This window comes from Pezoporus occidentalis, unplaced genomic scaffold (genome assembly GCF_034315485.1).
Source record: "Pezoporus occidentalis ecotype Australia unplaced genomic scaffold, CSIRO_AGI_Poc_V1 ctg63, whole genome shotgun sequence".
NCBI classification, from domain to species: Eukaryota; Metazoa; Chordata; class Aves; order Psittaciformes; family Psittacidae; genus Pezoporus; species Pezoporus occidentalis.
In genome coordinates, this window is record NW_026915977.1 from 2258716 (window position 1) to 2402894 (window position 144179).

Here is a 144179-nt window from a genome sequence, read left to right on the forward strand (position 1 = left end):
CACAGATAACGGGCCTCTGATTTTGGTACATCCATGGGAATCCAGCTACATATCCCTCCTAGCCTTTGAGGAGAAATTGTAGTAGTAATAGCTCTGGAACTAACAGGAGCTCAGCACAAGTTGGTACCTGAATGCATTTCAAGGATGGAGAGAGTATTTTGTAACCTCAGCTGCACAGTCCACTCTCAACAATATTTTGGGGATCTAAGCCAGCTAATTTAAAGCTAGCCTGGGCATCTTGCAAACCCTAGTCACATATATGAGGGAAAGACAGGTTTTTCACAGAAACCACCTGTTCCATCTTCCTTTTGCTGCTGATGGCAAGACTGGAGGAGAAATCCATTCGGCACATCCAGAGCAGGCTGTGACCTTCACTGAGAAGTTGTGAGGGAAGCAGGGTGTGAAATTGGAGTTACCTGCTGTAATTCTGCAAAATTAAAGTGAGACGAGCAGACAGTGTTCCTAGCCAGCTTCTTGCAGATCAAAGATGGGCTGCTCTGTTCCAGCAGCTCACAGGCATGTTGGTAATGAAGCAGACTCGACAGCTGACATCGCTTGCCTTGTGAAACGCCATCTTCTTGCAAAGCTGTTGCCCTTGATTAAAAGGGATCAGAGGGCCATACTCTTCTCCCTGATGAAAGTTTATTACACAGGTAGATACTCAAGCTAAACATTTTAGGGGGATTGTTTCCTTTAGCATCCACGTCCTGCAAAATGTCCATGTGGATGTGCCACCTGAGTCGCCATGACCGAGCTGAAGCCAGGACTGCTTTACTTTATTTTTCCCTATTTTTCCATTTTTTTTTTTTTTTTCCTGAAGTATACTGCCCTGTGCCCTTTTGACTACTTCAGAAACTGTTTTAAATGTGGGGTTTTAATCTCGATGACTCTTTTGACTTGTATTAGCCTAACCTTTATTAGCATCCTGACACTCAGCGCTAGTGTGACATCCAGGGATGGAAAAGCAACTAAAAGGGCAATGCCCTGTGCTTATCATAGCACTGCTTAAACCATGTACATAAAGTACTATATTCCCACTTAAATCCTAAACAGACTAAAAAGTGCAAGTGAAGTTATACTGAATTTCCAAAGAAATTGTCCTTGTGAAGCTATTGCATTCTGTCTTAATACGTAAGAAGGTAGCAGACAGGCCCAGGACGTTTTATGGCATTTACTGAGTCATTCTTTGGGCTCTTCACTGATCTCCTGTAGTCTGACTTTGGTCCTGTGCACTGCTGTGAGGAAAGTGGGGACTATTCAGAAGTGCTCAGCATTAGTAGTCAATTATAAATGATGAATTTGTCATGTGTGACAGTACAAATCCATGTGGTGTTAAATCTTTGTATGGCTAACACTGTAAATTTATGTGAGGTGCCAGCTGAATCTCCCCCTGTTCTGCCAACAGTATGCAATTAATTCTGTACTAACAGGTTACAGTAATTTCCAAGTTACCACTCGAAGATATATTCCTAAATTAGATATTATATAGGCTTTAATTCTCCCTCTGTTTTTCCCACAAACACACATATGTTTTTCATCTATATATCTACAGGCAAAAATGTTACTTCAATATATCATACGGGCATAATCTATGATTAATACAAAAATGGTGGCAAAATTCACACTAGGTAATTTTTTTCTTTTGCTGATAGGAAATAATAAATTCTCATTTCCAATTTGGTTCTGGTGCAAAACCAATCCAAATCAGTGATGATAAAGAATCGTTCGTAACCTACATATAATTTGAAACTAGTATCTGTAGTTATTCGATTGCTAGAACAGTCCAGTTTCTTGGAAAAAGCATGTGGTCCTACAGCTGGTGGGGCCCTCAACACCTTAATCTAATTTAGGAATGCACATTCACAAAACAGTAAAGGCATTTAACTTGGTTTAATTCCACCTACGGAGAGAACTGCAAAGTCATCAATGCCATGACTGTCATTCAACAAAGGCTTTTCCTTGCAGTCTATTTGCTTCTGAGAAAGCCTGAAAGCATCGTCTTCACAGTTGTTCTGAATCCTTCTTAAGCCCTGCCTACACTCCAAGCTGGCTACTCCTCTTCTTCCCTCACCCACAGACACTGATGCAGGAGGTAGCCTTGGAGGTTACCCAGCACACAGGACCTCAGCCACAACCAGGCTTTGCTTCAGCAGCAGTGGTTATGTGAGGAAAACATTGCTAAGGGCTCAAGAAATTCCTATCTAGTTTCCTCCTCACCTGAAGGGACAAACCACACATCACAGATGAATGCTGCACCCGATCAGATGTGAAAAGTATATGGCGGGAGCAATTCTCATCACTTATCTTCTGAGCACTGGTGCTTTTCAAGCAATTACAACTCACATCCTTCGTCAGCTATGCGTGTGCCCTAACCACTAGAGAGAGTCATGATTCTTTTACTCCTTCCCTGTAACCTGATGAATCTTTAATTCTTTCATTAAAACTGGATCAGCTTCATCAAGGCTTGTCACAGTTTCCCATTTTGGTGTCTAAATTTATTGCCATTAATCTCTTGCTAGTAGTTTTTTACTGCCTTTAGCTTGCTTCCTAAAAGAAGTTTTGCTGACGTGATTGTGTTGGCTGTTCATTTGCTAGTCTGTCTTTAGATATGAACAGATACGTCTGGATCTGTTGACCAATTTCACCAAGCTTCAAAGAAGGATAGAAGTTTTGTAGATAACCGAGTACTGACAAGCGTGATAAAGATGGACAGGTGGATAGCACAAACAAAATTAGTTCTTTTGGTCAAAGGAAAGAAGCAGAACTCAGTGTTAGCCTTTCAGCTTATCAGTAGGTGCGACTGCTTCATGTTGAAACCAGGCTACAGTTATTTGTTCACATCCTCTGCTGCAGAGGTACAACACTTGGTGGTGGGAAGACGAACACACTGAATTTCAAATTCCAGCAGTTCAGGAAAAGAGTGTCTGTTTCTTTTGATGAAAGAAACCCTTTTCTGTCACAATTGCTACAAGAAGTTAAATGAGATGTTTGTTTGGTAAATGTTATTAGCACTATGACCCATTAACAATACAGAAGAAAACCCATCTGGATTCTCAGATCTTGGTTTATATTGAGAGCAGCCCTGAGGAGAAGGACTTGGGGTGTCGGTCGATGAGAAGCTCCCCATGACCCAGCTTCAGTGTGCGACTGAGCCCAGAAACCCCCCCATGTGCTGGACTGCACTCCCAGAGCCTGAGCAGCAGCTCAGGGAGGGGATTCTCCCCCTCAGCTGTGCTCTGGGGAGACCCCCCCCCCGCAGTCTTGATCCAGCTCTGGGGCAGCAGCACAAGAGGGACGTGGAGCTGTTGGAGTGAATCCAGAGGAGGCCATGAAGATGCTGTGAGGGCTGGAGCAGCTCTGCTCTGGAGCCAGGCTGAGAGAGCTGGGGTTAAATACAAAAAGCTGCTTGAGATACTCAAATACAAAAAATAAATAAATACAGCTGAAGAAGATCAGAATTATCCTTGATGCGTAAATTCTTGTAACTATCCTTTGCATTCACTGATTTTTGTAAAATAGAAGATCTGTACTTACTGTAACCCTGTCATTTAGCAACATGAAAATTAACCTTGTCTTTATGTGGGAAGTAAAAAGCCACCCTGCTATGAACATTTTATCCCAGTAGGAGTCTTCATTTTGAAACCAAAGGGAAGTTACAGTTCTTGATGTTTGTCATGAGCTTTGTCTCTTACATTTCCATAGTAATGATGTCCACAGCAAGCCATAATCCTTGCAGATAATTTAATCCGTATTATCTCAACTCGGAGAATTAAACAGAATACAAAAGCAAAATCTTTGAAGAGATCAGGAAGTAATCTTGATGTGGACTCACTTAATACAATACATGCTGAAGCTTTCATGCTGAAGGGCAATTTAATTCCCACATAAACCAGAAACTCTGCTATTCTTTATAATTCAGGATAGATTCTGATCCTTTCGCATGCTGACCTGACTATTCAGAACAACAGGTGGGTTCACTTTGTTCCTTAGAGGAATATAATATTATTCAGCATGAGGATATTTTCCTAACATTCCAAAATCTGGTGGACAGCAAATAAAAGAAGGCAGTACACTATACTAAATGAAAGAACTGGTGACTACGTTCTGAAAGGAATAAAATTGAGTCAATACAATCAAATATATCAATACCAAAAAAAAAATAGCTGTTTCTTAGACTGACTCTTCTGTGTAAGTAAAAGAAGAGATGAATAGGGTTATTCTGTTAACTTACTCATAAAGGACTGGAGTTTCCTTGTATTCTTCTTTTTCAGCACCAGTTCAAACTTCATTATCCACCTAAGTAAATGTTATATATTCAAATAATTCTTCACTGAATTTTCTGGGACTTCCAACTGCTGGGAACAACATCCATATAGGGCATAACATAGTTCTCTTTTACACATCCCAAGAAGACTATTGTAGTTATGTATTAACTACACTTAGCATACATGTAACTATGTAGTTAAGTGTAGTTATGCACATAAAAGAAGAGGTTGGGAAGTGTGAATGCCCTACTGGAAAGGAAATCCATCCATCCATACCAGGAGAAAATACACAGAATAAAGTCAACTACTGGGAAAGAAACAGACCAATGTCCTTTTCTGAGTGCAATTTTTTCCAAGAAGATATTTGGACTCTAGAGCTGGAAGACGACAGTGAGTTGGGAAATGTACAACTTTGATAATGACAAAGAAGAAAGGAAACTGCAAAAAGCAAAATCAAATCTACCTCACTTCTGATGTTTTATGTTGTTGAAGGAAGCCTAGCTCGTTATGGATATAAAATAACTAAGTGCATGATGCTTTCTATTTATTGTCTAAAAGAGGGAGACAAACAGGAGGGCAAATAAGGAAGGCTCAAAGTCTTCTCTGGGAGTTCTGAGGGCAGCTGCTATAAAAATAACACCTCCTGTTCTGCCTCCTGGCTCCGATTCCTTAGGAACCTCACATCAGCTACTGCTTCTGTGACTTAATGATAAGCCCATCATTACCAGATTATCTCTTTGGGGGGAGGGAAGAAACTCAAGCACATATTCCTTTTTCAGAGCCAGTGGATACAGATGTAACACCAGAGTGTGAACCAGCAAAGGGGCAATTATGCCAGGTGGAGGAGGGATGCTGAGCCATGGAATGAGATGGTAATTGTAATTTCATAGAGCAAATGGGTTATGAGAAGGTAATTAAGGGAAGAAGGAAAAGAAACTGTATCATGGAATTCAAGGAAGAAGAAAGAAAAATAAAAACCCACACGATCTTTTTTCCTGTACAACCAGTTAGACCATACCATAGAGGTTATTCTTGCATTAAATCTTTGAATAGCAATAGATACGCTTTGAATTAACAAAAGATCAAAATCAGCATCCCAGGAAGGTATGTTAAAGTAACACTGACAAATATTAGCAAGACTATGGATATCTAGGTCTTACTTCTATATTGGACTAATAGATTAAATTACCAATTGTGTAAATTGTTAAAATGCATTTAAAAGAATAGAATTAACAGCCATGTGTTTAATTATGATACAGTGGAAAAGAGTTTGTGGAAAAGACTTTGTAGACATAAGTTGTTTCTCTCATCTCCATCAGTATCCAATCAGTACTCAGAAAACAAAGCACCAAAACCGCCCAAACAAACTAACAAAATTCAGAATAAATCTGTTGTGTCTTCTATGGTACAGCTGGAATTTAAAAAAAAGAAATAAACCAAAACAAAACTATTTACTTGAGGGTATATAAAAAAAAAAATGGTGTCAAGACTAAGACATTTCAAGATTTGAGAACAAAAGCCCAGTTTTCACAGTTTTCACAGTCACCAAAGGAATCTGTGCAAGACTTGCATTGTTTGAAATATGTGTAAGTGCTTCACCAAAGGGAACAAGTAGCAAAGTGACAGAATTTTCAGATGACAGAGAAGGATTCAGGACATTCTAAACCAAAATACACTGTGAAAAGTTGCAGAAGGTTTTCATGATGCTGAGTGACAGGGAGATATAATCGCAGATGGAAGGCAATTCTTGTTAAATGCAAAGCAATACTCACAGGAGAGAAATTCTCACTGTACATAAACAGAGGAAATCTCTTAAATTAGCTTTTGCCAGTCTGGAAAGGGATCACAGAATTACAGAATGGTTAGGGTTGGAAAAGACCTTAAGATCATCCACTTCCAACCCCCCTGCCATGAAAAGGGACTCCTCACACTAGACCATGTCACCCAAAGCTCTGTTCAACCTGGCTTTGAACACTGCCAGGGATGGAGCATTTACCACCTCCCTGGGCAACCTGTGTCAGTGCTTTACCACCCTCACAGTAAGCAACTTCTTCCTTATGTCTAACCTGAACTTCCCGTTTTAGTTTGAACCCATCACTTCTTGTCCTATCGCTACAACTCTTAGAGTCAGTGTTTCTGGTCTCTTCAGCAACCCAGCTCAGCAATAAAGAGGTATCACAGAAGCAAATAAAGCAGTGCTGTTAAAACCAGAAGACAATAAAACATGAAAAACATTTAGCCAAAATAAAATAAACCACTGTGCCTGTATCTTTGTGCCTGCACAGAAATCCTGGTTTTCATCTGAAAAAGGAGACAGAATGAAAAGTCATGAAGAGCCTTCTTTATAAAGAAACAGCAAGTAGGTTAGGACTTCAGATGGGAACAATGAGGTACAGTATGATATAGGCATGCAAAATGCTGCATGGAGAATAGTCAGGAGAAAGTTCTTGCATTATTCACTCTATGAAACACAAAAACAAATAAGCTGGTCTGAAACTAACAAAATGAAGCACTTCTTCATCCAGGATATGATTACACCGTGGAATTCATTGCCACAGGATTTTCAGAAGGTCAGACGCGTAAATGGGTTCAAAGGCAGACACCTTTGTGGAAGCAAGTTCCCTTGGCAGCTATTAAGCACAATGCTATAAATCCATCCTGCAGCACAGACTGCAACAGATGAGAGAAAGTGGGAAGTCTTGAGGGATACACCATTCTGAACACTACCATGGTGTTTTGAGCAGGTATTTTATGTATCAGTTTAGGAGCACAAGCAAAGTACACGGCCGTTGGCAAAACTTTCAGCTCTTTTACCACTTGTAAAGTTCACTTAGACTCCAGCATCACAGAATTCCTGCAATAGCAGCCTGTGTCTTTAAAGTAACAGCCCTCAGCACCATTATTCATGGTTTGTTTGTTTATTTATTTAAGGCGCTTGAAAACAGCCTTTAATTGGTGAAGGGACACAACAGATGCTTTTCAAACCCATTAAACTCCATGCACCAAATTCTGCTTCTCAACATGGTGCCAATGGCCTGGAACTGAGAGTAAACCAGTTTGCAGCAAGTTGTTTTCTTTTTGTTTCAATTCACTGATTAGATGTGCTGAACACTAAAAAGCTCTCCTGGCAAAAGGTGTATTCTTTTTTTGCTATATGCAATTTACCCATTTCATTTCATCTGAAAAGCTTCAAAAATGATAGTAGTGAGTACTGCTGCTTTCCCTGGCCCTCCCTTTCTGACTGCTTGGGTAGACGTTAATCCTGTATTTCCTCACAACCAGAATGAAAGTAAGTTGATAAAAGAAGTTCTCCATGTATTTTGCAATATAAAAATGCAATACCTAGTGCCTTGTGTCCCTCATAATTACTTGTAAACTGTGATTTAATACCCCCATAACTGCGTTTCACCAGTATAAACATGTTCAGCTGCTGAATCCCTTCCTCCTAAGAGTCTTCCTATTTGAAGGAAGCTGGGACATTGTTTAGATAAGCGGCCACAGCCAAATGCTCACAATGTTGTCTCAGCAAACTATTAGTCTTTGGAAAGAAGCCAGATTCCAGTTTAAAGCACAGGGCACTGGACTGAGCTGAGGTGGGTAAATAAGGGAATTAAAAAGACTAATTCAGCCACAACCACAAATGTAGGTCTGACCTAGGTCTTAGCTTTGGCAAGGCCCTCCAAAATAGACTTCACTTAAACAGTCTAGGAAGTAATGATGTATTTTAACACGTCCAAGTCATACAATATATAAACACTGGGGTTAGTTATTGAATTTACCAGGCACAGAGAAACACTGATTTCCTACGGGTGGCACATGTTTTGTATGTGATACACTATAGGCACGCACTTGAGTACTTTGCATATTGCAGTCAATTCTGCATACAATGAATGTTCTCTATCAGTTCTCATTTCTATTCTTCCCTCTCATTCCTATTCTTCCCCCTCATTCCCACCCCCTGCCATTCCAGGCATAAATATCCTGTTATTTCTTTAGCAAGCTAAAGCAGATTTCTCCTTTTCTTTTGTGCATTTCTTTTAAATTTTATTTTGGCTAGCATAAGCAGGAATGCTGCAAAGTATTATATTCATCCTAAATCTGCTTTCTCAGTATTTAAATTTGCAGCAAATCAACCCCTGGCTTCAGACTACCTCATAAAGGCTTAAAATACATACACAGCTGGCTATATACAACCGTCAATTCCATGTTTTCTAACAGCAAAGGTTTTGGCTAACCTCTTTTTCAACTTCCTTCCAAAGTGCCTATTAATTTAGATGATTCAGATCTGTAGCTTTCCATTCTCCTTGGAAATAGTGTAACTGTTTTCTAAATTGTAGCCAAACTGCTTTCATCATTACCTACGGTTCTTGTCACCAGCACCAGGAACTGGTGTTCCAAGCAAGAAATCCCAGAGACCACTGAAATGATGAGGTCTGATCTTGGTCTAAGTAAATGCAAGTGGAATTTGGTTCCAAGACAGCAAATCAGAGGTGCTAAGAAGATCAGGAGTGCTGAGTTTTGGCCTCTAATTCGAGGTGACCTTCTCATACTCCTTTCAGCTGTTCCATAAATTGAATCTCAGCTGGTAATTACTGAATGGCTCCATCCTTTAATATTCTTTTTTTCCTCTCTCTCCTATTTCACAAATGGAATCGATTCTTGCCAAATGCTGCAGAGCTGTTTGGAGTGAGAGTCTTGGCATTAAACAACCCTGGCAGTCCTGTTAGATTTGTTTAGTTTCCCTTCTAATCTCTGTACCCAATCCCATCATCAGAATTTGCCAATCCCAAAAGCTTCAGAAAACTCAGAGAAAAAATACCCAGCACTGGAATTGTTTTATTTCCTTGACACGATACACACACCCTTTTTAATTCTGACCCCTTTACTCATTTTACTTTTCCTTTCCTAAATGGCTGAACTACCTGTGTTGCCTGTGCTTCACCTTCTCCATGCATCTTTCACACATCACCAAGCACACACCATGTGAGGCAGCAGGGAGGCTTTGGCATACCAGTCCTCTTTGCTGTGCCTGCAAATCTGTCCCAGGATAGGAAAGCCATATTAAATTAATGGGTTGAGCTGAAAGCTTAACTCCTCTGACACCTTACTTGAAAAGACCTGGCACTGGGATTAAAGCACTGGCATATACCAGGATCTGATGTTCCCCAGTGGAGCTGCTGCAGGGGAAAATGGTAAGGCTGAAAGACCTGGGTGGATAAATCACAATGCCTGTGGATTTCACTGCACAACCTGGATAACATTTGACATTTATCCTTCTTACAGAGGTATTGTATGTTTTAATTGTGACAAAAGCACAATTCAATTACTGCTTTATTAAATGATCTATTTTGAATAGGCTTGTATCTTACTGGGTGGCTTCTTCATGAGGATGTGCATAATTTCTCTCCAGAAAGAAAAGAAAACAACAAAACCCAAAACAAAAGTAAGGATTTTGGATTTAAATATTCCAAAATTTGAGGCTAATTCTGAGAGATTTTGGAATGGCTGTTTCTACTTATTTGGATGGGTATTCAATGCTGTGGAAATAGGTGAAAGATCTCTGCCAATCCATGATTTATCAGGGTTAACCTCCTTTCAGGCCAATGTTATTTGAGCTTGACAGCTCCTCTTTATCTCTTAAACTTATTACTGCCTATTATCAGAAGCTTTCTCAAATAGAAAATAACAGCTTGTTTTAATCCTGATTCAGGGAAAGTTAACTTTATGTACTCATTCAAGTTCCACTGAGATCTAATCACCTTCCTAAAACTTTTTCTGAGCAGAAATCTGTAGTTGTGGCTTTCATAAACATTTTATAAACTAAATGCAGTCTCCAAACTGTTCAATAACATACCAAAGGAAACAGTAGCATTGAAATCTCAAACAATGCCATTTTCCAGGCAAATAGTAAAGCAAGGTAAATAAATACCTTGGCTAGAACTTATTTCAATTGCATCCTCTTTTATTGACACTACTAATTCACATCTGGCTTGGATTTTAATAAAACTTTTAAGTGTTGGAGTAATTTTCTGAGCACATTTCTGAGCTAAAGGCTATTCAGTTCCTTCTGTGCTTCTCTTGACAAGGTCTTTTGATCAGTCTTTGAGCTTGTCCAACCAGAAAAAGCTATGGTTAAAACACCCAGATATTCCACTGTTTCAGAGAATAGTGATGATTCAAGAAATATGTTGGTAACTACTAGAAAGTAGACCTGTAGATGTTGAAGAACCAGAAATCCAAGGAATTCAAAGCAGGAAAGACAGCAAGATAGGTGGATCTAAGCAGCCTTTCTGATCTGTGCATATCTCATTTTATCAAGCTAATGGACAGAATATATCTTTCATCTGTGGCACTTCCCTTACCCATATCAAACCAGACTCTTTCCAGACTCGGCTGCTACTAGTTCATAGCAACTCTTTATCTTACTCTCTTTTTCTAAGCAACTGCAATAACAGTAGTTAGAGCAGATAGAACTTGGTTAAGTTCATCTCCATACTGGATATCCTGCTTACACAGGATTTTTGTAACTTTTATGTTAGCTTTCATAGAGGAAGAGGAGAAAATGCTGGGCGAAGTTTGATTTCTGGTATAAACTTCAGTGGCTGTCTGGTCCTTCAAGACCTCAAGCACATTATATGTCTTTAACTCAGTTGCATGGCTGTCATGCCTTTATTACATTCTCTCATACTGTGATAGCTGCCTAAATCCTATTCTGTCAGCTGTCTGAATGCTGACAGTAGTTTGAAATACAAAGAAAGATGAAAAAGCAGTTTAGAGATTGCTGACTTTACACAACTAACCTGCAAAAGCCTCTAGACATTCGTAACACTACTTTTCCACAACTATAATTAAATAATGTTTAATGTAGTTTATTTTTTTTCATTATGTGAACACTCTAGCTCTAAAGTATGATGCTTCAGTTAAATAACTGAAGTTCAAGTTTTGCTAGCGATAATAGCTGTTGTGCTGGTTTGGGCTTGCTTGTTTGTTTGCTTGAAAGAATTGTTTTAGTATTAGGTCTCCTTTTGCTTTTAAATCCTAGCCTAGCTTTCTGCCTTGAACAAAAGCTATCTCATTTGTTTAGATAAAGTCACATGGGAAAGAGTATGTATGATAAATACAGACATACATGTGTGTCCCTGAGCATGTTTTACTTTACTGGTCTTATCTCCAATTACTTATACATGAAGTAAATGTACCTAGGACAAAAACTATAGCAGAGAAATTTATAGCGTGCAACAGAGGTAAAAGGAATGGGGACGGGTAATTAAAGAAGTACTTTAAGACAGACATCAGATTTAATGGGTGATACATGAAAGCTAAGTAATTCCTGTTTTAAAAGAAGTATTTAAAGATTCACACAACATTCAGATCTACATGAGCAGAGCTGATTGTCTTCCCACAATAAAGTTTCTTTATTTTAAATGGTGATTTCCTGTTCTGACACTAAGGGACTGGTATCAGGCTGAACTTCATATAAGTGTTTGATGAAATAAGGCCTCAATTCTGCAATGATTTCTGTTCTTTTATTCTTGGAACCAGCTGAGGAAGCTAATAAATATGTAAAGGTGATTAGATTAAAAATGGCATTGAGAAGCAGTAAGATCTAGAGTTACATGAATAATTTCACACCCAATGTGATATTGTCAAATCTTATCAGCTAAGCTTGTGTAAAATGAAAATAGCATCTTTTGACAAGTCAAGCAGCATACACAGGCTAAGAGGGCAGTTTGTCCATACTGCTGGGTAAATGTGCTTGGGAAGCAAAATGATGGGGAAAAATACTGTAGGGAACTCCAGATAAAGCTTAAATTGAGGGTAGAGTTCGTATCTATTATTGTTGTTTAAAAGTTAGATGTATGAGTCCATCCTAGGAATTGGGTTCCCATAGCGAATGGTCCATAGCACACTAACAGATCTCTTTATATAAACTGGATGAATTTCCCTCTGAGGGTTCTTTATATTTCTTCCACTGGTTGTTAAGGCAAACACAGGCTTAACGAGCTCAGATTTGCACATCTTTTAGATGGCTCCAGGCTGGATTAATTTTTCCCTTCACTCTTTAAATCAGTTTCTGGGTAACTTAGAATAATTATGACTATCTTTAGACTCTGACCAGAGAAGTCTCTATTGGCAGAGGAAAAAAACCTCCACCATGCCGTTACTTGTTTTACTTGATTTTGGGGATGTTTCTGCTCTCCAGTTTATTGATGCTTCTGCAATTTCACATTATTGTGAGTGCAATAAAGTCTACTAAAGGACTGGCTGCTCTGTTAAGGGAAGTATCCCAGTTTGTATTCCTCTATCCTAGGCAGTTTCATGGACCACATCAACACTACTTCTGTGTGCCCCACATTCCCCAGTTTATTTAGCCTCTCAACATCCCTGTGAGGAGAAAGTTGTTATTGCTAAAGGTAACAAGACCTGAGTTTAAGAACTACAACTCAGAACCCAAAAGGACATAGTCAGCTCTAAATAATTAAGTATTCCCCTGGGGAAGACTCCAGAAGACCTTACTGAGGTCTTGCAGTTCTTACAAGGGGTCTATTGAGGAGAGACTTTTTAGCAGGACCTGTTGTGACAGGACAAGGGGTAATGGACGAGGGGTAATGGCTCTAAACTAAAAGAGGGGAGATTTAGGCTGGCTGAAGAAGAAATTCTTTACGATGCAGGTAGCAAAACACTAGCACAGGCTGTCCAAAGGGGTGGTGAATGCACCTTCCCCAGAGACATTTTAAGGCCAGGCTGGATGTGGTTCTGGGCAACCTGACCTAGTTAAAGATGTCCCTACTCGTTGCAGGGGGGTTGGGTAGATCAGCTTTGACGGCCCCTTCCAACCTACACTTCGATGATTCTACGTGGTGCAGGTGGCCTGGACTGTGCACGAGCCATAGCTATGAGATACCCGCTTAGCCTTTCCACAGAATGCATTTCTACCAGACGTTAGTAAAGAGCTGTCTCAAAGCGCCGAGGGAAGGTGCCCGGAGCCGGCCCGCACTGCAGCGGAGCGGCGGAACCCGCAAGGGACCACCATTGACCCGCGGTGACCGGCCACGACAGGATAGCTCTCGCGAGAGTCGCTGGCTGCGCGTCTTTTTGCGACACTTTTTGCGGCACTTCCGTCGCTTTGCGGCAGTTCGCTGAAGGAGTGGGTGAGGGCTGGTTGTCGGGAGCTCACTGCTGCGGACGTTTGCTCTATTGCTTTATTGCTGTGTTGGTCTCAGAAGAAGCTTGGCTATGGTACACATTGGGTGCAAAGTTATGTTCTCTGCACCCGCTAGGAAGGATGTAGCCACCCAGGCGGGGCTGCCGCGAGGTGGAGATAAACAGGTCTCAGGCTGTCCGGGTGTGTCAGAGCCTGTCTCTGATACCAGAGTGGCGTTAGGGACAGCAGCTGTGTCAGATGTGACCAGGTGGATGATCTTCTCAACCTGGTGGCAGAGCTAAAGGAGGATGTAGAAAGATTGAGAAGCATCAGGGTGTCTGAGGAGATAGACTGGTGGAGGCTCCGGTCACTGAAACAGGAACAACAAGCAGAAAAAAACACAAGATCCGCAGGGTCCTGAGCACCCCTTGTCTGACTGAAGGCGGTAGCTGCAGGGAAAGAAGTGAATGGACACAAGTCTGCACTTCAGGGTGGCAGCTGAAAACTCTCTTTGCTTACCTCACCCTCCCAGGTGCCTCTGTGCAACAGGTATGAGACTCTGAAAGCTGAAAGCCAGCCAGTGGATGAGGAGGACAAAGGTCTGGCTATACTGGAAGTGGTGGCAGAGTCAGAAAGGCATACCTGCTGTTACAACCAGATACATGAGAAAGTGGAGTATAGGTGTGTTGAAGCAGAGGACTGGGGGGATGCCATCCAGAGGAACATAGTTATGAGGTACCATCTTAGACTTTCCTTAGAATGAATTTAAACTAGGCATTTGTAAAGAGGTGTCTCAAATTGTCCCTAGCTCTGGGATTATAGACTGTAACCTGCGCACAGCTGTTTCCTTCCTCAGTCATGGAAAGGTGCCTTGCCCCGTGCAAGACTCCAGGTCGTTCTTGCAGAAGGACTTCAGACTCTTTCCTTGCAAAGTAAAAAGGGCAGCATGTTTCACAAACTCTGTAGCTGTTTTAACCAAAACGCTAATATTTCCTACAGGGAAGGACAAGTAATGCTCTGTTTTGCATAGTATAGAAACTCTAATACAGTCTTTGGCTCAAGAAGGATCTGAGTGCGCTCAAAAAATGCCATGTGTTCGTCTTGTGCAACACTGAATCCCTCACAATCCTAGATTTACTTACTGCGGATGGATTTATCAGAGACCCATCTGTGGTCCTCTGTTAATAAGGACAGTCTGACATACACCCCAGCAATGACATACACATGTTGGCTCTTATTAAAGGTTAATGTTTCATTAATTTTTACGTTTTTTATTCAGATGCACTGAGGGAATAAAACATGATCATGACCTACTTAAATGCAAGGGCTTTTACCTATGTGTATTTCAATCAGAGGAAAGAAAAAATATGGTAGATATTGTGAATGATTAAAACCAGTGGCAGCAGTTTTCTTTTGACCATACATTAAGCAAGAATACAGTAGAGTGTTGCATTACTTTCCGTGAAGTAAAAAGTACATGATCAAGTGTATTAAGTTTTTTTTTTATCAAGAAAAACAAAGAGTATAAAGCCATTTTCAAGAAGGAAGACTTGTTGAAGTATGCAGGGGCAGTTTGCCGAAAGAATTACACTTCTGAAGGAAGCAGTGCATGCCAGTTTTCAGTCTAAAGCAGAATGTCTGTAGCTGAGGTCTCAACTTCTGGAACAAAGGAATTGCATGCTATGTAATGCTTGTAAAACAGACACATAATCTGTGCACATGCCTGTGTTAGAAATGAATGGAGCATTCCGATTTTATAAATGAGTAATAGTGAATCCTGAACATTTCTGATTAGTTTGGTCAGTTCCATTACAAGGGGACCAGAAAAGGAACAAGGCTGGCATATAATGAAATCCTGATCATGTGAGACAATCTGACCTTATCTCTGCAGCAACAGCTTGGTAACTTTGTGAGTATCTGCTCCTGTCAAGTAATTTCCAGGCACTGGGAACATGATCAGCCCAGACTCCAGGGCCAATTTCATAATACCAAATCTTCTGTTGTGGAGGTCACTGTAGACTCCAGCTTCACCACCACAAAGAGTATTCATGTGTCTGCTTTAACTGTGGAGTTGTTTTTTCCTCTCTGGCCAGTTATGTTGCCTGAAAAGAAATCAGTGAACTCCTTAAATCCTGCAGATGGAGGTGTTTGAGTGGCAGGTCTGGTATGGTGTGATGTTAGCACTGGGATGTAGTCTGAGGTTATGGTAATTTGAGTCACTTAGTTCCCTAGGGAATCTCTTGGAGAATTTGACGTACTCCAGAATTATCCCCATCAAATCTAAGAGAATGTGCCAAACTGGAAGGTATATACACTGGGTCATTTTAAATCCCAAGCCCAAAGCTTAGAGAATCCCAAACACAACCTTAAAGCTACTCAGAAGTTTGCTGAGTAAACAGCATGGGTACAAACCTTGCAGTTGGTATGAAAGGAACCACCCAGCAACCTAAAATAGTTCTCTGTTTCTCGTTTTGAAAGAACATTCTCTTTTCCAAATGCAGTTTCACATTTTTCTGTGGTGGAAAATTTAAAGACCATTTTTATACTTCTGAAGAAAACAGCTTAGAGTTAACTGCCAATTCCAGCTCTTCAGGGCATTTGTTTTGCCAGCAGCAGTTTAATCAAGCATCTTGGCTTATCTTCTCTTCACCTCCACAGTGCATGCTATTATTGCCAGTCCACAGATAAACTCAGCTTTGTCTCGTGGGGGCTAGAGATGGCACGTGAGATGCGGATAAAAGGGAAAGAAAACTCTTTTTGCGTGCTATATGTGATTAATCACAGGCTGATACTCCCTCCACTTCTTTATAGGTTTATTGTAGAAGACTCCTGACTAATCCCCCTGAAGGGCTGTAATTTTTAACAAAGTTGAAGCAAACAATATTATTTTAAAACAAAACAATATAGCACAAAGGAACACAAGCCAGTAAATACACACAGGGCAGATCCCGTGGAAGTAAACAGATAAAAATTCAATTTGATGAGGTTAATTATACTCGGAAGGGCTTTTCCTGCCTTCAAGAAAATCTGTTTCAGTTCCCTGTAGATATGGATAATGCTTAATAGAGACCTATGGGTAATGGAATATAGTTGCTTTGTGGCTGTATATGCTTCTCAGTGCCCTAGTCATAAGTGTGGAAAAGTTCTAAAACAAAATTCAATATTCTCTACTTTTAAGGCATAAATACTTTCCACCTCTCACTTTCCATTAAAACACTACCAATCTATCAAAACTATGGCATTGCATTCATGACATGCACAGCAGGCTCACTTCAAAGCAACTCATAACTCATGTCAGATCAGACAAGAGTTTTCCACCATTTTAAAATACAGCTTGTTACCTCAAAATTTCTTGTCAAGGAGGAAATTTTCGTCACTTGCCTGAGGGTAATCCAGGAACCTATTCAGTTTTGATTTGACAAACTTTTAGCTCTGTAAAAATAGTCATTCTCTAGAGGTCATGTCCCTTGGAGGTAACATGCTTCTCATCTATATCTCAACATCAGCTAAGAGCAGGTCTAAGGATTCATGGTTGCTTGTTCATGACATAGGCATGCAAAGCAATATAGTCTAAAAATCACTTTGTGAGTTGAGGTAGTCTAAAGATTTGCCCTAGAGCATTGTCATACCTCTGCATTCATAATAAGCTGTGGAAACTCCAGTTGTGATCCCTGTCATTACAAAAGGATTGTTTTTTTTTGGGGGGTATGGCATTTTAAATCAAGCTTATAAATTTAATTACACCCAGTATTACCTATGAAGTGGTTTTTGCTGCTTTGCAGGCGTTACAGCTATTGGCCACATCCTTCCCAGAACTAGCAGTTCATAAAACCCACCAGATTTTACCCATTTAGCATAACTCATGCATGCACACATGTGCAGTTAGTGCACAAGTCCGTTGTTTTGCCTTTACTAGCAATTGAAACAATGGTAACACATTGTAGAACTCAATCTAAACATTTTTCCTGCTTGACACAGGCTTTTGAATTTTCTTGTAAAACATTTTACCTTGCAACGTGCATACATGGAAGAATGGATCAGTGGTTCAAGCTTCTTCTTAACACAAATGACATAAATTCGTAGCCTAAAAACTGTACAGAGGTTTGGAGGGCTTTTTTTTTTTTTTTTTTCCCCAGGTCTCACCATTTCTGATGGAAGTGTATTTGAGATCCATTATAATCTCACCTGATCTTTGTTTTGAGTGTCTTCATGGGCAGTTCTCAGGTCCACACTACTGTTCTGCTTTAGTAACTCCTCTTTCTTCAAAACGTACTAGCAAAAACTATGTTCTTTCTCACTCATTATTTATAAAGTGTAAATATAAGTGAAGTATTTGTGTTCTGTGATTACCTAGATTACTCATTTCCTCATTCCCATTTGTAGTCAGCATCTTTTGAATGTAGGTAAAAAGAGCTATATATAGTATACGTATTAAGATTGCGCCAATGTCTCATACAAACAGTGCAAGTGCTTTCCTATAGCTGGTAAAGGTATCTCACCTAGTAGGTCTTCAAATCCCAATGACATCAAAGACTAGAGATCCTCTGATGGCTTTGTATCCAATTCATCTTTTTCTGTTGCTTCCAACTGAGTTTGTGCCTTGTTAGTGCAGTCTTTACCAAATGCATGCAATTTTTACTATGTACTATTAAATTCCATCTCATTCATTCTCTGTTTCAACCAATAATTTCCCATGAGGCACTGTCTTCAATGCCTTACTGGAACAAGACCCACATCTTTCACATCTTTTATTCATGAGCTGGGCTCTCTTCCTTAAGGCAGCAGATACCAGTACGTCTTGGTGCAAGGTTCTAGTGCCCGTTAACAAGATCAGTGAATAGAAGATGTTTCATCTCCTTGTTAGTTGAACTGGATGTTAAATTGGGTCTTCCAGGATATGTTAGAGGAAGTGTTCCAAAAGACTGATCCTCAAAACAAGGGTAGGATATATTTGTTTCTACTGTATATATTCTTCAGGGACACTGGGAGATAAGGGATCTGAAACAAGGGATTTGAAAGCTTGTCTGCTGTAACTCTCTTTAAATGCACTTATTTATAACATGGACCAGTGGTTTTGCTGTAATTCCTGTTTTTCCTGTCTACTGGAATGATGTTCCAGTCCATAAAGGTCACTGTTTTGAAAACCCAATGCCATTTGCCCAAAACTCCAAAGATTTGCATTCCCACAGCACAGAAAGTGTGACATAATGCTTGTGAAGTCCATTGAAGACCTTTTAACAGAGGCCTATAGCAAATCAAAAACAGGAGCTCTGTTTTCTCTCTGTAGTAGAGGCCAGATTTCATGGGGAAATCAAGATTATAGGGAAAGAAGAAGAGATGAGAAAACAGGAAGGATGAGAGGAAAAAAAAGGTAATGGAAATATATCCATTATAGATCTTCCAGGTTATTAGATGCAGTCCTACAAGTAGGGACCTGATAATACCTGTAAGGTGTGTAACATTATCATAAGATCAGACTTCTCTGCTCTGTATTTCACATCCTAGTTTTAGAAGATTGGTCTGGGTTGAGAGGACCTTAAAGATCATCTAAAGATCAGTAAAATGAATAGAATGTTTGATATTTTGTTAACTCGTTAGAGAAATGTCTTAACATTTCCTTCAGTGGAGGGAAAGCAGTGTCTCTAGTACAGTCCTGTTTACTGTAGGTGCCTGCCTAGTCCAGGATGGAATGAATCTGCCTCTAAAGATACCTTTATTCAACGAGTATTTGTGAACAATAAATGAGCAATTTCAATTAAATTTCTAACTTTTAGGGAGCTAATCTAAAATGAAATAAATTCCCTAAAGGGCCTGGGAAATACTTGCATTGTTTTCAAATCAGTTTTAGCTCAGATCACAAGGTCTTTAACAAAAATGGTTGTAAGGAAAAATAGGGTGGTGAACAGACCCATACCCTGAGGCGTAAGAAATGAATAAATAATTATGAACTTGAGTTGTGGGAAGCAAGTAGTTTTTGAACTTAGTGTGTATTCTGACTCAAATACACTGCTCAAGTACAAAGGAAGAAAGCATCTTTGGCCTTAAGACACTGTGCACAGCTTATGGGCCTAAATTTTGACAGTCTAATTCCTTGTTGAATTCAGTTAAGATGGCCTTAATTGATTAGATTGCAAATGAAATATCCAAGCTTTTCTCAGAGACCTTGACACCTTGCTAAAGACTTTCCTTATGACCCAAATGAAATTTACACTTACAAGTGGCACAGCTCAAAATGGTCCTCTCTCACAGACTGTACATCTTCTGCCATCACAAATTTCAGTCTGAATCTTCTATATCTCCCTTTTTACATGTCCATGGTCAGTTTCCGTATTCTGTTCATTTTATTTCCTGGTATTTATCCCAGTGCGTGTGCTGCATTTACACAGAGTAGTCCCTAAATGATTTTAATAATTTGAAATGTTGGCTCTTAAGTTACCCTTGAAATTTTTCAGCCCATTAGAAATGAATACAAATTCAACCTGTAGGATGTTAGTTTTGCTAGACTGCCTGGGTTTGGGTATTTTTTGAGTGTGTTCAGTGTAAGTTCATTCCTAACATACATCTGCTTTCACTAATAATTTTTTGTTGGAAATAGATTTGATACATATGTGCAAAAAAGACCAGTTTTCTGCAGCATGCTGTTGCAAAGTAAATTCTTTTTTCATGACTTGAACACAGTTAAGTTTGTAATTCACCTGAAAACAGGAAAGCTCACTGTTTTTCAGTTTGCTTCTATAAAAGGAGGTCTTCACTGAGAATTGGATCCCTCTTATTTGATTATAGTCCTCTAAAAGATAAAAGACTTAGTCTAACCAAGTCACCCACACTCCTCTATAACCCAGGTAGAAAGTGACAACTACAGGGAGTAATTAATCCCATTTTAAATACAACAGCTGTTTGGCTGGAATAAATAATCCACAGAAATGGCAATGTCTCTCTTTTGTTTTTTCCTTTGACTGTGCAACTTAATCTTAACCACTAAGCTTCAGGCAGAGGTGACACAAACCTGTTCTGAGACTGCAGAGTACAGGTGAGGAGCACCTAAGAGAAGATGCACAGTTAACCCAGAGGTCAGGGAGAGGTGACCATGGTTGGTCATCTTTTGGCACATGCCTATAGATGGCTCTCTCCTTGCAACTTGAGGTATCAGGTAACTTAAAACGTGCCAGAACTGCTGCCACCACAGCCATCGCTCACATCTGACCATAAGCAGAACAAGGAACGTTCTGAACTCATCCTGCTTTTCTCTGGCAAATATAAAACTTTCCCCCCTCCTTTTGTTACTCCTTCCTCTCATATATATAGCATATTTCCAGTACATTTTTTTCTATCTCATGCTTGTTGTTCATTAAAGAAATATATTTAGCATACTACCATTTAAAATTACTTTTTAAAAGTACTGTTGTATGCCATAATTCTTACAAGTCTGTTTAAATTGCATTTGAAGTTGCTGGGGAGTGATGCCTCATAAATCATCTGCAGCTTTAGATATTTTTAGTGCTTCCTGTCAATACCTGACCATAAATCCTATATCATTGTCATTAGCATCCCAGTTCAACTCTTTAAGGAATTTCTTTCATTGTGTGAAGACAAGCTTAACACAGTGATGAATGGTTAGAAAAGAGATGGGTTCCCAGGGCAATTTCCCCTTTCCATTTTTATGTGTTCACATGGAGAAAAAAAGTTTGTTGTTGTCATGGTTTAACCCCAGTAGGCAACTAAGTACCATGCACTGTACCAGGAAGAAAATTAACTCTATCCCAGCTGAAATCAGGACAGTTGTTTATTTGACATTGTCACTGAATTTTGCAAGTATGTATTTTGCAAGTTTGTCTGAACATAAGGGAACAAGAAAATGTCTCAACACAGATACTACATGCTTACAAAACCTTGCCCTAACAGCATGGCAGAGGTTACAAAAGGAGCCTGGTTTCCTTGCCTTACTTACTGAGTGATCTGAAAAGAGGCTGCATAGGAATGATGGGAAACCCTAGACATAACAGTGGCTTGTCTGTCCAGGAACTCTTTTCCTTCTGTTTAAAGCAGTGCCCTTTGGAGGTTGCTGCAGGGTTTCCTCTGTTTATTTATTTCTATCACTGTTTTTTATTTACTTATAGCAGCCCTGGGAAATGAGACACAAACTAAATGATGTTTAGTGGTTTATTCTGATTCCCCTGATGGAGTATTTGTTTATCGCCACACACACCCCCATACATACACATACACACAGCCTAGATACACTAATTCAGAGCTCAGGGCTGTGAAATGCTCATAATTGTGACTTTAATACAGAACAAAACCTGAACAATCAAAGAACAACAAAAGCTCCTCTGGGACTATTCATGTGCTGAAAGATAAGTGCATGCTTAGTGCTCAAAGTGTTTCATGGCAGCAAACTGTAGGATCAGACACCTTGATATTAGCAAAACCTTTGAAAGAGTTTCCTACTTTTATCTCTGCAAATAGTTCTATTCTCTCTTCTGTTCTGAGGGAATGAAAATCATATAAGAAAATGATCTTTTGGTTTTGCTTTCTCAGTGCAGTGTGCTTTTATATAGCTGTATTATTCAGAAGGCATAAGGATAAAGAAAAGCCAGTTTAAAAAACTGAGTATCCAGAACTTACCAGTTTTTAAGAACTTCTGTACTGGAGTTAGACAAAGTCGTAACACCTCCAAATATCCAAACATAACAGTGCTGAAGTTATATCTGCTATTCTAATTTACTCTGTGATGAAATGTACATAACATGCCATTGTATTAAGCCAGCTTTCCCACAGAAGACTGCTGGCAGGGTCTATTATGCCTGTCCAATTCTGGATAGTTTATTCTTGCAAATTTTAAACCTATTCTTCAATAATTATTTTTTAAAAATATATAAGTTGCTACAAGTTTTGATGAAATTTTAAGAAAAGTTATTTGAAATTCTCCTATTGAGGGAAAAGTAAGTGCAGAACAAATCTCATCTCTTATGCATGACTAGCCAGTTAGTGTGTAATTTGGTGGGTCCTTACACATATAGTTTCTTTCACAGCTTTTTCTCTAGGAGTTGGTATTGGAGTGCATAGGACAGACTGAGGAAGAGCTGAGGGCAATTGTAGGGGCCTCCGGAGTGACAATGGAATGGAGTTGAGATGCAGGGAGTCTGTGGATGTAGAGATGAAAAAACAAGGCTTCATTAGTTCCATAGCTCCTAGGGTAGCTGCTTCTCTGAACCTGAGGTCTCACCACCAACCTTCTGGACTTCACTATATATATCATCCCAACCTATTTCTGCTTTCCTTTGTCAAATTGCTGGCACTTTTATCCCTTCTCAGCAGCCCATTTTCCCTATTCCCACACCCGTGTATTAAACTGTAGCTTCTTCCAAACTCTTCACAGACTGCCAACTGGCAATACAAGCAAAAAATCTACTTCATCTGAACCATGAGATCTAGATTAAGTTATACCTTCTAGGAAGGGTAACTTTGAAGCATGTAACTGAAGCACGCTCAGAATAGAAGTCTCTTTCAAGCATTAGAAGTCTTTATTAAAGGTATGTGATTCCTTTTGTTCCCCCCCCCCCCCAAAAAAAAAAAAGACTGTAACTGGGCTGAATTTTCTTGGGTTTGGCAAAAGACACAATGTCATTATACCATTGACAGAGTCTTTCAAAGGATAGTTATAAAATATTGAGAAAATTTATGTCTTTCCTTCTATTTTGATCTCCAATAGAATTGTGCTTTTTTTATAGATTCTTTCCATAAAAAGCCTGAGATAGAACATTTCAGCTCCAGTGGCTAAAGTAGAATAGGACTGTAAATATTTGAAAGGAAAATTTTGGAACAGCATGTACCAAGTAGCCTTATGAATAAGTAATACTGCACGGAAAAAGAGAATATGGTGATCAAATGCAAGACTGCCTCATGTCATGTATATAGCAAGCAATTCAGGTGACTCTAGATGCAAGTAATTATTAGCATCTGAGGTCACCCAGGGATTTTGATATAGCTCTGTTGTTCTCAGATGGCAAATGGAATTCACACTCATCATCTGAACACATCTTAATTCTCCTTGGATATCTTTCATTTTTGTATCTAAATTGAGTTTATTGATCTTCACCTTGGTGCCTAGAAGTTGAGGGTGTCTCAGAAGCTTGACAATAAAGAGGAATATGGGCACTTCAGATAGGATAGATTCCACCACAAATGTATCATCATGGTTTGCCTGTGTTAGTATCTTTATTTCACTTTAGGAAGAATTTGATAAGGTTTCTGCTACAGATGTAAAGATACATCCTTGGGATAGCTGTTGACAGGCATCTCATCTCCTGTAACTGCTCATTCAATGAAGGAGAATAGTAACCTGTCAAATATTTTCCCCTTCAACTAAAATCTCATATATCAATGAGTATTTTCTCTTCATACCAGCATTGTGGATTTTATGAGTTCCAGAATGGTCTCAGCAGTTCCCCACTACTTTTTTTATGTGGTTTAAAAAATAATAAGAAGAACAATTTAAACATTTGAGTGAAACATTTAATCTGATAGAATTATAAATATTTACAGTCCAGTATATGAATGCTCTAGTTGTTTTGATATTCCAATCAATAAATGTTTCATTAACAGTAAAAGGTAAATACAGCAGCAGCAGTGCTACTGTATCATTAAACTACTCACAAAATGCATTTATATATATATATTTAAATTTAATATTTTATGCTCTCAGAGTTTCCTAGTGTTAAAATGGGGGTCTTTTTGTTTTGCTGTGTTCGTTAAAACACTGTCTCACATGTTTCCATTGTTACATGTGAGCTCTTAGCCATTAAACCGACTTTGTAGTTTGCACAGTAACACGTTCCAGACTTTACTGCCAACTTGATAACAATTTAGGGAAGCAGCATCGTAATGCAGTAGTGTCCCTGAAGAAAAATCAGTGCCATTATTTTTCTGGTGTTAAATTTCTCTAATGAAATCAATTCCAATTTATGCTGCTTTCCTTATAATACATAACTTGCTTTTAAAGTGTAAATGGCCTAGCTGTCTGCTGTAATGATATTCTAAGTTTCTGCACACAAACACAATCACCGCTAATGGGATTCATAAATGATTGAAGCCCATCAGCAAAAGGTTCTGGCATAAAAACATTGGGGAGAGGGTGATAATGATTATTTTAAGAGTATTTAGACCACTAATACATCTGACAACTTTAAAAAACAGGAAGGAAAAAGGACATTATGAGTTTAGGTATGACTATGAATTAAAGATGCACTGGTGTCAGAGGAATTATAGAGATGGTCAGTGAACCTAATGTGTTTTGTTTATAAACAGATGCTATTCACCTTACATGAACTGCTGCATCTGTTTCTGATGGAGAGGCAAGTTTTAATCCAATAAGGAACACATATGGTAATATATTCTGAGAGACAAAGTAGCATAAATGGAGTAGCACTTCAGATTACATTACAAATTACTTCATTTATAGCATGTTGTAGTATGATGAGCTGAAACAGCAATACTCTATCACTATGAAAGACGGAGTTTTATTTGCTCCTTTTTGAGGGTGGGGTGAGGTTTTTTTCAGGATGCCACCCAATATCGTGACTTTGCAGTGTGATAACACACTGATGGCCTCTGTACAAGGTGAGATTCAGTACTGATAGGAGCACAGCTCTCATTTCTAACAAAATGGGAAAACATCTTAAGTTAAATTATTTATGAAAATTAAACACAAGCTCAAGTAAATATGCATGTGCATATATAAAAGTTTATTTGCTGAATAAAATAAGATCAAATCGATCCTAAGCTATCTGTGAATTCCTGGAATATTACTCCTTATTATTTTGACGTACTCAAGAAGGTTTGCTTCCAGATAGACTCTGGTCTCAATTCTTTTTCTTCTCTTTGAAGAATCAGCTCCAAATATCATATGGGGCCATCTTAATCTATTCTGTGATGGATTTCTCAAGGAATAAGGAACTGATTGCTTTCCTTTCCTGAACTTATCTCCTGACATCATTTCTAGTCAATAGAACCGCAGGAAAATCTTTACTTAAAGCAAAGGTGAGCAAACAACAAAATAAAGCTATTGTGTTTCTGCAGAATCTCCTTGATATCAGGTCTTCCTGTCCATTCTTTATTGATTCTGTTCTGGAGTGACATATTTGGGATGTCACTTTGTGGAACATCTGCTTAAATTTCCCCCTCCAGACCCATTGTTTGCAGTGGTTTCAGAGACAAAAAACACTCTACCCTATTTATCCCTTCCTGAGTTGCTGTGGGGAAGCACTGAAGGGATAGGCATCAGGTCCCATTTTCTTTTAGGACAATGAGAGGAAATAGAGGTGTCTAAGCACTTGTGTCCTGGAGGAAATGGTGTTTGAGAGAATACTCTTTATCTTTTCTCTTGGTTGCTTTTCTCACCATGGTGGTAAAATAGCTCAGGCAACCATTCAGGCAGGGTTTTCCCTAAACACTCTTGAAATGTGAAAAATTGGAATAGCCAGTACCCAGATGGAATTCATCCCTGACTGAGGCCCAGAAGGATTGAGCTAAACAGGTTAAAGTAAAGATCCTGCATCTTAGGATCCAACCAGAAGGGATCTGATCAGATAAAGCCAGAGGAGTCAGTAAGGAAATCCCTTGTTATTCAGGCCAGTCTCATTAAATGAATGGAGATACTTTAATTTCTGATTTAACGTAGAATACATTTTGATTGTTACTCAGTAGAAACTCTACATAAAACTTTTATTGGCCAGAATGGAAGCTGCAGCATAATTCTTTTATGAGAGTTACAAAAATAAATGCAGCTGAGAGCATCCTATTGCTAAAGTCTGTGCTTAACACTTTTATTATTTGCAATATTTAGGTAGTTTTTTTTTTAATTGCTACATATGCTATTATTAAAATATTCTTAATTACTGATTAATGTAATAATAACACTGAAAATTATGCTTGTTCATGAAATGTAGATTTCATTTTCTGTTTCAAATTATGTGCATATTTTTACTTGTGTTTTTCACTTTCCCAAACATAAATATACACACTGTTGAAATGTTGAAAGAGAATATTTCTGGGAGTGGGTAGATAGGAGTTTAGGGGTAGATAATTTAGTTTTTTTAACATAGTGCTGCTCTGCAGAGAACGCATCTTCTTGTCATTATGCACCAAAATGTGTTTTATGCGTAGACATTCATTTTGTTTGCTTAGTTACTAGGTGCTGAGGAATAAATCTGTAAGAGTTTTGGTTTCTTTGATTTGGAGCGCCTCTAGTTTGCTGAAAATGTGATTTAGAAACTTAGATAAGAAAACAGTAAAATCAGATGATGAATAAAGGATGTAGAGAACTCAGCCATCATCAAGGGCAATATGTTTTTCTCCCTGGAGTATATGTTTCTGATTTTCTGGGTTAAGACTTGTAGTTGTAAAGACAAAAAGGCATGAAGTGAGCTGTCCCAAATGTTTGTTGCTCTGAGAGTGAATAAGAATTCCCTGACATAGTCTGTTTGTTACTTTCTTTACCTACATTTGGCTTGATGCTCCAGGAGACAGTGACCTTTAGTAAATATTCTCTGGAAAGACCTAGTGATGCTGACACTGGTTTACAAGGGGAGTTGAACCAATTAGTTTCCCTCATGTATCTTCTAATTTTGTTTACAGAAATTGATAACATGGCCTCATAATTCTCTTTATTCTCCAGAATACAGCCAGTGCTTTGATTTGCCACTTTTCAGAGGGAGCTACAGTTATGTGGCTAATGTATAGAGCTCAATTAAAGTAGGCCAGAGCACACTGTTTAATATTGCTTATGGAATGTCCTGTTCAGTACTGTTTGACTGATGGTGAAACTATGAGTATGCTTAAAATTAAGAACACGCTTACTCATTTTGTTCAATCAAAGTATTAGTTTGTTTTTCATAGTTTCCTATTTTATTTTCTATTCTACTGTTTGGACTTACAGTCTTAGATTTGGAGTTTATGTTATATTAAACTTGACAGAATATTGAATTATATTACCAAGATCTGTCTAGCTTTGTGGAAGTAGAAAAATATGCCTGAGGAAATAGATTTGGTTTTCCTTACACATACAAAACTTGAAAAGGTAAAGGTATAATTTTCAAATATAATAACAAGCCACTACATCTAGACAGGCAGAGACATGCAAGTGAACGTGCTGTTAATGAATTCCCCAAGGAAATAGATTTCAAGTTATGATGGGTGAGCCTTCCAAGGTTATATTTTGACACTGACATGGAGTATGACATCTCTTAACTATAAATTGCCTAGATTTTTAATTGTTTCACCCTACAACAGTGGCTTACCTACTTGATCTTCTAGTTAAAATCATCATTAATTATAAAGCCATGGAAATCTTATCAAGAAAGTAGCCTATTTTTCATTAATAAGTTGTCATTCTCCAGAAGCACAGGAATTGCTAATAATGCTGTAGTGTCAAAATGATCAAGTGTTTTTTCCTCTATTTTCCTGTTGCTGACCACAATTTTCAGTTCTTTTCAGACCTCTTTCCAGTATAAACTAACAAGTTATATTGTCACCAGAGTTTGCAAACCAATGTAGATTACATGGATTAAAGCTAACATCTCCACTACTAGTATATAAAAAACTTTGCATTCATTTAAAAATGGGAAAACATTCCCTCGGTGTCATGTGATAAATCATAAATATAAATGTATGTGTTTGGTCCAGAAATGTACCAAGTTGGGAAAGTTTCTCAGTAGGTTTCAAAGGTGCTTTATTCAATCAAATCTCTACCTTTCCAATCAGTTGAGGTTGACAAACCTAACCTGAATATTCTGACCTACGGATTTTTCCCTAATCCTAGAAATCCACTGCAAGAGAAAGTCTCAAATGTTTCCCCTTCCCCAGGTCTCTCCCCACCTTTGCAGTGCCGGGAGGCAGTCTCAGTGGCTATTGACAAGAACTTAGGGTACATCACTGTGTACATTTTCAAGCCAAAAGAAGTCATAAGGTGCATAGTGAAATAAAACCACCTGTTTTTGCAATTATTGGTGCTGCTTTCTCAGCCATTAGGCACAGGGTCTGGACAACCCCTGAAACTGATTCTAACCTAGCTCTCCTATTGACCGAGCAGTGAAGTTCGTTGATAAGAGAAGAAACAACTATGAATATGGTATCTAATACTGCTGAATCAGAGTCGCCTCACCTTCTGTAATTCAGGAAATCCCATTAGTCCATGAAGAAGTATAATTTCTCAAGCCCTGTTAGTGACTAAGAAGTAGAACATCAAGAGCTATTTCCATTATGTTGTTCCAGAATGACTGGAGTCCATGACTGCTCAGGAGTGAGAGACTTTAATGAGGTAGACCTCTTTTTCCATTAACATCTTCTTGCATCATTATGGTTAGAATGAGTTCTGGGATTCAACATGGAAAAGAAATCCTCAGAAAAGTCCTCACAACCAGACTAATATTTCAGCGATGTGTTGAGCTGTAAAGCTTGTGAGATTGGTGTTGAAATTGTTGGGTTTAGCAAATGTGATAGCTCCCTTCTGGAATAAACTCATTCCTTCATTAGTGAACTCTTGGAAAAGTATTTCAGATCTTTGCAAAATGTGCTGAAATTATTGCCATGCCAATTCATGTTTCATTGCCATCTTGTGTCCCCCCATAAACCTGAGGTCAGGCTGAGTTAACATTTTTATACTCAGACCATAGACCTTTGCAGTAGACCTTTTTTATCCCATGTTTCTCAGTACTGTTTGGATCCAAGAAGCAACTTTAGAAGTAAAACTCGTAGGTTACCAAGATTCATAAAGAGATCTGAAGGGATCATACAAGGGTACCAGAAAGGGACTCTTCATCAGGGACTGTAGCAACAGGACAAGGGATGATGAGTTTATACTTAAAAGGGGGAAGTTCAGGTTAGATACAAGAAGTTCTTTACTGTGAGGGTGGCGAGGCACAGTCACAGGCTGCCCAAAGAAGTGGTAAATGCTCCATCCCTGGCAGTGTTCAAAGCTAGGTTGGACAGAGCCTTGGGCAACATGGTGTAGTGTGAGGTGTCCCTTCCCATGGCTGGGGGGTTGGACATGAATGATTTTAAGGTCCTTTCTAACCCAAACCATTCTGTGATTCTATGATTCTTAAGTTACATGTGAAAGAGTGTGCAAAACCAAATTAACAGGTGAAGAATACAAGCACTTAAGTGAGAAGGTTTAAAAAACATTAAACGTGCCTCTTTGGGGCTGAGAGTGGTAAAACTGCATACCAGGGTTCTTTTTACACCATCTAGACTTGACATACTTAGAAATAAAAATTGTATCAAACACAACCAGAGCTTTTTTATTTTTTTCTGCCAGGCATTAAAAGTAAAAATCTGTTTTAAACATTAAATGTATGAAAAATACAATGCAACCTTCAAAAGAAATGAATTATTCTAAAGGTCAGAGATGTCATGGGGTATCCAAAGAATAAAAAAAACTGAAAGCACACCAGTATAAATAAATAAATAAATAAATAAATAAATAAATAATAGCTTAGAGAGAAGAAAGATGAGATGTGAGAGAGACAAGCTGCAAATAAATCATTACAGACAATCCATATTTCAAATGCCTGTGTTCCAAGGACTTCCTGCACTGTACTGCATTCTTGTGATTTCTGAAAGGCTATTTGTGTTGCTTATGTCATTCATTTCTCCTGCGAGTGCGTACAGTCAAATACAAATAGCTTTGTTATGGTCTTTTGGCATGGGGGAAATTAATTTTACACATTTATTTTGCTTCTTTTCACCCTGTAAACTTATGATGACTGGTCTACCTCCTTAATTTAAACAGTTTTCACAGGTATCAGATAAAGTTTTGTCATTTTTTCATTCTGGATTTGGGTTGAGCTTTTTCTTTTTTTTTTAATTTTTATTTATTTTTTTTATTATGTTCTTGTTTTTAATTATTAACAAATTATGATTGATTCCTCGTTGCACAATCACTGTATCTGTATAATGATTTACCATGTAAATCAATGCAAAGTGGAGAATTTTGTAGAAAAGCCAACTAGAATATAGGTAATATATACATGCTAGTAACAGTAAGGATTCACTGAAGCAGTAGACTCTTAATTTCCAGGAAATACAGTTAACAATAAAGAAAAATGGCATTATAATGTGATGTGTTAGTGGATCATTGTTATTCTCCATGAAAAAAAATCACTGACATCTCTTGGTTTTGTACGTACTAAGCAGAAAGAAGTCTAAAACCATTGACATCGGTGTATTCCTCAGCTGTGTTTGAGCTCTGTGGCCATTTACAGAAGCTGAAGGTCTGACCCTCTGTTCCACAAAATGCAAAGAACCATCAGAAACAAATGGATTGCAATCAATTTACCAAATGAAAATTGTCTGTTAATTGGATAATGGAGAAAATGGCAAACCCAAGCAGGCCTGGTTGGAGATGGTAATGCAGGGTCAGTGAATTCATAAAGTATAAGACAGTTTAGCTGAATTCCAAACAACATGAGATGAACTCAGTGATTATATAAAAATCATGTTCATGGCACAGCTTACTATTACATAATGGAGTTTCATCAAAATCTGAATGTTTCACAGCAGTCAGTCCATGAGTTATTTTTGATAGGGGAGAAAAGTTAAAGCATCAAAACATTAATCAGTGCTGTTGTAAACCCAATCAAGTTAGTTTCTATGTCTTCTTAAAAATGAGCTTAATAACTGCATTTTAATATAACAATGTCTTTCAACGTATGCTGTCTAACCCAAAGAGCAGTGAAGCACAGTGTAATGTCTCAAATACATGAAATATTTGTAGAAGAGAAAACTTTGAAATAGTTCTGAATTACACTTTACAAACTTATTTCTTGGGGGAAAATGTCTTTTTCTTCCATGTCATAAGATTAAGAGATGACCATACTCAGCTGAAGGAAAGATTCTTCAAGCTTAATAGTCCCTTAGGGACAGTGATCATAAGCAAATACCTACAAAAAAAAAAAAAAGAAAAAGAATGAGGTGACTAGGCAAGAGTATCTCATTTCTCTATTTGTTTAGTAAAATTCAATTAATTTTTCCTCCCTTGCCTAGTCTTCCCAAGCCAAGAATTAATGGGAAAAGCCAGACTTCCAACACTCAGTTAGGGATTACTTTCACAAAGCTTTGAGCCATCACAGTGTCTCTTCTGTCAGCATTTCTGAGCAATATGGATTGAGAAACCAATCATGATCAGTTCCCCATTTCTTTCCTTTCTGCCATTAACATAACACTAATAATACTGCTAATAATGTATACCGCTATTTTAGAATGTAACTATGAGATTACAAAGATTCTCCTCCCCATCCCTCTGGGATCAGGGGGGAAGGGAAGGGGGAGGGGGGTAGACTGTGTGGCTGACTTGCCGACAGGGTTTAAACCACAACAGTTCTTTTTGGCGCCCAGCGTGGGGCTTAAACCCATGACCCTGAAATTAAGAGTCGCATGCTCTACTGACTGAGCTAGCCAGGCATATTCCTCAAATATAGATGTTCCTGTGAATCAGCTTAAAGCTGCAAACTCAAGGATCAAGGTACCTGCACAAACTGTACAGGTATCAGTTTCTGTTCCTGCTTGTGCTTCTGGATGTCTTACACCAAATTTTAAGTTAACTCTTGGATAAGGGAGACCACTAGTGGTATTAAAAGCAGGTAAAAGCTTGTAGCCTAGTTCCTTCACCATGTGCAGAAGTTCACCGTTGTACCACTGCATATATATTCACCGTTTTCCTTCAGCATAATTTCCACTGAATGCCCACCTAGGAGGCCCCCAAGGACTTATGTTGGTTTCAAAGACAGATACTACTATGTCATTATATAAATTAACACCCTTTATTTCTTTTTACAGCCTCTTCAAACTCTTTGGTTTTATTTAACACCACAAGAGTGTCCAAGGTATCAATCAAGGTCAGTGAAAATTTTCCCAAGTCATCATCCACATCCACTCGACTTGGTTTCTGACCCTGTGCTCGTCCATGACAAGTTAAAGGCATGAGTTCATCAGCTGGATGCACATGCTCCATATAATTGTTATAGGCATGATGAAACATTTCAAGCACTTGGTTTCCCAACGGGCTCTTCTCCTCCTTGCTCATGGCCCTGCCGCCTGGGGCGGCTGCCAGAATGGAGGAGGCAGAGAGCAGGCCAAGGGCCAGGAGCTTCCATGATCTCCTTCAGCGGGGACCCCGGTCGTCATCTCTGTCACCGCCCCCCTGACAGCCCGTAGCTCCTCTCATGGCCACAGCTGCCTGCCCGGTGCCGCTAAGCCCAGCTCTGGCCCATCTCACCCACTGCCCTCCCCTCGTGGCACGGCAGCCAGAGCTCCCAGCGCTGACACGCAGGCAGTTGGGACTTGCCATCCATTTTCCTGTACGAGCATCCTTCATTGCAGCAAACCCACAAGGTACTCTTGCATACTTGTTCAAGTTTTCAATGAGCGTTTCTCCTGCTTCTAGATAGTAAGTTAAATCTTTCCAGGAAACTGTCATCTCTCAGCAAAACATGGGCTTTTAATAAATATTCCTAATATGAATCTGTTCGTGCTCCAGCTCCACTATCTTTGGGGACCCAGTCTCCAGTGTGAATATGAATTGTAATGCCCACTAAATTGCTGCTACGCTGTCTCTTTTGCCAAATAAAATCAAGCACTTTCTGAGATCAGATGATATCAGGCGTTTTCAGGGTGGTGTGGCCATAGGCAGTGACAAGCACAGCAGCTACACTACCCCAGTGACAAGTACAGCAGCACCCTGGTGGCCTAGTGGTTAGGTTCAGCACTCTCACTGCCGCGGCCCAGGTTCGTTTCCTGGTCAGGAAACCCAAAAAGAAGCAGGAATAACCCAGACTGTCTTCCCCAGCAAATTCTTCATGTGCACCACAGGAACTTTGTCCCCCTCTACAATATGTAAAAGTTCTGATTGGGCTGGCCCAGCCCTGTTGGCAGATCCTCTGGTGTTGACCAACCAGGTGGCCTTTGGTGTGTATCCCAGTGCTTGAAAGTTCCCCCACCCATTGCTCTCAGTGTAGTTTTTAACAGCCCATTGTACCGTTCAATTTTCCCAGAGGCTGGTGCGTGGTAGGGGATGTGATATACCCACTCAATGCCATGCTCTTTGGCCCAAGTGTCTATAAGGTTATTCGGGAAATGAATCTCATTGTCTGACTCAGTTCTCTCTGGGGTGCTGTTGCCACAAAACCTCTTTCCCACAGACAGATGTTTGGGATCTTGGACAATGAGCTGTGGCTCAGCATTCATTCTCATTACATGAGCATGGAAATCCTGAAGGAACTGGAAGCTGGTGTGCGCAGTGGAGGCAGAGAGTCTGTGAGTTTCTAGTGGCCTCTTTCAAAGCTGTGGAAGACAAAAAAAAACAACAAAAAACCCCAAAAAGAACTGTCGTGGTTTAAACCCTGTCGGCAAGTCAGCCACGCAGTCTACTTCCCCTTCCCCCAGCTTTCTTCCCTCCGCCCCACTCCAGGAAGGATGGGGAGGAGAATCGAAAGAATGTAACTCCCGTGGGTTGAGATAAGAACAGTCCAGCAACTAAGGTGTAACACAGATCACTGCTGCTACCACCAATGATAATAATGATAAAGGAAATAACAAGGGAAGACAATATGATATCGCCCGCCAACTGAGCCCCTTCCGGGTAACTCCCAGTTACATCCCGGGCATGACGTGCTGTGGTATGGAATACCTCTTTGGTCAGTTTGGGTCAGGTGTCCTGTCTCTGCTTCCTCCCGGCTTCCCCTCCTCCCTGGCAGAGCATGAGGCTCACAAAGTCCTTGGTCAGACTAAACATTTGAGCAGTAACTAAAAACATCAGTGTTATCAGCGCTGTTCCCAGGCCGAAAGTCAAAACCCAGTACTGCACCAGCTACTAAGAAGGAGAAAAAAATGACTGCTACTGCTAAACCCAGGACAATTTTGTCACTCAGAAACCTAGGATTTGAGAACTCAAATCTGAGTCCCCTGATTCACCACAGATTTTGCTTTTGACCTAAGGAGGTCTCTTAATTTCTTTGTAAACTCATAGTTACATTGGGAAATAGTGGTATACATTATTAGCAGTATTATTAGTGTTACATTAGCACAGCACTGCACCAGCTACTAAAGGGGAAAAAAATGACTGCTACTGCTAAACCCAGGACAAAAATGCACCAAAACGTATTTACTTCTGGCAGTCTCAGCTCTGTGTTATTACAGGAAGATTTAATGTGGCAGACATCAAGGTGGCTTTTAACTCAAATCTTTCATCTCTGTTAAAATCAATCAACACTTTCAAGTAGCCCAAAAGCAAACAAACTGAGCACAAAGAAAAGCAAAGAGAAAAAGTCATTTATTCTCTGGGAAATGTAATAGGATCTAGACTGGACTCCCCACTATCTTATTCAGAAATGCTTTAAAATATTTAAAATCTATTTGGCTCATTCTGCCAGAGTGTTGGGAAATTCATCAGGATATAAAGGTATTTGTGGTCTGCTGGGAATAGTATAAAATGAATGGCCACTGTTACCTATGAATAACTTATTTGCCACATTTGAGTCATAACATTTCACAGCCTAATAAGGATAAATGTGTGGTTTTATATGTTTAATTTACATAGGTAAAACTGAATTGAGTGTTTCTGTGCATGCCATAGCACCATAAATAGTAGTAGATTCGTGGTAACAGCATTAGCTACAGTAGGTTCATGAATTACTATGTAATACATCCCTTTGCAATTTCAGCACAGCCCATTTTTCTTCTCCCTCTTTGCTGCTGCTCTACATGTTGTATCTGGGAAGCTGGAGATTAAATATAGTATTCACTATGCCTTGAATTTTGATGGATGGATAGACTGAAGATGGCTTTGAAGATTATGTGTCTGTCATGGCATGAATATTGTCTCAAAGAAAATGTGTCCTTGGTTATTCCAATAGAATTGTACCTTTTGTTAACCCTGGGTCACTGTGAAGAAAGGAAAGGAGGACTCCCAAGGTCAGAGCACTTTCTTCTCCCTGTTAGTGCTTTCCTTCTTTTTTATAATCTTTTCCTAAGCACCCTCTGCCATTCAGAAAATATATGAGTAAAAGGATATTTAGACTGGTATGAACTTCCTCTGCACCACAGTGGTCAGGAAGCTTGGGCAGCAGTTGGATGGTGTGAGTTAATTCCTTTTTTAGTCCACTGCAAATAGGCTAGGAAATTAAACGTGTAATCCCTTTTCCTAGGTAAGATCTCTTAACCAGTAGGATAAGATTTTCTTCTATACTTTACCCACTACCAGGGAAAGGGCGGTAATTAGTAACTTTTCTGTGGGAGGGAGAACGTAGAAGCTTTAATCACTTTAATCCTCAGTTCTTTAAAAAGATATGTTTAAATCTATAATTGAGAATGGATTCCAGATTCAGGAGCCAGGTAATGAATGAGTTTCTATTTATACCTGTGTTTAGTGTTTCCAGTTTGTTATATCCAAGACATTTTCCAAGTCTCTGGTCCTGTGGGGTTGTGTGTGTGTCAGATTTTTTTGGTTCTTCTATAGAGTTACATTGCTCTCTCTCTATATGATATTGGTGACTTGTACAATCAAATTTTGGATCCTGTTCCAGGTGCTTCTTACTTAGGGCTGAAAGTCTGACCCTCGCCTGCCAAGTGAATATAACAGTGCATATGAATTTATCTTCCGTTGTCCAGTGCCCACATTGCAGAAAGCCTCATGGCACAGTGTGAACATTTTTTCAAGGCTCACAGCAATGTCTAGGAAAAATAGGAGGAAGCACAAAAAAGCTGGGAATTCTGTGGGAACTCTGGTATGCTTATTCAGTACACCCTGAGAAGTCCTTCCTCAGGAATCATACTTTGAATTTAACATTTTTGAAGAATGAAATTGAGAATTTTCAGTTAAAACATCTGCATTTCATAAAAGAATGGTCAGATTGATGTTAGCTTTGGTGAACTGCTGCTGAAAAACAGAAAGGTCTTCAATCAGCCTTTCTGAAATGTTATTTAGGAACCAGGATACACAGAGGCCATCCCTATGTTCCCTTTAAAATTGAATTAGTATGCATAGTATTCATTAAATTCTAAGCCCATTTTATTTAGAATTAAAGGAACATTCTAAGTTGAATTAAAGTAGGCTCAGGCCGTATCTATACTGCTCTGTTTACTAAACGACTTTTACATGTAAACTACTTGGGACTTCTAGTCATGCAGGTCAGCTGGTACCTTAGATTGCCAGACTTCAGGAGAGAAGGGAAACAGCTCATCAGTGAATTCATGCTGGCCAGACAGACAGGTAGCCAAGCATTGTGAAATGTGTGGCATCCCTAGGACAGAACTGGCCAAATATATGGTCCTGCCAACTTCTAATGCATACTGTCACAAATCATGCCAGTTTTAGCCATTTGCTGCTGATTCCTGGGGTGCACATGTGACTTCTGCAGCACACACATTTGATATTCTTAATATATTTCTTATTTTTTCAAGCTTTTTTTTTTTTTCTCAGGAACACTGAGAATAGTAATTTTCTTCCAAGTAAATTTGCAGGTAGGAAATAATTTCTGTAAAATTCTATTTAGTTACTTTCTTTCTAGTGTCCCTGTTCCTCATAGAAAGCATATAGCAAATCTGGAGTTGAGACCTGTATTTGTGTGTTCAGATATGATTTTCTTTGGACTTTCTGGAAACACTTAGTTACTGCCACCTTTTAATGCACTTATAGTAGTCTTCACTAAAGAAATAGCCAAAATTAGTGAAGTTCTAAAAGAGACTGTGTTTATATGGAGAAAAAAATGTTTAGACATATTGTAGTTAAAACTCTCAGAAATTTATAAAATAAAACAAAATGAACCCTGTACTTAGTGGTTTAAACCAAATCCCTTGGGATTATAATGAGACCTTCCTGGGGACAGATCGCACATCTGTTGAGCAGGGATGGGAGGATTTATGCATTCTTCTGTAACATCTGGTACTTGCAAACGTCAGGGAAGATGACAGTCTATAGGTCTGATTCAGTATAGCAATTCCATTACTATGTAAAATCTGGATAATTATATTAATCCCATGTTTTCCAAAGCACTGATTCTCAATTTAGATTTCAAGACATGAAAGAACATTGATTGCAACTTTTTTTAATGCCAATTGATAACAAGGGCACCTATTAAGTAGTAACATGAAGTTCCATATCTAATTTCTATGCAAATTATGATGAAGATTTCACATAAACAAGAAAGATTTAATTATGACGATTTAAATATTTTAAGTGGAATCTACTGAGATGATTAGACTTTAACTGAGATATTTCAAAGCAGCTACAAGTTACCAACCAACCCACTTGCAAAGTTTCAATTAGCACAGTTTAGCTACCTTTTTATTGGTATCCAAATGGTTTTTCAAACACCAGCAAAATGCTTTAACATAACTAGATGCCTTAAAAGCTAATAAAATCATAACAGATTGCTTTCTGCTGCCTAATTTTGAATTAATGACATTATATCTAAGTTTTCTCAGCAATAATCTAACTTTTAATTACATTACGAAAGGAAACTTGCAATGTTAAGCCTATAATTAATATCTTAATTGAAGCAGGAGGTTATAACAATAAAAAGGTTGTCGAAAAGAGCATTTATTTTTATCTTATTTCACAATTCCCTATGTTCCCTTAAAAGCTGAAGTAGTATTCATATTATTCATTACGTTCTAAGGCCATTTTAATTAGAATTAGCAGGACATTCTAAGTTAAATTAAAGTAGGTTCAGGCCATATCTATACTGCTCTGTTTGGTAAAGAAGTGTTCAGTGCATCATTTTCCTGGCCCCAAGAATGTTTAACTTGATGTATACAACACATTAATACACAGCAAAATTGCCTGGTTTTGCAAATCCTGATTTTTTTAGTTTTGTGGGTCCAGCTAGAGTACCCCACTGGAGATTCCTTTTGCAATGCATAGGGAGACTTTGGTGACTCTCAGTCCATATTTTAGTTATTAACAAAGGAGCGAGGAATCCCAGAAGCAAGATAATCCACATTCTGGTCCTTCTGCTGTCATGAGGAACCTCCATCCCATTATCTGGTTCTGTATCTGGTATCATAGGTAGAGCTTTTGCTCGCATGTTTCTTAGATACTCTTTGAAGAATAAAAACCTCTGTAGAAAGATAGGATGATTCTGATGAAGCCATACAAAAGCATCTTTGCTAAAAGGCTTGCTCATCTAGTAAAGAAGCTTAGGTTAGCCTCGGGGTGGAGACTAAAGACCAAAGAGAAGCTTCTGTACAGGAAGGAGAAGGTGATGGTGAGATTTCAACACTGTCTTTGAGAAAGCAACAAGGGAACCAGGCAGGAAATCGAGGTCTGTTCAGAGCCACAGACCTGCTGGTTCATTGGGATTATTGCCTGGAGTTCTGTTCCAGATGAATGCAGACTTTTTAGGAGAGAGAGTTAAAAAAAGATACAGGGTGGGATTTGCCTAAAATTTGCCTTTCTGGTTCATTGTTCTGAGCTGAACAAGGACAAGGAATTATCCTTTGATGCAAATAATCTGAAGAAGGAAACATCATACCCTGGAGAACATAGTGAGGAAATAGCATAGAATCGTAGAATGAAATATATTTCATTACAGTTTGTCCACCTGATTTGGATTTCTTTGGACTTGATAGCATGAGACTATTTGCAAGAGAATGGTATAGGAAAATAGGAGTCACAGGTGGTTTTTTTCTACAAAACAAGTTGTGCCTATATGAGATACATATATGAAATCATCCTGTTCATGACCTAAATAAGATCTTTGACACACAACGGTAAACTCCACTGGGACGTCATGGAGTTATCCTGCCCTTCTTAGACCATTATCTGTCTTAACAAAATGTAATTTTAAGTCAGAAATTCCAGAAGTAGGAATTACAAGGTTATGTCCTGTGCCAACATCTGAGGAATGCAGAGAGATTCTTTTGGTACCAAGGCTCATACTTGGCAAACCAGTATCAACATCCAGTGCCAACGTTCATACTGAATTTGCCAGGTGTGGACAAATGGCTTGAAGCCATTACATTGAAACCTTAAGAGCCACTTGTATAAACTACTTTGTGTATTACTCCTTTGTCATCAGAACACTTACGCTTTAAAGAGTGGAAAGTGTAGAATACAAAGAGATTTTTCCTAGCACCTTAGCTTTTTATTCTTTTTTGAGCCTAAATGACTCATTAGCATTTAATCTTAATGCCTTATTTTTCTTTCTTCTCCTACCTCTTTTTCCTCTAATTCTAGTTCGTGTAGCTAAATCTCAAAAGGAGAGATAGACACTCAACTGAGTGACTTATGTATTGGATAATAGCCTGTGTATACAAATCCGGGTAATTGCAGATCATTGTGCAATGGCTTTTACAAATCAAGGAACACAGCACAGTGATTTGCCATAATCACGCTGGGATGCACTTACTGGTGTGTATGATGGTTTTGAACTCTGGACACTGTACAGATTAATTTCAGACTGCTTCCTAATGAGCAATACGAACAATGAACAAAGAGCAATAACATTTTCACCATTCGCTTGGGAAAAGCAAGGATTCATAATTCCTTTTTAAATTATTTCACAGTTTGTGGCATTTTATCTTTGTAATTTGGGGTGTATTGAAAGGCATAAAGCTTTATACCTGGGCTATGCTGTAATATCCCATTTCTCCCTTCTGAAATATGACCTGTTAATAATTCAGTTCTGTCTCAATTAATGACAATAACAAGTTCATAAAGGAGGTATTTTTTCCTTATGTATGCTTTTTTTTTTCATACAGAAGTGGGAACATCGTGATCTGGATAGATCAGTCAGAGAATTTGCTAAATCCTTCACTGTTGCATCTAGATATTGTGCTTTCAATTCTTCTTTGATATCACAAACATTTACACAACACTCTGAATAGTATGTAAAATTGACTTGTTTTATGTTTACTAAGTGAATGTGTTCTAGATTCTTCCCTGCTTCTCTCCTGGTCTGCATTATAAACAGGGGAAGTTTAGATTAGATATAAGGAAGAAGTTCTTTACTGTGAGGATAGTGAGGAACTGGAATAGGTTGCCCAAGGAAGTTGTGAATGCTCCATCCCTGGCAGTGTTCAAGGCCAGGGTGGACAGAGCCTTGGGCGACATGGTCTAGTGTGAGGCATCCATGCCCATGGCAGGGGGGTTGGAACTGGATGATCTTAAGGTCCTTTCCAACCCTAACTATTCTATGATTTTATGATTCTATGATTCTATGATTTGTGCATGTATATGTCTATATATTGTGAAACCCTTACCAAACCTTTCTGAGATAAAGAAGTCACCTTTTATTGCTAGAATATTGAAGCAAACAGAGAAAGGATCTGTGGCTAACTCATACTGCCTGAAATGAGATCATTGTTTAATCAAATTATTCCTTCTTCACTGAAGACTAATTCCCATTACAATTTCTTCACCTTTAAAAGGTACTTTGCAATTATATCAAAATTATATCAAATTTGTAATTATATCAAAACCATGCCCAAGGGCTCTAGGATGATTATCATCATCCTCCCGAAAGTAAAAGAAGTTTTAAAAGAATGTATCTAGTGTGATAGGGCTGTTTGTATAATTCAGAGTGGGGGGGGATGAAGAGCTGAATTTATTACAGATCAGTAACAGATTCCTTTCTCAGCTTCCATCGTATCACATTTTGCTGGACCTTCTGAGGCTCAGCATTTGAGCCCTGGATGGCCTTGGCTCAATCTTTAGTTATAATCCAAATGCTGATTTGGCTTGTGATGCATAGGAGCAAGTAGATGAGCTCTTATAAAAAGCAAATATACTTCTTTTAATGCTCCCTGCAGTTCTGAAACCAGCAATTTGAAGTGAATGGAAATCTATTTGGACTGCAATGTATTTGGACTGATTATGTCTTTCTGACATAATGAAACCTGATTCCAGCAGGTTCTCCATGGCCATGCATTATGACACTGGGTCAGGAATAAAATGTTTTCATCATACCACAATTAAATCTTTTTTATTTATTGCACTGGAAAAATGAATGAAGCATTAATTTTAGAATGATAATAAAAATATAGTACATTGCTTTCTGATCACAGTCTGGCAAACAGATTTTACTGCAATAGCAACAGAGGTTATAATTTCCCTTATCTGTACATTAAGCAACTTTTAAATTAAATGTTTTAGACATCAATCAGCTTCAGTTCTCTTTCAAAAGCTCTAATTTCTCCCATACATGCCTTTTTTAAGAGGCTTTACTTTTGAGAGTTCTCATATCTTTTTGAACAGAAGTTCATGAGTCTCTCCAATGGTACATTCAAATATAGCCTGAGAGATCCCATGCTTCCTAAATTGTTTACTTCATTATTTGCTGTTGCCATTTAGGAGAAAAAAAACAACTTAAATCCTGTAATGCAATTAGTAGGTTTAGGCTATGTTGTTAGAATATGCTGTAGATTGATAATGCTTGAATATTTGGATCTTAACCTGGGTATATATCAACACGTAACCAGCAGATACTATTTTATTCAGACAGCATGTCCCCTGCTACAATTCATATTTTAATAATACAGAATTCATCTATTGGACCAAAGAATATAACATTAACTGCAGAACAAAAAGATAAATAAAGCAATAATAAAACAGAAGTAAATTGCACAATTAAGTTCATAAGTCTGTAGATTTGAGTCTTCCTTCATCCATTTTGTTCTGCTTTTGATTTCTTTCTGAGTATGAAATTTACATAGTGTTTCTCTTGTTGGGATGCAAAACATGACTCACTGAGAAAAACAAGAGAAAGACAGTGGAATACAAGTCATGCATTATAATACCACAATTTAAGACAGAGATAACAAGAGTCTACATTTGTGGTGTGACAGTGAACTTCTCATATTCTATCCGAAGAAAGTGAGAAGTGGATTTTAAGCAGCGACAAAGGCAGTCTGGGTTACACAGCATGAAAAGCTTTTCATCCGTAGAAAAATCACTAGAATAGGACTTTGTGGGAATTTCTGCAATCTGCAACTTCGTGTTTCTAAGAACAACTTAGACAAATGTTTGTTGTGAACTTTTATTATTACTTCATTCTATCTTTATGGAGAAGACTGGAGACAGCACTAATCACCTCTTGAAATGCAAGATTTCGTAGGCATAAATATGCCCTGTTTTCTGTGTTAAATGAGTTTTAAATGTTTATTCTTTGAGATAACCTTTTTGCAAGATACTGATATGAAAATGACAGCAGAAAGATCTGGAGAAGCAAAGGAATTACAAGTTTTTAAAGTGTCATCATTCAGGAGCCTACATCCCAGGCAAAGATGTTTCAAATGGAGAAGAGAAAAAAAAAAAAAATTGCTAAGGGAATAATTTCCTTGTGATAGAGCCACAAAACCAGGAAAGGCTGCTCAAAAAAGATCCAATGGGCTGGTCACCATGGCTCACCTTTTCCTTACTTGTTGGACTATGAAAGTCAGCACTGGAAGGTTGTGAGGCTGTGAAATAAATTTGTCCTGCGAAAGCAGACCTCAATCATAGGAGTGATAAACATGAATGAGTTATAATAAGATCAGTGGAGGTCTGGTTTTTTTTTCTTCGTAGACAACCCTAAAAATAGGAAGAAAAGTCTGTGATAATTCCAAGTCAAGTTGATTTGACTGTCTCAGGGAACCACAAATTTTGGTTGCATTTTTGGACTTGATAGTTCATAAGTTTTTTCTGTTCCTAGACAATAAGCAAAAAGGTTCTTGTTTTATTTGTTCGAATTTTCATTGTAGCTCTCTCTAGTGACTTTGAGAAGGCAACTTACTGAGTGTTTTACTGATCAAAAAGAAACATGATGCAAAGTATTAACTGCGTTCTAAGATGCTTACTAAATATTTGAGGATAAAGGAGAATATATTGATTACATCCGGCACAATGAAGTTTACAGAATAAATAAACAAGAGCATTAACAGTACACTAAAGCAATCAGAAACTGCAGTCAGTGCCTGAATATTTGGGGCTGGATCCACAAGTGATATGTCAGCAGCTGTACCCTGTGTGCTGCTTTCACTGGAGCTCTGCCAGTTCATTAATTGATATACAGTCATTGAAAGATATTTGTAAAGTTTCAGCTTCTCTTTAGTAGAAAATCTTTTCTATAAGCTTTGATTTATGTATGTAAAATGCTTCTAAAACATTCTCTGAAGATTTTTACTGAGTTTGGTTTTATTTCTTTTTATGCACATAATGTTATTAACTCCTTATTTTTTTATATGATTCCCAGTGGAAACCAAGTGCCAGAGCAGTAGGATGTGCCTTTCAAGCCCTTAGAAATTAAATGTATACTACAAAATAGGTCAAGTGTTCAGACAGATTCCCTGGAGAGCAATCCATACATTTGTATGCTAGTAGCCTAACTGTGAGAAAAAAGTTGAGAACATAAACATAGTGACATCAAGAAATTCTGGAGCAGTTGTCAGGGAGGAGGAGGACTTCATGCCTCCAACAGTAATGTTTGGTTCAACTTCTTTTCCCTTGTCACATTATGCAGATGCTGCTGAACATTTCTTCTCACTTGCACCTCATGAAACAGGGGCAGTGTCCACCCAGGTATTGGATCAAGTGGGATGTCTATAGGAAAGTAATATTTCATAACACCACAGAGTGATGCTCCAAGGAAGGATCAGCTCCCTCTACGTTTTTGCTGCTACCAACCTCGTTATACGGGCAGAAAAGCAGCTATGAGAAAATGCCTAAAAAGTCACTTACACCAGTTTTAAATTTGAAAATTCAAGTTACAGAAGATATTGGGGGGTGGAGGAGAAGGGATGCTAAGCTCGGTTGGCATGTATATATACACGTTCACCATCTACATTTTAAAAAGTAGAAAACAGTTATTTTCTGTTTACTTTTTTGAACTCTAAAACTGTCCTCGTCTTCGTTTCTCTTTAATTTTTACCATTATTAGAAATGGACATTAATGTTTATCTCAAGGTTGTAAACAAATTTCAATTTATTCTAGTAAAAGTATTTGATTAGCATGTTTTAATCATGGTTATGCTCTATTCTAAACAAGAAGCTTTGATACAACAAGCTTAGAATTTACAACACTGTAAACTTCAGTCCAAAATTCAGTATTATCAATAAGGCATGTAATCTTTCTTATAGTGAAGTATCAGCTCAGTTGAAGTATGTTGTAGTATTATTCCTAACTTCATAGATACCTCTTGAACAATGTATACTGCCAATGATGGCAACCCAAATTTCACACTTGGAAGTACATTTCTTTAATCCACTTTAAAGTGCTAATTACTTGATTTCTGAAGTTGGCAGTTATCTACAGCTTCAAGGATTTCTATGTCAGCTGCAGGTAAATATGTTTTGAAGACTCACCACAGCTCATCAGAAAGAAATCTCCTTGGTGATACTGAATGCTGTGTTACAGAGCAGATGTGCCTCACCATTATAAGTCACTATATAATATGAAATTACACATGGTGTTTGTCATTGAAGAGAATGTATTTTAAAAGTAAACACAAGAGCCTCTTTGTAGGTGTAATTGTAAAACTCAATCAAAATATTCAAAGAAATAAAGTACTGAATTCAATGTTTTGAAACACCAATCAATAAGAATCCTTCCACTGTTTCTAATACATTGATTAGCATTTATAGATTTCATGCAAGGATCTGTATAAACAATATTTCTCTCTAGTACTTCAAGAAGAAAACTCCACATTCCACACCATTAAGACAGTAGTAAAATATTGATTATTTTATTGTTTTGTGTTCAGCAGGTTCAGGAAACTGAGGAAAAAAGGAAGTACTACCAATTTATTGGAACAGCTTGTATGAATTTTACTAGCTACTAGATGCTCTTATGTGCAAGGGAAAAAGAGAAAGAATCTGGCTTTATGATCTCTATTTCTTGTCAATTTTTGTTGTTTTTTAATGGACTTCCCAAAACTGACTTCATTTGGAATGTATGACGTCCGAATGCAGGATCCTGGCGACAGAAATGTGCAGCTGGAAAGCTCTCTCTGAAGTTGCTGAGTATTACTGCAATAGCACTGACTTCCAGAAAGCAATGATGGTTTCTGCCAACTGAAGACTCTATCCCGCCTTGTGGATTATAAAACTTTGGGGGCAACTTTGGCCTCATCAGTCTGTGCCAGGGTCTATAAAACTGGAAGATAATTTTTTCATTGCTTGAGCTGAACAACGTTGATCATAGGTTAGTCCTACAGTATGGTCTGTGATAATGAATGAGGTTATGGTATAATAGGGGAAGAAATAGATGAAATGATGCGCATCTGTCTCTTAGAAATAAGAGGATGAATGTAGCAAGTCATCCCCAGAATTAGATATCCTCTGGATTTAGCTGAATGGAAGCATAACAAAGTCCATAAGCTTCTGTGGGACAAATACTGTAACAGGGAGAGAGAGGTGAAGTCGTAAGGCTAAAACCAAGGTTGGGTATGTAACTCTAATCACAGCAGAGGTTCTCAGCAGCTGGAGGTGGTGAGATAGGATCTATATTCCAACACTTAGTGTGGCATACAGTCTTGATTTCATGTTGTTAGAGGAAAATAAGCATCTTTAATCACATTTAGCAACTGAAAAATAAAGCATAAAGCCACCAACATAAAAGTTTCTTTAAAATCTGAACACCCAGCTTTTTACTCCCTCATATGAAAGTTTAATTTCAAGTGTTTTGATGCATATGTAATATTTTCAAAGCGAGAAGTAGGAGAAATTAACTGCAGCCCCCAAATCACTCTCACTAATTCCACAACAAAGCCATCCATCATGAGTGATCAAGTGCACTGATTATCTCATCAAAACCCACAATACCGGGGGACTGTTCCAGTGAAGAAGTTAAGCAAACAAAATATTTAACTCATCCCACTTGATCATTTCCTTGGAATTATACTTTTAGGCTGGAAGTTTTAGATATGCAAAGGGTTTGACTTTCCAAAGAAAAACATCTGAATGTGTATATTTTATTTAGCAGTCCAAAAAAGATTGTAGTTTTACACATCTCCAGTTACACTGCTTCATCTGCTTTCTCCTGTCCATGAGGTTCTTGGGGATGGTGTGCTCAGGTTTTTAAAGCATCATATGCACTTAATTCAACACATTCATGCATCTTCCATGGGTGCTGTTGGAAGAGGTTTGAGGTCAGACCAAAACTCCTATTTGTCACCCACCTCTTCATCATTTGTTCATTGGGTGCTGAGGTGCATCACTTGAGAATATAACTGACTGGGCAGACAGATGTGTTGGCCTCAGAAGATATGGATCAGCCCCTGCTATGCCATTTGGATCCCTTTTGGCAAGTCATTCAGCTGCCACTGTCTTGGGTCAACAGCTGTTCAATGGAGATAACAGTCAGAGTTTTGCTCCAGATCAAGTAGTAGTAAGATCTTAGAACAGGTCAGACACCACCTATTCTGAAACTCATCACAAAGTGAACATTTTGAAGTCAGCCAGAAGGCAGCTCAACAGAGCTCTGGGACTGAGGCATTTGCCTTGGTATACAGATGTAAATACAGTATCAATGCACAATGTGTACAGTGGAAGTCTGCAGAATTCCTGGTAAGGGACTGGCAGTGTAGAGGAAGTTTGGAAGGATTTGAATGTGATTGAGGTGGTTGACTCTCTCTGTGGATTAACCTGTGGGGATTTACCTTGGATTAAATAGACTGTATCCATGCTAACTCATAAAATAGGATCAGGGCCTGGGCTCAAGCACTGACTTGTGATTATCTAATTCACTAGCTTTCAGCCCAGTCCCTAACCTGGGTTATACTAGATATCAGTGAGCACTTTCTGGGGTGATTTCCCAGGGAAGCATTAGGGAACAGTGATTCCAGAGACTAATCCCAAAAAGCACTATATTTGCTGTTACCATGTATTTGAAGGAAGAGCTGAATCACTTTGAATGTAAATTGGGCTTATGTGACAAGGGGTAATGGGTACAAACTGGAGCACAAGAGGTTCCACTTAAACTTGAGAAGAAACTTCTCAGTGAGGGTGACGGAACACTGGAACAGGCTGCCCAGGGAGGTTGTGGAGTCTCCTTCCCTGGAGACATTCAAAACCCGCCTGGACACATTCCTGTGTAACATTATCTAGGGGTTCCTGCTCCGGCAGGGGGATTGGACTAGATGATCTTTCGAGGTCCCTTCCAATCTCTAGCGTACTGTGATACTGTGATACTGTGATCTTCAGGGGCAGAGAAGGAACCTTGGGCTGGGTAATTATCCCATGCTCATTTCTTTAATGAGGTCCTATTGAATGATCCATATTGATCAGGAGACTTTTGGGGATTTAAGGAGGTAAGGGGTCACATAACGACTACTATTGTGTGGGCATGGGCTCTATCTTGCCTGGTGATAAAAGGGCAGTGAATTCTATTGTTTGCATCCTCTACTTCCACTTCCCTCTACATTTTTCATTAGGAAAATTTGTGGTGTCTTTCAAAACTGATCCTGAATGTTAAACCAGTCCCTGGAACCAACAGACCATAAATTGTTGGTTAACCTTGAGACTCTCAGATCACAGGCTCTGCATGAGGGCAAATTATCACCATTGTATATTTTGCTTCTAATGTGATGTGTTCTGCCAAGTTCTCTGATAGTATAATGGATCAAGCTCCTTGCATCAGTGAAGCTACACACCTATGGTAAATTTAGTCCAGGATGAAAAATTCTACTTAATACAGGAATGAGGTTCTTTCTAGTGCTGTGTTAAGTGAAATTGAATTGGATCACATAAAAAGTAGGTTGTGGATCAGAAAAAAATGCTGTCATTTTTAGTAGTTGTTGGATACAAAAAGAACAATGAGAGCAATATCTGACCTGGTGACTTGCATCGGAATGGGAAGAATCGTCTTTTGGGGAGTATGAGGAAGGGAAAAAAAAACCACAGCAAAAAAAAAGGACACAGTAGAGCTTTGAAAGAAAAAGTTTAGCACTGAGGAACTAGGACAGCCACTGTGTCTGCCTCAGCTGAAGTGTGGTCTCTAATGACTCCAGTGACACATAATCAATTTATGAGCTTTGTTGTATTACAGTCACAGACAATGCGATGTCAGCATTTTTATTTCCCCTGAAAATGGGCAAGTATTACATTACATTCACTCAAGAGTGCAAATGCCAGCAAAATTTGGCCACCTTAACTGACACAAAATTCATTCCTGCATAGTCCTGCCTAGATAGTCTGTGTATCCAATAGCTGTCTCTCATAAGGACTTTTTGCAGTCTTTTGAGAAGTCTGTTGAAATACTGATGTGTTAGAACTGCAAAATCAGATTCTGTAGCTTTTCAAACTCTTTCCACTGAGTGACTTCCACTGGTCCATGTCAACGCTCACCCTAAATTTCTTAATGCTCTCAGAAGTCACCTGTTAAAGGTGATCTTGCAGCCCAGTCTGCCTCCATAACCAAGATTCAGCTGTGCTTAGTCTGCCAATACCTTTGCTGACTTCAATGAATACACAGTAATGGAGGAACTATTCCTCTCCTCTTTGTCAAAAAGCCTTCACAAAACTAATTAGAGAACTGTTATGCATTTGGTGCTAAATTTGCAGATTTAGTAAAAGCCTATATTTTTCAAGTATTTCAGAAAGCTGTAGGCTTCAATTCTGTCATCAGCCAAGAGTGCAAGTACCTGTTTCATAGATAATGGATTGTAAATGTCTAAATTCCTGATCAATACCCTCTTGTCACTCATTTTTACTCATGTTCAGTCCCATGTTCTTCTTTTCCCTTAATATTTTTATATTTGTAGTAAGGGATTAGGTTTTATATGGCATTAAAAGCTAAATAAACCTTTGTTGGGAACAGCAGGTGGTAAATCATGTATCTGAGTGATGTTATCTCTTGGTTCCTGATACACCATAAGTAATCCTCAGGTCTTTGAGATCTTCTATAAATGTTAGTGTTGAATTTTATTGCATTTGGAGGGAGCATAATACTGATCCATCAAGCTTAAAACTTCCAGCTTTAGTGCATTGCTCTAAAATTTAATTATCCAATAACAAATGTTCCTCCTAGGATACAGTGTCTGGTCGTGGTAATTGGTAGGTTATTGATCAGCCAGTTCTTTGTGCAGAGCAGAGCAAGGTGGCTGTAATGGAAAAGAGGAAGTTTCTCCTGTTCAACCCATTGGACTTTGAGCATATCTGAGATACTAGCAGACAGAAGTTGAGAGCAAAATAATGATGGTCTGCTCATCAACTGACTGTTCCATGTTAGCATCTTTTTACTGTCTTTGTTTTGTAGAGTTTACTTTTGAGATGATGTTACAATGAAAAAAAGAAAGTTCTTGCAAGTCTACTGGAGATGAAAGCAGAATGTGGATGGATTAGGGAAGTTTTAATCAAGAAGAATGCAGCGTTTAGCATTTTGGCAATTATTTCTATAATACATACAACATAAAATACTTATGCATAGAATTATTATACATATATAATTATACATAGGAGATGCATAATAATCTGTATTGTATAATTTCTATAATAATATCACATTTTAGTGCAACCACTGTAAATCAGAATGGGGAAAAAGATGACACATGCTTCACAAGCTGTGTGATTTGGATGACTTGGATGTGAATATTTGTGCATATGTTACTTGGGGAAGCAAGGGTTGTTATTACCAACGAATATTACAGAACTCTGATGAATGCAAACAGTTGAATTGTGAGTGATTATATTCATTTATGTAACTGAGGTAACTCATGCTTCTCAGCTAAACAGTTGCTGACTTCTCTGTGGCTGAGGGCAAGGGCCTTGAGGAAGGAATTCTGATTTTAGTATGCAATTTACTATGTACCTGCAGAAGATAACAAATATATACTAGAAAAGATGCTTACATTCAAGCATTTTAAGCATATTGCTCATACATTCATGCCAAAAGTTTTATTAGACTTTTTAGAAGCGAAGTAAAATTTCATAGATCTGCTGCCTGTTTCCATTTAAGAAAATGAGTTCCAAATATAATTCTTAATTAAAAATTATCCCACAAATGCAGAAATATAAGAAAAACAATATCTTACTTTTTGAGCAAGTGGGAACCTGAGGCTAATCTGGGTTTGTATTTTAACTTACGGGCTTCTTAAATTTAAAAGTAATTTACAGTATCACAAAATCAGTATCTGGCTAAAACTACAGTTTAATGAAAGAATATGAGCTAAATTTGGCTAGCATGGTTTGTGCAATGGTAGAATATCTGTCTGACACAATTCTGGCTTAAGTGACAAATTTTAGGTATACAAAGGGTCCAAGGTTTGAGGAACCACAGCACTGTCTTCAGGAGGATGAATATAGGCTTAATATCATCATAAGTGATGGTGCAGAAGATTTCAGCTAGAGGTTGGATCCTGCTCTCAGGCACTGGTGTAGAATGAGGGACATTAACAGGATTTATTTAACCACAAATTAAAAGCTAGTTAAAAAAAAGGCTTGTACAGGTCAGCTAGTGCAAGATGTGGCTCCTTAGTTGAAGCTAACATTAATAGAAACACTAAACTAGATAGGCGTTTGACTTTCTGCAGTTGTGAAGGACCCAGAATAAAGCACCTCTTGGAAGATGATCTCTGAGTGCAGGCCTCTGGTCACCATACTAGACATCATCCGCATGTGAGAGCAGGATTCACTTGTCTTCAGAAGAATCTCATTGAACTCTAACTTAGCAAAGTCAAGAAGTGAAAGTCAGCCTCTTCATTTTGAAAAATTGGCCCCATGGGTTTTTTTTCATATTTTGAGATCTACACAACTGTTTGAAGAAAGGAGAGGTGAGAAGGGCAGAAAACCTTCTTTTTCTGAAGGGTTCTTGTAGTTATATCCAAGACTTCAACAATAGAAAAGATGAGAGATAGGATGCCCCTGACTGATAAGTCTCTTCCTTTCCTTTAGATGGCTTCCAAGTCATGTAAAACCAAGATCCACAGATTCTTAATTCTTTGGGACACCTTTTGAACTTGTGATTGTAAGAGCATGATCTTTAAAACAAGAAGTGTAACAATTATGCTGAAAATCCTGTTTTGGTGATGCTTCACTACTCTTCCTTAACGATGACGATATGAATGTGAAGCTTGTGAATATACTCTTTATTATCTTCTTGAAATTATCTTTCCAGTTATTTTTTCCCTATTTGACATGGAGTATTTAAATTTCTCTTGCCCCATTTTATGAAGCTGGTTATAAAAGATTTATGACCAGCTTCATAAAAAAGATACGAGATGAAAAGCCAATACTTAAGAGCTTGTTTACTATTTTGTCCCAGGATCCTCCAATTTAAAACAACAAGACAGACAAGTGACTACCTCTGATGTCTCTAATTACTGTGTTTCCTGGGAACAGGAAACCCCCATTGGTTTGGCTGGTGGGGAAAGCTCATCCCATCTCCTGTGAGCTGGGGAGCATTACACTCAGTCTTTCTGAAAGAGTCCCTCTAAGCTTGTCCTCTGTACCTTTCTGAAAGGTATTTATTTCTCCGTCTTTCATTGGGCTAAAATAGCAGGTACATAAATCAGTCATCTAAGCTTGTTTTTTGTCCTGCCTGTTTGTTCATTTTTATTGGAATGCACCTACGTGCCCTTGTGGGTCTTAAGTGGTCTCATAGGGCTTGGTACAAGACGTGTTAGCTAAAATCTTTTTATTGAAGACTATATCATCCAGAGCAATGGTTAAAAGTGTTTACAGGGAAAAAGGAGCTATTACTTCAGACTTCTAGGATGTGGCTTTTAACCTACTGATTTTTTAGGGGGACTTATGTCTCTTAGATTTTAAGTATTTTTCAGCTGTAGTGAATAGACTTTGTTATCTGTAATCAGAGCCCAGATATCCAACTTCCTTATTTTAAAAGACAGAAACATTAAATTCCTTTTTACATAGGTACAGGATGTAATTCCTTCAACTAGAGACAAAATATAAGTGTATGTTTAATGGGAGAAGAAGGGAAAGAAGAGGCAGGACAAAGGAATAAAATGATGTGATCCATGAAAATAAAGAATGAAATGAGAACCTATTGAAACTTTACAAGGTAAAATACAAAGCTGCACTTTTCTTTCCAAAATGGTAAATTAAAATCAGAATCAAGTTTATCAAGTTCCTAGTTTTCTTTACAGTCTGGCTTCTCTCCATGGATTGATCTCCCTGGATACATAGTGTCTGGAGTAGCGTGGTGTGAAAATACCAATTACAAGCTGTTGCTGGATTTCTCTGTTGGCAACATGAAATTTTTTGTGGAAAGTGCTTACTTTAGAGGTAGTGGAATGAACCATCAGATTTCCCCTGTATAAACTTACTCTGTCCAGACTGATGTTCATAGTCTTCTTGGAAGGAGCCTCCTGAGCAGAATGATGACAGCCTGAATTTAGGCAAGAGGCTTTATCCAGGCCACAGCCAAGAGAAGATTTTGTCTATTTTATACTTTTTATCTATTCTATACTTTTATGATGACATTATCTTCATTATGAACCTATTTTTTTTGTTGTTGCTGTTGTTGTTACCACTTGAAATTTTATGTCATAAACCACTGAATCTTATGGGGTCCATAGGAGTACTGAAAAGGACAGACTTAGAGGTATGAACTGTGCTGTAGCTTTTTACCTTTATCCAGATGTAGAGGCATCAATATATATTACAACCAACTCACAGAGTATCTGAACACTTGCAGGCTGCAGTCATAATGGTGGGAAATGAGATTGCTTAGCATATCCAAAAATCAGCACATTTTGAAGTAGATACAATGCATGGTTTTAGAAAACAATTTGTAAAAGCATCTAGATATTAAGAAGCCTTAAAGGGTGAAATCCTGAGCCACATGTTCTGCATTCACCTCGTTTAGTGGAATCAGGATTTCACCTAACTGAATAAAGCTAGTTTTAACTTAGTTTTAACTTTACAAAACTAGACAGAGTTTTAGTCACTTTGACATAAAAGAGTGTCAATGAGATTTAAGTTTTCATTCCCTTTTCCTTGTTAGAGATGTTCAATTTCCCATATACTCTGCTAATTAAATGCTCATCAACCTGTTTCAGAGAATTATTCATGTCATTTTTACATTTTGACAAATGAACACTGTATTAGCTTCTTTCAACAAGTGTTAAAGAACAGTTTTCATACAATCTTGCTGGTCTTAAAATCATAGTATTTCATGCTTCTAATTGTATCATTCTCATAGTGAAATTGATCACAGATACCAACTAAATCAGAAGAAGAAAGCCAAACTTATCAAGCGTTCACTTAAAATGTGTTTTGAAATTCTTTTTTGGCATTCCTACAGGATTTTGGTCAAGCCTTTTCTTGTTTTGGTTTATATTTTAAATGAAAAATATTACAATTTTAGGTATGAAAATGTGGCTACAGTGTTTTCCAAATGAGAAGTTGTATTTGAAGGAGCAGTTCATTATGCAGCAAACACATCCTGAGGCTGGGAAAAACTCTAAGTGGTGTTCTTGAATTTACATTTTCGCTTTAAGCTTGAATAAGAAATATTTTCTCTGCCTTTGTGAAATAGATACAGCAAAGGTAATGATTTGCACTTGAATGAAGAGTATATACAATAGCTAAAGAACTAGTTTAATATTGAACTTTTGGTGCAATTAATTACTTAGGCCTGAATCCAGTAAATATTTTGGTACCTAAATGCTGTGCATTGGAGCATCACACTGCTGAGTGTCTGGCCCTCACAGTGAAATCCAGGGGGGTTTATTGAGTATATATACAGATTCTGAAGTGGTTTTGCACGTGTAGGCTATAAAACATGTTCTGGTCCACAAACGTCTGAGGTAACACCAGTTGAATTTGGGACAGTTTAATGATAAGCTACAGACTTTTGCAGAGATGTTAGGATAGTACCAGAGGCTGCATTAATGTGATACTGAATCCTAAGCTAGCAAAGCCTACTAGAAAGTAGTAATATGGCTTTTCTGGTGTGGACCCAGTTCAGTCTGTGTTGGTTTCAGAATCTGCATAGTGCATTGCTTGGCATCAGTTAACATCCCTGTAGACCGTTCGAATGGGATCCAGAACTGTCATCTGGGTGAACTGGGATTTATCAAAGTGCAACCTGACCAACAGAACTTCATCAAAAGCTGAGCAATGGGAAATATAAAGGACAGAGCAATGTGCTCTGGGTAACCCTGCTTGAGGAGGTTGGACTAGATGATCTGTCTAACCTCAACCAGTCTGTGATGCTGTGTGGCAGGGTACATACATAACTTTTCTTTTCAGTGGCTGAGTCCTGTCTGTGCATCATAGATAGCCAGAAGACTTCTTGCAAAAGCAGATTATTTGCTTCTGTCTTTCAACAAAATCTCCTCAATCTCCTAGTTTAAGAACAGTGGTACACAGCAGCCTGCCTCATACTAGTACTGCCTGTTTTGGGATGGACAACTCATAGCTCATGAACTGCAGATGTCTTGAAAGCTTTTACTATTTCTGCATGATTCATGACCTGAAAGGTTAGCAAGGCTTTCTGCCACTGGGCTTTCCAGGCATTTCTGGCTTAGGTTCCTAATAATTTGTGCAGACCATATTGCAGTTCTGGTCCTGAATTCCATGGTTCAGCTCTTTCAGCTACAGATAAGTTTATTTTTAAAAAGTACTTAATGAAGAGTTTTGGATTCAAACACAGAATTAGAGAATTGCAAATTTTTCACAACTACTTAATTAGGAGGAAAGAACTTATGCTGTCTTTGGGCTACTGACTCTAATGTATTCATGTTGGCTTTTGGTACTGCCCATATTAGAAATATGGAACACAATCACATCTGATCAGCCTAGAGATTCACAGTTGAGTTATTCTGGAAGGGAGAGAGTGTACATTACTAGCAGAAGTAAATCTGTAGAAGGCTGTTGCTTATAGACATAGATCCCCGGGAATAGTGTTTAAGTGGCACATTGTAAGCAGAAGGGGTACCTTAGCCAACAGTGTCTAGAAAGTGAGGCTTTGGTCATGGGTTTCATCTGGGATTTTGAAGATTTTGGGTTAATTCATATTCCTGTCCCTGCCTCCAAGATGCACATTAAGCATTGTTATTTCCACGCTCTATTTCTTCATGTTTCTAATAAAATCTTTGTCCACTGCTTGCTTGCTCTGACCTTGTTTCTGTCTCTTATAAACTGTTTTCCTAGCAAATTACACTTTCCCATTACAATTAGCTAATTGGCTCTGTTACAAGTAGGTAAATAATCCTTGAACACTGATTTTACTTTCAAACACTGCCCTTGCAAAGACATTGCTAATCTGTACCAATAAGAAATACATGCTGAACAGAAATTGCGGTGATAGCTGTCGTCAGGCTTCTTTTTGAAATGAATTTTTGGTTGTTCTTTTTTTTGACATGCTTTGTAATATGTCAGTAATTTCAGCTGTAAGTGTCCACTTTTGGGTACTGCAAGGTCTACAGTAGTCAGATGTGGACAAACCTCTATAAATGGACATAGTACAACACTGTGTTACAGATAATTTTCCACTTTTATTTCATGTTTATTGTCATTGAGGATTATTAATTGCAACTGCTGAAAAAAAAAGAAGATAATTGTGCAAATTCTGACCCTGGAGGAACAAAACCTTTTCCTAACTAAGCTCTTCAACAGAGGTAGTTGTTTTAGTTAACAGCCTCATTGAGTAATTCTATGATACCTTCATTATTGCTAGTCAGTCCCTCCAATAAGATGGTCTCTTCTGTTTTACACAGTGCTGGGTGTCTATAGTAAAAGCTTTGCTTCTGGTATGATCATTAATGATAAGGAATCAGTAGAATATACTTTAACTATATTAATACACTATAACTAAAAAACTTCACTGACTGCAGCCTCCACTGCATTATTTTTATTCTAATGCCTGTGGATAAAACCAGCATCCTTCACTAGAACAACCAAGTCTAATGCGTTGTCAGATAGGGTCAGGTTTAACAATGAAAGCTAACAGAACTCCCTCTGAAAACAGGAGCTCATTTTATATTAGCTTTCCCAACCTGGATAAAATTCACCTTCCAAAATTTTCAGCACTGCTCAGACTTATTCCTTATTTCTGTTTGTGTGCTGCCTAGATGTGTTCTATTTAAATAGAAATTTTACAACTGAGAGGAGAGTAAGGATAACTCCATTGCATTTCCAAAAGGGCAGACTTCTGTTCTACAGCAGCTGTATCACCTTTGCACAGTTGTGAAAGATGAACCATATTCCAAATTCAAGTTCAGTCCAGACTCACAATTGATTCTCCTCTTATTATTCTTCTATAAAATGAGTTATTCTTTACTATTCTTAGCATATTTAAACCTTAGTTGATATCTCACTAAAGTTGACCTTCTAAATCCATACACCGCTATTTCGTCAAGTCCTCATAATAATACCTTCACATTCTTACATTTAAAGGCTACAGCACTTATCTAAATACTAACTTTAAAAAGGAAGAATCACCTGTGGTCTGTGATTCCACTTCAGAATTTCCTTTGGGGTGTTTTATTTAAATCTGCAGGAGAACAGCTCAGCATGCATAGGGGTCATGGCAGTGTTGACCTCTTGATTGAGGGCAGAAATAGCAGAGAAGATTCTCTGTAGGTCTGGCGAAAAGGGAGTTCTTCAGCAGAAAGATTAGTCTTTTGTCCTCACTCCTTTAGTTCTCTGGCTAGAAAGCTTATGCTGTCTCTCCAGCTGGCTAAAAAAAGTGTGACAGTTAGGACTAGATGTACTATAACAATAGTGGTCTTAGAAAGTCATTTTTATACTAGTAAGCTTAAGCAGACTAAACTCAAGTAGGATAAGCACAAGCCACCTTTGAGCTGGGAAGAAGTTATACACACCAATGCACTTCAAGTCGAGATAACATGCTGGCTTCCTTTGCTTCCTGTTAACTAGCTGTCCTCCATAGCAGAGTGATGAGCTCAAACAAATGAGCTGGACTAGTCAGCTTGCAGTTTGCAGCTGGATAGCAGCCTGACAGGCCAGATGTTGGAAGAGAGCTAGATATTTTGACTTAGCAGATACCCAGATTCTGAGATTTGTCCCCCAGTACAGGGACAGTTGGACGCTGTGGAATAGGATCTGATGTTCTGAACATGGCCTATGAAAAAATGCTTAAACTGGAAAAATGCTAACTCAAAAACCAGGAAATGAATGTCTGAAACCATTGGGATTTAGGTGTAATACTCTGTGCTGTAGAAGTATATACACCTTGTTTCATATTTGCTGTGAGAATAAATCTAAGGTACACTTTAAATGTAAAAGATACCCTTTCTTTTAAAAATTGCTCAGCAGGACTTGCTCTACCCTTTTAAATATAGATGGAAAGAATCTTTTCTGTTCACAATATTGACCAGTTGAAGGCCATTGTTCATCCCTTATTTCCCTCTGATAAACCTGTTAATTGAGGAATGGGGAATGAGTGAAACAACAGCGGATATTCCAATTTTTGTGCTTTCGGCATATCTGGACCACAGGCAACAGGACTTTCTTGCTTGTTAGAGCATCCACCTGGTGGGAAGGTGTCAAAGGGATCCAGTCCTTTCTCTCAGGGCAGTTAATTTTGTTCAGATATGAGTGCTTCAGAGTGAAATTGTAGGAAAGAGGCTATTCCAGGATCCATAGAGTTATCAGCTGCCTAGTTCACATTTATTTTTAGCATCACTTTCTACCTTTTAAAACTGTATCCACATGTCAAAAAACAAGAGGCTTGTTTGCCAAAGTAAAACGCACATCAGCTCCTGACAACTCAACAGTGACTTAACACACTTACTTACCATGTCAAGGCTTATGAAAAATAGATATTTCAATAGTAAAAGGCTATTAAAATCCCATTTAAAATATGTTCTCTAAAATGTATTTAAGTTTATATATTCAGAATGTGTAACAGGATGGTGTGTAAGTATTTGCTTCTCATAGTGAACTGCGCTATTTTACTACTTAGAGTTAAATGCGTACCACCTCATATTTGCAAGACCCTAAAAGCAGTAACAGCTTTCAGTACATCTAAGAGGTTATTAGACATAAAGGAGTCTGACTCAGTAAGGGGAAAGCTTTTCAAGCAGGTCATGTCAAGGTAAACTTCCAGGTGAAGAAGACTTAAAGCTACTGCAATTAACCTCAATGAGGACAATACAATGAAACAAAATCTGTTAACTGTTAGGGCACAGTGCTGTTAAACCAAGTGGAAGGGTGAGAACAGAAGGTGAGGGTGTAGAGCTATTCTAAGATGACTCAGTATTTCTTCAGGTTATGCTAGCGGAAAGGGTAAAGGAGGAGGATAGAAGCTACAGTGCCCTGGATCTCTTTAAAGTGTTTCCTTGATGGGGATTTTTGTCAGTGAAGTGATCTGCTAAAATCAGGCACTGACACAGACATCTCAGCCTGGAATTAAGTCCTGTATCTTTTCCAAAACCTTGAAAATCTGGTTGATATATTTAAAACTATTTACACTAAATACAGAGCAGATGTCTCAAACAATCACATGCACTCAGCATGCTTCACATTGAAATTCACAGAACCTCCTCAACACAAGTTTTGGTCCCTTAACCATCCTTTTCGGATTTAAGACTTCATTTTGCCATTGTCTTCCTAACCACCTGTTGTGGTTTAAAACCAGGTAGGTAACTTGTTCGCTCACTCCCCCCCTTCTTTCCCTCCCCCTACTCCCGGAGGGACAGAGAGGAGAATCGAAAAGAATGCAACTCCCACAGGTTGAGATAAGAACAGTTTAGTAACTAAGGTATAACACAGATCACTACTGCTACCAGCAGTGATAATAATGATAAAGGAAATAACAAGGGAAGAGAATACAACACCTCAGCACCAGCCAACCGATAACTCACCCCCCAGGCCCGACCAAGCACCGACCCATACCTCCTCCAACCCTGCAGTCTCCCAGCCCTTCCGGCTAACTCCCAGTTACCTCCTGGGCATGACGTGCTGTGGTATGGAATACCTCTTTGGTCAGTTTGGGTCAGGTGCCCTGTCTCTGCTTCCTCCCGGCTTCCCCTCCTCCCTGGCAGAGCATGAGGCTCACAAAGTCCTTGGCCAAACCAAAACATCGCTATCAGCTCTGTTCCCAGGCCGAAAGTCAAAACACTGCACTGCACCAGCTACTGAGAAGGAGAAACATGACTGCTACTGCTGAACCCAGGACATTATCCACCCCTTATTCCATACCACAGCACGTCATGCTCAGGATGTAACTGGGAGTTAGCCGGAAGAGCTGGGAATCTGCAGGGTTGGAGGAGGTATGGGTCGGTGCTTGGTCGGGCTTGGGGGGTGAGTTATTGGTTGGCTGGTGCTGAGGTGTTGTATTCTCTTCCCTTGTTATTTCCTTTATCATTATTATCATTGGTGGTAGCAGTAGTGATCTGTGTTATACCTTAGTTACTAAACTGTTCTTATCTCAACCCGTGGGAGTTGCATTCTTTTCGATTCTCCTCTCCATCCCTCTGGGAGTAGGGGGAGGGAAAGAAGGGGGGGAAGTGAGTGAACGAGTTACCTGACTGGGTTTAAACCATGACACCACCTTACTGTTTTTGAGCGTGCTCATCAACATCAGCAGAAAGGCTGAAAGATTTGATCTTTGAAATTAATTTAAAGCAGGATGAGTTTAGTTGTCCCTTTCTGCCCACAGTCATTCTGCAGTTTATTCATCTTTTTTTTTTTTTTTTTTAATATATATATATACATTAAATTGAGCTATGAAAGGCATTAGGAAAAATCCTTGCTATTGTTGCTCTATAACAAAAGAAGAGCTAATTGCAAGCAACTTAGCCAGTGTATTTTACAACACTGAATATAGGCGCATACAGCCGGAGGTGTTGATTTTGTTAGTATCTCATTTTTCTAAGCATGTATTTGACTTAACTGTGCAAATTAATGTTCTAGGTGTGGTGGGTTCTGATATATGGCAGAAAAAAATACAAGCAATCGATTTAGGTTATAATTATTGAAGTGCTACTGTATGAAACAAGAGAAAGCACTGGAATAATAGGAACAAGAGGAAGAAACTTATCAATATACAAAGCCTAATAGCTACCTCCTCTGTGGCTCCTTACTGTGTTCAGCAAACTTGGTTCTGAATGATTGAAGCATTGTGAAATGCAGAGTCTGCCGTAGTGCACTGATTCAGAAGAAAGCTGCCTTAACACAGGCACCATACGCTGCATGTGCTAAGAAATTGTGGTATCACTGATACAGTGATACAGGATGCTCCTTCCATCTGTCCTGGTACTCTCTTAGCCTGGATCTTGCCCTGGTCCTCCTGACCACGAAAGCGGGTATGGTTTACCCCTGGATGGCCTCATAAATATTATTCATATCCCTGACAATCTGACCTTGCATGGTATTACTAATATGGTTACCTAGGTTTTCTTATAAGGTTTCATTTCTCAACCGATGAATGGCTGTGTGTGAGCCATGCTTTTTACAGGAAGGACAAGATGACACAGCCGTCGACGCACTGAAAGTCCAGACAGCCATTTCCAAGCTTTTCAGGAGGCATTTCCTGATAGGTGAGTAGGACAACTTCTTCTCTGTGCTTGGAAGGAAAAACGCAACCTCCTAATTCAAAGAAAAATGTCTCATAAGGAGGTCAGTGCATCAATTGAAGTGTCTACTGAAGCACTCCTTTATGAAGTGACTGCCCATCAGACCAACTTTATTCTTTGTAACATTAAGCACATGGATGTGAGCTCAAGGCTTGCATATAAAACTCTTAGAAGCTTCAAATCTGGCAACTGACTTTTCAGTCTCTGAAACGTGAAATATGAAAAGCTCTTCAGGCATAAGGAAAACTGAATGACTGATCATTAACCCTACAAAATTACTTCTGCACCACTTAAACAACTCACACTGGCGAAGCTGGCTTTGATCTGCAGGTTTACAAAGCAGGTGGTGTATTGCCAAAAGATGCTGAGGCTTCCTTCTTCAAGATGTAGGTTTGCTATCACTCAGGAGTAAAGAGATGAGCTGCTGCAGAGCATTTTTCCTTGAGACAGCTTACCAAAAGTGCTTCCAGAGCTCCACACTTCACAGCAAACCTGAGACATGGGCATCAGGCTCCTTAAAACAGGGGTTTAGTCGCTTTCTGACTATACATGGAATTCTTGTTTGGCCATCATAGAAATTACTCTGTCTTACAGAGTCTTCAGCCACTGTCAGAGTGGGTGAACAAATGTGGCAGAGAATGTTTTGTCTTATTTCTCAGACAAGAATATTGAAGCTGTAAACCAGAGACTACTATTTTGTTCTTTACATACTGTCATTTGTCAGGAATGATTTGTTTACATTTACATGATATTGAAAAATATCAAATAATATATTTCCTAAAATTATTCTATTCTTCTCCCTCAGAAATAAGCAGTAATTGCACTACCAGGAAACTTCCAAGGGATTGATGCCAATAATTTAAGCAGCTGTATTTTTACATTTTGTTTAATAAAATTCCTTTTATGTAAAGGTCTGCTGTTAAATATTTGATGGCATCACGCAAAAACAAATCTCTGGTATGGAAAGGCAATTATAATTTGAAGAATTATTGCTATAAACTTCAATGTTTTTCAATTTCAATCTATTGTAAGGCAAGAATCTCAGCAGAGCAGTCGCATTCAATGTTTCATCATAAAACAGAGTAATGGAATAAAAAATATTGTGTGATGTATGGAATTTTATGGCTAAAAGGCAAAACAAAAATCAAATCCCTCTCTTTGTTGTCATCTCTGCCTTTAGTCTAATTAGTTGCCAAGAAAGATATCTCAGAAAGTGCCATTAAGCCCAAATAATTGTATAATTGGTTGCATAACTTATTGTTAGAAGCTGAATATCTAAACGTGCTTTATGCCTTGGCCTTGCAGCTAACTCATCTTCCCACTGCTGCGTCTAGATTTATGTGTTTCAGCTAAAATTTCTCACTAGACACTGGAGGGATGTATCTCCAGGTGATTTATCCTATTCATCTGTTTTGGCATTAGATAACCAGGTAAAGGCAGTACTGATTTACTCCCAGACTAATGGCTAAGACTAAGGGAAGTCCTATTCCAGGTAGCTAACTTCATAGAGAATTAGGTCTTCAATGATCTTGACATCGTCAGTATTGCTCAAGTCTTCTACAGCACTGACATAAGGTAGTGGTTCAATTAAATCAATGTGAAGGAAGGTCTAAGAGTTGTCTGAATTTGTGGCAGTGAGCTCCCCCTCCTTGTGTAGGTACTCCTTTTAAAGTTACTCCTTAAGGCTCAGAGATTCCCTGCTGCAACAGGTTCTCAGTAAGTGATTAAAAGCATGCTAAACTTTGAAATCTTAGCTAAGTGATATAAAGGTTTATATATTCACAATCAACCCTTTAGACATAAACCTGACCAAGCCTCAGACTAATTCTGGATCTATCCACACTTAGACTACTTTTTGAGGAGTTTAGAAAGCAAGGAAGTCCTTTCTGAACTTTGTGACCCAGTGGAAGGGTCTCCCTGACAGTTTTGTTGTTATCTGCCCTCTATAAAGTAAATACTCAAGTGACCCTATGACAGGGAGGTTGGAACTGGATGATCTTAAGGTCCTTTCCAACCCAAACCTTTATGTGATTCTATGAAGTGTACCTTGCCATTGAATCTTGTTAAACCACTGTCTCATTTACTATCAATAATCAATTTACTATCAATAATTACTATCAATATCAATTTACTATCAGTTTTTGGACTGCTGAAAAGAAGAGCAAGTGGTGACTCCAGGAAAGCAACTGCTGGCCTAGAATTCACTGTCTCAGGCAGACAAAGGGACGATTGCTTGCAAAAACTTATCACTGCTATTCAAGTTAAAACTGAGTGACTGTCTCAAATTGTCACATTCCACATCCTTCCTATGATGGACTGTGACAGGCTTTGAATCACAATCCGAAACCTTCCAATTATAAAGCTTCACTTTAACAATGGGCTAAAAGGAGAGAAGAAATAACAAACTTGAGGACCTGTTCTGACTTCAGTGATAATAAAACTGCTGATCGCCTGTAATTCATCAGAGCAGTGAAGCATGTGCTTATTTTTAAGCTTGCAGTCTGGCACAGTGATTTCAATGGAAGATGCATTTTATTAAGTACACCAACTTAAGTGCTTTGCTGGCTCCCAGATTAATGCAAATGCCTCTTGAAATGATTGTCAGCGGATTTCTGTAAGAGAAATCAGGGGCTAAAAAGAGTTGGAAGTGAGCCTAAATAAGCCACATTACCTTTGAAGTCTTCAGGATGCCAAAATGTGATTTAGTATGACCATGGACATTCTTCTCCTGGGAATTCATCATCAAGTCCAAAAAAGTGGGAAAAAGTGTCTTCATTATAGTTACAAGACCCTATTTTGAAATCAAAATATCTACATACTGAAATATAGGGGGAAAGAAAGAGCAATAAAATTACATTATTTAGGAGACTCTTTTTTTTGGTTTTGAAGCATCAGAATAAGATCAAAGTATCATTCTAATCTGATTTTTCTTGTTATGTGTTTTCCTTTCAAGCAGAATGCTGTGCAGTTGTTTAAGAATAAAAAAGAAGAAAGATTCAGAAAATTGAATCTTCTTTATGAAGACATCTCCTAAGCTAGGATCACATAACTGGCAGCTCAGATCACTGTCAGACAAATCTCATAGACAGTTCTCAAATGCTTCCATCCCCCAACTTATCTCCTGTCATATCAATGTCTATATCCATGGGGTGACCCTCAAGCCGGTTTGGTTTTAAACACTTCATTCCTGGTGGGAGAAAATACACCCTTGTTTTACTGACATGATTTGGTGTCTAAACCATTCTCAGGAATGAGCAAATATCTTCTGTTTTGTGGTAATCAGAGGAAATTCAGATGTCAACCATATCTCAGCACAGGTAGAGTGCATTTCTGTAAGCACTTCTTGTACAGTCCTGGTACAATGTAGCTAATAGATTTTTTTGCTTCCTTCTCATGAATTCAGGTAAAATACTGAACTGCATTCTGTTGGGTTACCTGCTCTATGATTGCTGTGCCCATAATCCAAATAACACTTCAGATCTTTTGATGCTGAAGAGGAGAAATACTACTTTTCCCTTACCCAGCAGTGGTGAACTTTGGGTTAACTGTCTGGTTTAGTTACATACAGATGAGTAAATGTTACCAAAAGTTAATTTCTTTGAGGAGAAAATTATTCCCACTACTTGGGAAGAAGTAAGGGAGGAAATTTTTTAAATGAAGAATGCTATGGCTCTTTCTGTTGGTGGTGTAAAAAACTGGCTCAAAAATTCAGTTTTAATTGAAAATATAAAGTAAGTGGAAGGGTTAATACAATATGGAATCTGAAAGTAAATCTTTGCATTTGGGGTGAAAAAGCAATTTCTAATGTATCATTAATTAACCAGTTCCGAATTTATCTGTAATTAACCTAGGGATCCTTGGTGTAAGCAAACCCATTCCACAATTCTGTGTTTCGATGCCCCCCCCCCCCCCAAACCACACTTTCTTGTGTCCTGTACTTCATTTTCACATCAGGAAAGCCATGCTTCGAGTTCTGTGCCTGAACACAATACAGGAGAGCAGGTGCAAATGAAACAAGAAAATAGGCTGGTGATTTGTCTAATAATCCTACAAGAAGGTCAATTTTGGAGAGTAATATAGGTAAAATAGCTTCTAGGAAATCTCAGAGCAGTGATTATGCTACCTAAGGGTCCAATGGTGCATGCATGTTAGTGGCTACTGTCTTTTAACTGCAGAGATTAAGTGTTTTTTCTGGCTCCATTGGAGAGATGTGTTTTTTTGTTTAACCATCTTCCTTCCAATTTGAAACATAAGGGTTTTCATGGGGATTGGTCATAATGGTTGCAAGGTTTAAAAAGAATGGGCAAACAAAACATCAGGATAGTGATTATCCATTGTTTTCAGACATAATTTCCACAGCACTTTCCAGAGGGGAGAATGTACACTACAGGAAAGGGATATGATATTCACTGGATTGTTCTGTCCTCCTGATGACCCTGTAAGTAGCAAATGAAACTGTACAGAGCATATCAGGTCACTTCGGAAATGTGCTTCTCATTCTTCCTTTCCAGATTGTGTGCTGATTCTAATAACCAGTGTTAAACTGCACATCCGATGACTGACAATACCTTACTTCTCTTAAATAAGCAAATTGATCTGCGTTGGACAAGTGGTGCAGTGGAAGCTCCATACATTTCCCTGATGTAAAACCTTAAAATTGGCACTATAGGTACTCAATTTTGAGTTTCCCTTGAATTCATTTAAGCTCAATAGAACTTGAGGTAAATTTGTGGGTCTAATTTTCCAAAGAGGCAAACTGAGACACACTTTTATTTCGCACAAGGTTACCTGACTGGGAGGAACATGATAACTGACACCACTATAGCTTTATGATTATTATATAGATAAGTATGGAACTGTTCATATGGAGGGAGCTTGGCCAAACCATCTCAGGCAGTGATATGCAACAAGTGCAGCTGAAAACAATCTGCTCTCTAGCTTTTGCAGTTCACCATCATTGCAGTTCACTTGGGACTTGGGCTGCTCCAGCATGGGTCCCCCATGGGTTCCCAAGTTCTGCCAGCAAACTGGCTCCAGCATGGGCTCCTCTTTCCATAAAGCAGCAGGTCCTACCAAGTGCTTGTTGCAGCATAGGCTTCCCATGGAGACACAGCCTCCTCTGGGCATCCCCCTGCTCCAGCATAGGGTCCTACACGGGCTGCAGATGGGTCTGTGCTCCAGCATGGACCTCCTTGGGCTGCAGATATATCTGGTCCACCATGGACCTCCATGGGTTGCAGGGCACAGCTGCCTCATCATAGTCTGCACCATGGGCTGCAGGAGAATCTCTGTTCTGGCACCTGAGCACCTCCTGCATCCTCTGCACTGACCTTGGTGTCTGCAGGGCTGTTCCTACCACATATTTTCACTCCTCTCTCTCAATGCAATTGGTCCTGCAAATGGCTTTTTTTCTCTTCTCCTTAAATATATTATCCCAGAGGTGCTGACACTAATGCTGATGGGTTCAGTCTTGGCCCATCAGGGGCTCAGTGGTGAGCCTGTCTTGGAGCTGGCTGCATTGGCTCCATCAGACATGGAGGAAGCTTCTAGCAGCTTCTCACAAATAACACCCCTATAGCCCCCCTGCTACCAAAACCTTGCCACAAAAACCCAAAACTCCAAGAAGAAAATAACCTGAATATTTTTCTCTTTCAATTGTCTTGAGTTTCATGATAACTCTCATGAACAGCTCTGCTATTTTAAAATACTGATTTATTTTGCACTATTAAAGCTATTATTCTGACCTAGTGGGTTATAGAAGCTAGCATAGCAGAAGAAAGTAGATAGGTGAGTAAAACTAGTAATTTTAACTTTAATACTGATGGGCTCTAGTAATGCAATCTACCTATTTCAAATTTGTTCTACATTTCTCCTTTCCAATGGAGTGATAATCCCCTCTGTTCTGTGCATACTTACCAGTGTACCTATGCTAAGTTTCTGTGAAGAGAGCTGTGCCCTCACTGAGTCATGCTGGCAGCAATCAGGAAAACCCATTTCAGGATCTTGTAGCTCTATGAAGGACAGGGGTAAAAGCAGAGTGCTTTCAGATGTCAGATTCTCTAGGGAAAAGAACTTCACATTTACCTTCAAACTTTACACTTGTCATCGTGTTCTGTGATTCATTCCCATCCCAGCTGCATCTGTGGTTAGCTTACAGCTGAGTCTCTGGAGGTTTGATTTCTGAGGGTGGAATGAATGCTTTTTAGCCAACAAAGTATTAGAAAAGGATCTTGTGCAGCCAGGAACTATGTAAGATACAGAGAGACAGAGAGTTTCCACTGCCCAGATTAGTAGGGTTGCTTGCATATCCTTATAAAAAGCTGTGGTTGCCTTTAAGCAGTTGTTTGCCATGTCCCTGGTGTGATGACCACTTGCAGGCTTTGAACCAAGGGTCCTTAGCAAGTGAATCCCTTTTGCATCTATTGTGCTAAACAACCTCAGGTTTAGCTCTGTTATTTATTATCCCTCTCTGCAGCTAACCCAGATACTTGTGGTTTAACTGCTAGCAGGATACAGGGCTACATTAAAAGCTGCTGGGCTGAGTTTAGTTAATTAGATCATGATTTTCATACTTTGTCCAGGCTCAGTTTGGTGACACATCATGCAATGCATAGCATCAGCTCAGAGCAAGGGCCTGTTCTACATCGACCGTTCAGCCTGTAGTCACAGTAGTAATTAAATACATTTCTTTATTAGGAATGGTGGTGTTTATATGCAGCTCTCTGCAGCTTTAATCTCAAGTGCTAGTCGCAGCTTAGAGCATTTGGTAGCAGTCAGTGGAATTGCATGAAATTCAAATCAATAAAAACTGTCATGGTGTGATACATGTGGTTAGTAAACAAAGCAGATGAGGTTGACCTGACTGAAAGCTGTGATCAGCAGGAAGCATACTGAATACCAAATGTGGTGTTGATTTGTGACAGAGCTGGGCTCTGGGTGTGTGCATTTATCCAGCTAATTTGGAAAGATGTCTTTTAGTTTTAATTACATGCTCCAGTGTTGGGTATAAACCCCAGGACCACATGTTTGTAAAGCCTCCACATTTGTTGTCATGCTTAAAAACTGAAAAGTGGGATACATTTGTATCCCGAGATCCTTACAGACACTACTGCTTTGCTCAAAAATTATTGAATTCAATGGCTTGCTCTTGCCATTTATAAATTCTCTAAAGGGAAAAAGCAAGGTAACAGAAAACTTGTTTTAAAAGCTAATAAATTACAGATGGGCTTTTAGCTCATTTAAGGTGGGAGAGCATTACGGCAAAAATCCTGTTAAGTAACCTTGTCAAGCGTGGATGTTACAGTGAAAAACCCAGCAGGTTTATTTCAATCCTTTCCTTTCTCTAAGTAAACAGAAATGTGGAATGTGGACGCAGGTGGGAGCAAATCTTTGGCACAGAAATATATCATTTACTAATTAAATGTCTGTTTCCTTTCGTATTAAATTATATTCTTTTCATTAGGACAAAATGACTATGGAAATGGAAGTGAGAAGCAGCCCCAGTTTATAGAGATTGGCAGTCTGTTTCCCATGCCTTCAAGAGTCCACTGGAGTGTTTATTTCCCATCCAGAGCTGCTGTGTTGGCACTGAGGGACTTAAAGCTAATGACGTGTCCAAAAGAGGAAAAGCATAGGAAGATATGTGTCATTATATCAGTTATATAACGGGGAGCTGTAATAGAGTAACCAGGTGCTATGATCAAGTTCATATATTAGATCAGTGGAAAACAACTTCCTTGACTTCCATCTTTCCCTCTCTGATTTAATCAAATTCTGTTAATAAATGCATGATTAACTAAAATATACCAGCTGATTCTCCAGGGCTTTCCCTACAAAATGGTATTTTAGCCTAGATTCATTTGCTAAATCTGGGAGATTGTCACATAATATAAAGATAAAATGAAACGTTGCTATGAAGTCTGAGGAATATAAGCTGAACTGTCCTTAAGCTAAGGTGACTAATGAATTGTTTTCTGCTGGTTTTTGTTGTGGAGTTTTTGTTTCCTTCCTTCCACCTCTTTTCACTATTTCTCTCTAAAGCTGGTATCCAGGTAAATTTTTAACCTACACCCTGGCAATACAGGTATGAAATGGCATGGGAATAGACCTGTTTCATTCTGAAGCTCCAGGGAAGCGGCAGAGAAACAAAGTTAAGTTCTTAGGCTGATCCAGAGTAGTACTCAGAGGATTTCGGGGGGAGATCTAGGCAATTAACTTTAAAAACCCTGTGATCCACAACCCCATGGAGACTTTTAAACTCTATTTTCTAAGTGATAATTTTATTCTACATGCAAGCAGAAATACCTTAATCTTGTAAATGCTAAATGTCCCATAAACGGTCTTGCTTTAAAAAGATTTCAAAGCATATATAAACTCAGAGGTTTGGATTTAAGTAACGAGTGTACTTTATTATTCCAAGTAGAGACAAAATTTTCTTTATTATTAAGATAGCTGCACTATAAAAAAGTGTGGTGCTTTCTGTTAGCAATAAACACTATCTTTCAGCACACAGCTCTCCAGGCTCTGGTGTCCACAGATTACACTGTTACCATAGCATGATATTGAAGGATGGACAGCCATGGTAAAACCTGAACACTTTTCACATTGTAGGAGGAGGAAAACTTCTGTGAATGCCTAATTTGCATAAATTTAGGTGGAGGATGTCAGAGATAAAAAGAGAATAGTGGGTGAGATAGATATCATGGTGCCAAACCCATCCCTATTGTTAGTGAACAGCTTTGTGACCATGGGCAAATTTGTTCATTTTCTCTTTTTTATCCATTTTTTGCCTGATTAGGTGATAGATTACAGGGGAAGTTTAGGTTAGGTATAAGGAAGAAGTTCTTTACTGTGAGGGTGGTGAGGCACTGGAAAAGGTTGCTTAAGGACGTTGTGAATGTGCCATCCCTGGCAGTGTTCAAGGCCAGGTTGGACAGAGCCTTGGGTGATATGGTTTAGTGTAAGGTGTCCCTGCCCATGGCAGGGGGTTTGGAACTGGATGATCTTAAGGTCCTTTCCAATCCAAACCATTCTATGATTCTATTAATCCCAGTTCATTATCTGACAAGTTCCAATATTTACTCATCTTCATCCATTTTTTCTACGCCACCCATGGCTTCCTGGGGTTATCCAGGATGCAGTAGGGGATCATTATGTTCAGTTTGAAAGATTTAGAAAGAAGAGAGGCCTGTTGACATAATCCTGCCAGGAACTGGATGTTATCTGGATAACCGGCTGTCATCTGCAGGTTGTTTCTACTTGATCCCCTGAAACTGGAAAATGAAAGTGCAGCTAACCAGGGCAGCGAAATACAAGAAAGACTCATCAAATAATAATGTGGCAGCATGGAGCTAACAGGAAACAAGGACTGAATTAATGTTGTAAGACATTATCTTATGAGACATGAGATGTTTTAACAAAAAAGTCTATGTTAGGATATTCTTCCAGCATCTATTTTTATCTCCATGCTTTTAAAGTCAGTCCCCATTAAGTTTTCATGAATCTTAGGGCATGTGTTATGTTCTGCCAGGAATGGTTTCATGACAAATGGTGTGTTAAAAACAACAGTAAAAAAATCTGGACAGGGATAACTACTTGCTACAGCATACCACAGCATGTAAATTTATAAGGGGGTTTTGATCCTCTATCCAGAGTTAACTTAAAGCACGTTCCCAACTCCAATGAGCTCAATTCCAAAGCTCTTGTGAAGAGAGGATGATGGATCTTTGTTAGTTATTCAGAAACACATCCAAAAATTATATTTGAAAGTTAGGTATGCTTATAACAGTGCTATTTGAAAAATATAAAAGGGAATTCAGTTTTGCTACCCTGGTCATGCAATCCTGCAAGTCTGAAGCTTTGATCAAGTTATCTCTGTGAAAAAGGTTTTGCTTAAGGTCCTGAAACTGGTAACTAGCTAAAATAGGGATCTTTCTCAAACTGCAATGGAAAAAAAAAGATTTGTCTACAAAGCATCTCAAATATTATTGCAGAGTACTAAGTAGCAGAAAGATCCCTACTGTGTCTTCTCAAAGAAGCTAAGTTACTGAAAATGGGAGTTGAAAATGGTTTTGACATCATGAAGCCCACTGTCCACAAAATAAGTGCGGGGTCTGTGGGCTCAAGCCTCACACGTATTTGTGACTATTTTTTCGTCGTTTAAAGCAAATAAGACTTTTCAAACAGATTCCCAGAGGAAATGTTACTTTGTAAAAGCAACACATAGTTAAAGAAAAATTAACTTTTGTAGTTATTTTGTTTTTTACTTGGGGGTGATGCTGCTGAGGTCCCTGTGCTGATATTTCTGCAATTAAATTCTTGTTTTCTTCTGTTTTGTTAATATAATTAATTTGCCATGTATAAGATGAAAAGAGAGGAAAAGTTGGAAAATTACCAAATGTTTTCACTGAGTGACCTGTTCACTTTAAAAAAGCACTTTGAAAGCTCAAATGAAAGAGTCACGTATAAACTATTTCCTTCCCAGTCCTACACACTCTTAACCTCATGGCTATCTTTAGAGGTCATCATCTCTCTGACTGGTGTGGATGAGGACCAGATCTCTCTATTGTAGTTGCTAAACCAGTAAGAAGCCAGTCATGTTAAAAAATAAACAAACCCAAACAAACCTCTTCATTAGATATAGTGCTTTTATAGATCAGTTAACTACTGTATTATAGTAAAAGTCTAGATCTACATTAGCATGAATAAAATATCAGGGGAGGGAAAGCAGAATGAATAATCTTCAGATTCCTATCCTTATATAGCTTGCAAAATGATATTATTCTTTCCTCTCATAAGCAAGTTGCATAAAGATGTACACCTGTGCATCAGAAAGCAATTCCAAACCCTGTTGCCAGCACAGGAAAAGAAACTCATTATCCTCTGCCTAAAAGCCATTCAACTCATGCAGTTGAGAAAGTTTTGCAGTCAAATGTACTCAAATAAGACTGCAATACAGAAGTTTAAGGCATTGCTTGGGAAACCTCAAACAAAAGAGGAAGGAAAGACAAAAGAAACCTTCATTCTCCTCAACCATTTATTATGTGGTAATAAATTAAAGAGAGGTTGAACTGGTAGGGCTGGAGCATATTTGAAAATACAGATTCATATGACGTTTTCTTATTGGAGAGAAATATAATAGGTCAGAGATATTCATCAAGTCACTGGTAGACAGACCTTTTCATACTATCATGATACTGTCATCCAGCTCACGATGACAGTGGAACATACACTACATTTAAAGAAACAAAACTCACAGAGTAATAATGATGCCTTCAACTATCTTTATTGTCAGGCAAGGTTCAAAGAGATATTTTCTTCTTCTTGAGACAAGGAAGAAACTCACAGCTTGTCACCTTTTCATTTGCAGTGTATTTTTTTATTATTTCTCAGAGAAAAATTGCCATCCATCAAGCTTGACCTATAAAATGTCTAGACTGGTGATTTTAATGCAGATTTCTGGGAAAGCAAACATGTCAAATACCTTTTTTTCTTCAGCAAATATTTAGGCTGATAATTCTGTTTTCATCTGAAGCCAGAACTGCAAATAGAAAAGCAACAAAAGTTTTGTGTTTTCTGCCAAATCCTACAAATGTTTCAAATAGCTGTAAGGGGAAGGAAAAAAAAGCAGCAAGAAGCAGATATAAGAACTGGGAAGAAGCCACATGCAGTTGTACAATATCTATTCTATAGTGCTGTTGTGGTTTAAACCCAGTCAGGTAATTCGTTCGCTCACTTCCCCCCCTTTTCTTGCCCTCCCCCTGCTCTCGGAGGGACGGAGAGGAGAATCAAAAAGAATGCAACTCCCACGGGTTGAGATAAGAACAGTTTAGTAACTAAGGTATAACACAAATCACTACTGCTACCACCAATAATAATAATGATAAAGGAAATAACAAGGGAAGATGGAACTCGCCCCCCCAGCCCGACCAAGCTCTGACCGATACCTCCTCCAACCCTGCAGTCTCTCAGAAGTTACAGATGACGTGCTGTGGTATGGAATACCTCTTTGGTCAGTTTGGGTCAACTTCCTCCTGGCTTCCCCTCCTCCCTGGCAGAGCATGAGGCTCACAAAGTCCTTGGCCAAACCTAAACATCACTATCAGCTCTGTTCCCAAGCTGAAAGTCAAAACACTGTACTGCACCAGCTACCAAGAAGGGGAAAAATGACTGCTACTGCTGAACCCAGGACAAGTGCCTTGAGTAGCAGTGAGAAGAGAGCTTTTTCAAAATTCAGATGGAATGGTGAACTGCTTCTAGCCCAGTTGCAACTAAGTCAGACCAACACTGAGCACAGCAATATCTGAAAGCCATGAGGATTCACATTTAAGGAATTCTTTGGATTCCCTCACTTGCTGGATGAACTTGCTTTGTGTCCTCAGGAAACTCATTCAGTCTAGGAACTGGGAACTTTTTGAAATCCCAGCTGTGATCTCTCCAGCTCTCTTGAGTGTCTAAGATGATGATCCTTGATGGATTTAGCATGTTACTGTTAATTTTTGGCAAAGTACTCAGGATAGATGAAGTGTTTAAATAATTAGATAAGTACAATAAGATAATATCCAAAGATCAAAACTAAGAGTGTGTGATTCATTCAGCTTCCCTGGATATAAGAAAAATGAGGGAAAAAGACTCTGCTATTATAAATTAACACTGACTTTATTTGAGCAAAACCAGTTTGCACCAGTGTGTGCTCTGGGCCTGTACGAGGACACAAAGACTTCCACTCTAAACAACACAAAATGCAAAGGTTTTTATTTTAAGAGGGAGGATGAGTCCTCTGTGTGATCCAGTGCACTACAACAGTAAACCCTACGTGACTTGCACAGGAAAGAGTCCCTGAAAACAGAACAGGTCACTCAGTATATCAGCTTGGTTATTCGGATGGATGTTAGCTATGTCTCAGTCTTTCATGCTAGTGAGACACAGACTGTCAGTTCAATGGCTTGGCTATGACCTCCTCCTCTTGTTTTTTTCCTCTAATCTATGATGATTTAAGTTGCTACACATGCCTTGGCATATTTTTCTTATGCCACTGGGTCTCTTTCAACAATTTCTTCAAACACTCTGCACTCTTCTTTACAAGATGACACAATGACATGCTTCTTTACATGAAGGTCTCTTAGCTCTGCAGCTGCCAGTATCAGAAAAGGGGAAAAAAGAACCAAAAAGCCCCCAAAGATAGGAAGTTCCCCTTTTCCCCTTCCTGATGTGAATAATGTGATTCTCTTCCAATCTCCTGAAGTTCACACAGGGCATCACTCACAACATTTGCCAAAAGTTTGATATATAGAAACAAACAATACTTTATCTCTAGTAGAAATAGGCATAACAAGAGATACGGTGACTGGAAAGGTTTTCACTTTGTTCAGCCTTACACAGGGCACGTTTCTTTGGAGTGAAAGTAATTGATCGTTGGAAAAACTTACTTGAATCCTCCAGCAACTGTCTTTGTAAAACTTGAAGCTGTAAAACTATAGGGATAGAAGTATATGTATATGAAATACATATCAAAGTATGTATTAGAAAGATATGATCAATTGTTCAGTGAAGAATTACACTTGGAAAGTCTTGGTCTTCCGGTATGAAGGGAAGATAAACCCAAACTGTTGTCATCAGCCTGTGCTCTGTGTACCTGTGGGTACTAGTTAGGAATCTGACAGAGGTAAGTAAGAAAAGCACTTTATTTAGCCTTAAATTTGCTACGAGGGAAACTTTCTCTGCTGAAAAATAGGCAGGGGGTGTGCAAATCTCAGTGGTTGGATAACCCTGAAAATGGCTCCTGCTGACATCGCACACAATTTTCATCTGAGTCTCTCTGCACTTGTTATCCTTGAAAGTTACAGCTATTAAAAAAACCCCATCAAAACAAACCAACCAACCAGCTAAAGAACCTGAGCTTTTGTCCAGAGCAGAGAGTAATTTTCTGTCCCTCAGCTGCAGCAGAAAGCCTGAAAATATCAAATGAGCGTAATCTAGAAATCAAAGGCCAAATGGACTGCAGTTTTGGTTTCCATCTTAAGCCCTTGGAGCATAGTAACCCCAGTTCGATGCCATGAATTTGTTTCCCAGTACTCAACAAGCAGGCTTTCCATCCAGCCAGTAATGCATACATATTCTTATTTTTCTTACTTTATCAGAGTCATATTTAGCAGAGCAGCAATTGCACAACTTGACGTATAATACCTTTTTTAATCCTGTTTCTTCAGAAGGAATCTTTCCCCTTCTTTCCCCAACAGGAAAAAACAATTACACTACATTAGTAGGACAGTTTGTTGGTAGTTTTAATGGCCTGGATTTTCTTTTTCCCATCTTACAGTTTTGCACAGAGCATGAAGATGGAACTTGTTCCGCATCTCACACACAAAAACAGCCAAATATTTTGGTTCTGCTCCCAGAACTGAATCACCAGCACTGCTGTGAAGCAGCTGGAAGCTGGAAGTGCAATCTTGGTATCTGCATACCAGGAAGCGTATAAAGCAGCCTAGCTCGGTGTCTGCAATTCCTTGGGCTAGAGCTGCTATGAGTAACTTGCACAATCTAGGGCAGGCTTTTGCCCACTGGGATGTTCTTTATTGCAGCCACCTTTTCTTTCTCACAAATTCTTAGCTCTGCTTGTGCTTGTGTGCTTCTAACTGCTTGTCCTTTGCTATCTTCGTGTTTTAATCTTTCCTTTTCTCTCCCTACCTCTTTGCTTGCACTATTTTGCTTTGTTTTCTTTCTGTCCTTGCAAACCATTTATAGACAAGATAACAATTTACACTGAAGATAGCTGTTTCTAAGATATATAGGGAAATAATACTTCTATGCCTCATACTGCTCAATTTTTGTTGTAGAGAAAGAGAACAGAAAAAGTAGCCAACTCGAAGATACAAACATCTAGAATCTCTGTCTTCATTTCTCTATTATGACCAGCAGAGTACAAACCTTCTGATTCCCCACTTAAATTTGAAATGCCCGGTGGTGCCATCAGAAAAGACAGTGTCTCTCTACCCTGTGCTAAGGAAAGAAAGAAATATATAGCAAGTAAAAAGTTCAAATCCCAGTCTTGGCAGCTAAAAAGTCCAGCTTTTCACCTAACCCATGCCCCTTTCACAGCTAGGAAGAAGTCTTGCACTGGAGATCTTAGTAGAAACAACAGGCAGAGAAAGCTCTCCCCCAGCCTCCCAAGCTGTTTCATCTCCATTATCCCATTTTGTCTGACCTTGACAACTTGAATCTTGTTTTGTCCAGCTCACCTTATCATTTTGGCCTTCTCACACTATTCTATATACCTTTCCCCACTTGTCTCTGGAGCATCTGGCAAGTCGTTTATCTCAAATCCTTTCATTCTCATCATTCAACTGCTCTCTATTATTAGGTACTCAGAAATTGATTCCCACTTTCATCCTATCCGTTGCACAAACATCCATTTCTAACTTGTTCAGTTTGCAAGCAGGTATGTTCATGCTTTTTCCGTGGAGACATACAGCTTCCTGCATACTGGGAAGAAACTGCCCTTTCTTTCTATTATCCCAGGTCAAAATCTTCCTTGAGGCTTACCCTTGACTTGATACTTCTAAGAAATGTTGACAGAGGTTCAGCTGTATAAGTCCTGCCTCCCTTACAGAACAATAAAACATCAATATTTCCGTGTACTTTGTGATCTGTATTGTAGCCATTTCTTGCTTCCGGTCTCCTGTTGTCATTAAAATCTGCTTTAGATCCACATTTTAAAAGTTCTTAAAGTCAGTTCCTGGCTCATGTGAAAGGTCATAAGTGTCACCACAGAAATGATGAGGATGGATGGAAAACTGTCATTCTCTCCTTCTTACAGACAGCTAAATCACGAAGACAGTAACACAATTGTGACAGAGCTGGCAACTTAGTCTCAATCTTCGGAATTCCAAAATGGGCTTTCCATATGAAAACAACCTTTCTTCCTTACTAAATGTGTGTTGGAGCTGTGCATCACATCTCTCTTACTATTATGCTCTGTGTGTGATTGACCTGAAGTCATATTATTGGAATTTCATCACCATTCCTTACTGTCAGTGAAGAGGTCTTTTTATTTATCCCTTTACCCATGCTGTATTTAAGCAAATGGTATTGTTCTGCCACTTTTCAGAGTCCTACATTTATCATTCCAGGAGTCAGAGGGACAAAAATAAACCACTTATTCATGTAATCAATATGATGGCAATTTTTTTCTCTCCCTTATTCCCCTTTTCTCTCCCAGCAGTTCTCTTCATGCTCAGAAATACCTTCTAGGGATTTTTTACCCATTTAGCTATTCACTTTCCAGTGCTCTCACACCTTTGCTTAAAACAAAGACAGATGTGTGCTGATTTTTGTTAAGCTGTTCAATTTCAGGTGTGGTGTCTTCTTAATCTGTTTGTTTTACTTGCAGCTACTGAAGTGTAAATATGGGCAGTACCAATATTTCATGTTGGCTGTCTTGTTTATTGTAATACCTCATCAAACTATACATATTGGTAAACTTTAATAGTTCCCAAATTGCCAATAAGCCAAGTTGATTTGCATGAGTTTGCATTGGAACTTATTATTATCCTTAATATGCATACAGTACACCTCAAATCTGCAAAGAGCAAGTATTTTTAATAAGAATTATTTTTTCAGCTTTCAATAAGATGAGCTGTTCCTACGCTGTGTTATAGCAAAACCTGCTTAAGATTTATAACACCTATGAATGGATGAATTTTATTATGTATTTTTAATAATAGAATGTATAAAGGCAGAAGAGAGTCAAACCAGCATTTCTTGATGCACATGCTTAGCCAGTTCTGTGTGCCCTGCAACCTTACCAATTTTATCTTAGGAACTGTTTTCGGTGCCTATGCCCCATGGAGTTTTATACATAGAGAAAATCATACCACTGATTTAAGGTTCTGAAAACACACTTAGGCATCTGCCTCCAGGAACTGACTTTTACCGAGAACAGCATGTTCTTTACAAGCTGTGTTTCGATGCCCAGGACACCGCACCACACTGGCACTCAGCTGGTGTAAACTGGAAGTGTCCATTAACTTCCCAGTGGGGAGTTAAGCATTACCAAAGTGTGATCCCTTAGAAATGATGCAGTTGAGGAGGACAGTCCATGTGAGTGTGTAAAGTACCCTTTATTTTTTGTAATAGCAGGAGTGCTAACAATTCAGCGCTGTCAATTTGAAACTCGGATGATTGTTCCCCACCTTCTGTCTGCCCAGGTTATGACTGATTATAATAGCTGTCCTCAGTTTTCTTGGTACCAAAAGGATGTGTAAAGAGTTGCGCTATTTTATAGCCACTCAGATCTGCCTGTGTCTTTTCTGTCTGTGAGAGGGATGCCACTACCTGTGGTGATGCAGTGCATTTCTCTCTGCAGTTTGAAGTCACAGGCACTAATACAGCTGTGTGCTATCAGAAGACTTGAGTACACCAAGCCTCACAAATTAACTTTATTGTATTTGTAGGTATCTTACCAGTAATGACTAGGTTGTATCCCAGATCATATGCAGGCTGCAACACAACCAAAGCCTTGGGTGATCACTTCAGATACAAAAGTCTTCATCCATCTAATATTAGGTGAGAAGATACCTTCAGTAGATATCTAGAAGTTTGGAACCTACGTTGCATTAAATCCAGAATTGCTGCAGTGATCTTACTATGAGTGAGAAAAAGGTTGGTTCCGCTGGTACTTTGTTTTATTAATATGACTTAAGTCCCATACCAGCTGAAGCTAGTAAGTTCTACTGCAAAGTTTGTCCGTTAGATGTTGTATGCATTCTTTTCTTGTTTTAGGTTTCTAGGATCAATAACAGCTATGACAGGTAATTTATTCCACAGTTCTCTTTAAAGTTCCAATTCTTATACTGTAGCTAATAACCTTAGATATAGCTTAAGTTATATCATTTTCATACTTTAATTCTGGCCAGTGCAACAGAAAAATCATTCTTACAGAGAGTCGTCAGCAATAATTTTATCTAAATTATAAATGCACTTAATAATACAAATGAGTCAAAGGATTTCTATTGAAAATTAAATGAAAAATGAGTGGTAAGAGTTATTCTTTTACATAAGGTAATGCTTTGCTTGTCTTCGTTGTAAGTTGATGAGATCTGCCTTAAACTCAAAGGAGTATAGATAATTGTAATGAATTATAAATTGAATGAGTCAGCAGTAGAGGGACTGATAGGAGAATACAAGTGGGAGAGCAGCTGTTGGTGAGTGTGAATTTGCATAACTTACATATCAATTTGGCTGTTGCTGAGCTAGTTATAAACTGTCCATACTGACATTACTGAACAGAATGCTGTTTCACTCACACAAATTAACTTTGCTTGGTGCCTAATACATGGTTCTGCATCTAAATAACAAATGATCAGCCATTACATCATTTTCTAAACGTTGTTGGGGATGAGAATGACATCTTGTACCATAACTTGTGAACGGTTTGAGAGCCTTTCTGTTAAGTTCTGACCAGAGCTAATTTCAGGTTATGAACGACGTACAAATGTGGAGATTTGGTGACCAAAAATAAACCAGATGGGGAAAACTAAGAGTGGCCATAACCTAATGGAACATACTGCCCAAAGAGGTAAGAATATGATGGGGTTCATCAGAGCTTATGATTTAACTAATAAATGAGACAGCTTAGGTAGTGGTAGTCATGAATACAGCAGATGCCCACATTGTTCCTTTCCTTAGCAAGTCTAGATGATGAGGCAGAGTGAGCCTTCAGGGAATTTGCAGATTATGTGAAATTATGTGAAGAGGTTGAGACACCAAAAGGTATCTACCAAAAGGTAAAGTTTCAGACAAAGAAAGTCTGGAGAGTTGTGTCAGAAAAGGACTTACAAAGTCCACCAAGGAGAAACTGAAGTTTTGTGTGTGGGCTGAGAAATACTGCAAAGTCTTGCATAGACCTCTGACAAGCAGAACAGCCAAAGCCATACTAGGCAGCTGGTTAATGCTCATCGATGGTTAGGATCACAAACCTCTCAGATGCAGTTAGAAGTGAGAAGTGTAATGAAACTAAAATTTATCATTGTTGTGGTTTAAGCCCAGCCATAACACAGACCCACGCAGCTGCTCTCTCACTGCTTCATCTCCCCCACTCCTGGAGGGATGGGGAGAATCGAAAGTATGTAACTCCCACATGTTGAGATAAGAACAGTCCAGTAACTAAGGTATCACACAAATCACTGCTGCTACCACCAATAATAATAATAATAAGGGAAATAACAAGGGAAGAGAATACAACTGCTCACCACCCGCCGACAGATACCCAGCCCGACCGAGCAGTGATCTAACCCTTCTGGGTAACTGCCCCCAGTTTATATAGCGGGCATGACGTGCTGTGGTATGGAATACCTCTTTGGTTAGTTTGGGTCAGGTGTCCTGTCTCTGCTTCCTTCCGGCTTCCCTTCCTTCCTGGCAGAGCATGAGACTCAGAAAAGTCCTTGGTCAGACTAAACATTACTGAGCAACAACTAAAACCATCCGTGTTATCAGTGCTGCTCCCAGGCTGAAAGTCAAAACCACAGCACTGCACCACTACTAAGAAGGAGAAAAATGACTGCTACTGCTGAACCCAGGACAGTCCTACAGCTATAATGTGGCAGTGCAGGGTATCAGCACTGTGCCTGCAGGCTCACCCTGAGGTCTTATATCATCAGCTGTTGGGTGATCCTGGAAGTCCCCATCTAGATATCTACACAGAGGAGAAAGTGGGCTTACCGGAGACAAGATGGTTGACAGAATTCCCAGGCATCTTTGCAAGAAAGCATTTGCCTCATTCATCCAGGAACACTCCAGATGGAAATTTTCAACTGTCCCACAGATTCCCTGACACAGTACCGAGACCAATTGACAGGCACAGCTTGTATGCTTACATATGTTAACTAACATCCTGGATGGAGAATCTGGTCATTTCAGAGACCCCTGAAGCAATTCCTGCTGCAGAATTGACCCTTATATATAGATAAGAAAGTTGTAAATAACCTATAAAAAAAGTGTTCTGCAGATGCAGAAATGGTTCTATGGAAAAAATGTGGTACATAGCTAAGGTAGGAGATTTTTTGTATGTAGTTAAGATAATCAGCTATAATGAATCCTGCATATCCTGCATAGCTGGCTGAATACATAAAAGTTCAGCATAGCAGTGGTTCAGGCAGTTTTTGCCAGTGTAGCTGAAGGTTTTTCACGTAGAGTCCTGCAACAGACACTGCCATCATTATTCAGAAGATTGTCAAGAGGTTTGATTCCCCATGTGGGGAACAAACATCCAGTGCCAAAAGCCCAGTAGTTTTAGAGAGTATTTCAGTAACCATACTATGAGTGTCTGTACAGTATGACCAGCTACATTGTTCTTTAAAGAGAAATAGAACTGTCAATCAGATCAACCCTCACAGTGCCCTTTCCCTGTTCCTTGGTCTTTGTCATGCTTTACATGCACTGTTCTGAACTTGTTCTTCCAGAACTTGAAAGATATATCCAGCTCTCTGGACTTTGCTAATGTAGATTCTCTGGTGATACCAGAGCTAGCTCATAGGATCAGGCTGACTTGGGAACTAAATACATAGTTTGAAAAGAGGAGCAAGTGAGCAGAAGGTTGGAGGTCAGGATATGGAATTGTTGGGTTTAGTAGAATTCTGTGGGGTTTAAAGTTAAATATTCGTAGTACTGGGTGCAGTAAATTTGAGTGTTTGTGGGGTGGCCACTATCTGAAGGGGGCCTATAAGGATGCTGGGGAGGGCCTCTTCACTAGGGACTGTAGTGATAGGACAAGGGGTAACGGGTTCAAACTTAAACATGGGGGAGTTTAGATTGGATATAAGGAGGAAATTCTTTACTGTAAGGGTGGTGAGGCACTGGAATGGGGTGCCCGGGGAAGTTGTGAATGCTCCATCCCTGGCAGTGTTCAAGACCAGGCTGAACAGAGCCTTGGGTGACATGGTTTAGTGCAAGGTGTCCCTGCCCATGGCAGGGAAGTTGTAGCTAGATTATCTTAAGTTCCTTTCCAACCCTAACTATTCTATGATTCTATGATTCTATAATAGTCCTTGGATGTATGGGGGAGATTAATGCATGAACTAATATTTTTTTAGAGGACTGTAGAAGTAGCACCAAATTACAGGTAACATTTGGATCATAGGATTTGTTTTATGAACTGCATTCTAATAGTTTATTTCTAGATTAATAGACTTTAATAGTGGCTGTTATGATAACTTTTAGAGTAAAGTGTTTCATTAATGTGAATAAATATAAGAAAATCTGTGATAACTGGACTTTGCTAATAAAAAACCAAGAAAGAAAGGAAAAGAAGCTGCCTATAGATTTTTGCAATTTTCTTCAGTATTAGACTTGTTATCATGCATTCTGGAAAAAAAAAGGGTCTACCACTACTTTAAATATGATTTCACACTAGAGAAATGTGGGAAAAATTCATGATGGATGAATGGAAAGAGCTTACAGTGAATAAATGAAAACAGCTGTCGTGGTTTAAACCCAGTCAGGTAATTCGTTCGCTCACTTCCCCCCCTTTTCTTGCCCTCCCCCTGCTCTCGGAGGGACGGAGAGGAGAATCGAAAAGAATGCAACTCCCACGGGTTGAGATAAGAACAGTTTAGTAACTAAGGTATAACACAGATCACTGCTGCTACCACCAATGATAATAATGATAAAGGAAATAACAAGGGGAGAGAATACATCATCTCACCACCAGCCGACCGATAACTCGCCCCCCAAGCCCAACCAAGCACTGACCGATACCTCCTCCAACCCCGCAGTCTCCCAGCCCTTCCAGCTAACTCCCAGTTACATCCTGGGCATGACGTGCTGTGGTATGGAATACCTCTTTGGTCAGTTTGGGTCAGGTGTCCTGTCTCTGCTTCCTCCCGGCTTCCCCTCCTCCCTGGCAGAGCATGAGGCTCACAAAGTCCTTGGCCAAACCAAAACATCGCTATCAGCTCTGTTCCGAGCTAAAAGTCAAAACACTGCACTGCACCAGCTACCAAGAAGGAGAAAAATGACTGCTACTGCTGAACCCAGGACAACAGCAAAGTGTAGGCAGATGCTTTGCAGAAAACCAGCAGAAAATCTAAGACCATGTATGATAGAAAAGCATGAGCTCTGGTGAAGCTTTGTTGCTGGATGTACAGTGAGACTTCCTGTAGAACTACAAAGCAGAACTGTTATCTAGATGAGAAAAGGTGAACACCAGAGTCCTCTCCAATTATCATACCAGGATTTGTTGAATCAGGATTAAGGCTTCATGGGGCTCGCCTATGAACTCTCTCAGTTTTGCACAGAGACGCTATTAAGCCATTAGGTAGATAATGTCGTTAAAAGAGAAACAGGAACATGGGCAAGTAGAAAAACAAGCATGAAAGGAACAAGTAGCTGTTTTGTCACTGTTTCTGTGGGTCATCCCATGTTCATTCTGCACCCAGAATTGACTAGATCTGGAAAAAAAGTGCAACTATGAACTTATCTAGGCGCAGAACCTTGGTGACACTGTTTTCCACTTTGGTAGCGCCACATGAGTGACATCTTTTGAAATACTTCTTTGCTGCAAAGTTTTCAATAATTCTGCCAGTAAATAAAATGTCAGTCAGGAACTGAAATGTCAGTATAGCCATATTCATGTAGATGGCCTTTAGAACAGCATAACCCACTTCTCAGCTTCCATATGTGTCTTGGTACTAGATGACAATAAAATTTTCCACTTTTGAAGCTAAAAGAGGATAAAAAGATTTTTCCAAAGTAAAGTTCTCACCTCAGCTTTTCAGAAAACATTATATATACACACAAATCTGTGTATATTTACTTAGACACACCAGAGACCACTTGCTAGAGTGTTAGCAACAAACACTCACAAACCAGAATATCACTGTAAGAAAACAGACTTGTAAAACAGAAATGCTGGGGAAAGAAGCCACTAACTGGGTATTGAAGAAAAGACCTTGCTTATTAAATTGAAAATAAAAGAGAAAAAGTTTGATGCTAAAAGTTAAAAACATGTAACTTGCTTTGACTATGGCCTGGAGTCATTGATGGAAACATTAGTGAAAAACTGGACAAACATTGAAACTAATTATATATTTCCTGTGGAGGGAAAAAAAAGATGCTGAGGGAATGCTTTTGGGATGAAGAACCAGTTGATGGAGATCAAAGTCGTTAAGAGCATGAGATTAAAAAAAACAACTTGCACAGCAGGTAGATTGAAGCAAAAATGTTTTACAGTATATCACATAAATCGATTCTGACTGTCTTAAATGATGAAAGTGAATCTTTTGTTGGAGAAATGTAGACAAATGAATATGGGAAAGTATGGGCTGCACCAGAAAAATAATGGTAAAAAATGAAACAAGATAAAAGAACAATGTAAGATTTACCAAAGTGACTGCTTGTTGCTTTTCAATTTGTTATATTCCTATTTCAGCTGCACATCATGAAAGAAAAGGCTACTTAATGATTCAAAGTGAGAGGGGGGAGTTTCACAACTGTTTTGTATAAATGACCTGAAGTTGTATGGCTGGAATTAGGTAGAGGTTAATTGTTTGAATTACTCTCTGGATATGAAAGAAAGAACCTGCCAGGAGGATGAGGAAGAAGTTAACAGTCTATATGATAATGGAGACTTTCTGGCTTCTCGTGTTTTATGGAATGCTGAGAGGAAGGGCTGAGTGGAATCAATGGTACTGAGAAACACAGGTGTATAATTATAATTGCTATAAATATAACTACAGCCAAATATAAGCAAGATAAAACTGAGTTGACTGGATCTTGGATCAAGTTCCAAAAGCAAATGAACAGTACATTTCTGCCAAGAGTCACTTTTTAGATGGATGTAACCAGAAGATACAGATGTATCTCCTATGATACGAGATAAGGTAAAATATTTGTAAAAAAGTGTCTGGGGAAGAGGTGGTTGATGGTTTTCCAATTTTTCTTGTGAAATAAAAGCAAAATAACCAAAATGAATGGTTAAAGAACAGTTGAAAATGGCAAGCATTAAACTTGCCTTGCCAAACTTGAGATATCTACAAGTATATCTTCGTTTACACCAGATCTAGTCTCTCCATTTACAGCCAGTGCAAAGAAATGGACATTTCTAGGACACAATTCCTTTCACCCTAATGAAGACACTGAAATTAGGCCAGATGAATTGCACTCAAGTAATGGCTATATCTTCCCAATGAATACAGAGAGAATTTAGATGCTTACCTCATATGTAGATATCTACATTTGTAGACAGTACAAGTCAGGTGATATGAATCTCATTCTATGACTTTATTTAGGGTGGCACAGGAGCACACTAGTTACAAGATATATCAAAGCAAAGGCATTGAATAAGAAAGGATTCTTAAAGTAAGATATCCAGACCCAGAGACTAATGCTCAGGTTTAGCACTGATATGAAGCTGTCAGATAACAGTATCAAGCATCACCAAGTCACAAGTGTTTCTCCCTAAGATATAGAGCTCAAACACAAAATAAGCATTAAAAAGTGTTTACAAATATTTATGTAAAAAGAAAGGGATTTTTCAACCATTCTTGCAATCCATTGTGGAGTGTGTGCTATGTGATGTATACAGTACATATAAAAGAAGGGAGAAAGCGCGCTTTGACATAACTTTTATCACTTTGGTGAAACTGTTCATTTGATCGTTTATGTTGAGACTAGCAAAAATGTATCAGTACCTTCACCAAGAGCTGAGACACACCTGGGTAATTAAAAACATGAGCAAAAGGCCAATCCTTTTGATCTTTTGGGACCTAATGCCAATCCTAATGGCAAAACTGTACAAGCTGAGATTGGACCTATGTTACTTTTCCTGGTATTATCCCCTTTCCTTTCCTCACCTGTGATGAGAATAAATGATCATAGCAATAGTAGGTATGGAGGTAATATAATCAAGACCAGATACAAGTGAACACACGGAGTGTGTTGAGAAAATGTACTTTTTTAAGCCTTTCTGTTGATCCCGAGAATCACAAATTAGACACTGAGTATAGGGGAGAATCTCTGCTGGAAGCGCAGGTATTTCATTCTTTAGAAGAACTAGAAGACTGTAAGTCAACACCTGGAAGACTGTAAGAAGCTTTAAGATTTCAAAGATATTCAGGAGCTAAAGCCTCATTACAATTAAAGGAAGTGTGTTTGGAGATAAGTGCCCTTTTTTTGACTATGAGACCTCTGTGACCTCTTCTTATAGCTCATATTCATCAGGTCTTCTATAAGCTCATATTCATCAACCATCTGCTATAAGACAACTTGAAACTTCCTTAGGGGGTATATCTGAAGCAGATGAAATCCATCAGTAGCTAAGACACAGCTTAATTCCATCTTTCAATCCCTATATATATATATAACTTCCCTCCCTCTGTCTCCCTCCCCATCTCTCTCTTCTTCCAAGATAAAAAGGTAAGCCTTTCTAAGAGACAAGCAGTTAGCATATCACAAAGAAATATGGGGTTCATTGTAGTGCATGAACAAAAAGTAAACATAGTTGTGCAGGTTCTGTGGGAGTCACAGAGGAGCTCAGGTGATTAAAGGGTTTGAAATTGTCAAAATAGACTTGCACTAGCACAGTCACACTTTATTCATATTATTAGAGATATTTCCTCTATTACATAGGGAAAAAACAGAGATGTACTTACAGTTTCTTTAACAGGAAAGGTTTCTTGATACTGGGTACCATTAGGCATTTGTTGCAAACCAGATTTGCAGCAGAAAATGAATACAGGACTTGTCACCTTGAAAATAGAGCTGTGGGAAACACATTAACATATGCCTGTGGAGTGTTCTTTCTCTGACAAGAAGAATTCAGTACTGCAGTACATAAAGCCAGATTATTTCTGTGGATAGTCTTTATTGGAAATGCCTTCTCTTGTTTTGTTAGTAAATAGCTTACAATTGGTTTTGATACTCTACAAGTTTATTATGTTTATTATACATAAGAATTTGCCAAACAAATGTACTTCTAAGTAATTTCCAAGCTCTGAATCATTTGCTAACTGCTTTCTCAGATGCTGTTCTGCAGATAAAGTCTGTCACATACTGGTATTAATGGAATTTATTCTACACTGGACTCAGGGTCAAGCCATATCCAATAGTCTGTGTGCATTTTATTATGTTGGTTGCTCACATATTTATTGTGAGACTTGATTATGTGGCGGATATTAAAAACAAGAAATAAAGAGGAATGAATAAGAAATAATACACTTTGTTTTTTTTTAAATTAAAAAACCCATGTTGGATTTAATAACATCTCAGGATTCAAGAACCTTTTTGCAAAGGAAAAGCGCCTATTCTGATACAGACAAATAAGTAACAATACCTTATAAACCAAGATAAATTGGATGCCACACTTCCCTTTCCTGCAATGAATTCAGAAACCATGGACAGCAGGAGCCCTACTTTGCTTTGATCTGGGAAAGTTAGTACAGCTTAAAAAGTTGCAGCCTAAAATTTGTGATGAGGTGAGTGGACAAGAAGGATTTCTCATAGATATCTCTTTGTTAATTTATGTAAAAAGCCAGACTGACTAATTTCCTTTTCTAATTATTCCTAAATCCTTATAGTAAGTACTCAATAAGTTCAGGCTGATTCCAAATGTCTTGTACTATTTTACAACCATGCCTCAAAGAACTGTACCTACAGATTCATTCACTGATCTCTCCAAAAGCAATAAGAAGTCAGTAGGTTGTAACAAAGGCTTTTTCTAATATGGAATGGTCGGGTCGAACAGTAAAAACTTATATTTATGTAGTTTTCTTACCCAAAGAAATGATTCAGTGATTAAAAATACATGGATGGGTGGGTGACCTGACTCTGTATTGACCCACCCTGAAGCAAGAAAAGAAAAGCTCATGGATCATATAAAAATAAAACAGCAAAGTCACTGAAATATAAACAACATTTCTGTCTCTTTTAAGACATTAATGTTGAATACCATAATGTCAGTTCCTATTTTGGCTTCAATACATTCATAATCCAATCTTTCCCATGATTACTTTGAACCAAATAAGTTGCTTTGTTTTTCAGAACTCTCAGGGAATATCAAAGGACCTATAGAAGAATAAAACAGGGTAGAATAAAAAAAATGCATTGAGTTATAAGTGCAGCATTTTGACCTAGATAATGTGAATCTTCTTAGAAGTTTTAAAAGCTGTACATTCCTATAAGTATTTCAGAGTATGATGGCAGTTAAATCTATGTTTTACCGATGCAGGCAAATAAATGTAGTATATGTGCATGGACAGAAAATTCAAATGCTAGTCTTAATATTATTTCAAAAAGTGAGTGCAGAAAAAGTGAAACAAAAAATACACTGTGATTTTCAGATCAGGTGACATTTTGTGCATTACCTTTGTGCATGTGTCTTCATATTAATATGGCACCATTTAATCATAGAATTATAGAATCAGAGAATAGTTAGGGTTGGAAAGGACCTTAAGATCATCCAGTTCCAACCCCCCTGCCATGGGCAGGGACCCCTCACATTAAACCCTATCACCCAAGGCCTCGTCCAACCTGGTCTTGAACACTGACAGGGATGGAGCATTCACAACCTCGAAGAGGTTTTGTTAGCATTCTGCCTTGAATGATGATATGCCTTTGTCCAAATCCATTGAATATCAGTTTGTAAATTTTCTTTGCTATCTGTAGTTCCACTTGTAACTAAATATCTTTGATTTAAGAATAAAGATTTTCCAAGAGGTAAAGTGTCATTATTGTAGTTGTAAACCAGAAATTATCATCAGATATTAATTATTTTCTATCCCTCTCACCTTTTATAAGTACAAAAAACATGCTTTGTAACTGATCACATTTCAAGATTTTAAGATGGAAGACAATTATGGGACAGCTAAAATGTCATTCCTTGACCAAAATACAGACAAGAACATATCCAGTCTTTCCCACATAACCCCCTGGATACTTTTTTTCCAGCAAGATGGATTCTTTTAGATAGTTTTATTCATTCAGATACCCTTTTTGGAATTAATTGAATTGTGCCCTGTTAAATCCTATTTCTACCTACTGCATACAAAGGGAGTTTAGTGTGGCTGGTGCAGTGATTACATTGCCATTGTCTAAAGCAAGGTGAGTCTAGTTGCTTCCTTGTCCTCAGATGAACAGATAGATTTCCCCAAAAGACAGCAATTAGACATCATAAACTCATTTTTTTTATGTATCATGGAGTTGTGCTTTTAAGTCCCAGAAGCAGCAGATAGTTTGGTGATGCGCCAGGATAAAAGCATATTCTGATACAGACAACAGACAACAGAGAGTTACAAGACAGCAGAGATTTACAAGCACTTATATTTCTCCCATTTCCATAGCTCAATGCGAAAAGACATGATGCACAATGCTTCCTACATTGGGCCCAGCAGAGCTGGGAAGGAAAGTTGGGCCAAGCAGCAGGACAAGGGGGAGAAGGCAGCATGTGGGAGAGTGAACCGTAATATACAGTGAACATTGCTAAAGTTATTTGCTCAATCTCAATTCATGTGCAGAGCCAACTGTAGTCTTTTTCCATTGCATGTGTTTCTATTAAAAAGCCCTTAAGACAGGAGCAGTGTTTGTGATGTGTTTTCTTAGTGTCACTTCCTAAAGAATTCCCTGCTTACTATGAACCTATGGGGAAATAGAAACACTCTCAAAATAATGAAAATAAACAGGATAATAGTTTTAAATCATAGCTACCAGTGTTAGATCCGCATACATTTTAAGCTTGTTCAAAGATCCCAGTCTCAGTGCTCTGAGACCATATCAGCGTTCTCAATTGTTGCTTCCCTTTATTGTAAAAATAAAAGTCACATTCAGCCGAATGACTGTGAGGGAAAATACTACACACTACACTGAAGTAGAATGTTAAACTTTGCATTTTGAGATGTAAGCAAACTGATTGCTTGCTAAAATGGTACCAGTAGTACAGGAAACTCCCAGGGCCCCTTCAACAGCCACAAAAGGGGTTTCAAAAAGACTGCAGTAATTGCCTGCAAAGAACTGTGTGATCATTAACTGTTAACCTGAAACTTCAGTAATGTTTTATTTTCCCCATGAGTGCTCTTTCACTTTCAGAGTAAGCTCTGCTGTACCGTCAATCTTTGCACAAAAATCCCCTTGACTTTGCTGGTGCTTTGGTAAGAAACTCCACCTGCTCTCTGACCAAACATGCCTGGCATGTTGCTGGCACAAGCAGAAAGTAGAAGCATGAAATAACCACTTATGCAATGTAATTGGAAGACTCACCGAGAATAATATGGGGGGTTTGTTGCAAGGAGAAGAAAAAGCCTTGTTGTAATTTTTAAACCAATTCCAAAAAATATTATGTTTGCTGGATTGCAGAGTTATCCTCCACCTCCTCAGATTTAGCATGTATAAGCAATGTGGAGCTCTAAGTTTGCATCCTGGAAGCATTATAGACAGTTTAGCTTGGTATATAGCTAGCATAAATACATAGAAGCAAGCTGGAGTTGCTATAGGAGCCCTGTTTCTCCCATTAACACTCCTAGGTGTGCCTATTTCCTCCCCATTCCCAAGTCCCATTTACTGCAGGACTAATTAGCTGCAACGAGTAACATGCTTAGCAATAACATGGCTGTTAGTTCAGGAGCTACCACATTTGGATGGAAATGTGATCACCTACTTGTATATGTGCACCCTGTATCACAGGTAACTGGCACTTGTACCATGCCATGTATCCTTTGAAAAGGATACAGCAGAAATGCAGATTTCTAGGTAAAAAAGTTCACCAGCACTGTCAAATTATTTAAAATGGGTAAATTAAGGTAATTTTCAGTTTTTGTAATCACTAAAAGGGGAGAGAAAGGGTGCTATGTAAAACAGGGAGAAAAAGTAGGTTTAATGTTTGAACTTAAGTTTCAGAAAAAAGGTAAAATATTAACCCAAATCTTAGAGTTGTTGGATACCCAGGGTGGGTATCTTCCTCGTTTGTTTCTTTCCAGAAACGCTGACAGTCATTTCCACCATCCTTTTCCTATGGAACAGAGTACCTTTTTCGTCACCAGATCCTAGACCAAATCACCTACCAAAACCAAAGCGTTCATGGAAGATGTCTGTTAGGACATGAATATGATTCAGGGAGAAGTGATAATGTATTTACTGCATCTGAGTTCCTCAAACAGGCACTATACATAACACCAAGCAGTATCTTAGTGAAGTCTAACCAGAGCTTAAATAGAAAGCTGGGGGTGAAGAAACAGCATTCCATTAGAAATTTTGTAAATGAAAGTCTGTGAAGTAATTTCTGTTACAGGAGAAAAAGGGACTGTCCTACATTCCTGGAATATAGATGCTATTTAAAGATTGATTTTCCCCAATATCTGTTCATCTCAAACAGTACAGTAATTAAATATTTCAATATTGCAGACATTGCAGAGGAATTATCTCAATGCATATACCCAGAATCTTACTAAGCCTTAGAAGCTTTGCATCAACAGAAACTTTGGCCCTGAAAATTTTTAATGCTTTGTCTCTATATTTTCACCAGTTCTTTCTCTCCTCAGCACATTCTATGAGTTTGAAGCCCTGATGATGTCTTGATAAGTATCTTGACGTTTTCATTAATATCACTAAATCAGATCTATGAGAAGCTACTTCCGGATTTATGTTGGTCTACATCCTGTCATTTCTGTGGATGAAAGCTGATGAACCACGCTTATCACAAGAACACTATTTGAAGAGCAGATGACAATTAAATCTTCTATTTATCTGAACTTACCCATTATGTTATCTTCTTTCTACCTTCACAGCATGTACTTTTCTTTCCCATCTATTCTTGACTTGTATCTGCTATTTTACATAAGTTTATCCTTTCTGATCCTTGTTCTGTTTCACTCCAGCACTTCAGTGTGTTCTGCATTCTCTGTCTGAGTACAGTTGATTTCAGTATGAAACTTACCCAGAGATATCTAATTTGAGAATATAATTAAAAGCACCTCCTCTAGGTTCTGTGTTTCAAGTGAAAAGCATGTTGCTGCATTTTAATTTTCAAGATACGATAACTAACAATATATTACCAGAAAAACAAATAAAAAACTTTAAGTTAATGTGTGATAGGTAGCAGCTTGTCCATGGTGCCTCTATGATGAATTAAAACCAGGGTGGTGGATTTTTTTATGCCTAACAAGTGACTAAAGCATAATTATACAAGCAGTTGAGATGTGTTTAAGTATAGTTCTTCCATGTTAAGGTCAAGAAAGACCTTATGTGACAATGTGAAAAAGAAATTGAGCTATGGGTAGAAGGGACTTTTCTTATTACTTTGGGCTGTGTGTTCATGGGTTCTCACAGATGGGGGGGCAGGAAATATTGCAGGAAATGAAAATAGAGTAGTAATAATAATAGATTCAAACAAGAAGTAAGATTAGAGCAGAGACTTCTATGATTGTTATAATTAGTAGAATTATTGGGAGATATGTGCTTATCTTATGCTAGTCCCTTATGGGTATCCTGGAAAGAGATGCTCTGCTGTATGGCAATACAGAGCAGGAGCTTAAGCATAAAGCTTTTACATGCTCTTCTTGCATTTCTCCCGTTGACTATAATATGATTCTTACAAGTTGGAGGTATTTTAGAGTCTGAATTCACATCTCTGTCTGCTGTGAGAGCCCTTTGGTTCTAAGGCCAGAAAGAACTTCTGTGTCTGTCCACTGTTACACAATGTTCATATCAGTCACTGAATATTTCTTAGAAATTGGATGGAAGAATAAGCCCGAGTAAACTTATGAATATGCATCTCATATGTCAGATTTTCAAATAGAAATAAGGCCTAAACTCCATGATTCTTACCATTACAGCAGAATGAAGAATGTGTGTGTATATATATATAAATGTATTTTTTGTCTGATTTTTTAATATCAACAGGGAAATGAACTTATGTGTTCTAATGAAATTTAAAAACAAAACTAAAGGACCCTAATCCCTAGGTTTTTGTTCCCTATTTGTAACAATATAGTTGAAAAGTTGTTCAAATAAATACACATAAAAGAAAGAAGCTATAGGTCATCCTAAGCGATACGTTATCGAAAATCAAGTGCAATGGAATGAAAATGAATAAAACTTTTTATTTCCTCTTGAACTATCCAGCTAGTTAGTGATGGGGCCTGTGGAGAAATGGAAGAATAACTCTGTGCTTGAGTTACCTGATATTAGACTGAATAAAGCTTCTCAAACTATGCTATGGAGAACAATTCCACACTAATGGCACATGAACTTAGATGATCTCAGATTATCTTTTCCAGAGCTGATTCTTATGAGGCTACTTTTTTTCTCTGATATACCCATTAATGGTTTATAAAGGAGAACTAAAGAGAGTGAATGCAAAAGGTTATTATTGGTCAAGGGATCACTTTAAAAGAAGACACCCATTACAGCCTCTAGTACCTAGATCAGAATGTTATAATGTTCTATATTTTCCTTAATGTAATTAATTTATCCTTTACATGTGTGGACGTGTGGTTGTGTGTTAGAAAGCAAGGTAGACAAAACAATGCAGAAGATGTTTAATTTGCCATCTGCCTTAATGCAAGTTTTTTAAATTGTCAGTGCCTTTTTGATCCTATATTGCATATTGTATGGTGGCAAAGTGATTTACACCCAAAGCATATCCCTCATAATACAGTACTGGAGGTAAAGAGCTAGGATACGTATGTGCAGCTGGCATTGCACCCAGAACTTCGGTAGGCTCCATAATATTAACAGCTGCTATAAGCAAAGTGATATGGGTTGTATCCCCACTGTTGCAGTGAAACAGGAGACATCTAAGGCACAAAAACTAACTGCAGCTATAAAGACCTAAGTGGCTGCAGATGTGCCACAATATACAACAGTTTCATAGAATGTCTGGAATTAAGAAGCTAGAATAAATTGCAGTGTGACACTCATCCCCCCCCCCCCCCCCCCGAAATTCTCCCAGATAAACAAAAGAGCTTTTCATACTCAGTCCAGTCTCACAAGCCATTGCTCATCATGATATTGCCTTATAGCTAAAGAGTATTGTCACTGGTGCATTGCTGTTGTATGGTGTTTTGTGGCCTCTTAAATGCTAGGGCTGTTGTGGCTGCTGCAAACTTTTCTCTATTGTCCTTGGAAAGCACTCCCATGTACTCATCAATAAATCAAATCCTAATGAGAGTTAATGAAAGCAGAGTCTTTGTTCAGTAAAATATTAATACTAGTTTTTAGCAGCATTACTGTAAAAGTATGGCTGGTTACACATCGCAGATGATAGTTCAGGTAGGGATTACCAGGAGAGCAAGCCATCATCATTTCTCCCCGGTAGGACATTCCCCAGCTCATCCTGAGGCTGATAAAGACTTCACAAATTATTCTACTTCCTGTGAAGTAAGCGAGCTGCAAAATCAGAATTAAGACAAGGGATAAATGTGATCCTAAGTATATCAAAGAGATATGAAAATTACAGACCTGCTTTTCCACTGTCCTTACAGAGTACTTAATTTAGTTTAAGACTGCACAGACTTCAGGTCTCATCTGTGCCATAAAGAATTTGCACTGTTTGTTCCTGCTGCTATTGTTTTAATGCACACCTACTTACCTAGCAACCACCCAAGGGTCTGTTCTAATAACTGGGAATTTGAGACACCCAAATGAGCTCCTACAGTTTGAACTAAAGACTGAAAGTCAAAAAAGCAATTTTATCTCACTATATTATAGCTAGCTTGTACCAAAGAGCCATGTTCTTCCATCTTTACTTATATTCAGGGTTAGATGACATGACTGCTGTCATGGTTTAAGCCCAGCGGGCAACCCAGATCCATGCAGCCACTCCCAGGGGGATGGGGAGGAGAATCGAAAGAATGTAACTCCCACATGTTGAGATAAGAACAGTCCAGTAACTAAGGTATAACACAAATCACTGCTGCTGCCACCAGTAATAATAATAATAAGGGAAATAACAAGGGAAGAGAATACAACTGCTCACCACTCGCCGACAGATACCCAGCCCGACCGAGCAGTGATCTAACCCTTCTGGGTAACTGCCCCCAGTTTATAAAGTGGGCATGACGTGCTGTGGTATGGAATACTTCTTTGGCTAGTTTGGGTCAGGTGTCCTGTTTCTGCTTCCTCCTAGCTTCCCCTCCTCCCTGGCAGAACATGAGACTTAGAAAGTCCTTGGTCAGAGTAAACATTACTGAGCAGCAACTAAAAACATTGGTGTTACCAGCACTGTTCCCAGGCTGAGTGTCAAAAACACAGCACTGCACCAGATACTAAGAAGGAGAAAAATGACTGCTACTGCTGAACCCAGGACAACTACTTAGCTTCTTATATGGTGTAGACCTGCAGTGATGGTCCTGCTGTCATACACTGCCTTGTCTCTGTGTGGTGACCATGTCTCCATCATGATGCCAAATCTGTCGTTCTGCAGATCTGAGTGTCGTTCTGCAACTCCAATCTGAGTGAACCCACAGGAGACCTTTGCTGAAGAGTACATGGATCGCTCAGTCCTGTGCTGCAAAGCATTTGTCTGCAAACTCTTTCTCCTTTTTACAGTTATAAAAGACATCTTGTAAGGAGAGAATCAAATAAAGCAAATGCCTACCAGAAAATCATACTCAAATCCCAGTGTTAGCGACTTCTACAAGGCTACACCAAGATGTTATCAGAGTGGTGTATTTATGTTCTCTGTTCCCGCATGATATTTCATTTTGGTATTCTTACAAAAGAATCATCATAACAACAAGGACCTTAAAAAACACAACATAGTAGACAGTAATTTTTGTCTGTATTTGTTTTAATAAAAACAGAAGAATTTTATGAGGTGGTGAACAATGAATTCTCCTTTGCTCTTCAGATATGGAAGCCCCATACCCTGGTACAGAGCCTGTTTGCATATAGAATGTTGCCAAAAATTACACCAAGAATAATTCACTGGAGAAGCTGAAAGTGGCAAGGTAATAGGAGTCATCTTATTGAAACTGGCAAGAGGAGAGTTGTATTCTTCGACAAAACAATACTGGACCTAAACCATTTAATGTGTATTGCCCATTATTTGAAGTTGCCAGTGAAAACCCGGTGATTCCAAAGCCAGTCTGACTGTGGAAGATGATTAGAAGCAAAGAGTAGCTCATTTTAGCCATTCTGCCAAAATCAATAGCATTCTACAGAACTTCAGCAAGAAACATCTTGTCATGCCAGCAATTGAAACAGTGCATGTCAAAGAAATTACAACTTTTCTTTTTACATGCTTTGGTGTAATTGAAGGGAATGTGAAGGTGGTATTCTATAAGCCTTCTAGCATTAATAGGGATAGAAGTTATCTCTCTCTTCAGCTTGCTGCTCAGCAAAGCTGCCCTCAAGGTCAGCAGAACTTTTGCCTGAGTAAAGACTGAAGGGATGGAATAAGTAGTGAGTCTAAACCACCTCAGAGAGGCTTGAATGTTACTTTGACTGCTTTAAGTTGGAAAAGTGATCACAGCTACTCAGTATAAGCTTAGGCAGCCCCTTTGTTTTAAAGGCAAGAGGAGGCTTCACCCTACCACAGCCATCTTCATACATAGCCACAGCTTCAACAATGTTTGAGAAACTGGTATCCCTGAACCCTGGAAACATTCATTTCCAGCATGCAGTAGGGCTGTTACTAGTTAGGAATCTATAGAACTTTAGTCCCCTCTATGCCTTCCTGTACTCAGCCATGCTTCTCTCTACGAGCTGGGAAAGCTGGGGACAGGAGCCAGCAAGGGAGCACTCTGACAGGCAAGTGTCTCTCCTTCCAGAGGTGAATTCCTTCCTGGGCATTTGCTACCTGAAGACATCACAGTCATAAAAATGTGAGCTCCCTTTGACCTCCTTCTCTCAGACCATTGCACCTTTGAAACAATTTCTCATTACTAATAAATGAGATGCAAATACCGAACTTCCAGGGCTGTGTGACACCCAGATTCAGATGTACTAACAGTGCACTAGGTATTCTGTAGGCTGGAGGTTAAAGCTGCCTTAGTTGCTAAGACCTATTAGCGTTAAGCATTGCAGTTTCCAATATCTGTCTTTCAGGACTAAGAAATAGCTGATTTGCCTTAACTGGCTAAAAGAATTGCAAAAACCCTATCAAAGAATAAATGAAACAAAACAAACCAAAACAGATTCTTACTTTTGCCTTACAGTCAAGTTTCCTTTCAAAGTATGGGTGCTTTGGCATCTCCCCAAGTTCAGCAAAACCAGCACAGGTATGGCAGAGCTTACCAGCTCAGTTCACTGCTTCTTCTCACTTGCTCTTTCAAACGGGGCTTCAATTTGCAGGGATGGGAGCCATTGTATAAGAAAAACAATGTAAAAGAAAAGAAAAATACTCTTGAGGTTAGTTCTTAAATGAGCTGGGTCATTTTGGGCCTTCTAATCAATATTAGTGTAGAAAACTATACTGGAAAGAGGGCTTATGACATATAAAAGCAAAAGACCAAGTTAATAATTTGCAATTTCCTTCATTTATAAGAATGCCAGGTGAGAGGTCAACCTACTGCTCAAAATAAGAAATCCTTTGCCAGTCGCTTGCTGGATTCAGTCCCTGAAACAGTGGGACTTACTGCTCACTGTCTTCTCCTTGAACCTTTCCTGGGATATTGCTTTATTTTTAAAATAACTTGAAAAAACATTAGTTGAAAAATCCCTTTTAAAAGGTGCTGAAAGTGAGGGAAAATAGTCCAGTACAGGGCAAGATCCTCAGATGTGGTGATTACTTTCATTTGCCAGTTTAGTTTCTGTGCTAACAAAACAGGAGTTCAGAGCAAGACTTGTCTCTCTTAGTGATTTCACCTCTTGGCAGCCCTCTGCACTGACTCTTCTGGTTTTGGAGCTTATCCAAAGGTCCTGCACAGCCTCAGATAGAGCTGCAAGGTTCAGTGCCATGTTTCATTCCCTGTATTTCCCCAGTTAGCTGGTAATTTCTGCCTGCATTCAGAATTTCAGTTGCTTATATCTTGCCATAAAAAGTCACTATCCAAAATTAACTGTTGTATGAAGGTATTCTATGGGGGGGTGCCTGCATGAAGAGCTATGGATCAGTGATCAGGGTAGTAACATGCTTCTCTTTCTTCAGTCTCTCCCCTGCTTTGCAATACATCTACTTATAAACCTCCCACTGATTATATCAGCTGCTCTGCAAGTGATTTCACCACCGAGTCCTCAAATGCAACCTTTCCAACTTACTAAAGACGTCAAGACTTAGTACAGCCTTGGTTTGTATATAGGCAAAAGCAAAAAGGCTTCTGAATTCATTTTACAAGGGCTCCCAGCCCAGTACCTGCAATCACTAGAGGATGGCTTAAAAACTTGGGTCTGTATGTACCATTATCCTCATCACCTATACTTCTGAGGAGAATGGAAAGGAGATTCCCTTCTTTCATCTATCTATCTATCTGTCTATCTATCTATCTGTCTATCTATCTATCTATCTATCTATCTATCTATCTATCTATCTATCTATCTATCTATCTATCTATCTATCTATCTATCTACCTACCTATCCATCCATCCATCCATCCATCCATCCATCCATCCATCCATCCATCCACTGACTGATTTATCCCATTTTTTCTCCAGTTGCTCTTCAACTGTGATACTAAACAAAACTATAAAATGTGAGTGTAGAAATAAAGAGCTGGCTAATCTGAACCCTCTTTAGTTTTGGTTTGGTTTGGCTTGTTTTATGCCATAAATGTAATTCCTTAGATGAAACACTTCCAGTGAAGTATGTTGAAATGCAGTTTAGTTTGCCATTGTAAGTGCTATTTGTTCTACATTCACTTAATAATTTAATTTTAAAAGATTTAGCCTTGAGTACAAAGAAGTAAACCTTTTCAGAACCCACTTAAAGTAGTTTTATTTTTGGAGGCATCCGTAAATGACAACTAACCTGAAGTGTTTAAAAACATTTGTCCATAATAATAGTAGCAATAAATTCTAATGCTGTTAGGCTTCTGAAAAAGCCATTTGCATAGAGAATAACATTGCCACACCTGGTTTGTCCAGTTACGGGGGAGAACGGAGAAAGGAGTGTTATTGATCTGCAAAAACTGTTTTAAAACATTCTTTTCTAACTAATTTTCATGTCCAATTTCTGGATATTAAATGCCACAATGTAAAAAGAATCTAATAAAATTCTAGTTTTTGTCATATGAGATTTTATTATACGGCTTTTGAACTTACTTTTACACCTTGCATAAGGTGATAAATCAGTATGTTCCAGTAACAGCAACTATTCAGTCACATTCATTATGGCCTCATTGCTTCAGAATACTAATTTCAACCACTGGTTCTAAAGTGTCAAATCTCTGGTGATTACTTTCCCAATGTTTATTTTTAGAGCCCTTTTTAGACATTGAATATAAATGTAGGTATGTCAGCAGCTCTGCACAAACTATGCTGGAAAACCATTGATCTTCGCTTATTAAAATGGTTTCGTAGACATTAATTCATGTCCTTTTATTTTTTGTCCCTACAGATGGCTTTTAATGCAGCCACTTCAACAGTAGACTGTAAAGGATGTCCTTAATGGAATAATTTTGCATATTTCTCTAGATCAGTAATCTATTTAAAATGGCATTTGTCAGACTCATATGCCATCACCTATTTGTCCTGTAACAGGAAAAAGAGAGAAATAGTAAGTAAATAGATGGATACATCAAATTAGTGAAGCTCCATTTATTTGTTCCACAAGAGAAAGTGAAGCTTTTTACTGTCATCATGAGCATGCAGCTAAAAAAACCCACTTGGTCCACATTGCCCGTTGAAAGCAGGTGCCAGGCAAATCCTGATGTGAATGCAACCGTTGCATAGGTTTACATGTGGTATACAGTGCCTGTACTGCAGTGAATTTTTCAATGGAGGGTTACTGCTCAAAGCTCTCAATCAAGTCCCAGTAGATCGTAAACTACTACTGAGATCTTCCACAGATCCTTATCCATCTGCTTTCTAAGTGGTTTAGTGCTTCTTTACACTATGAAACCATGTCCCTATGCTTTTGCTATCAAATTAGCCCTTCCAAACCTTAGTTTTTTCTTGCATGACGCAATGTATGTTACTTAGACATTGCTGTTGACGTATCCTTAACACTACAGAAGTTCAAAGATGTGTATAGTTTCTAGGCAACAAATTCCCATTACCTATGAGGACAACAAGTTTGGTTTTGTTTTTCTCAGATATACTCTTCTGAAATACCAAAACCAGATTTATTTAGCTTAAAATGGAAATAACATATTCAAGGTAATTAAATATGGTTAAAATACAATGCTTTTTTGAAAAGGAAACATTTCAAAATAGTGAATAGTGTTCAAAGTATTGTCTGTGCTCTGCTGAGGAACAAACCCAAATCTCAAAACCCTAAAAGGTATTTAAAACTTCAGCAAGTAAGAATTCCTTAAAACATCATCTATAGCTCTTGGAACAGAATGCAGATGACCCATGACACAGTCACACACGTCCTTTACACACACTCATCATGTCTCCAGTAAAACTTGGTCAGTCTTCCTCCCGTGTCCTGCTATGTGTGGGCAGGAGCAGGAATAGCTCCTAGACAATACACTAAAGAGGGAGTTTTATCATCGGGATGAGTTAAAGGTTTTGACTAAATGAGTTACATTGCTGAAAGGAGCTTCAAAATATACATCACCAAAACTATTTATTTGACAGTCTTAAGTCATCGTACGTGTCAAGGTGCAGCTCTACAGGATAGTTTTAGCTATTTCCACAAAATCCCTTCCCTTTGCAAAAATACGTTTTGTTTGACAGCTAAAGCTCTCAGACAAAGACACTGGTGAAGAAACATGACTATGCAGAACAGTGGAGATGTTTGCAAGAGAAGAGACAAGAATGTATTTCTGTACGTCTGAGCAGAAAGTTATTAAGTAGGCTTCCCTCCAGATGCTTGGAGTTACACCAACACCTCATTGCTCATGACCTGAGCACTCTCACACCGTGTTTCAAATGAAGCATTCCTGAAAATGTCAGATCGATAAGGCTGAAAACTGAAATACATCATGTATTCATAGGCAACAAGGAAAGAGTCGGAGAAAGGCAGCTCAGAAGGAAACGTGATATGGTGTAACCAAAGCTCCTGTACCTCCTGGACGCTTGAAAGTCTGTTGGAGAAAACTAAACCAAACTCAGTAAATTTGTCCTAATGGCACATTTTCTACCCAAAGGATCTTTGGTTCACTATTGTAAAGCAGAGTACCAGCTTGTGATTTCCTATATTCTATAGCAACTAATTCACAGGCAGCACCTGCACCAGAATGAAACAGAAAGTTCCTTCAGAAACAGGAACTGGGATCAGCTGGAGCCTCCCTACCACAAGGCTCTAGACCCCACTTATTAGGTGAAAACTGCTTTACACTGCTTTTTTTTTTTTTCAGTTATGGCATGCAGAAAAGATTCTGATACTGATACAAAGGTAATGTTGACAAAACCACATGGCAGTGTTGGATAGAGGACAGGAGACATCAAGTTGCTAGCAACTTCTGCTTCAACTAGGAAAAAACTGACATATGCTTGCACAGCACTAGAAGGTAGAATATGTTCTAAATAGGAGGGGAAAAAATGCAGAAGCAGCATGTCACTGGTGTTAAGGAATATGCTTGATACTCCTCAGGTATATGATCTCTTGATAGAGATCATAGAAAGAGGATTTCCACGACACAATAGCCTCCTGCATTTTGTGTCTGCTAACTTAAATATGTTGATATAAATGAGACAAAAAAGGAAATGCAGAGCCACATCTGCCCAAAGTTATTCTGTCTAGCCAGTAAACTATTTTATCCCCTTTTATTGCAGCTCAGTATGCCAAAATATTGCTGATGTCATCTCCATTATTTAGATCCCTGAGCTACAGAAGCATCCAGTTGAGGCTAGAAAACAGCACAATTAGCTTGTGGAGATAAGTCATAAATGGCTTCTATGCCACTACCGTCATTTGGCAGCCCTGAAGGAATTAGATGGATGTTCTCTGGAGCTGGTGGCCACTGTCTTATGTTAAGTTGCTGTTATGACTATGCCAGAAAAATAGTACTTGGATACATTCTTCTTTTCTATTTCTCCCACCACTTCTCTGGGTACACTCTTCTAATGGCAGATGTTTGAGTGTAGTCAGCAGGTGGGATAAGGACTAGTAATCTTCGTTCTTTTGTCCCGCTGGCACCAGAGAGTAAGTTGAAGTATTGGGATAAACAGAAATGTAAACTATTGGTGAACTCACTTCCACTTTTCTTGTCAGCAATAATCTTTCTGTATGTGTCATAAAGGTAAAAATTCAGCAGTGATGTCCAAAAACTCATTCAGTGAAGAACTACAGAGTGCATAAAATTCTAGTATTATCTATGTAGAAATTGTTAAGTATGTGCTTGTGTACACTAAGCTCAGTTCAGAAAAATACCCACGTTGAAGAAGAACTGCATATATTACCATGTTTTTATCCTTAGCACTTTTTTTAATTGAGAAAAAGTAAAAAGGACCTAATAGTCCCTAGATTTTATTCCAGTTGTGAGTCTCAGGAAGCCTGAGGAAACACTACAATTTCCACTAAGTACTTTACATTGTCTTATGTTGCACAGCCGCTGATCTTCGTCCAAATGTATTTGTACCTCCAAGCTCCAGTCACTCTTCTGATTCAGCTTAGGATATCCAACCTACACTGCAGAGAGCATATATGTAGTTTATTACATTATGATAAAGATATCTAGGGGGCATAACAAAGGGTATCTGAAAATCTCTTTATGTCAAACTGTGTATTTGAAGGTGCATATTTTTAGCTTCTGAAAATCACCGCTTTTCTCTAAACCCAGTGGAAGTACATTCACGGATCTGCTCAAACCCTAACTTCAGTAAAGCAAGCTGTCAGTTAGAGTTTGATGTGCTGTCTTAAGGCTCATGGCATAGATGAGACCTCAGGAAGACCAGTTACCTGATTCTGCCATTTTTTCTGGGTTTGACTTTTAACAACTTCCTTCATTTCCAAGGACCTTCGTTCTTGACCTTTGTATATCCTGTCATATTACACTGGGAATTGCATAAGATCAGACAGGTTGGACAGTGCATCAATGTTCCAGCTGGGGAGGAAAGAACCCAAGTTCTTTTTCTGCGTTTACACTTTTTATGATAACGTGTGTGCCCATTATGATAACCGTGTGTCTGCAATGTGGGGAGAGCTGAAGAAGAGGAAAAGGAGCATTTCATGAGTACAGAGACATAAGATGATATCTCTTTTAACAAATAGCAGAACAATAGTGTATCTGATATAGAAAGAAAGAAAGAAAATCAGAATCTTTATGTGCTTGATTCAACACATCAATTTGTATCAGATTAGTCCCCAGATAGACAAGAGAGGAATGATGTATTTGAATTAGCTGATATTAGTGATGTTGGTGTAATACCATTTCCCATGACAAACTTCACAGTAGTAGTACTAATACTTTCTCCTGTTAGCTACAATTTAATTTAATCTAATGTATGATTGGGACCTTGGCCATCAGGGTAAAAAAAAAAAAAGTAAAAACCCAACAAAACAGTCTATTAACAAAAAAAACAGAGTTTAGACTCTATGGTTTCCAAATACTTGTAATTTTATTATGACACCCAGTGATGGACATTTGCCATCAGGTGTCAGACTTGACTTATAACCTTAATTTCACAAGACTTTAATGATCTCAATACTGGCAATCTACAAGCAAACTAATGTGGCATTTCTTAAATGTTGTTAGAACTTAATAATTTAAAAGAAGACAATTAATAGAACTCATTTATTTTAAAAATTAATTTCTGTCCAAATCCCTCACTACGGAGCTCTACTTTTTTATTATTATTATTAATGTTTTACTTTAGCTTTTAAAAATGTCAGCTTTGTCAATAGACTTTGATAGCAGGTTTTGCAGATTTATTTATGAGAAGATCCAAAGAAAAGGGAACAAAGCAAGATACAGGAACAGGTAAGGAAGAAATAGATACACTCCACCAGGCCTAGCATGCAGTGCTGTGTTTATTACATGAATTATAAGCAAAAATATCTATATTAACATTATTAACACTCTGTAGAAAAAATACTCTGACAGGGATATTTTACGAAAGGCCCTTAAGAAATAAGGTTTATGAGTTCATTCTTTTCTTATTAGTCCATCTGGCACTTCTGCTCCCCACTGATATTGAACACATTTTCCAGTTTCAACCAAATTCATGAGAGTGCTGAAAGATGTTAAATTACAACAAATGTGAAAAAAAGGCGGCCTCCTTCTGTATCAGCTGCACAGACCTGGCAACAAAGAGTGCATAAAAGGGGACAAGATCCTATGAATGCCTCAAGAAAGTTAAAGCTTTAACAGCTTTTATTGTGGTTGCCATTACTATGGAAAAGACATGCAACATCATGGACTGCAAATACAGAGGCATATCTAAGCACTGCTGGTGAGACAATGCACTGAGAGGGGAATGAAATTCAGGTCAGTGGGCCAAAGGACATATTTTCACAGCTCTTTTTGCTTCCTCCCTGGCAATTTGATCTCAAGGTCCTTTCCAACCCTAACAATTCTATGATTCTGTGATTCTATGTAGGTGCAAATTAAAAAGCAGAACCCAACAACATCATGATTCCTATTCTGAACAACCTGATGCTTCTGAGGTTTTTACCATTCAGGTGGAATCAGGTATTTCCGTTTAATTTTAATGAATTTAGAAAACAATCAAGCTACACTACAGAAAGCAATGTACTGAGCTCATATGCTGCAATTTTACCCAGCTAATTAAAGCAGCATTAATGAAATGATCAAATGAAGGTCACAATTAAGATTATATCAATAAATCAATGGTTTTTAAACTGTTCATTCATCAGAATAATACAGAAGTTAGAACGTTAAATTTTCATTTTAGTACTCTAGATATTGTTAATTTTTAGTCTTTCCTTGGAATTATTCGATGTCCTTGGCTTCTTTTTGTCTGAGACTTAAGGTTCCTTCAGTCCTAGTTGGTGCCTTCCCAGTTAAGGGTCATATGTAAAAAGTAAACCATTTTGAGGTCTAATGAAGTTTGGAAGTCTAAGCAGAAAAGAACAATTAAAAACATAAATTTGTCTGCAGCCACGTAAAGTCAGTAGATGCCTTGAGATCATCTTTGTCCTGAGGAAAAATGTAAGCAGATTTGGCATGATTGTACTTAAGAGTTTGGCTTTCTGTTTACACCCAGCACCACACTGACTGTTCATGTAACATATCAATATATCGAAAATATACATACATTATACATACATTCAATGAATATATTGTATGTACTGAATAGGAATACCTAGGCATGTGCACAAGATCAGGATTGACAGCCTAGAATGATTTCCTGTCTTTTAACATTAAAGTCATCTAAAGGCAAGTAGGTATCTCTTTTTATTTTTAAAGGAAATTAATAGCGGTGTCACTTCTTTTTTCCACAAAGCATCTTCTGAAAAACTTCAGACTAAAGAATTATGTATAAGGTTATGACACTCTAAGTTTGACAAGACTAAAACCACAGCTTTCAAATAAATTCTGTCCCAGTCAAGCTAAGAAGCAGAATTATATGATTTAAGTGAAGAGGAAATGCTCTCTGCTGAAGGCAGGGCATGATAGCAAAAGGATTGAGAAATTCACAGAGTTAGGCAAAGCAAGAAATATCTTGTTATTATCTTTTTTGTGACCTTTCAAAATGTAGCAGTTATATTTGCTTTAAAATGTGAAAACTGGAGAAAAGATGAGTGGGCAGGGTTCAGCATATTTTGTTGTGTGTGTTCATGCATGTGTTTTACTTTGTTGGCTTTGGTTTGCTTTTCTTTCACATTCTATTCAAATCAAGCTTACAGACTTGATATTTTCTTCTTAAAAATGTCAAGAATAGATTTCTGAAAAAGAAACCATGAAAAGAATGGGCTTTGCCTCTTATTTTCAACTTGGTCTTTTGTATACAAAACCCACAAGAATGTTGAATTAGCTAAAATCCTTTCTCCAAATTAAAACACAGATACTTTGCAAATTCAGCTTCTTTACCAAGTCTTTTTTATTAGCTAAAGGTTCCATGCTTTTAGTATTAAGATTCTTATAGGCCAAAAACCATCATTCACAAAATATATTTAGCTCATTCATTTCATTTAATACACAGAAGAAACTGCAACATTGAAGGAAACATCACATTTTCTGCAGTGAGCTGATGTTTTTACGGCTGGTGAAATTGCAAGAGGCAGTTACTTAATGTTTTAATTTTTCTTAAACCCTGGATATTTTATTCATAAAGTCATTTGAATACAGGAAAGAATCCCTGCATAGAAATGAGCCGTTTCATCACTTCCACAGCATACAACCCTTAGATATGTGTGGGTCATACGGATAATAGAAAGATCCTGCCTAAATGCTTAGCCCCAGCAGAAACAAAAACCCAGGCTAAACCATTATTAAGATATAAATAGGCTTGTAAACAGTTTAATTGCATAAAAGAGTTGGTTTCCTTGGGACTACAGCAATTTGCATAATGAACTGCAGCAGTAGCCCTACAATATGTGTGTTAACTGACATCAAGTGAGATTGTCAACTTCTGCAATGCTAGACAGAATTTGCTTGCTATCCTTTATTCAGGAAAGTTGCTTATAGAAGGAAAAATGTGTGTGAGGGGGAGTTTTTCTACACATTATTTTTCATCCAACATAGTCTTTTTTATAAGCACTAGTAAACAACATATGCTTCTTTCAAATAGTATCTTGATGAGAATGATTATCTGTCTTATTAGAACTCAGACTTCATACAGAACCTCTCAGTCTACCGTGCCTTTTTTCTTTCTAGCTGTCCTGAAACAATGGCTTAAACCTGATGATTTTGCTTTTTATGAGCATCATCTCCTTTAAACACTATTTTCTTTACATTTAGAACTTTGGCCTTGCCCTGTTCCAGGGAGCTGATATTTTTCCATTATTCAGCTGTCTAAAGACAACTGTCCAGGGCCACTTTGGATGATCCTAGGACAACCAAGTTATCCAAATGTGATTTGAAGATATAGTCGCAGAATTGGAAGGGACCTTAGGAAGTGTCTAACCTGCTCCCCTGCTCAAAAACAGGCCAACTGTGAATTCAGACCAGGTTGTTTAAAGCTTTATCCAGTCTGATCTTGAAAACTCAAAAGATGTAGACACTCTCTCGGCAGCCTGTTACACTGCTTCCTTGTGGCTCAGATCTGCACAGTGTTTTGAAGGAGCAGCTGCAAACAGACAAATAATACTCAAGAGATATTATACAGCCATGAGGAGGAGTTAAAATTCTTCAAATTGTGCATAAGGAAGTAACCACAGTGCTGGTAATAGAGATTTCACCTAATGATAAAAGAGGAATTAAGTTACAGAGTTAGTGTAATGCACAACGAATAATCAGAATGCTACTGGATCCTCTTTATTCATTGACCTAAGCATTCAGTGAGTTTGGAAGATGCACAAGCTTGGCAATGCTTTGGAAGAAACCCGTTCATTTCCATAGTGCATTTGGGAAGGCTTCTGGTGGTCATGCTTCCTGTAAAGTAGCCCAAAGCGCTGGCTGTCTTATTCACAGTGAGAATGCACCACTGGCTCATCTTCACCCCTCTTCTGCAGGGCACCAGTCAGCAAGTCACTTCCTATTCACTGCTGATGCCTGTGGTTACTCCAAAGTGCAGAACTTTGAATTTCTTCTGACTGAACTTCAGTTCTGAACCTCACTGAAGTTCTAATGGTATCTTGTCACTTTATATGCGATATATACAACTCTCTGAGAAGTAATGCTGTGGCAACATCTGCATGTTAATTTGAATGTGAGCTTCTTGAAGAGGCGCTACAATGTCGTATCAACATCATGAATCATAAGGCAAGATTGGTCTGGAGGAGACAAATTTGCTATTTATAGAAAGAATTCTTGAAGCAGTGTTATCCATAGTACAGATAGATATTCTTAAGCTGACAAGAGACTATGCGTAGATGTCCTTGTCCACATCCACATATGGCTGTTTAAGTCATCTTTCACCAGCGGACTTAATTGCAAAATTTGCATCTTCCAGATACCAGAATTTTAGATGATTTTAGGTTAACTTTATGAAATGCTAAGAGTAAATTGAAAAAAAAACAAACTTAAAAATATTAATCAATGTTGCTATTATATTAGTAAAGCCACAATCACATAAATTTATTGCTATAACACACTGCAAGCTTAATTTTTCAAATTAGGCTGAAAAATAACCGCGAGTCCTCAGTTTGGGGGAGTTATTTATTAATGGATTGATTTTTAATTCCAGAATTAGAATGAGTTAAAAAAGATCCTATCAGGTTAAGATGAATTACAGATAAGAATGTTCTCAGAGTTTTGCAATATTTTTAGCTATCACTGTGCACTTTGACTAACCAGAATTATCTGGCTTGAGATTCATCATGCAGCAATATAATTGCAGCATATGAAAATATACAGCAAATATAATATTTTTGCCTCTCTTTGGAAATCACCGTGAACTCTAGATTCCTATATTTCTATCAAAGTATGTCAGCTGGCTGTCTAGCAGAAAAGGGTTTAAAGGGAGGATTAGGGATAAGTCCTTTTCAAATATGTTTTTAAATGTAGCCTTGAGAAACTCATCCATGACAAATGACATTCAAGAGTTACAACAGGTACCAATAAGTGTATCCCTCATGGCTAATACTTTTGGCTAGCTCTTTTACACCAGCTTTCCCTTTGTTAAGAAACATTAACTGTGCTTGAATAATTTCTTTGTGAATAGAAAGAGAGAAAAATGGCTGATTTAGGGTTTTTTTGGTTGTTCAGTGGCCCTTTATGTTTAATCTGGAGAATGTTTAGCAAATGTGGTAAACGCAGAACTGATGTTACCTACATGTCAAAGGCCAGACTGTTTCTTAGGATATGTGAAATATTCACAGTAGATGTATAGGCCAACAATTTACTGATGGAGCGCATGTATTAGTTTTAACAGTTTTGAGGCTAGAAGCACCTTGTAAGGACTTTAGAGTGATGACTTTATTAGCATTGTGAATTTCCATTCCACTGTTGTTGTGATTCATGTTATTCAATTTCTCAGAGTGAATAATGTCATTAACACTGAATGTCTTCCAAAGGAACAACAACAAACATATTAAATAAATTCATTTTGAATCTATTTCCCTTCCCACTGTCAGCCGGTGCGCTTGGTCAGACACTTTGGAAGATTATTTCCTGGACAGAAAAAGAATGAGAAATGTTATTCTGACTAAAATTATGTTGCAGATAATATTTCTGGAGGATTATAAAAGTCATGTTCACAATAGCGGCTGATTGCTGCCTATATTTTCATTACTCTTCCCTATTTTGTTCTATTCATGGTGGCATTGGAAGGAGAATGAAGAATTTCATTTCTGTGTGCCTCTGGATAGTTAGATAACTACTTTTTCAGCTTGCAGAAATCTGCTACCTAGTTCCATGGTCTTTATAAATAGGAAATATCCATTTATACACAACTGCTTTGCTCAGTGAAAAGATATGAGCAAGGTTCATGAGACTAAAGTTTCACACTGCAGTCGTGTGTTACTTACTGGCTGCTGCTAAATTAAGTGAGGATGTTGCTGCTTTCCTTTATCCCCATCTGTTGTTTACTGTGACAAGGAATGGATATTCCTTCGCCTTCCAGTTTTCCAGCATGCTGACTGCTGTGATGTCTCCCTGGGCAGGTTCAAGCCATATATTCACAGTGATATATACGTTTTCAATAATAATGCCTTCTACCCTCTCTTTCACACTATCACTATAAAGTTACTACTCATGCAGGTAAACTGGAAAATCTGAAGGGTCAGTAACCTGATAATGAGATCACAGTGTTGTTCAGCTTAACTTCCTGGGCCTCAGGAAGTGTCTCAGATCTGAGGCTATCATATAATAGTGATAGCTGATAAGATTAGGTGGAAACTTTGAGCTGCATTTTTTTCAATTTAGGTACAAAGTGTTAGAGTCATTTCAGCTGCAGATATCTAAGTCAGGCATCCAGCCAAAGTTAATCCTTTTAACTTTGTATTAATTCAAAAGATAGACCAGAGGACTAGCTTATTCTTAGGTCTTTGTTTAACTTCTGGATGGTTAGGTGATGTGCTCACTCTCCCTTATGTAAAGAGGACCCTAAAGTTTCTAATAATGAGTTTCAGAGGTGAGAAGAAACATGTCTCAGACGCAACATACGCCTTAGGTTGACCTTTTGTCAGGGGACAATTTCATTCCATGAGCAATTTTGTCTTCTCAGTTCTCAGTCTTGACTAAAGAAATCCACTTTGGTGTAAATCTGCTGCTTCATATAAGCGGTAAATTTAGTAAACTTCCAAACAACCTTCTCTATTATTAGTAAAATACTATATTCTATAGTATAGTCCTCACTAAAGTATGTAATAAGAGATCATTTTGAATGAAAAAGCATTTGTTACCTTGCTGAAGAATAGCAAAGCTGATTTTGTTAAATTTTAAATTGTTGCTCTTCTGCTTGCCTCTGAGAACTGTTTCTGTAATTACTGCTTAGTAACAATTGTTAAATGAGGGGGAAAGAAAATGGCTTGACTACATCTGTCGTTTTTCATAATGTTAAAGCTATTTAAGAAGAAAATCTAAATATCCTTTGTAATCAAAATTATGAAGGAAAAGAAAAGCTAAAGGAAAGACTTTTCTCAAACAGCATAAAAACAGTTAGGAATACAGAAACTTAGAGAAACTAACACATTGCTAAGGGTTATGAGAGCAGAAATGCATAATTAAAATATTAAAGAAAATAGGATAAAAATCTAGAACATACAGGACAAGTTACCAAGGAAACCAGTCTGCAATTTTAGCCTTTACCATGTGGAGACACAGAGGCAGACACACAGATGCACCCCTGTGTCTGCAGCTCTTTTTACATCCTACCAAAAACTAGACTTTTCAAGGACTGATTTCGTATACAAAAGTCGGTTTATTTTGCATGAAATGTACTTTGACATTATATTAAATAACATCAATGAAAAGTCATTAGATTGGATAAATGGATCAGTTAGCTATTCCACTAAAGTTGGTAATCTTTTATTTCTCTACAATCAATCCAAACACAGCCATAAATAATTTTCTTCATGGTTGTATCTTCAGGATAACAAATATACTAATAACCAATGCAAAGTCCTTATGTCTGTGCAGCAAACTGGCACAACAGATACTGCATCCATACATCTAAACTCTCCAGAAGAGGTATCTACATTCAAACAATCGTACCTGGGATTGTTTGGTGGCATCCTGGTGGCGTGGGGCAAAACCATGTCATAGGGTAAAACCTTGACAAAGCAGTGCTAACACTATGGACAAAGGTGAAACAGTTCTTAGGTCCATGTCCTTGCACTCATTTATACAAATGTAGCCATCATTATAAGCTCAGGCAGCATTTAAGTCTCATTTAAGCACAGTATTATTTGTCTACCTGTTTCGGGAGCCAAGACAACTGGTGATATTTTTCTCTTACTAACACAGCAGAAGTAATCTCACTTACTCTTGAGTACCTAATTAAAAGTGATGGTGTTGAGATGCATTTTTGGGAAGATATTCTAATAAAATTAATTCTTGGGCCATATCTGTGCTTTTCTGTGAATGGTCAGGGCAGAAGCATGCATTTGACTGTCTTCTAAGTGTTGGCAATTTCATGTTTGGTTGCAAAGTAAGTTCAGCATCATGACCTAACTATACTAATTTCTTGCTGATTTGCTCTTTTAGTCTCCCCAGCTCAAACACACCAAAAGCCATTAATCTGCACTCAGAAATTATAAACAATGTTTCAAAACTACTTGGGGCTCTTCCAGATGTGACTATGATGGTAGCGCTGTTTGCATAAATACAAATACAGATGTTCTCTCCACTGTGAAATTCAACACTGATGCACTCATGTCACTGTATGCTCATTATACTGTGAGTATATTCAAATAGCTCTGATGGCTTTCTGAGTACTTAAAAATATGTGAGCACATGGGTAATCACCAAGTTCAGATTAATGAAGCCTACTCAATATATGCCATGTTTAAAACTTAATACAACACAAGAAAAAAAACACACAGCTTTTGGGCTGAGGTCAGCTCCAGCCCCACCATCTTGGAGTATCAGCAAGGTCAGATCATGTATTTCTACCATTGCCCATGTGTTAAACACTGAGTGTGCAGAAACCCCCTTCTAATGCTAGGCAGGAGTTTAAAAGTGAGTGTAGAAGTATGCTTTACTGTTGCTTTATAGCACATTTTTACTCACAGAACTGTTTCAGAAATATTAACACTGATACGAGGTCTGGTTTTGTTCCCCCCAGATTTTCTGTGCCATATATCATCAAATCATGTTGCATATCACCTTTTCTCAACTTCTCTTCCAGGGCAGTACTTTATAGTTGCCAAGAAGATGTGCTTTTCAGTTCTTTTTTTATTGCCTTAGAAAACCATTTTGAGTGTCAGCTGTTTATTTGTGGTATTTTCCTCTTTGTGTTACAGACAGAACACATCAAGTGAAGAGAGTCAGTGTGAAAACCTAAGCAACAAAGAGACAAGATAGATCTTCAGAGGTACTGCTTTGATATTTACGATATAGAGAAGGATATATAACATCTTTAGAAGGATAAATAGCTAGTTTTCGCTAAGCACTGTGTACTGACCTGAAATTGTTTCAGCATTTGCTTTATATAATTAAATAATATTGTCTTATTGTTAAATTTTGAAATATGGTCCATTAAAAATTAATTTGCTAGCCTAGAGCAAAGAAATCCAGTTCTGGCATTGCACTGCACAATAGGGACTCTGGCAATAACTAATTAATTATCAGTAAAACAGCTTTCTCTAGTTACTGCTAAAAATTGATTAGCATTTAAGGATGATTGCAGATAAGTCACTACTCCAAGCTTTCCTCATTCACGAAGTAATAGGTATGAATTTAGACAGACTTCTAAGATGGTAGATGAGTTCAAAATGTTATTCTCTGGACAAAAAAACTGACCTCCTTATCTTTCATTGGGTCAGAACACAAAGTCAAGTGATTCACAGATTTAGAAGCAGCATTCAAGAAAGATATTCTTTATTTGTTATATATAGCTATGAATACCATTTCAAGTGTCAGTAGAATATTCTGTAGATCTATTTATGATCCTAGCATGCAATTCATAGAATGGTTTAAATGTACATCTCCACACCATGACCACAGGTTGAAGGTTGTGGTTTTAGTATTTATTCTGCAGCAACATGCTATAATTTATTCATTGATCATTTCAAATTAGCCACTATTAAGTCATAACAAATCACTAGAGTTTTATAAATGTTTTCTGCATGAACACAGTTCATCACTGGCCTTTAATCTTTACCATACACAGTGGAAAACAAGTTTGGGAATCCTAGTTTCCATGTTTGTACCATAAAACCATGAGTTTTTCCAGGTGTGGATGTAATTTCTTGATTTCTTTATTTTTTTTTTTAAATACCCTATTATCAATAACAATGCTAAAATAATATCTATTCATATTTTTTGGTGATAAGTAAGATTCATGAGATAATGTAAGGGTTCTGTTTCAGCCTGTGAGAATTGCACTTTTAACAGGGGAAGTTTAGATTGGATATAAGGAAGAAGCTCTTTATTGTAAGGGTGGTGAGGTACTGGAATGGGTTGCCCAGGGAAGTTGTGAATGCTCCATCCCTGGCGGTGTTCAAGTCCAGGTTGGACAGAGCCTTGGGTGACATGGTTTAGTGTGAGGTGTCCCTGCCCATGGCAGGGGGTTGGAACTGGATGATCTTAAGGTCCTTTCCAACCCTAACTGTTCTATGATTCTATGCTACTGTGATATTGATAACATAGACTGTCTGTCCTGGGATGTAAACAAGGCATATGGGGTGTTTTCTTGAGTGAGTAAATCATGGGATAGTGTCAGAGACTGCCTAGATCATAAGCAGTCAAACTTGAGGTATTCCATGTGATTTGTTGAACACTTGAACACTGCCAGGGATGGGGCAGCCACAGCTTCTCTGGTGCTGTGCCAGCACCTCAGCACCCTCCCAGGGAAGAGCTTCTGCCTAAGAGCTCATCTCAGTCTCCCCTCTGGCAGGTTAAAGCCATTCCCCTTGGCCTGTCCCTACAGGCCCTTGTCCAAAGCCCCTCTCCAGGTTTCTTGTAGCCCCTTTAGGCACTGGAGCTGCTCTAAGGTCTCCCCTTAAGGAGCCTTCTCTTCCCCAGGCTGAAGCCCAGCTCTCTCAGCTTGGCTCCAGAGCAAAGGATGAATGCTTTGCACAAGTCCCGGTAAATGACATCAGATGCTCTTCCCTTATCCACCAATGCTATAATCCTGTCATAGAAGGCCACCAAATGTGTCAGGCACACTTTGTCATTACCGAAACCATGTTGGTTGTCACCAATCACTTAATTATGGTCCAAGTGCCTTAGCACATTTTCCAGGAGGATTTGATCCATGATCTTGCTGGGCACAGAGGTGAGACTGACCTGCCTGTAGTTCCCCAGGTCTTCCTCTTTCCCCTTATTAAAACTGGTCTTTCTCAATCCTGTTATTGACTGGGACACTGACTCTAGGACAGGCCCATCTCACAATTATTTTCGAAACTTCTTTTTTACAACATTGTTTTGACATAGAAAACAACCAGCTTCAGTCCCATGGTTTTTGCTGTTATTACTGGGCAATCACAAAGCAAATATTAATCATATTAATGGCAGCGTACATCACTGAAATGTTAACCTTCAAACCAATAACTCAGATTCAATGGATCACTTTGGTACAGGCTTCTGAATTTGAGATGACCTTGCCCTGTCTGAGAAAAATTGACACTGTCCCATTTAAGTCACAATTTGTCAGCTTAGATGGTCACACACCATCAGTCAATGCAATTTAGACTGGCATCTATGAAGGCAATAAAATAAGTCCCACAGGAGTTCAAACAAAAGCACACAATATAGGAAGGAAGGCTAGTGTGGGCAAAGCCACAACTTAGAAGCATGCAGCTGAAATGGAGATGACCTATACAGAAAACCAGAAGTGTGCTGGTGAAACTTTCAATGGTTTTAAAAGGTACAGATGAAAACAATACTCACATAGGGATCCAGTTCACTAATCTGATGATGATGAGGCTGAACGCACACTAAGTCATCTCTGAGCACAACTTTTTCCCTATGTCTAGGAAGGGGGGAAAAACAGAAGGCAGTTTATGGCATTTCATATTGCTTCCCTTTTATGTCTTTTACATTTTTTATTGTCACTTCTCTTAAGAACTTTGGATTAGTGAATCAGGGAAACAGAGTTTAAGAAAAGAGATACTAACAGTGTTAGTGAAAAAACCTGCTTCCTAGAAGCCAGAAGTGAAACACATCTCTGACTATCTCTGCAGGCATATAATAAAGCACATTTGCACTCAGATACCCTTGTGATCTTCCTAACATTTGCTTCTTGTATTTGATGTTGTTGGTTTGGGTTAGTGTTTTTGGGTACGTGCTCATAAAGCCTTTCATTGTGACAAACAATAATGATGAAAACAGGAGCATGGCACATCATATGAAACAGTGAATTAGTTTTTTATACAGCTCCCCATAGCCTGTTGGTTTTATCCGATATCCTAAGCCCTCCCCAATGTATAAGAGCAGTCACGTTTGCAAATATTCAACAAGAACTGTCAGAACAAAGAACCATGAAAAGGCAGAGAAAGGGAAATTAGTTAATCAAATTTGGATTTGTTATACATCTAACATTTACTTTTTGTTCCACTTCGAACCAGATCATGATTTATATTAGATTTTCACTTGCAGGGTGTTTGGCCAAGGGCTGGACCACAGACAAAGAACATTTTATGTTTGCAGGTTTAATCCGTTCAAGTATTATATGCTTTGTGATAAAAAGTATCAGGATTTTGTTCCTCTTCCACAAAATAAGCTTTGATCTCAGCCCATAATTATCCTGTTTAATAGTGAAAGATACATAAATGTTTCAAGTGTTCAGCATCTAATAATTTTCAGGGAGTGAAATGCTGGAGGATGTGTATATGAGGATGATTTGGGTTATCAGTGACGGAGAGAAAATAACACAGAATCTTTTTCCTATGTACATTCAGAATTTTAGTGCTTTTACATGACTTTAGAATAAATTTACAAAGAAAAAGGGGCAGCTGAGATGAATTTTCATTTCTCATTGCAAGGTTTAGAAAAAAATATGCCTTTATGATCATGAATACAATCCACTATGTCTGCTCACATATAGTGGAACCGTTTTGATCTGAAGTTTGCAAAAGCTCAGTTCTCTGAGGTGGGTGCTGGAAAGCTTCATCTCAAGTCTTGAGACAACATGCTGCATGTTCATGTATGAATTTCAGAGAATGGTGCATATGTGACGATGATTCTATGCTTCTATAATGAGAAAAGAGACCACAGTGAAAAGATTGTCTCTTTGTCCTATGGGCAAACAACATATAAAACCAGGATGTGAATAGATTGAGGATACAGATATCTCAGCTGCTTTTCCTCCCTGGGAAATTATGAAGGTGATGGCAAGACCTGACGTAGACCTTACAAGAGGAATTAGAGGTGTGTGCACATCTACGGGGGTATGATATAATAGGCATCACAGAAACATGGCGGGACGGCTCCTATGACTGGAGTGCTGGAATGGAAGGTTACAGGCTCTTTAGAAAAGACAGGCCTGGCAGGCAGGGAGGGGGAGTTGCCCTTTATGTTAGGGATAGGCTGGAGAGTATGGAACTCTGTCTGGGGACAGGTGAGCAGTCCACAGAGAGTTTGTGGGTCAGGGTTAAAGGGAATATAGCTATGGGAGACATTGCTGTGGGGATCTGTTACAGACCGCCTGATCAAGGAGAACCTGCGGATGAAGCACGCCATAGACAGATAGGAAAAGCAGAGGGGCCCAAGACTGTTGGTTGATATTCAAGGATCACCTGCTGCAAGCTCAGGAGTGTTGCATCTCAACTAGAAGGAAGTGCAGCAGGAGGGCCAGGAGACCTCCTTGGATGGATAAGGAGCTCCTGAGGAAAATTCAAATGAAAAAAGAGGCTTATAATAAGTGGAAGCAAGAACAGGCAGCCTGGGAAGAGTACAGGGATGTTGTCCAGGAAGCTAGGAACCAGGTTAGGAAAGCTAAGGCTCAGTTAGAATTAAACCTAGCTAGAGGTATTAAAGATAACAGGAAGGGATTCTACAGGTACATAGCAAATAAAAAACAGACTAGGGAGAATGTAGGCCCCCTCAGGAAGCTCTTGGGAGAACTGGCTACACAGGATTTGGAGAAGGCTGAGGTTCTGAATGACTTCTTTGCCTCGGTCTTCACTGCCAAAGGCTCTGACCAAACCACCCAAGTCTTGGAAGGCAGATGCAGGGACTGTGAGAACGAAGACCTTGCACCCACTGTAGGAGAGGAACTGGTTCGAGACCATCTTAAAAATCTGAACGTGCACAAGTCCATGGGTCCTGATGAAATCCATCTGTGGGTCCTGAAGGAGCTGGTGAATGGAGTTGCGAAGCCGCTGGCCATCATATTTGAGTCCTGTCTTCAGACTATGGTCAGTTTGTGCTGTCTTTTAATTACCTTTGCACTACTTTTAGACTTCTAAGAAAAGTACTGTGTTGAACTCATGACATGAGTTTTCACAGCAAAAACTTACTCACTGCTGATCCAAATTTATTTGTAGATTAAAAAGGAAGCCACTTCACCTAAGCTATGAACAAAAAATAAAGGTATGAGAGCATGGAACCTCTTGTTCTGACTTTTATAAAAAAAAAAGGGTGAGGATGTACCCATTTGAAATGTCACTACAGCGTATTTCTTTTAGACTTGACTGTTTTTTTAAGCAGTGCATCTTTCAACAATCCTGTCAGTGCTATTACAATGTTGCTGATGCTCCTCATTTCCCCCTTTGGACCTGTTTCCAGTGCTTTCTGGTGAACCCAGGAGATCAGGTTGAGTAGCGCAGCCTGATTGTTCCAGGCCTTTATTTCTATGAAAGGAAAAATGCCTATTCTATATTCATTTATTTCAAACCTAGCAGCTATCCAGGTGTTCACCTCAGAGTCTGCTGTGCTATACAAACCAAAGGATTTCATTGCATCTCTTGATTGAACTGACACCTTGTTCTTTTGTGCCTGATCCCAGAAGTTGAGTATATGCAAAAGACTATAGTTCTGTGTTTTGTTTTTTTTTGGGTGGGGGGTGGTGGGGTGGTCCTGAGACATTCTTTTCTGTGAAAAAATAAAAGGAGAGAAGTGCTCTAAAAAACCCGTTGTAGGTTGGCATTCTCATGAGATTAGAAAAAAGAAACACAAAATGTACTCTCCGCTAACATTACACTGGAACCGTTAATTGTGGTGTACTGCTTCTTGTACTCTTGGTGGTTGTTCTGCTTCTGGGGTAGAAAAAGAAACTGGAACTTCTTTGTAGAATATAGTACTTTCTTCTGCTGCTCATTTTACCCAAGCAAATAATTACTTCATGAGGAAAATAAAGGCTTAACTTAATGCCTTAACTGGTTCTGTATCTCTGCAGACTGCTCTTCTTACGGTTTTCAAATATTATCTACCTTATCTGAATTCCATCCACATCTCACACTTGAACTTATACAAAAGACATCTACGGTATCTAATTTAGCAATAACCACCCCTCGGGGTTGCAGAAAGGTGAAGGGGAAAGTACACACGTTAGTAAAGTTGTCAAAGTCAACAATTTCATCTCCAAGCTAAGCAGAAATATCCTTCCACTTAGCAAAGGGACACATAAAGCTATGAGTCTATTGTAGTGCAAAGTTCACATCAAGAAGGAGACCTTGTTCTAAACAGCTCTCTAGACTCCTAAAGCATATATGAGCTAAATGATGCACTGGTTTCAGGGAGGAAAAGTGATGATTATACAATGTTCTATTAAATACCACAGAACACCACTCACATTCAGATAACAAACTCCTAAAGAAAAGGGAGGATTAGATTATAGATTACATTAAATTAGATCAAAGGAGTTATTCTTCGTTTATGCTCTAATAAGATGAAGTCTCAGGCTCAATATTTTTATAAAACTTTCATTAAATGAAAATACCACAATTCATCATCTTACACAGAAATATAATTTCCTGCTGAAGTCTGATCTTTGAATTTCAATACATTTTGTTCTATGTTTTGTTCTCATGTGAAATTCAGTTGCTCTGCAGTAATAAAACCATTGTGTATAAAACATGCTACTGATCAGAATGCTTGTAGTTGGTTGTTTGTAGCTTCTGGGGGGATGTGATCATAAAGCAAAATTTTAGATTAAGGTACAGATACTGAGCATTCAGGTACTTAAGGCGTTGTGTTGGGATTTGGGTTCACCTGCAAGTACAAGTTCTGGCTGCAAAATCTGGATCCAAAATACAAAGACGTTGGACTCCAAATCCAGCATTTGAGATAAGTTTTTTTTATAGCATTTAGGGTAAAATCAGTTCCTTTGGGAATTCTGATCTAAGTTCTGAAATTTGGGGGTGATTAGTTCTGCATTAGAACACCCTCACCTTGTTGTGGGAGATGTCCTGGAGATCCTTTGACTTCAGTACTGTAAACTCAAAGAGAATAAGGGAAAAGCAAACAAGACCATGAACAGTAGATTTTCTCTACTTTTTGAGGGCAAACAAAAGACCTTTTTTGTTGAAACAAATGAACAAACATAGAACTCCCAGTGTTTTGTTTTTACATTTGGCCCTTAATAGTAGAGAGGGTGGTGAGTCACTAGAAGAGGTTGCCCGAAGAAGTGGTAAATGCTCCATGCTGGTAGTGTTCAAGGCCAAGTTGGACAGAGCCTTGGGCAACATGGTCAAGTGTGATGCATCCCTACCCACGGCAGGGGGGTTGGAACGGGATGATGTTAAGGTGCTTTCCAACCCTAAACATTCTATGATTTAAGGATTCTATCATAAAACAGAGTCTAAGAGCACATACTATATTCTCAACAGAGACCACCATCACCCTGACTGCTAAAGAGACACAAGATGTTTGCAAGGAAGTATATCTTTCCTGGAAGTGAAATAAGCCAGAAAAATTACTTTTCTTGACAGGGTTTTGGAGTGTACTTATTTAATTCATTCTGTGATTCCTTTTGTACGTCTGTCATTACCTAAAAGATTTAGATCTTACACAGAAGTAGTTACTCTGACATGCTCTTAGACAGCTTTCGTGAAAGGGCAGAAAAGCATATATAATTTCTTATTGCTTAGTGCCATTTATTTTAATAAACTTGTTTGTATTGGTTTCATATACAGTCTATAGAGAGAAAAAAAAAGTCTTCTTAAAAAGTATGTTCAGAGTAGTGTACAGTGTATACAGAGTTCACTATATTCCAAGAAACTCTTGGGAAACTCAATTTTTCTTGCCATCAAAACAGTGTATATAATAACCTTCCCAAAAACGCTGATGCTGATTCTGCTGCTTGCTTATTCTTCTAAGCAGCCCAGGACTATTAGTCTGGAAACCAGTGCCTCCCAGCTGTCAACTCCACAGCATAACCTACAGCATCAGAAACTCACTTCTCTTAGGTTCCCTTTAAACTCAATGGCTAAAACCCTGCTGATGACCCTTGCTGGCCTCTCACAACCCATATTCTCCTATATAAGCTACTAGTAAAAGAAAGGCTGTAATATGCTATTCAAAGGGAAAAGACAGATGCCCATAAAAAAGGAGATGCAATCACTGGTTGAATGCTGAAGAGGGGAGCATACACTGCCATCAACACATACAAATGTTTATTCCCATTCTTTACCAGGGAAAACACTGATGTGACAGACTGCATACAATGCCCAGGAAAAGTTTTTCTTTTCCTGGTAGCATGTCTAAGCGAAGTCTTGGGGGAGTTCTCCTCTTCTATGCTTATCCTGTGATTGTGCCTTCATCTATTCTGAATATTATTCTAAGAGACATCTTGTCAGCATGGTTTGTGAAGAGCAATCCTCAGACCACAACAAATGGCAATGTATAAAACCAATGAGGCATTTAAGCTACGACAAATCTGACCTTGAGGTCCTAGTATCTGAAAAGTTTCCAGTGCTAATCTGCTCTTTTTTTTTTGCCATTGTGAGAGACATCTTTTTGTCTGCACTCATTAGTACTGAGACATGATTATAAGCCTCAAAGCAAGAAGACAACCCTTCAGCAGAAGCCTTTAGATATTACAATCTGCTGCACAACAGTATCTAGAATCATAGAATTATAGAATAGTTAGGGTTGGAAAGGACCTTAAGATCATCCAGTTCCAACACCCCTGCCGTACACAGGGACACCTCACACTAAATCATGTCACGCAGGCTTTGTCCAACCTGGACTTGAACACTGCCAGGGATGGAACATTCACAACTTCCTTGGACAGCCCATTCCAGTACCTCACCACCCTCACAGTAAACAACTTCTTCCTTATATCCAATCTAAACTTCCCCTGTTTAAGTTTTAACCCATTACCCCTTCTCCTGTCACTACAGTCCCTAATGAAGAGTCCCTCCCCAGCATCCCTATAGGCCCCCTTCAGACGCTGGAAGGCTGCTATGAGGTCTCCATGCAGCCTTCTCTTCTCCAGGCTGAACAGCCCCAACTTTCTCAGCCTGTCTTCATACAGGAGGTGCTCCAGTCCCCTGATCATCCTCGTGGCCTCCTCTGGACTTGTTCCAACAGTTCCATGTCCTTTTTATGTTGAGGACACCAGAACTGCACACAATACTCCAGGTGAGGTCTCACAAGAGCAGAGCAGAGGGGCAGGATCACCTCCTTCGACCTGCTGGTCACGCTCCTTTTGATGCAGCCCAGGATACGGTTGGCTTTCTGGGCTGCAAGCACACACTGAAGCCGGCTCATGTTCATTTTCTCATTGACCAACACCCCAACACCCCAAGTCCTTCTCTGCAGGGCTACTCTGAATCTTTTCTCTGCCCAACCTGTAGCTGTGCCTGTGATTGCTAATAATATAATATAGATGTATAATACATATATTGCTAATATATATAATGTATATAGAATTATGTAATATATATAAAACTGTTTAATGGAGTTTGCAGGACCACAGATTCCCTAAGATAAATAATTGAATATGATACAGCATCTCGAGCCTCAAATTGCCTGAATAGATTTTAACTAATTGTTCTCACAAAGAAGCCCCTTCTACTGAACATACTATACACCATTTCCAGTTTTTTTCTTCCTCTCTGCTGAAGCTGTGCCACTGTTTATCAAGAAATAAGAACCTGAAAAACCTTGGAAAAAGAGAATTAAATGTGACTCTGACCTTGACTGCAAGCGCAAGAACAAAAAGGAACTTTTCTGGCAATATGAATCCTAGATCCTGTTCTCTCAGCCTTTTAAGGAATTTATATTAAATAGTCATTAGCTAAAAAAAAATACAAGTGATTTAAGAATCAGAATTCCAGTCACTTTGTCTGCAGCTAAATGCTGATGTTGCCAAACTAGAAATTGGGTCCCCCTTTTCTGCTGTTCTGGATCTGAACAATGGCCCATGCAGTGACTACTCCTGCCTTCTCCCAGCATCAGCAAAAGGAAATGCGGTTCTCAGGAAGATTAACATCTCAATTTCAGGTGAAGGTGCTTCAGACTCATACCATACAAGAAGGGCAGGATCACAGCATCCCAGCTTTAGAGCCAATATTCTTGTCACTCATTCCTTATAAAAGTGACTTTCAGCAGCAGTTTTTGAACTCAACGTTGTTTAGTGCTAGTGAATAAAGCACGGTCTAAATATTCTTAGTGCATTAGACTTCCTTCAGATGTGCAGACAAACAGTAACTTGTGTTTTTTTCATCATTAACAGAAATCAGAGGAAAAAGATACTTAGATACCCAGTATAGCAAAAGTGACCATTAGGAAGTCCAAGAAACATAATCTGAAAATGTAGGTGTTAATGGTTTCTTATGGAGGATTTTCCTGAACAATTTTTAGTTTAGACTTCTGTGCTTTTCCAAAAGGGCATCTCAGGTACTCAAGTGCTCTGTTTGATGTATTGACTGTTATTTCTTCAGATGAGGAGCCAGCGTTCACTGCCAGATGGTTCTCATGACTCAAATGCTTCTCAGGCAGACAGAGTGATAGAGAGGGAGAACGGAGAATGCACATTCACCAGCTTTTGCACAGCTTTTCACAAATCCAGACATACACAAAGATGCTACCACACTTTTCCAGAGGTGGGAGGCAGAAAACCATATCCATCACTTGGAGAAGTTCCACACAGGAGTGAGTCTTGGCTTACCAGACTGACTAACATACTAAAGCTGAAATTGTGCATGATGTTGTCTTACGCACCCAGGAAGGATTTATAATGGAAGTGTAGTTATGATAAGGCAGGTCATTTATTCAAGTAGATAGAGCAGGAATGACCAATGACTTCCAGACTGCGTATTATGTTCTTAAGAAGAAGAAATGTGGTAGAAAGCATCTCAGAAATATATTTGAGTGCGCTGATTTGAATGCAGTTTTCAAGCCAATGATTTTAAGCTAGGAGTTTAAAATAGTCATTATTAGCTAAAAGAAGAGCACGAGATGATGAACAGAAACAACACTCAGGGTTGCTTTAAAAGTATGGTGATCCTTTCAGTCTCACTGAATGCCTGTATGTTTACATTTAAACATTCTCATATAGAAAATTAATAGAAATACATACAAACCTTCAAGTGCATTTTGAAATTTTCTTACTTCATAGATACCTGCTACAAAGGATATAAGGCACCAGCATTAGAAGAGAATGGCACTATAAATTTTTATTAGATGGATTAGAAATATTTTCATGCTGTGGGCAGTGTCGGTTTATAAGAAGTACAGATTACTATCTGCTATAACAAGGAGCATTAACTATGATTAATGAGCTGACTTTGAAAGTCAGACCAACTCCACAATATAATCTTTTCCCCTCTAAGGCAATTTTTAAGGAAACTTAAAGATATTGAAATATTTTGGCAGCTTTCTGAAGCTGGTGCTGTCTGAATGTGTTCAGCAATTGCTTCTCAGACTTAAATTGAAAAAAAAAATAAGATCTAGTTGTCCAGTCACATTATGTGAACAGAAATGTAATATGTATGTTAATGTAATTGCATATTGGGAAAACTCAGGTTTGGTAAAAGCAGTCAGGGTTTTATTAACCATATTTGAGCTGAGATGTATCTGAGGAAATCTGGGGCACTTTTTTACTGGCAAACAAAAAAAAGGAAGCATGTCATTGCCTACATTCCTTTAAAACAGGATCACTGACCTTGCGATTAAGCCACAGTCCAAAGATCAAACAAACCTGGAAGGAACTGCTTGTGAATGCAGAAAAAGTTGCTATTCTATGAGGCAGGTTAAAATGTCAGGGTTCTTACTTACTGCCTGGGACCGTAAGGTTAGCTGAGCTCATGCAGCTTAATTTCAAAATGGGCTGATGAGAAGAGGTCAATCACGTTATTGGTTTAGGGCTTGTAAAGTCATTTTCAAATGTGACTTTTGACACTTTGATATAGCTCCTCAAAACTATTCAAGCATCTAACTCTCCCTCAGAAGTCTGAATTGAATAGCCATTGTGTTAAACAGTCACTAGTTTATAGTACTTTGCATTAAACTGTCACTGGATAAAATACAGGACTTGTTCCCATAGCAGTGATTAGAACACGACTGTCCTCACCTAAGGTGCAGTTGTCCAAACAAATATACTTCAGAGAACTTTCACATGCAATGTTATTAGGGCAAGATAAGAAATTAGCCCACATACACTGTGCTGCCAGTGAATACTGTAATGCTTTAATTCCTATATATAAAAATACATAGATGCGGACATATATGAAAGCTGTATTTCTTCGCTCTGATGCAGAAAAGGGAGATATGCATTACCTTTGTAGATATGTACTCAAGTTGTAGTAATTTGGATGGAGCTCATCAGGGGTTTCAATGAAAACTGATCTGTGTTCTGTCCTGACAATGCGCTGTCTTGTGAGCTTGTTTGCTATGTATTTCCTCATATGCTAGTCATCCAGAAACCCTAGATGAGTAGGATGTATTCGCTGACATGCAGTAAGTGATATTCATTTCAGCATCTTGATGAATTCTACTCAATTCTGCATTTTGGGTCTGCTTCAATAAACACAAATGTTTGAATTACTGTGTTCTTAGATGTGTATCTTGTATGTGTGGTGAGCTATAGGAATCATAACAATATCCACTCAGGTAGCTTCTGAGCAGCATCTTAAGTTACGATCCCTAAACTGTTTGAAATTATCTGTTCGTTCATGCAGACCAATCATCATTCTGGATCTCATAGTAGGAAGTTAATCAATTAATTACTTAAATAATTAGGGCATGGCCCACAGAGGCATCCAGATTTACAAGTTATTTGAGTTTGTGCATATGTCTGAAACCATAGTGAAGTTTTACTGAAAGCTGTTAAAAACCTATTGCTGTTCACTCTCATGGAGGCAGACATTTCAGGGTCTGCAATACACAGCAGTACTGCAGTTAAGTATTTGGGCAATATCATATATTTAATATAAAAACCGCTTCTTTGTATTGCTTTCTGACATGCATTTTGTGTATTTTCTGAAGTGCTCTGGGATCTTTGCAACTGAAAGGTGCCAAAGAAGCAGGAGTGACTTTAGTTACCATTTTACAATTTCTTACATCCATTTTGTCAGCTTTGTCAGCCCCTACTGAAATATCAAGGCTGGTGAACTTCTGTTCAGCTATTTGTTTTTGCAAAGGGGAGTTAAACACAAGAAAAGCCTATCAAGTCTTTCTGACATTTCACATTCATCACAGGAGCAGAAAAACGAGGGTGGCCACAATTGGAAATGTGCAAATCCCTGTGTTTTATTTCCTCAAACTTTTATTTAGTTTTTAAATGAAAACCAACAATGATAGCAAAATGCAATACACTGTATGACTTATGTTGTCAATAAAAGCCTATGGGATTTACATCGCTATGCAAAGGAGACCATTTACATGTTAAGAAGCCATTCATGATACCAATAAAAGTCTACAGGATTTACTTTACAATGTGTGGTAAGCCATTTATGATGTTAAGAGTCCATTTACAATGTCAACAATTGTGTTAGTAGTAAAAATGCAAAGTGGGTATGTAACATTGATTTTATTTTTTTTTCCTTGTATTGTTGATATTTCCCTGGCAGTGATCCATGCCCCAACCACATGGATTTTCTGGTTTGTATTTTAAATGAGACAGATATGGCATAAATTGTTGTTTTCCCTAAGTAAGTTATTCTTGGAGAAAAATTATTTATACAGATGTATTCTGGATACCTCACATCATAGTGTAACAAGGCAGAGACTTTTTACTCTTCCAGGCAACTTCTGGGTGTTTGGCTGAAGCACCAAAGACGTTATCAGTCTTATCATTCCCATTCACCCCTTGGACATTCAGTAGTCTTGCTCCAACAACAATATTTGAGGTCTTGTTCTGATTCTAATTATCTATTTTTGTTTTCTTTGGGGAAGACAAAATACCAAGGACTTCTAGAGTAAATTTTGCTGCCACATCTTTCTTATGTTGTTGCCCACAAAGCTGGATGCAGGAATGCCAAGGGCAACTCCCAAGAGCCCATCTTTATCTGACTACTGAAGATCTGTTCATAGGCATGGAATATCCAGTGCCAGCCTGTGCCTCAATCCGTAGCATCCCATGTCTGCAGTCCTTTACACCTCAATCCCATGTCTCCACCTCTCCAAGTCTCTGCTGTCACCCCAAGCCTGAGTTTCTCCATGCTGGGTCATTGTGCCAGACCTGTAGAAATGTCATTCTACCTAAGGACACTGTTTCTTATTGCTTTGTATTTAAATCTATGGTTGTACCACACAGAGATAAAGTAAAACAAATTAGATATAGACACCTTGCCTGTTAGACAAGTTGCTATTACAGCTACACCAAATAAAGATAAAAGTTGTTGGCAGGTTAGGAAAAGTTCGGAGGAAGCCTGACAAACGTCAGTTGTGAGGCCTTGCAAACACAGTACAAAGCTTGTGGCAATGTCAATACGGTTGCAAGCATAATTATTGTTCATCACATACACTCAAGAAAAGCAGTATTACTGAAACATGGATATTGCTAGAACTGATAAAAATAATCCTTTTTTTACCAGAGCATTACCAACTTGTTTGATGTATAAATTTTCAGAGAATATTGCAATATTGTTCATTGTTCATACTTGGAAACAGAGTAGCACTTGTTTATAATGTTTATTCCTTATTTTGTTAAATGAGTTATTTCAGCTAAAGGCATATCAGTAATCTTCTTATTGCTGTCATAAAGGACAAGTCTGAAATCTGAAATACATTGAGCTGTGAGCAGAAATATATGTTTACCTGCACACTGAAATACAGCTCCTACGATCTTTATCTAGGTTAGATCTTTACTCCTCTCTTTACCCTCGACTATCCAAAGTTTGTGAAGGAGAAAGAACACCAGTTTCTTGAAAGGCCATATTTAAAGACTCTAAGAATTAATTAAGATTTTTAAAGTCCACCATGAGGCCTGGAAAGCTATAGAAAGTAAGGATTTTTTGGATTTATTTGAAACAGAATCCCAAATTTAGTCTAACTCAATAGGTAATGTTTTATATTCAATTAAACACATTAAACTTTTAAAAACAGAGTTTTTTTTCTGTTGTAAGAACATCAGCAATTAAAGTTTTCTGGCTATAATTGAAGCAGACTGCATATTCATGAAGTTAAGATGCTCCCAAGACCAACTCATAAGTGCAGCAAGCAAAACAAGAACAAAAGAAAATGAAATACACAGGTGGATGGAAGAATCACGTTTTCGCATCCCACATTAGTTTATGTAAAACAACGATCGTGAAATAATTAGAAATAAACTGCGAGAAAGTAATATTGTAAATACCTGAACTTATCTGGTGGGTTTTCAAGGCCTGGTAGAAACTGTGTTTGCCAAGTCCATTCTGAGTTGAAGTCTTTCCCTGTGCTCCCATTTTCAGTTCACCTCTCCCCAGCCCTTTATTCTACCCCAGATCGTCTCCTTGCATCTGCATTACCACGTCGTCAGACCAGCAAAACCCAGGTTTCCCTACTCTGGTCAGAAACCCAGAGCCTGTTTTGCTGTCTCATGTGTCACCTCCCACACAGCACAACACAACATGAAGGTTACACTGACCCATGTTATTCAGAATCCTTTTTTCTGTTAAAATGAACATTTTTCACATAGCAATTAAACCTCTGTCATCCCTTTAAAACTGCTAATTTTTCCTCTAATCTGATAATGTAATTACTCTTTTTTATTTCTTGATCCTCTGGGTTTGATTCTGATTCTGATTATACTGGTTACACTTAAAATGTCATAGGGGATTAAAAGTTCCAGAGAGAAATATCCACTTTTTTCAAAGAAGCAAATGTAGCATAATCAGTCATGTCTTTCAAAGCCATTTTCTGAATTTGTAGTAGGCATCAAGTGCAATTCCAATGATGTTAATAGGGTTATATCTCCACCACTACAAATTAATGAAGCTTCACTGAAGAACCACATCAGTTTACATCACTGTAGGTTTGTCTGGACTCTTAGACTTTATTGTGACAGAGGTCATATATGAAAGTTAAAGGAAGATAAAGACGAAAGAAAGATTAATTCACACTTACGTGCTGTGATCCCATTTTGATTTTTCCTCTGCTTTAGTTTGGCAGGTAAAATGTCACTGCATTTGGAGTCTCAATCCCAGATGCTTCCTGAAAAAAACTTGCAAAACAATCCATTGAAGAACGTTCCAGCCATGTAGTACTTTTTCTACCTTTTTTTCCTGACCTCTAAATTTGATTTCACAAATGTTTCTACATAAACAATAAGACTCATTCCTGAACATCTCATCTATTCCTGCTGCTTCTCCCTCACCTGAGGTCATAATTCTCTCTAATTATGTTCCTGTGATTGAGATGTCACAAACTTCAATATGACCTCAGCTGCAGGAGCAGCAGCAGGAGTGGGGAACTGCAGATCAGACATAAGCCTCTTTCTTAAACTAATGACATTTGGGATGGATGATGAGGTGTCTTTGGGATGCTGTATTCACTTAAAGCCACAAGATCAAAACAATCATAAAATGTGTAAGGGCTTTAAAATGCTTTTTATGCAAAGAACTCAAGCGCTTTTAAAAGTTATATTTTTGTTATATTAAATTTGATTATTGTTCATTCCTGTGATTCAAAAGCCAACAAGAAAAAACTTCTGTGTGTTTTTAAAGCTAGTTGTGCAGCTTTCCCCACTATGATGAATTTCACTACACGCTTGAATCATTCTGAAAGTACAGAAATTTTCTTAGTAGTGCTAAAAAAAGAATGGAAATCCATGGTGTTGAGATTTCCCAAAAAAAAGCCCAAAAAATATTTTTAATTGTAGTTATTTTCTAGTTTTTTCCATTGTCTGGATTTCATTTTGCCTCACTTGAACTTTATTCCTGAGTGCCAATTCAATGCCTGAATCCTGGTCCAGAGGGATATTTGTTTACTTAGCCTTCATCTCACCCTGTAGAGCTTTGTGGAAAAAAGCATGAGCAGCAGCAACTCTGAGTGTTTAGTGCCCTGTTACCATGTGAGACATTAGGGGCTGCAGAGACATTAGGTTACTCTCTGTAGAGTCTCCAAATTATCACTTATGAAGTAACATCAAAGACAAATGAAGCCTTACAATTACAATTTCCAAGTAATGAAGTTGCAGTGAAGTGAGATTCTAGTGGACCATGTCATGCTCAAGACAATCTGTTGAATATTAACACAAGGAGTAAAATAATTAGGGAAGGAGTCAGACAATAATGAAAAAGAGACAAAGCCGTATTTAAGCCATCATCCTACCTGCTCCCACTCAGGGCCTTTCCAGGAACTAAGAAGGGGTGACCAGATAGAGCAATGGATTGAATTTGAGGTGCATGAGTTCACTGTTTGGCTTCATCCCAGACTCTGTATTAATACAATCTGGGAAAGCCTCTAAATCTCTTACATATGTTATTTTCAGTCTATCAAAGCTCTGAGAGCATTTCCCTGTCTCATAGGGATAAAATCCATTTATAACTACAAAGTGTTCAGCTGTTATAATTAAAGGGATTGTACACAATGGGCACAAAGGGCAGGGGTTATGAAGTAGATATTAAGTAATTTCGGCATTTAAAAATGCAGACTAATTTAATTGGAACCTGGGAATTTAAGAGCTTTTGAAAATCCCAATATACAAAAATCCCTAATTCTGTTTTGGAACTTAAAGCACAGACAGGGTAGGAATCACACTGTGGAATTTTATATAATAAGCTTTTTAAGAGTCTATACCCTAGTAGGCAATGCATTAATCAGGAATCTCTATACCTTTGAGCTACTGTTTTCTCAACTGATTTAAAAATCTCTCTTACACACTTACAAATGGCAGCAAAAAGAAACAAAAAAAAAAGGAGTTAAAACTTTTCTTGGAAAATAAGATTGAAGGTTTAGGGTTCAGTTCCAGTAACAGGCCTACATTTTGCAGGACTAACCACCCCAGCCTAAGTGCTGCTGGAAGACTATGGTCTGTTCCTTACAGGTTTAATCTGTTCCCCAGTTGAGGGGCAGTAAGTCTATATGCTTTATTTTATTTAGAGCACAAAGTCTGCATTGACTTATTTAAGGAATCGAAGTATAAAACTCTGCAAAAACATGTATTTTGATTTATGTGTACTAGAGGCAATGTGAATCTCTCAGTCTCTAGAGAATGGCCACAGAAAATGACAAATATGACTAGAAAAATTGCAGCCATGGACTTATTGTTTCTTTATTACAATGTACCATATAATGTACATCTAAGGGGTATACATGTTTGGATGAAATGAGTATGTTGTATTCTGTGTATAACAGTCTTACTATAATGGAATAGTTTTTGCTCTTATTGATTCCTTCATTCATCCATCCATCCATCCATCCATCCATCCATCCATCCATCCATCCATCCATCCATTTCTATAACATCAAAGTAGATTTAATGACTAAAGAAAATAGATGTTGTTTTGTATTTCCACTGTAAGTTATGGGCATAAACATTATGAGTTCATTTTCTTGCAATATTTTGATCTTAAAGCTTCTTATACTATTTTTCATAGCTTTAAAAATGCCTTTTCTATATTTAATCATCAAATTATTTGGTATAGTTTGGGAAGAAGGGTTGTCTCAGCATGGTAAACCACACAGGCTCCACATATATGCCAAGCTGTGACCCTACTGTTATATTTTAAACTTTGGGACTTGTAGACATTAAACAGAGAGGAAGGAATCAGCCTCCTTACCTTAAAAAGTATTAGCCATTCCTTGACTGGTGTTCTCTATCTCTGCAAATTTAGTGTATAGAGAAGTCCAAACCTTTTTATTTAATTCATATATGCATTAGTGAAATTAAAAACCTAATTTAATCCTAAATTGAACAAGAAGAAAACTAGTGAATTAGATTAAATTATGCTACTAATTATAAAGTAGAAATTCAGGTCTAATCTTTTTATATAATTGCTCCTTTCCCTAGGAATCATTATTCAAACTGATGAAGGGTTAATTGTTTTGCATAGAAAATTTATTTTAGTTTTGGGTGAACTGAAAATAATCAAATATTTCATTTCTACATGCAATTTGCACTTTTCTTAGAAATGCTTAAGTTCATTTAGAAATAGAAACAAATAAAAACATTTTGATGTAAGGAAATGTGTAAGAAAATAATTTGGAATGCAAATATTTTCAAGTCTTAATTAAAATGTCTGGGTTTCAATTATTTAATAATACCTTTCTCTTTAATTCACTTGGAAAACACATTATGATGTCTTCATCTTGTACTCTATTCGGTTGTATCCCTGAGCACCATTTCTCTGTGAGCTGCTGTTATGCCTACAAGATGTCCAGACATATTTTGACTCAAGTCCACTAAACCAAGACTTTATAGTGCTACACAAATCTTTTGACATAGAGCTGAACTGATCCTATTGAGATGACTAGAAAGATTTCCATTGACTGAAGACAAACACTGGGAGGTACTCCATAAAAGGTGTTTGGAATGTTCTAGAGAAACAGTTCTGAGAATGCATTTTACTGCACATTTGCCAAAAGACAGTTCTTTACTTACTATAACGTGAAGAGTATAAAGATGTGGAAGTCTGACAGACCTGTATGACCTAAGTGAGAATAACACAAGCACAAATGACACAACAAAATCAGAACAAAAGGAAAATTAACATTTTGAGATGTGTTTAGTGACAAAAATATTTCTCTTTTCTTGACCCCTCATTGATAAATCCCATGCATCTGATATTCTTCATAGTCTTATCAATGCTAGCAAATAACAATTTTAATGACACCTGAATCTAAATAAATGAAGTTGCTCATCGCTCTTCAGAGTGCCTATATATTTTCCCCCATTCATTTGAGTTCTGTGAAGTCTCATCCTCATCATAGTGAAAACAGTATGTGTTGGTGTTGGTGTTAGTGCTGCTATTATTAATAAGTATACTAGGAAAATAGTAAAATTATCATGAGACTCAGCTTTCAGTTATTTTAAAATTTAGTGAAGCAGACAGCAATTCCTCAAAATCTGTGAGTTCTTATTTCATTTCACAGAAGTAAGAAGTCAGGTGGTGTTATCCTTGCTAGAGATAATATGTCAGTGGTTAAGACAAAGTAAAGTAGAGGAAGGCTCAAGTTTCCTTTTTCCATCCATCCTCCTTTGAATGTAGACTGCTCACACAGAAGAAGGTACTCTGACATGGCTGTAGAAGGTACAGACTCAAACTATATGACCTGTATCCATGATAAAAGTTTACCCTCTGCCTGAATGAGGGACCTACAGCAGTCTTGTTTTCAAAGTTCTATCACCAGCAGTCTTGTTTTCAAAGTTCCATCACCATTTCATGTGTTTTTGCACAGCAATATAGTGCTTTAGTTGTGGTATTCCCTGTGTACATAAAAAAATACAGGCTTTGGTCTTGAATGTGTAGTTATCCAATGTCATATAATAAAATATAATAAATATAATAAAACTAGAAGAATTTGAAAGACTTCAGAATCGTAAAACTCTACAATGTCATCTAAGATACAGGAACTCTGCCATAAATAATTGGGAATTAAACCCAAAGCTCTCACAGCCTATGCAAGCAGTCGGTGAATTCTTGAGTATCCAAAGGAAGTCATGGTAGCCGGTTTGTTTTAAGCTTTCTTATTTTATTAAATACCTTACAATCAAAGGAGTTGCTTCTAAATGCCATCTTTTTATTACTTTGTAATTTAAATAGTCATCTTCAGTTGGATGGAATATTTCCTCTCACACACACATTTAGGATTTTCAACTTCATCCAATCCATCTCTTTCTTACTGTTTGGCTATACAGTTCGACTATTCATACAGTCCAACTATGCACATTTTCCACAATTAAGAAGCAATTAAAAGCTGGACGTAGCTGCCACCCTTCCATATTGGAGTGATCCACAGTCCTTTATGAAACGCGGGTGAAAATGGGAATAGGCATCTCAGAGAAAACCCAGTGTACGTTTAAATACTTACACCAGTGGAAAATATGACCCACTATGTTAACTCACCAAACTTAGTGTCAAAGTGAGATATTGTTTAAATGGAAAATTGAAAAGCTAATTCTGTTCTTTCGGCTTGTTTTGCCTGCTTTAAATCCCATTTATTCTCCCCATTCTAGAAAAAAATACAAGGATCTTAATCTAAATGCCCTAAATTCTCCAAATCATTGAGAACCTAGATAATTTTAATATCTTCCCTATATTGTCAAAGGGAACACCTACAGCAAATAGAGCAAGATCTTCACACATCCTGCTAATGTCTACAACTCATTATTGATGCAACATTTGTCCTTTGAGATTTGCTAACCTAATCAAAAGTAATGTTAATAATTGGCAAAAGGGACTGCTCCGGACAAAGAACACTGCACACCAGTTAGTGTTTACTTAACTTTTGAGACCATCAGCAAAAGTAGATTTTCCCACCTTGGTATCTCTCCTTGTTTTGATTTTTGGTTGTTTGGTTGCCAGATCTTCATACTAGCTTAAAGTGATACTGAGAAAGTCCATGCACAAAGCTAGAATAGGAAATACCTTCAGAAATTCAAACACTGATGAATTAGCTATGTTAGGATTTTTACTGCTGAACTAAGTATCTCACTATTGAATGAAATTCAGTTGATATAAATCATCATGTACAAGCATTCTAGGTTTGGGTATTTCAATGGATTTGTATCTATATATATACAGTGAGAAATTCTTCTGAGCAATTAGAGACACTGCTATTAGAAAATGACATTGGAATTTTCACTCATATTTTTGGGAAGAAGAGGATAGGAAAAGAAATTTCCAAGATGATGGGAATCTCTTTTTTCAGGTGTCTCTTTCTATACTAAGATGCATTGGTTTAGAGTAGTTGTAGGATGTTTCATACGAGACACACGAAAGAATTCTGGTTTCAGTAAGCTTGCCATATTGATCTGAGTTATGACAAAACAAAAAGCTTTTAGCTGATGAAATGAGAGACAGCAGATTTTCCCTTCTTCCAGTGATACACCGGAATCATCAACAATAATTATGTATTTATTTGCATTGCTTTACTACTCTTGGAGCCACACTGTTTTAGCACCTGGACAAACAGAGTATCCCTCTCCCAGAAGTCTTGAAACCTGGAAATCTGCTACTGTAATATTGCCTATAATTGCAATGCCAGCCTATTAAAGATTAGAGTACAAGTTTATGTTCCAATCCATCCCTTGAGACACATATCCAAATAAAACTTCAGTAAGTACATTCTTCCTCTCCTGAGCTATTCCATTATTGTTTCAAAGTCTTCCCGGACAATCTGTCTAGACATAAACACATCATACATTTTTATACTTTAAACGAGTCAGTCTCACCTCTATGCCTGGCAAAATCTTGGAGCAGATTCTCCTGAAAACTATGCTAGGGCACATGAAAAACAATGAAGTGGTTTGTGACAGCCAACACGACTGCATTAAGGGCAAATCCTGCTTAAGCAATTTGGTGGCCTTCTATTATGGGGCTATGGAACTGATAGAGAGGGGCAAAGCCAATAATGCATTCTACCTGGACTTGTGTAAAGCATTCAACACTGTCCTGCATGACATCCTTGTCTTTAAACTGGAAAGACATTAATTTGATGGATGGACCACTCTGTGGATAAAGAATTGGCTGGATGGCCGCAAAGAGTTGTCCAACTGGAGATGAGTAATGAATGGTAACCCTCAGGGACCAGTGTTGAGACTGACCTTGTTCAACATCTTTGTCGACGACATGGACAGTAGGATTGAGTGTGACCTCATCAAGTTTTTCTAGTTCATATTAACATTTTTAGTAGGGTAAAATTATTTTGTTTTCTTGGCTGATGTTTCCCTACTACCTTGATGTTTATTTGGAAGACTAATTAACAGGAGGAATGTATTTCACTGCAGTCTTCCTTATCCTATCAAATTAAGATAATGATGAATTTCTCCCTCACATTATTGTTATAATTCTGTTACTGAAACTCATGCCACTTTCCAAGCAAAACCATGAAACTTCTTCCTTTATGTTTCATAGGCCAAGTCAAGAAAAGAGAAAACAGGTATTCAGGCAGTAGTTTATTACACATGTAATTAGAGCTTATTTTTTCCCAACAAAAATATGATGTCTGCTTAACTGGACACGCATTCCAGGAAAGGCATCCATCCTTAGGAATACATAAATGTAGTAATGTAAAGGAGTAGCTTTCCACAAATATTTCTTAAAGCCATTAATGGGGATTGGGTATTAAATTGCCATTGAGTTTAAATGGGAAGCAGAGCTTAATTATCCTGTTGTTCTTTAAAATCCCTCCATTAGTGATATGAGCAGTCTTGAACAGACATCTTGTCTCCTACTTTAGGAGCAACATGAAGCTGGATCCCCAGCTGACATAAATCAGCACAGCTCTGACAAGTCTCTGTTGATTTATACCAGCTGAGTTGGGACTGCACAGATACATATCTTTCAGCTGTTGAATGATTAATATTCACATCCTTATTTAGCTTTCCATTGTTGTCTTGGGTTTGGTTTTTTCCACATCCATCAGATGATTCCTGAAAAGGTATTTTGTACTCATTTATTTCCACCATGTGCAGTTATGAGATTGTCTAAAAACACAATGAATGTTTCTTGAGACTGTTACCTCTGAAAAGGTTTAGAGCAAAACAAAAACGTTGCATTTTCTAAGCTGTTTTTTTTTTTCCAGTTTGTGCACACTATACATATTCATCTGGGAGCAGGGGAATATATAGCTTGCCAACAGAGAAGGAAAACATTTACTGCTAATAGAACCTTAATGTGTCTATATTACTATATTTCTCTAATTTATATTAAAGAAACCATATTTAACCTCATTACAGAGAAAATTGTCCATTGTATGTGATGAGCTACTTGAAAAAAGGATGGTGTAATTATTACCATATTGGCATAGAACTGCAAAAATGGGGACAGGATAGGACTGGGGGACAAATAGAGCTATTGAGAAACTTTGTACGAGAAAGAGTGTCATCCTGAACCTTGCAACAGGCTTTTGACACAAATGTGTTTCTTATCCATCCAGCTTTATAAAGGAGTTAGGTAGTTAGATGTGCCTTGTGAGGAACTGGCAGCATCATTCTCTTGGCTTCTGCTGCCTGTAGAAATAAGACTTTCCTAAATCTAGTAATAGAATCATAGAATAGTTAGGGTTGGAAAGGACCTTAAGATCATGTAGTTCCAATCCCCCTGCCATGTGCTTTGACACCTCCCACTAAAGGGATGGAGCATTCAACACTGACATGACTTCTGAAATAATATCATGTTTTACATACTGCCCTTCATCCCAGGAGCAGTTCAATTTGTAGAGCATCTTTGACCCATGAGAGGCAGATGTTGTCCCTTTGCTGTGTATTTAACTGTAAACTATTTTGGTTTTAACCATGTATGTAGGTCTCTGTCCAGGAAGCTCTCAGCACTGGACTGAGGCATTACAGGAGTGCTTCTATTAAAGATTATAAACTCTCTTGCAAAAGGAAAAGAAAAAATAAAGCAAAAATAAGAAATTCAGAGCTGTTATTCCAAACCAGAAAAGATGGGGAAGAGCGGTGGTGATGATATGGTGCCAAACTCCGTCCTGGCACACTGATGCTTAACAGTAATTAAAGGCTCTGAACCAGCTATAGTTCAGTTAAGTTCCCTTTGAGAAGATTCTTCAATAAAACACCTGTCACTGTGGTCCTGAGGGTAATTTTCATTGGCATCTCACTTCAAAGAAATATGTTTTCTTAAATAGACATTAGATCGATATAAGTATTGTCTGTATTTCTACCAAAATCACATGCAAGACACTTACTTTCTTGCTTTCTTGCTTAGTTTTCTTTAGACTCTCTCCTGTGAGTGATTTATAAAGGAAAGTCTCAGAGAAGCAATACTAATTCCTTCGGGCATAAGCCCCAACCTGACTGATAGCATGGTAGTAGAATTTAATGTTTATTTATGTACATGGGAGATTCAATTTAATTTTGGCTAGATTTTTTTAATCAGGATTTGTATTTGCTTGCTTACTCAAATGTAGGCAATTTCAGAATATTCATAAATTCTTCCAAATGAGCTACAGGAGATATCTGGTACCTTTCAGAGTCTATACTTTTCCTGGGATGATTAAAACCTTTTTTCCCTACTTTTCTTAGATTTCATTGACTTGAAGACAACAAATAAACAAAAAGCTTGCATGTGGTGAAACATTCCTGTGCCCATGTATATTCACTCTTAAAAAGGCCTTTTTAACTATTTAAGCCTCATTTCAGAATTCTTTGTGTTCAGGCATCATTTTGGTCCCTTGCTCAGAGAAATTCAGAAAAACTTGAAGCCCATTTTAGCCACTATGATTTCTTTATTCCTGCACAATAGGTGAGGAGCAGAACCAGGTAGAGGTAGCAGTTCATATACAAGAGACATAGGTCTGGCTTCCTGTTGCCTCTTATGTCTGTTATGACCAATATGATCAAGTTGCTTTACCAGGAACGCAAACATTATCTCAATAAAGTAAAGCATGCTCAGACTCTAAGCACATGCCTTTGCTATTTGATAGTCTGGCTCATAAAATGCAGATAAATAACTGGTGCAATACATAATTTACCATTTGATTTGTTGCAAGATATCTTAAGTGCACTCTTAAGGAGATCACCACTAAAAGAAGGCTAGGTAATGGAAACCTATAGCAAGAAAACTTTCTCAGCTGCTCACCCATCATTGCAATTGAAAGAAAAGCTGCAAAGACAGCAATGTGGCTGCTGCTACTGTGGAGATAAAAGGCAACAGGATGACTGAGCATTGGGGCACCCTGTCAGCTTTCAGGATAGAAGAATTTTAAAGGACTTATACTGTACTGGGGAACCAAACAGCTGAAATGATCTGTGGAATATAAAAGCATGTTAACTGAGTGCAGGCATAGGCTGTGCAAACAGGGTTAAATTTGGCTGAGAACTGCTCGATTTCTACAGATGAAGAACAATATTTAGGGCTATTGTTCCAGGATTATTACACATTCCAGTGGGTGATTATGTTCCATGCCAGGTTATCTCTGTGGTTCTGTCCTGTACTCCTTTGTCTGAAAGACAAACCTGAAACATATTCCTTGAGTCTTTGCTAGGATGTTTTTCAGTTTATCAAGGAGTTTGAAGAGCCTGTATTTCAAGCAAACATGACAATCTGATTTTTGATTTTCTATTTTTTTTTTTTTTAAGACTTAGGATCTCCCATTTATTTCAAATGACATTTTTGCTGCCTTTACTATTCTTCTGAATTTTCAAAATGTTTGCCTGCTAGAACACTGCAAAGTTTGCTGGGCTCTGCAAATTCCTACTAAGGATGACATTAAACCAATCCATCAGCCCTGGCACTCAATCACAGTAAATGAAACAGATTTTCTACCTGCAATATCTCCCTAGAAACAGTTAACAAAGAAACCTGTTTTCTCTTTTAGCACTTCCACATTTACCTGTTCTCCATAACAGGTTTTTTACACTTCTTGATTACCGATTTGCCACAATATATTTGGAACTAAAAGCTTTTAAATTAACTGCTAACAACAGATCATTCATCTAAAATGCTACCTTGTTCAGAAGCAAATAGGACTTTTGCCATCTCCCTTTATGTCATACCTATGATTTTAAAAGGCAGGATTGTTAAAAATAAATAAATAAATAAATAAATAAATAAATATATATATATATATATATATATATCTTGGAGTTCCTTATTAAGAAATCAGGCTATTTCAAACATAAAGGTATCTATAAATCTTAATCAAAGAGTTACAAAGATCTTTTAAAGCCCACTGGTTAAATGCCCATATACTGGTGCCGTGAACAAGCAACATCTTTTGGTTTTAGACATGCCTAACCATGTCTGGTACTGTCTCATTCCATAAGCCCAGGTTTGGAAAGCACAGTTGTCCAGTGGTGCAATCCTGAAAGAAGATTTACTCATGGAAAGAGAAGGGGAAATACCATAACATTTTTATCATTCAAGAAACAACACCTAATGCTGGCCATGTCATTTGTAACTTTAGAGAAACCCCAAGAAGGAAACTTTTACAGACCCAACAGATACTTCACCAACATCTCTGTCTTTAAAGATAGCTACTGGCAAAACAATTATGATGCTTTCTGAGGTCGTTGTATTTTTTGGCTTCATTTCAGTCAAAAAACATTTGCATACACATGAAAAGTCAATATACTTTTCTGGAGTGTAAATAGTTCTGAGATTGATTTTCACAGAATGAAGGAGTAGTTGAGCCTAGAAGGGACTACTGGAGATCATCCAGTCAAACTAGAATTCAAACCTGATTAAGACAGGGTCAAGTGGAGCATGTTGGTGAGGACCTTGTCCTGTCTTTTCTTTGGAACTGGAAAAGCCAGATGAGGTGGGCTGTCAGTATATGCACCACTAAACACATGAGTTGTTTAAAAGTTGAGGAGAGTGCTTTTGAGGACACTTTCTCACGAGCATTTGCCAGTGAGTACAATTTATCTGTCCAACTGATTGACAGTAACAGATCCAGATAATGTATTAACCATAGGCTTTCATCAGCTAATTTGTTTTCTTTGTCACTTCTCTACAGCACTGCAATGTTGATAATGGCCTGAAAACTTGATATTGCTTGGCCATCTATTTTTGAGCCTGTATCTTATGACTCTCGTTTACGAGTTTCGGATTTTCAGAAAAGCTGAGCAACCTGAAGAAATCTTGTTGTAGGCAGCACAGCTTCCAGCTCCAGCCCAGGTAAAACGTCAGTATCTCCAGCATCTACATCAGTATCTACATGTAGCACCTACATGATCTATACCGTTAGATCTTCTCAGCCTAGATTTTTCTGCCACAGAGGTAACAGCCTGGGTCTGTACTGAGGGATAAGTGAGGGATGTGGGTGATACAGCTGAGGGAGAAAGGGTAACTAGTGCGTTTGGGAAGGGCTATAGCTGCAATCATATCAGTTGTCTGCAGCATCACAAGACTCTTTTTCCAAGGTCTCCTAGAGGCAAAACACACAGGAAAGCCTTATTCCTTTTTTTCCTCCATCTGCCCACAGCTGTCTATTCTGCCTGCCCCAGAAGCTAACCCTCTTAGTAAGTCAATGAAAGAGAAGCAAATCACCTGCCAGTCAGTCCTCTCTACCACCAAACGGATTACTCTGCTACCCACAAAAAATTTACAATGCCAACAATTTTGCCATGTACTGGACGTCAAAGCTAGGTGTAAACTAGGTTAAATCAAAGGGATCTGGTTTGCACCTCCTGAAAATAAGGCCTATTCCATCTATCTAATTGAAAACTGAAAAACATAAACAACTACAAGCACTTCAAAGACCTGAGTGTCCTACCTTATAACAAGCTCCAAAGCTTGTCTATATTGATAACAATTATACTTTCCAGTCTCTCCTGGCTGGTTTGCTTGTTTGACCTGCTTTTCCAACACTTTCCCTAAAGGTAAAACAAAACCTTTCCGAATTGCTCATACAACTTTTTGATCATATTTAGTAACCAGGACTGCTTTTTGAAGGCTGTGTAATAACTATTCACACTGGGAGAAATCCTAATAGCCTTTCATCGTCCAAAGGATTATTTGCATATTAGGTCAGGCAACAGATTTCAGCAGCTCTATTCAGCTAAATTATACAGAATTTGAACAAAAAGATGGGATTGTTTTTCATGTGTGTGATGTTGTTTTTTCCATCATCAATAATAGCCAGTTCTGTAAACACAGGGAACTATGGGCACCTGATAAACTGGGGTATCAAAAATATACTGAAAGGGCTGACAGACATTGCAGAGAACTTATGGAAGATCCAGGTGCTTTTGGAGTACATCTGTTAGTTTAAGGCATCTGAGATAGTAACACACACTTGTATTTAGGGAACTGAACTACACCCACTAGTTTTCTATCTAATTTTTCTGGAGGAGGGAAAAGAAGGGTCATGTTCAAAAATACTCATATGCTACCTCAGTACTTAAAAGATGACAGTAATGTTTTTTCGTGTGTATAATATCTTTTTCCCTTCCCAACTTTAACACTCAATATATTAAATTGTACTTTTTTAGCAACTTTTAGCATACCACTTTTACAATATCACACTTATTAAATGGGGGGAAATGCTATTCCTATATAAAGAGACAACACTGACATTTTGGTTAGTATTCATCTCAACAAACTGTAGGCATTTAAAAGTTAAATATCTCGACATTGTCTGTTCATTCTTTAGTCAGTGGATAAAGATGTCATCCATCACAGTGTTACAAACTGCTCTCTGGAGGTATTTGTTCCCTTCTATTAATTGTTAGGGGGTCTACCATTGGCTCATTCCAGCTTAAATATTTATCTTTAGACATGTAAACTGGAGCAGTCTTTATGACAAATTGCATTCAAAACCCAGTGTGTCTTTTACTGATGGAACTCATTATTAACATGTAATAAATATTGATAGTGACCTATTACATATTCTTTTTTTTAATGTACAGATGTTATGATTTTGTCTTTTCAGATTTCTTTTGATTTGAAGTACGTGAGTAGTCATTTGGCATGTAGATCCAGGACCAGAATTAAAACACTTACAGCTATTTTTTTTATATGGAAGCTAAGGACCCAAGTACCTGGTCAATGCAGAGTAAGTCAATACAGTTAATGAAGTCTATGAAGCCATTCAGATAATCCCAAAGGCGGCTGCACAAACAGTTATAGCACTTGAGGTAGGATTCTAGATTCAAGAGTTAGCTGCTTGAAACAAGTGACACAATCTCATCTATACCAAAAATCCTTGCTCTTTTACTGTTGAAGTCATTGTATTTCTGCACTCAGGAGTTACTAGAAATCCTCAGTTGGAGAAGTATTAAGAACACAAGCACCTGTAAAGTGGTAAGGGAGATGGGACTATAATAGATGACCTACTCAACAGGTCTGATATTCTCACCTGACAGTAGCAGATATATTTCTTTGTCATCCAAAAGTAACTAGCAAGTTCTGTAGCTAATGAGTGGGATCACTTTAAATAATGGCTGACTCCCTAAAAAAGAACCAGAAGCCTGCAGAGATACAGAGGGTAGATAATCTCACAACACTTCTATGGCTAATGCAGAAGACAAATGTCTCCAGGAAATGGTTCGTCCTAGCTTAAAGAAATGTTAAAATAAGTTGTGTATACCTCCCAGTGTTGTACACAGGGACCCTTTGGCTAAGTTAGACCTACATCCATAAAGTTTAAATGGTTGAGGTAAAGTGAAATGGATCTCAAACACAGGCTTATCAGACGAGCCAGGGCTTTAGTGTTTAAAACTCAAGTTTTCAATTTAATTATTATGAGACCCAGCAAAGTCACTTTTTTTTATTAAATGCATATTCAATCACTCTCAATGAACTCAAGGTGTTTGATTTCTTGAAAGTTTTATCTCACTTCTGCTTATTTTACTTATCTGCTCCTCAATGCTATGCTGAAAGGTCTGAAACCAAAAAGAACTGCAATAACATGAAACCAGGTGTCATTCAAACCTGAATGTAGAGAAAAGAAAAAAAAAAACACAACAAAATGAAACGAAAAGGAAAAGGAATCCAAAGTGCCATTAAAAACCCCCAAACTGACACCCAAATATTCCAAACTGCCTTTAGTAACTAAGGAAATGTATCTTAAAAAAAGAAATTAAAGAGGACTGAGGAAAGTCCATGTTTAGAGCAGATATTGGTGAGTGTAGTGCTGTCATCCATATCAATAAAAATGAAATTTAACTCTGTTAATGTAATTTGTATCTAGAGAAAATATTATCTGAAAAACAGGGCAGAGAATATAAAGAGTTAGCTTTGCCTGAGACAGAGACAGGAGGTTTTTCTTACATGACATAAAGCACAGTAAAGAATCCTGGAAGTCAGAGCTTTTAGTAGGTTTTGATTACATGTGACAAAAGGAATACAGCTATTGTATTTTAAAAGGAATCAGCTATTCGTCTAGCCCATTGACTTTCAGGTTTAACAGCAGAGGACAATTCATAGTATAAAAGCATTACCTTCATTTGCATTATGAGTTAATAACAGATGAAGTTCCTGCCAGCAAGCTCCTTGCAATGCACTGAATGAAGCATAGAATTGATTTAGTATAATCAGCAAAATCAAGCAGACATCTTGCAATGCCTGAATTAGTTGCAGGATATAGTTTTGTTTATTACTTCCAAAGGAAACTTCAGTGGTCTCATTAAGTGCATGGATGGATGGATGGATTGATGATTGATGGTACAGCAATCAAATACAGCCAATTAGTTTTTCATTTCTTCTAGGCATATTGCTCTATTAAGAATAAGAAATACAGTAATAACAATCACACGTAGCAAAACCATCCTTATTTGCTCTTTCGGGTGAAATTCAGCCCCGCGAATATGCATTGCAAACACCCTTTAGCATTTCTCCTTCCTCCCCACAAACACTTGTATTCATTAACAAGTTTTTGACATTTGCAATCAGGACAGATTCTCTAAAGTGTTTACTTTTAGAACTGCAAAATAAGTAATCACATTTTCCAAAGAGCTTGCTCATATTGGTCATTCATAGTAAATGAAAAAAAATCCTAACCCAGCTGCCCACTCATGCTTAAGAGGAGCTTCCTGGCATCAACAATAGGAGGAAATAGAAGAAGAATTTCATTATCCTGTTTCAAACTCTTCCTTAAAATTAATGGTGTAAAAATGAATAGATAAAAATAGTGGGTAAATATATCTGTTCAATAACC